Source organism: Schistocerca americana, chromosome 11 (genome assembly GCF_021461395.2).
Source record: "Schistocerca americana isolate TAMUIC-IGC-003095 chromosome 11, iqSchAmer2.1, whole genome shotgun sequence".
Lineage (NCBI taxonomy): Eukaryota > Metazoa > Arthropoda > Insecta > Orthoptera > Acrididae > Schistocerca > Schistocerca americana.
The window spans coordinates 128,402,426-128,546,604 of record NC_060129.1 but is presented as its reverse complement, the minus strand read 5'-3'; the positions used below and the strand labels follow the sequence as shown (position 1 = coordinate 128,546,604).

Genomic DNA, 144,179 nt, shown 5'->3' with positions numbered 1-144,179 from the left:
TACATACTACACACTAGTATGCAATGCATAGTGGAGAGAGTATCATACCAATATTACACAATGGAAAATCCAGGATGGAATGTAACAATACCAGAGAAGGAAAGTTGCTACTCACCACATAGTGGAGATGCTGAGTTGCGATAGGCACAATAAAAAGATTCATACGCTCATAGCTTTCGGCCATTAAGCGTTTGTCAGCAGTAGGCACACATACACACAAGTGCGCGAGCGCGCACGCGCCCACACACACACACACTCACTCACTCTCTGCCGGTTACGTGCTTTGATGCATCCTGGTTGACTAGCGCCCTCTATTTGGGACTGCCGCATCTCGTGAGGACGTGCTACAGGTTGGATCCCTGGAAGAATTTTCGTGTACGAGTGCATTTCCGTGTCGTATCGTTTTACTTGTCACCGTATATCAGAGTTGTTTACCTGCCTTTTCGGCATTGGTATTTCCTAGGTTTTGCCCCAGACTAGCTGGGAAGTTTTCGGTGTGCATAGTTCTCTCGTGCTGGGCCCCTGGCTATGTCAGGCAGACCCATGTCTACCATGGAGTCCGCAGAGCATCCTTCATGGCTCTCCGACTTTTCCAACGCCTCCCTTCGGGGTGAATTGCGTCGGAAACGCCGCTCATCCTGGCATCCAGTCGCGCCTGATGTTCTGGTCACTTCACAGTGGGCGAAAGATCGTTTGAATCGCGCCAATAGCCACAAATCTCTGGTAGATACCACTGGCACTGAAGCTGATCACTGTGATTACTGTGGTGACTGTCCACCATCCCTTGTCAGGGATATTTCTTCCGTGTCGTCGTCGTCGCCCGACAACTCGCCTGAGTGCTCAGCAGTGAGACGGTGAATGCCTCGCCTGTGTCTGCCTACCAGATGGCTGTGCCTATGAGTGCACCTCTTCCTACGTTGTCCCGCCACCGTGGCGAGTCTTCTGGGCACCCCGACCCAATTGGAAAGTCCTCTGTCAATCGCTCCAGACGCTCCTCCACCCATGTGGATCGTGGTGACAGCGGATTGTGCTCCAATACCTCCCTCTCGGGGGATACCGCACAGGATGTTCCTGTGGATGAAGAAATGGCTCCTGCTCCTGACCGTCCTTCTCAAGAGACCCCTTCAAGCACTCTGAAGAAAGAGAAGATATCCCCTATTATACACTCCTGGAAATGGAAAAAAGAACACATTGACACCGGTGTGTCAGACCCACCATACTTGCTCCGGACACTGCGGGAGGGCTGTACAAGCAATGATCACACGCACGGCACAGCAGACACACCAGGAACCGCGGTGTTGGCCGTCGAATGGCGCTAGCTGCGCAGCATTTGTGCACCGCCGCCGTCAGTGTCAGCCAGTTTGCCGTGGCATACGGAGCTCCATCGCAGTCTTTAACACTGGTAGCATGCCGCGACAGCGTGGACGTGAACCGTATGTGCAGTTGACAGACTTTGAGCGAGGGCGTATAGTGGGCATGCGGGAGGCCGGGTGGACGTACCACCGAATTGCTCAACACGTGGGGCGTGAGGTCTCCACAGTACATCGATGTTGTCGCCAGTGGTCGGCGGAAGGTGCACGTGCCCGTCGACCTGGGACCGGACCGCAGCGACGCACGGATGCACGTCAAGACCGTAGGATCCTACGCAGAGCCGTAGGGGACCGCACTGCCACTTCCCAGCAAATTAGGGACACTGTTGCTCCTGGGGTATCGGCGAGGACCATTCGCAACCGTCTCCATGAAGCTGGGCTACGGTCCCGCACACTGTTAGGCTGTCTTCCGCTCACGCCCCAACATCGTGCAGCCCGCCTCCAGTGGTGTCGCAACAGGCGTGAATGGAGGGACGAATGGAGACGTGTCGTCTTCAGCGATGAGAGTCGCTTCTGCCTTGGTGCCAATGATGGTCGTATGCGTGTTTGGCGCCGTGCAGGTGAGCGCCACAATCAGGACTGCATACGACCGAGGCACACAGGGCCAACACCCGGCATCATGGTGTGGGGAGCGATCTCCTACACTGGCCGTACACCACTGGTGATCGTCAAGGGGACACTGAATAGTGCACGGTACATCCAAACCGTCATCGAACCCATCGTTTTACCATTCCTAGACCGGCAAGGGAACTTGCTGTTCCAACAGGACAATGCACGTCCGCATGTATCCCGTGCCACCCAACGTGCTCTAGAAGGTGTAAGTCAACTACCCTGGCCAGCAAGATCTCCGGATCTGTCCCCCATTGAGCATGTTTGGGACTGGATGAAGCGTCGTCTCACGCGGTGTGCACGTCCAGCACGAACGCTGGTCCAACTGAGGCGCCAGGTGGAAATGGCATGGCAAGCCGTTCCACAGGACTACATCCAGCATCTCTACGATCGTCTCCATGGGAGAATAGCAGCCTGCATTGCTGCGAAAGGTGGATATACACTGTACTAGTGCCGACATTGTTCATGCTCTGTTGCCTGTGTCTATGTGCCTGTGGTTCTGTCAGTGTGATCATGTGATGTACCTGACCCCAGGAATGTGTCAATAAAGTTTCCCCTTCCTGGGACAATGAATTCACGGTGTTCTTATTTCAATTTCCAGGAGTGTATATAATGTCACTAATTATGCAAAATTGAACACTAAGCTCCAGCGGCTGATTTAAGGCCAATTGCGAGCTGTTTACCAACAAGTGAAATACCTGCTCGACTGTAGGGACGACTATCTTACCGTTCTCGACTTCGTCAAATCAAAGTTGATGCCTTCTTTACCCACCAGATGTCAGGTAATCGCTGAATCAAAATCGTCATCAAGTACTTTTCACTAGAGGTTACGGCAGAGGAGGTCAAGGAGTAACCGCTTTGGCTCTGTTTAGAGGACCCTTTGCTCCACCAGTATATAGCAAAAGGGATCCTGAGACAGAGCAGATTTACCAAATCCAGTACCCTCTGTACACAAATGTCCAGATTGAATTGTATGAGGGCTGCAACGGGCCAGTCATCTGTCACAAATGCCAATGGTTACAACATACTGAGAATTACTGCTCCCTGCCATTGTGGTGCGTTTAGAGTGCCGGCCCACATTTAGTGGAGAACTGCACGCTCCCCATCTCGGAGAAACCTACCTGCACTAGGTGTTTGGGCACAATGCATGATCCCCACCATATGGAGGGTGTGCCCTGTTTACCAGAAGGCACTGAAGTCTTCCCGCCCTGCCAAAAAGAAACCGAGAACAAATCGACCTCCGCACCATGACGGGACACGATCAACTTTCCTGTTTTGTGGGGCCAGCCTGGTGTGCTGCCCTCAGAAGCTGCTCTGGTGCCAGCCACTCAGGCACTGGACGGTTCTGTGGCACCTGTGCTCCCTCCTGCCCAGACTCCTCCGACATCCTATGCATTGTGCATCTTCCATGATGGCTTCCACTGCTCACTGGCTATAGGAGTCAGCTGCAGCTCCCTCCAGTCCACCTGTGGCTAGGTCCTGGCCCTCGTCCTGGGCACCCACTCTGCCTACTACTACGCCCGTCCCTGCCTGCCACAGGGGCAAGCAGCCCACCTGGGACCCTCCACTAATGGTGCAGACTAATACGTCGTTTTGGGAGGACATGTGCAAAATCCTCCATATCATCCCCTTCTTCATGAAACCCTACACGTGGGCTGTTATTCGTGACACTGCACACAAAATCCGTCGGTCAGAGCATGAACTCTCCGAGGTTTTTGCCCTAGTGGAAGGCCTTAGTCAAATATTGTTGCAATGGCGAATCGACCACCACGCCACCACCAGCCCCTTCGGGACCTTGTCACCTGCATTTTTAATGCCAATGCCATAAAATGGATGAAGATGGAGTTGAACACCTTCCTCCATGACCGTCATGTGTATGTTTTACTGGTCACAGAAGCACATTTTAAACTGGTGAACGATTTCCACCATCTCAGCATGGTGTGTTACTGTTCTGACCACGTCATCCGCCTTGGTGGATGCAAGGCAGAGTTCCTCACCAGAGCTCTTGTCCATACCCAATAGACTCTCCAACCAATGGAACATTCAGAGGCCACAGCAGTTACTGTCTCCACATGCTTGGTGCCATTACCTTTGCAGCAGCATATTTGATCCAAAACATGCCACTGATGGAAGCGGACTCTGCACATTGACATCCTTCGACAGGCTCATCGTTGGGGCGGATCTCAATGCCAAGCACCGGACTTGGCATTCTCGGGTCTCTAACCCCAAAGGTTGACTCCTCCTTGACCTGGAGGATATTTTAGCACTATCGGTCTATGGCCCTCCACTAACCTACCCATATCCCTGGCTGTTATAACTCCTAGCCAGATATTCTGGATGTGGCCATCTTCAAAAACATCGCCGCTCAGTTTTCACTGGATGTTCTCTACGAACTGGCCTCTGACCATGACCCAGTACACCTGCACTTCACTGAGTCCGACCTTTTATTTGAGGTTCATTCCAATGTGACCCTCAGCGACTGGGGCAAGTTTGCCAGGGTACTTAATAACACTGCTCGACACAACCTCTTGACAGCACTGGCCAATGTAATCTGTGCTGTGGATCACCTTAACGCCAAAATACAGAAAGCAGTGAAACTTTCCAGTTCCACTGTACCTCGGGCTTTAATCCCCGTGGACGATTTGCCTCCCCTGTTATGGCAGCTGAAGGTGCAAAAGAACTGCTACCACTGGTGGTGGAAGCAGTTTCATGATCCTTGCAACAAACGCCAAATGAAATGCCTACAGCACGAATTCTGCCACTGGCTCGCCAACTGGAGGTCCGATCAATTGGAGGACGTCTGCTTTCCTCCTCCACCATAAGTCTTACTGGCCTGTCATTCGCGCCCTGCAGCGTTCTATGCCAGCAACTGCCCATCCTATTCACACGACAGCAGGCTTGTTGTATGATAGTCTCCAAATTGTGAATACGCTGGCGGATTCTTTCGAGGTCCAAAACCGCCCCCTTGTCCAAGACCTTCCTCTGGACGAGCTACAGGAGGAACACGATGGCCTGACAGCTGTTGCCGCTTTCCACAACCGCTCACCCCAGTTTGCCCCTCTCCTGACGTCCATAGCAGAAATTCAGAATATCCTACAATGGAAACGTGGCCGGTCGACCCCTGGACTGGACGGAATTTTAAATGAATATCTTTGACACCTTCTCTGCATGACTGTCATCTTGTTCACCAAGATTTTAAACTGTTGTCTCACATCTGGCCTTTTCTCCCCTCAGTGAGAACAAGCCAAGCTGATTGCGATCCCTAAGTGGTTCAAGGACCCTATGGTCCTCACCAACCACAGGCCCATCAGTCTCCTTAATACTATAGCGAAGGTACTTGGATTTGTGGCCGTTCACCGAATTTCTCAACCTCTGGCAGTGGCTGGGATGATCCGAACTGAACAGTTTGGATTCACTTTGTACCTCTGTGCCAAACTTCAGGTCCTACGAATCATTGAACACGTCAACAAAGGCTTCAACACTGACAAGTCAACAGCTGCCGTTTTCCTGTACTAGCAGAATGCCTACGACAAGATATGGCAATACAACCTAGTACACAAGATACTGACACAGACCCCTATACCAGATATTTATGTCAAGAACGTGGATGACTTTTTCCGTGATAGGAATTTCCTAGTGTCTCAACAGTGAATGCGTTCTGGCATTTTCCAATCATCAGTGGGCACTCCACAAGGATTGTTGTTGTCTCCCATCCATTTTAATATCTATGTGAATGATATGCCAGTCATCTCTGAGTGCCACCTAGCACAATATGCTGATGACACAGCTTTATATACCACTGGCCATATTACTGACGCTGTCATCGTCTGCCTCCAGCGACAGGTGGTTGCCACCATCACCAGTAGTGAGACAAACAAAATAGCTCTCAATGCCACGAGAACTACAGCAGTCTATTTCACGAAAAAGCGCCCAGTCCACCACTGCAATATTTCGATTGCAGGTGTGCAAGTGCCCTGGTCTCTGATGAGCACCTGTCTAGGGATCCAGATGGACCACAAGTTGCTATTACACTGTCATGCGGAGTATGTCGCCAACAAGGGACAAAAGCTGACCAGGGCTTTGTACCTCCTCTTTCGCATCTACTGAGCAGTTATCCTGCCTGCCCTCATGTATGGTTCTGCTGCATGGGCCACGATTAGTGTGCAGCGCCTGCATGACAAGGTTCTCAGTTGGAGCCTGAACACCCAACTATGCACGAAAATTATCTCACCCTCAAGACGACCATACGCAACAATGTGCGGCAACTGTATGAGAAAGTGGATGCCCTGTGGGACACTGTCCATGGGTTACGCCGCATTGGGACCACACTTCCATGCCGCCGGCATCGACATCCGGTTCCTCTAACATCCTTGAGTAATCAAATACGGATCTTGGCTAATGATAGACCTGGCATGCCCACCATGGATGCATCCTTTGGTTGGACTCGCCCCCCATTCTATGTCCACTACTTTCCCACCCTACCTGCCCATGTCGGGCTATATTTTCCTGCCTGACTGATGTACTGTCACCACTGGAGGGTCCCACCACCACACCTCCAAAGTTATTGCAGTGATGCAGCATCACGCCTGGTGGATAAATTTACTGCCTCACCAACACAGTTAGACTGCAAGACTGGTGGAGCTGTAGTGTAACATATCACATTAAAAAATTATCTTGGTTATGGTAATGTTGATGGCAGTTTATAGATGGAGCTGAGTATGATCATAGTAGTTCATTGAATGTTTCAATATGAAAGTAGTAAGAACACATGATCTTAATATCACATACACTATCAACTGTCATACATCTTCAATAATAAATATGTGGTTTTTTCCCTTGATTGTAATTTCATGCCCCTACTCCATATTGGCAGTGGAGGGCTGGCAGTGGTGCAGTCCACTGCTCTTCAGACAAATGGCTTTAACAAAAATACAGGAGCTGGCCGGAGTGGCCGTGCAGTTCTAGGCGCTAGAGTCTGGAGTCGAGCGACTGCTACGGTCGCGGGTTCAAATCCTGCCTCAGGCATGCATGTGTGTGATGTCCTTAGGTTAGTTAGGTTTAATTAGTTGTAAGTTCTAGGCGACTGATGACCTCAGAAGTTAAGTAGCATAGTGCTCAGAGCCATTTGAACCAAAAATGCAGGAAAGTGGAACTCTTACATGAGAAAGGGGGGTAAAAGGAGGACGTGAAAATGCAGCAAATGGAGATGATGGGAGTTAAAATATACTCAAATATGGGGCATATGCTGGGGGACAGTTAAAATGTCGACATAAGCTGCGTACTTAAAATCACTGGAGTCCAACACTAGTTAAAAAGTGGCCACAGTATAAAAATCACACAGAGCCAGACACTTGAAAAACCACTGGAAACGACAGAACACTGACGAGGAATAAATCCACTGGGAGAGACCTGCCGTGGGACTGGAGGCCAGGGAAGAGGGACTAAGGGGACGGGAGGGAGAGAAAGAAGGGTGGCAGGAGGTGCACCAAGAGGCATGAGATGGGTGGGGTGGGAGATGAAGAGGGAAGACAAGGCTGGAGAGAGTGCAAAGACACAGAAGGGAGGGCACAGGGAGGAGGGTTATGAGGGGGGAAAACGGCTCAGGGGAAGGGAAAGTAAGGGAAGAGGGAGCCCTGAGTAGTAGGGGGAGGACGGTGGGGTTAGAGTTGGTAGGAGGGGTAGATGTCAGGGCGAAGCTCATCGTCTGGGTGGGATAGGTGCTGGAAGTTGCGTTGGGAAAGGAGGCGAAGAGTTAGAGAGAGGGCAGGACACAACGGTAAAGGCGCGGGAACAGGCTGGGGGTGGAGAGGAAAGGGGGATCGAGGCAGTGGACAATATATAGGGTGTGGATGTGTTCAAAGTGGGGGATGGGGACGAGGTTGTAGAGGATACATGTGGGGGGACGGAAGGTGAGGCAGAATTCATGGCGTTCTAGGATTTGGTGGGCTTTATAGGATCTTGGAGAGGTGGAAATGTAAGTGACGCTGGCATAACAAAAGATGGGGCAGATCAAGGATTTGTAGATGTGAAGGATGGTGGAAGGATGCAACCCCTATGTCCAGCCAGACAGGAGTTTCAGGAGGCAGAGTGTTGTGGCTCTGTTTTGGATCGTAAGGAGATGGGGAGTCCAGGTGATGTGGCAGCAAATGGAGATGATGGGAGTTAAAATATACTCAAATATGGGGCATATGCTGGGGGACAGTTAAAATGTCGACATAAGCTGCGTACTTAAAATCACTGGAGTCCAACACTAGTTAAAAAGTGGCCACAGTATAAAAATCACACAGAGCCAGACACTTGAAAAACCACTGGAAACGACAGAACACTGACGAGGAATAAATCCACTGGGAGAGACCTGCCGTGGGACTGGAGGCCAGGGAAGAGGGACTAAGGGGACGGGAGGGAGAGAAAGAAGGGTGGCAGGAGGTGCACCAAGAGGCATGAGATGGGTGGGGTGGGAGATGAAGAGGGAAGACAAGGCTGGAGAGAGTGCAAAGACACAGAAGGGAGGGCACAGGGAGGAGGGTTATGAGGGGGAAAACGGCTCAGGGGAAGGGAAAGTAAGGGAAGAGGGAGCCCTGAGTAGTAGGGGGAGGACGGTGGGGTTAGAGTTGGTAGGAGGGGTAGATGTCAGGGCGAAGCTCATCGTCTGGGTGGGATAGGTGCTGGAAGTTGCGTTGGGAAAGGAGGCGAAGAGTTAGAGAGAGGGCAGGACACAACGGTAAAGGCGCGGGAACAGGCTGGGGGTGGAGAGGAAAGGGGGATCGAGGCAGTGGACAATATATAGGGTGTGGATGTGTTCAAAGTGGGGGATGGGGACGAGGTTGTAGAGGATACATGTGGGGGGACGGAAGGTGAGGCAGAATTCATGGCGTTCTAGGATTTGGTGGGCTTTATAGGATCTTGGAGAGGTGGAAATGTAAGTGACGCTGGCATAACAAAAGATGGGGCAGATCAAGGATTTGTAGATGTGAAGGATGGTGGAAGGATGCAACCCCTATGTCCAGCCAGACAGGAGTTTCAGGAGGCAGAGTGTTGTGGCTCTGTTTTGGATCGTAAGGAGATGGGGAGTCCAGGTGATGTGGCAGTTAAGGGTGAGGCCAAGGTATTTGAGGGTGGGAGTGAGGTGGATAGGACGTCCATAAATGGTTAGATAGAAATCATGGATACAGAAGGAGCAGGTGGTGTGGCCTATGATGATTTCCAGGGCCTTGGAGGAATTGATACGAAAAACCACTGGTTACACCAAGTGATGAACTGGTCTAGATGGGTTTTGAGGGTATGTTGGGACCAATGAAAGGTGGGATAAAGGGCCAGGAAGGCAGTGTCATCAGCAAATTGGAGGAGATGAGCAACTGCAGAAGGTTTGGGCATATTAGCAGTATACAGGGGACAGAGGAGAGGGTAAAGGATGGAGCCTTGGGCCACGTCAGTCTAGGGATAGAAAGTGTGGGAGTTGGCTAGTAATGTAGGAGGGGCGACGGGAGAAGAAGGAAGCAACAAGACGGACGAAATTGATATAGAGAGAATGGGTCTGGAGTTCGAAGAGGAGCCTGGGATGCCAGACACGGTCGTAGGCATTCTGGAAGTTGAGGGAAACGTGGAACGATGGGAGTTAAGTTGAAGGAAAGAAAACTGGTAAGGTTAAGGAGCTGGTTGTCAGCTGAAAAGGAGGGCCAGGGGGCAGACTGGGTAAGAGGAAGGAGCTGGTGCTGGTTAAGGCGGCGATGAATACCACTAAAGAGGATGGACTCTTAGACCTTTCTGAACATGGAGGTGAGGCAGATGGGACGATAAGAAGAGGTGTCAGAGGAGCGTTTGTTAGGTTTAGGGTACAGCAGGACACAGGAAGTCTTTCAGTAGTCAGGGTAAAAGCCAGTGGAGAGGAGGACGTACAGAGTAGCAGGGTCAGCCAGGAAGGACAGGGGGCACTCCTTGAGGTGATGGTAGGTAACACCATTGTGACCAGGGGCAGTGTTGCATTTGGAGTGGAGGATGAGTGTGATGTCATGTTCGGTAATTGGAGTGTTGATGTCTGAGGGAGGTAACTGAAGTACTTGAAACTAGGGGTGAGTGGTGGGAGAGAGATATCAGTTGTGTCAAGGACGGTGGGGAAGACCTAAGATAGGTGGGAATCAAAATGGTTAGTCTTACTGAGGTTGTCAGGGAAGGAGTGATTGTCATGGGGAATAGGGTAATGTGGGGTGGGATGGCTACCAGTAAGGTGGTGGAAGGCTGACCAGTACTTGGAGGACATGACAGGGAAGATGGAGGTATGTGCATGTCTGGTGCCAGTCCTGGCATTGTTTGCTGTAAGGAGGTTCCAGATGTGTCGCTGTAATTGCCGGTGGCAGATAAGTGTATCCTGGTTATTGGTATGGAGGAAGGAGCGGTAGAGCCTGCAGGATTCACGAAGAAGGACAGCTTGTGGAGGAAGTGTAGGACGGTGAGGGTGGATGAGTTTGGTAGGAATGTGGGCCTCCACAGCCTCAGTGATAGTCTTCTGAAGGAAGGAAGAGGCATGGATGATGTCAGTGGGATGGTTAAAGGTGAAGGGGTTGCTGTCAACCCGTGAGGCAATGGCTTCCCAGTAGGCATCCCAGTCAGTGTGGCAGTACTTGTGGATGGACTTTGGAGGGGCAACAGAGCAGTGGGCTGGGCAGAGCAGACAGTGAGAAGTACAGGAAAGTGGTCACTACCAATGGGGTCGAAAACATCTGTGGCAATACGACCAAGGAGGTTGCGGGAAGCAGTATAACATCTGGTGCGGATTTACTTTCAGGACAGGTGTGTTGTATGGATGGAGCAAGGTCACCTTGGAGGGTGGCAAGGAACTGGTGCCACTGCCGAAGGGTGGCAGGGTCGTAAGGTAGGGGGGCTGCAGATATAGATGGTGCCACAGGTGATGGGGAGGGAGGGAAGAAAGATGGTGGGGGACAAGGTGTTCAGTTGGGTCGTTGAGTGGGGGTTGTGGCTGGCTGGACAGGGAGATGCTTAAGGTGGCCAATAGTGACTCCACCTCGGGTGAGGATTGTCATTGTGGTGAAGGAGATAGGGAGAGGTGCAAAGAACATGGTGAGGTTGGATGAAGGTTTCATTAATGATGAAGGAGTCGACCTGGTGCTGGGATAGAGTATGCATGAAGAGGTATTTGTTGACAGGGGGGAGCGAATTTTGACAGAGGAGACGATACTGTTGATGCACCAGGAGGGGGGAGGAGAGAGGGACTTAAACGAGGGTGTCTAGGCAATTGAAGGTAAAGCGGGCCTGGTTGTGGGAGCAGATGGCGTAGGTATTCAGATGGAAGACAGAACAGGCAGAAAGGGAAATCTGCTGGAGGGTGTGAGGGCATTGGAAGTGATGGATGTTCTGCAGGATGATGGTCAGGAACTGGATTATGTCTTCAGGCATAGGGGGAGGGAGTTCGGAATTGTTAGGGAGGATGGGCTGGTTAATGGGGCAAACGGGGATAGTGAGCTCAGGCTTGGTGGTAGTGGATTTGGCTTTCCATTTGGAGAAGTAGGTGGGGTGGGTGTTCATTGCAGGTTGAACCGTGAATTTACTTTCAAAACCTTTTCTTAAGAATTTACTTTATTTACTATCGATTCATCAAGAACATTAACACTTTTAATCTCACTATGTGAGCGTGGAAGTAGATGCCAATGTTAACCGAAGACACAAATTAAAAATTTTTTTTTAATCAATGGAAATTTTATTCCTAAAATCCTTTTTTTTTAAACAGATTTAAAATTATAATCAGAAAGCATCCTGTAAATATCAAGTTACAATTTTTTCAGAGGCAGAAATAACATTTTTTTATTTTTCATAGTATGAGCTTTCGGGCTGAGAATCTTGCCACTCCCTTTTAACACGGCTGTAGTCACGACCGCTCACAACAACCTCTGAAAGGCTACATTGGTGCAAATCTGCAACACACCAGATTACTTTAAACTAAAAATTATAACAACTCACACAAACTGTGCACCCGGTAAGAGGGATGGAAATGGTACAAAACACTCTTGATAAAAATTATTTGCCACTGGAAGTGCAACTTGTTTTTAAAAGAACTCTTACGGCGGAAGGGTGGCAATTTTATATACTAAAATGACCACTTAAATAAAATCCATGAAATGCAGTATTACATAAAATGTTACCAACATGATCTACGTTACACATATACCACCTCGCAAGATGATAGGCAAGATAAAAACATATTTCAGGAATTTGGTCTTTACACCTTAATTCTATAAATTCCTTAATACTGAATCCGACAAACATGACAGAGGGGGATTACTGAACAACCCGAACCGCAGCTTGCTTTAACCCGCCCCAACTCCACAAGGGAAGAACAGACCACCCAATTCATAAATAACCACCTTCCTGCAGGTGGGCAAACGGAGAAGAATGGTGGGACAACCCCAAAACAAAGTGGATGGTGACCTCACCAAGAAAACAAGTAGAATTTAACAAGAAAATGAAACAACATATCTCCAATCACTTAACTTCTAATAAACTGCGTTTTTTGGCGAAGATCTGGCGCAGCACCTCCAACACTCTCCCGAGTTGCCCGCTGCCAGTCGCTTCAACGGATGCAGGAAGGCGCGCCGACCTCCCATCTCACGGCATCGCAGCTCGCCCCGGCCAGGCCGATGTCAGATGGTAGAGCACTTGCCTGCGAAAGGCAAAGGTCCCGAGTTCGAGTCTCGGTCGGGCACACAGTTTTAATCTGCCAGGAAGTTTGATATCAGCGCACACTCCGCTGCAGAGTGAAAATCTCATTCTGGAAACATCCCCCAGGCTGTGGCTAAGGCATGTCCCCGCAGTATCCTTTCTTTCAGGAGTGCTAGTTCTGCAAGGAGAGCTTCTGTAAAGTTTGGAAGGTAGGAGACGAGATACTGGCAGAAGTAAAGCTGTGAGGACCGGACGTGAGACGTGCTTCGGTAGCTCAGATGGTAGAGCACTTGCCTGCGAAAGGCAAATCTGCAACACACCAGATTCTCGAGTCTCAGTCGGGCACACAGTTTTAATCTGCCAGGAAGTTTCATATCAGCGCACACTCCGCCTCAGAGTGAAAATCTCATTCTGGAAACATCCCCCAGACTGTGGCTAAGCCATGTCTCCGCAGTACTCTTTCTTTCAGTAGTGCTAGTTCTGCAAGGTTCGCAGGAGAGCTTCTGTAAAGTTTGGAAGGTAGGAGACGAGATGCTGGCAGAAGTAAAGCTGTGAGGACCGGGCGTGAGTCGTGCTTCGGTAGCTCAGAGCACTTGCCCGCGAAAGGCAAAGGTCCCGAGTTCGGGTCTCTGTCGTGCACACAGTTTTAATCTGCCAGGAAGTTTCAAGATCAGAGGTGTATGCGGAAGGCGCAATGATGTTCATTGAAAATTCCGTCCAATGCAGAGGCTCACCGGACACATTTCCGTCGTAGGATTCGCTGTATTTCTGCTGTGGGCGTCAGGGGGCAGGCAGAGGTGGACGGTTGCGGAAAATGGCAACAGCTATCACGACATCGTATTCGTCCTGTATTTCGTCGGGGGAAAGGTCGGGGCAAGTGGGTGGTTTTTGAGGGGATCCAACCCGCGAATGTGTGGTAAATGTTTTTTTTTTTTTCCTTTATTGAGTTTCGATTCCCCCAAAGGGGGCGGGCTGGCAGCAGCTTATTACGCCGCTCCTTAGCCTACAGAATTTGTTGTAAAAAGATGAAGATAATAAAAAATAATAACAGTTGGCGATGAAATTGGTGACTTAAAGGTAAGATGGAAGAAAATTCTGGAGCTTAAAACATAAAACACAGGGTTGATGATGCTAATAAAATACACAGGAAGCAGAAAAATAATAGAGAGACAATTAAAAAACACGGCGACAGTCTGGCTTCTGTTCGCAAAAGATATAAAACGCACACCCAGCGACAGCATGATTTCTGTTCGCAACACGAAAGACGCACAACACTGAACACTCACTTAAACACTGCACTAAAAAGTTGGCACAAATATGACATACCACACCCGTGTGGTATTTTTTTTTTTTATTATTGTGATTTCATTCCCCTGCCCCATATGGGCAGGGGAGGGCTGTCAGCAGCACAATCCGCCGCTCTTCAGCCGAGTGACACAACAAATAAAACAAGAATAAAATAATACTTACATAAGGAGATAAAAAAGGGGAACATAAAACAGAGTAAGGGTAGAAAATGGAGGTAAAAAGACATAGACATGTAGACGTTCATGGGGGGACAGTTAAAAAAAGTCACCATAAAGTTAAAAAACACAGTTGGCGATTCTTAAAACACAGAGAAGACACTGGATGCTCATGCACAGGTTAAAAGTTGGCCACAGTATTAACCCGTGTAGTAAATGTCTGCTGCGTAAAGTATTATAATTCTAGTAAATTGTATTTAGGTACTGCAACTGTCAATACTAAAAGTTGTAATAGGGGTCACAGCAAGTTTCTGTTTGTGGCCATTGTTTTCTAAATGTTATCGACTACATAATGAAACAGGGATCAATCATGAGTTATATTTCATCCAGTCTCTCTACGGTGAAAAAGGTGGAAGTATATGTCGAAAACAAAGTAGCCATTGGCTGCCACTAGCGTCTGCCACTTCCAGGTGGGAACGCAATTCCTCCAGAAGACGCGTCACCGCAAAAAACGCTTGCCGCTGTCGTTGCTGGGAACCGGCCTTAATACATACGACGCTAGTCTGTCATCTTTACCTATCGGACACGTTGAAGACTCTAATTCACACATTCAGCTCGCATTTTTTTTTTTTTTCCTTCTAAACTAACGTTAAAAACTGCACTCCCACGATCGGACACTGCAGTAACCGCAAGAGCAGCTACCGCGCTGCCATCTGTTGGTGGCGCCAACCAAAAGCGTCGTGGCCGTTTCACCGTTCGATTATAGCCTATTGTAGCAGTAGAGTTTTTTCCGCAGTTCAACGTATCAGGGGAGAATATTGAACTAAAGCTCAGACCAATAGGTATATATTTTTAATTGTTTGATTACCTTCCTCTGTATCATCTTGCTCTTGAGCGATTTACGACAAAAATATATCACACTCGTTGATGCATTCTCTGACGAATGCTATATACAATCAACAGGGGATGGCCAGTGTGCAACTTTATATACTAAAATGACAATTTTTGGAAAGCTTGATTTAGAAATACATAAATCAAGCTTAGTTATGTAAGTAATATGATATTCGATATCTTCTTTAGACTCGTTATTCAGTATAAATACGTGGTTGGTGTCACCCAATTTCTAACATAGTTGCGTAGGTTATGAATACAGTATACACAACCTGCAGAATTCTGCCAAGGATAACACGGCCTGTCATCACAGATCTTACGTTGTACTTAGTTACAAGTAGCATCTGACGGGCGCTAACAAGTGTGCTAAATAAAGATGCAAAAAACCGTCTGGTTAAGATGGATACCAGTATTTTAGTTCTGTATTACTAGAATTTTTCAGTATGTCTTTGATCTCGGTTATAACAGGTATTTTTTACTGATAACCGATTGTGAAACCGATGTATCTGTTTGCCTTTGCAGTGGTGGTTAAATAAACAAAATTTTTTTTTTCTAAAAAAAAGCGAGTTTGACTTCTGAATTTTGGGATCATCTTCGAATTATACTGATGAACTCGTACAGATCAACACATTGGAGAACAGGTATTTATGAACAGACAATAAATGTCCAGTGGATTAATTAATTATTGAAATGTTAACTACTATCATTTGCTGAATTTTGTCTACTATCTGAATTGTTCATTTGAATTTTTTTGTAAGAACTTGTTTGGTTTTGTCAATCAAAAATCAGTTGCATTCAAATTCCGATTAAAAATTAAAGCCATATATTTGAGAAAAAAATTCGTTTTTCACTCGAAATAATTAAGGGAAAATTTTACACGAAGGGTTATTATATGTCATTTCTATGAAATAATGAAAGACAAAGGAAGTTGCGGCAACAGCAATAATTGAGCTGCTCGGGGGAATACAATGGTAAGCGCCATCGCCCTGTATTTTGCGGTACATGGCTAATGACACCACCTGTGGGATGCACACTGCAGTAAACTTACTAGTAGTTCCAAAATTCACTCAACAGATGTCAGGGCGGAGCTTAATGGTAAGCGCCACTGTCCGTCTGTTGCGGAAACATAATGGTAAGTGACAGAGAGAATTGCGGCAAGTAAAAACATCTCCGAGATTATGGCAACAGTGAACATAGCAGAAGACGAGGAATATACTTCCAATTATACTAATATCTTCGAGAGGGATCCAGAATACATTCCTAACGTTTTAGATGACTCAGACGTATGTTATTTTGTAAATATACTGTCTTTAGTACGTTTCACGAACATAATGGTAAGTGCATGTACATACCATTATGTTCCTGAAGTACGTTAATTTTGAGGTTATTTTAGAATGGCTACATTTTTTGGCGAAGTGGTGTGGAAATGCGGATTTTTCAGTTATATTGTTACACGTAATAATAATAATGGTAATGCTAATAGTAGTTTTTGTTGTCATACAGGTTAATAGCGAATCAGATCATATTGCCCAAAACAACGAACCGTGTATCGCTCCTGCAGAAACCATTCAGGAAGGGGCCCTCGAACAGACAAAGAGGTTGTCTCGGAAATGGCTGAAAGTCGATTCTCAACGCAAAATTAAACAGAAGAGGCGTAATTTGGGCGAAGAGTATGTTTCTCGTACAGGAGCAACTGTAAGTAAAACAACTGTGGGACCTAATTGCCAGTGTCCTCGTAAATGTTTCGAAAAAGTAGGAGATTTGAATGTGATGAAACTATTCAAAACATTTTGGAAAGTAGGTGATTCTAACATTCAAAATGCATACTTATTTGGTGCAATGAAATCTAATACTGTTGCACGTCGCCGAAAAGCAGCTGGAGAAAATTCTCGGAGAAACTGTACTATTTCCTACAGCGTAAAATTTAGTGGCTGTGATATAAAAGTATGCAAAAAAGCTTTTCTTGCCATTCATGGTCTACATAACAATCGCGCTCGTGTCTACAATATACAGAAGAAAATCGCATCCGGATCGACCACGCCACCCCAGGATAAACGGGGCAAGCACACCGTACGTCCGCATGCTTACTCTGAAACTAGCGTTAACCATGTCAGGGAACACATCGACAAAATACCGAAATACGAGAGTCCTATGAGCCTGTATCTGCAGACAAGTACAGGCCAATTTTCACTGAAGAGTTCAAAAATGGCTCTGGGCACTATAGGACTTAATATCTGAGGTCATCAGTCCCCTAGAACTTCTTCTTCTTCATGTGCCGTCTCCTCTAAGAAGGTTGGCTGTCATCATGGCAATTTCTGATCTTGATTTGGCTGATCTAAGGAGTTCTGACGTTGAACAGTTGTACCAATTTTTTAAATTGTCAATCCAGGATGTCCGTCTTCTACCCCTCGTTCTCTTCCCACAAATTTTCCCTTCTAGTATTATTTGCAATATTTTGTAATTTACTCCCCTAATAACATGGCCTAAATATTGTAGCTTCCTTACTTTAATAATTTTAATTAATTTTTTTTCCTTTCCCATTCTTCTTAGGACATCTTGATTAGTAATCCTCGACACCCAACTAATTCTAAATATTCTTCTATATGCCCATATTTCAAAAGCTTCTAAACTGTTCATGTCCTTCTTTTTCAATGTCCACGCTTCCAATAATTTTGAGAATACATAGCATCTTAGCAACCTCATTTTTGTGTTTAAACAAATGTCTCTCGAACAGAATGCATTTTTCATCTTATTAAAGATACTTCTGGCCTGTCCTATTCTCGATTTAATTTCTTCTGAGCTTTCAATCTCCTCATTTACAATTGTTCCGAGATATTTAAATTTACGTACTTGATCGACTCTTTACCTATTGATTGTAAGATTTTCTTGTTGGTGTGTTTTAGATATCACCATGAACTTAGTCTTGCTTACGTTAAGAGTCAAGCCAAATTCTTCACTTTTTTCTGCGACTTTGTCAAGAAGTGATTGTAGATCTTTGAGGTTTCCAGCTAGTAGTGCAGTGTCATCAGCAAACCTAACATTGTTAATGCTTAGCCCATTCACTTTAATGCCAGCTATTTCATCTGATAGAGCTGCCTGGATTATGTCTTCTGAATACATATTAAACAATAAGGGTGAGAGAACGCAACCTTGTCTCACACCCCTCTTTATTTCTATATCATTCGATAACTCATTTTCTACCTTCACGGTTGCGGTTTGATTGTAGTAGAGGTTATATATAATGCGGATGTCTTTCTTATCAAGTGTTTTCTTTTTAACAATTCTATGAGATGATCATGACGAACTTTGTCAAATGCTTTATTATAATCCAGGAAGCACACATATAGTGGCTGGTTAACCTCCATACATCGTTGCGCTAATATGTTAAAAGCAAACAATGCTTCTCTTGTACCGAGGGAACTTCTAAAACCGAATTGTGTTTCACTTATACCTTCTTCTACTTTTTTGTATATTCGTTGGTGTATAGAACTTAGAACTACTTAAACCTAACTAACCTAAGGACGTCACACATCCATCCCGAGGCAGGATTCGAACCAGCGACCGTAGCTACGTCGCACGGTTCCGGACTGAAGCGCCTAGAACCGCATGGCCACCGCGGCCGGCCACTGATGGATATAACATAGGAGTAAAGTCACAAAAGAACGATACGTGTAAGACTTGAGACATGCTCAAAGTGCAAATTGAGAGCACTGATGCCCCCCAACTGAAAGCAAGTCTGGAGCATCAGTTGGAATTACACCAACGTCGGGCAGAAGCAGGGCAAGCTAACATTGCCATCCAGACAAAACGAGCAGAAGCAGACAGTAATCTACATGTTGTGACTTTTGACTTGCAGCAGACTCTTCCAATTTCTAAGTTAAGTTGTGGTCCAACTTTTTACAAAAGGAAGATTTGGTTGTATAATCTCAATGTCCACGATTGTGTCAAGAAGAAAGGGCACTGCTTTGTGTGGAATGAGACTTCTGCTGCCCGTGGATTAGAGGAAATTTTGAGCTGCCTTTTACGTTACTTTGAGGAAAACGACATAAAAGGAGAGACTTTCATTGCGATATCTGATAACTGCTGTGGCCAGAATAAGAACTGGAACATGGTACTGTTTTGGAAATATCTCATTTTAACTGGTAGATTTCGTGTGATTGAACACCACTTCCCCGTGAGCGGGCACACAATGTTGCCGTCCGATAGAGATTTCGCGACAATTGAAAATTACGTTCGCCGACAAGTACAAGATGTGTACAGTCCAGATAAGTGGTGCGAGATCATCAAGAAGTCGGCTAAGAAGAATCCATTACTTGTATACAGGGTGTTACAAAAAGGTACGCTCAAACTTTCAGGAAACATTCCTTACACACAAAGAAAGAAAATATGTTATGTGGACATGTGTCCGGAAACGCTTACTTTCCATGTTAGAGCTCATTTTATTACTTTTCAAATCACATTAATCATGGAATGGAAACACACAGCAACAGAACGTACCAGCGTGACTTCAAACACTTTGTTACAGGAAATGTTCAAAATGTCCTCCGTTAGCGAGGATACGTGCATCCACCATCCGTCGCACGGAATCCCTGATGCGCTGATGCAGCTCTGGAGAATGGCGTATTGTATCACAGCCGTCCACAATACGAGCACGAAGAGTCTCTGCATTTGGTACCGGGGTTGCGTAGACAAGAGCTTTCAAATGCCCCCACAAATGAAAGTTAAGAGGGTTGAGGTCAGGAGAGCGTGGAGGCCTTGGAATTGGTCCGCCTCTACAAATCCATCGGTCACCGAATCTGTTGTTGAGAAGCGTACGAGCACTTCGACTGAAATGTGCAGGAGCTCCATCGTGCATGAACCACATGTTGTGTCGTACTTGTAAAGGCACCTGTTCTAGCAGCACAGGTAGAGTATTCCGTATGAAATCGTGATAACGTGCTCCATTGAGCGTAGGTGGAAGAACGTGGGGCCCAATCGAGACATCACCATCAATGCCTGCCCAAACGTTCACAGAAAATCTGTGTTGATGACGTGATTGCACAATTGCGTGCGGATTGTCGTCAGCCCACACATGTTGATTGTGAAAATTTACAATTTGATCACGTTGGAATGAAGCCTCATCCGTAAAGAGAACATTTGCACTGAAATTAGGATGACACGTTGTCGGATGAGCCATTCGCAGAAGTGTACCCGTGGAGACCAATCAACTACTGATAGTGCCTGCACACGCTGTACATGGTACGGAAACAACTGGTTCTCCCGTAGCACTCTCCATACAGTGACGTGGTCAACGTTACCTTGTACAGCAGCAACTTCTCTGACGCTGACATTAGGGTTATCGTCAACTGCACGAAGAATTGTCTCGTCCGTTGCAGGTGTCCTCGTCATTCTAGGTCTTCCCCAGTCGCGAGTCATAGGCTGCAATGTTCCGTGCTCCCTAAGACGCCGATCAATTGCTTGGAACGTCTTCCTGTCGGGACACCTTCGTTCTGGAAATCTGTCTCGATACAAACGTACCACGCCACGGCTATTGCCCCGTGCTAATCCATACATCAAATGGGCATCTGCCAACTCCGCATTTGTAAACATTGCACTGACTGCAAAACCACGTTCGTGATGAACACTAACCTGTTGATGCTACGTACTGATGTGCTTGATGCTAGTACTGTAGAGCAATGAGTCGCATGTTACGCGACTGGAACAGGAAAGGGAGGTAATGACAGTGGCACGTAAAGTGCCCTCCGCCACACACCGTTGGGTGGCTTGCGGAGTATAAATGTAGATGTAGATGTCAACAGAAGCACCGAAGTGAACATTACCTTCCTTCAATTGGGCCAACTGGCGGTGAATCGAGAAAGTACAGTACATACTGACGAAACTAAAATGAGCTCTAAAATGGAAATTAAGCGTTTCCGGACACATGTCCACATAACATCTTTTCTTTATTTGTGTGTGAGGAATGTTTCCTGAAAGTTTGGCCGTACCTTTTTGTAACACCCTGTATAATATGAAAAGAGAGGATTTCTATCAAATACGTCACTCTAAAGAAGCGCTTGTCTTCAGAAAGAAGACAGTTGATGGTCGAGATGTCAACCTAAGAAAAATATGTTGGTGGAAGGTGACCTCCGAATATGCATCATCTTTATTTATCAGCGAGACATTTTGTCATGACATTTGGCATGAAATAAGCTTCAGGAAACGTGGAAGGCAAGGACCAGTTCCTACACTTCACCTTAAATACAATGGACCAAGGCTTATTGAAAAGAAGAAAGTTGCTGACGTCCTGTCGCTCCTAAATTACATACCTCCTGCCTACTATGGATTTTTCCTGTCACTAAAACCAACAGTTTTGGATGAAAAAGACATTAGTAATAAGAGTGATGAATGATTTTGCAGTTTCAGTAAATTGTTGAAGACTTACTGTAAAATTTTATATGTAATGTTCTATCACTATGTGTTGTTAATGGTGTATGGTAATGTAAGAATTTTTGTATATTTCATTTGTTTTAGTCAGCTCCGAGTTTCATTTATGTCTGTATAGTAGAAGACAGATGTTAGAATCAATACATAATAAAAGGACTGTTCAAAAAAAAAAAAATCAGATTTGCAGATCAATTGAAACTTTAGATGTGCTGTGTCTCGAAACTGTGATTTTGGCGCTTACCATTTTGTTCCCCCGAGCAGCTCAATTTTAAAACTTTGCAAATCATGAAAAGTTTACAGAAGAAATAGTCTTTATCCGCCCTCTGTGTCAATATAATATGCTTTCATCTGCTCGAAGCTCGTGGAGCCATAACTTAAAACGAAAAAGAGAGTTCTCCAGGTTCAGTTTTCAGTCTTTAGCACTGACTCCAAAATATTGAATGTGTGATGTTCAATTTCAACAAGATTTCTGGGCAGAGATTTGTAAAAATTATAATCAGTGGGAGAAAACATGAGTTTTTAGCAGTAGTCAACCCCTCCTTACTTTTGGAGAAAAGTAGCGAACGCTGGATGGACTAAGTATTCTTGTATTTACCTATTTTATTTGATAAATTGATTATATGTACCTTGGAAGGAATAATGCAAAAGAGGGTCTTAGAATTTTACCATCATTATTCAATCATTTATTTCAGATAGCGGTTATTTTGAGAGGTTTTATCTGTCAGGTTAAACTGGAAATGAAAGATACCGGTATACCCGACAAGCGATTGCTTCAGTCATAACCGCCATTCCTAGCGCTAACTGCTATTTCTGGCCAGGTGACCCGTCTCAGTGCAACGGAAGTCGCATTTTGTCGCCTGTAAAGTGTGCAAACTGATTATTTCTTCGCTGTGTCTCTCAACTCGTTATGCGTTTTTCAAACGGATGATAAGTGAATGTAAACTCTGCCAGCATTATGAAATTTCCACTCTGTCCTTGTTAATGTTCCGTAGCCCTAAATTTTCTGCCAAGTAATTCTTGATGAAGATTCGGTTATACATTGATCATATGCAAATGGAAAGACAGAGAAGTACAGATATTCCAGTTAAAAGCCGAACTACGATATTTCGAGACACACGCAAAAGTTTACACGTATATTGTTGTGTTGAAAGAAACGGATACTTCTTTCAACACTACAATAAGTAGTGAATACCCACCCCTTTGCATTTGCCTTGGTTTATGTAGTGTTGTTGTTGTTGTTGTTGTGGTCTTCAGTCCTGAGACTGGTTTGATGCAGCTCTCCATGCTACTCTATCCTGCGCAAGCTTCTTCATCTCCCAGTACCTACCGCAACCTACATCCTTCTGAATCTGCTTAGTGTATTGATCTCTTGGTCTCCCTCTACGATTTTTACCCTCCACGCTGCCCTCCAATGCTAAATTTGTGATCCCTTGATGCCTCAAAACATGTCCTACCAACCGATCCCTTCTTCTAGTCAAGTTGTGCCACAAACTTCTCTTCTCCCCAATCCTATTCAATACCTCCTCATTAGTTACGTGATCTACCCACCTTATCTTCAGCATTCTTCTGTAGCACCACATTTCGAAAGCTTCTATTCTCTTCTTGTCCAAACTGGTTATCGTCCATGTTTCACTTCCATACATGGCTACACTCCATACAAATACTTTCAGAAACGACTTCCTGACACTTAAATCTATACTCGACGTTAACAAATTTCTCTTCTTCAGAAACGATTTCCTTGCCATTGTCAGTCTACATTTTATATCCTCTCTACTTCGACCATCATCAGTTATTTTACTCCCTAAATAGCAAAACTCCTTTACTACTTTAAGTGTCTCATTTCCTAATCTAATCCCCTCAGCATCACCCGATTTAATTTGACTACACTCCATTATCCTCGTTTTGCTTTTGTTGATGTTCATCTTATATCCTCCTTTCAAGACACTGTCCATTCCGTTCAACTGCTCTTCCAAGTCATTTGCTGTCTCTGACAGAATTACAATGTCATCGGCGAACCTCAAAGTTTTTACTTCTTCTCCATGAATTTTAATACCTACTTTGCTTAGAACTGGGTTGCCATCTGAGCTCTTGATATTCATACAAGTGGTTCTCTTCTCTCCAAAGCTCTCTTTAATTTTCCTGTAGGCAGTATCTATCTTACCCCTAGTGAGACAAGCCTCTACATCCTTACATTTGTCCTCTAGCCATCCCTGCTTAGCCATTTTGCACTTCCTGTCGATCACATTTTTGAGACGTTTGTATTCCTTTTTGCCTGCTTCATTTACTGCATTTTTATATTTTCTCCTTTCATCAATTAAAATTCAATATTTCTTCTGTTACCCAAGGGTTTCTACTAGCCCTCGTCTTTTTACCTACTTGATCCTACAGTCTTCTACAAGGCGGCTTCCTCTTTCATTTCTTCCCCCCAATCCATATTCACCTACTATGTTTCCTTCTCTCCCTTTTCCTACTGACGAATTCCAGTCACCCATGACTATTAAATTATGTAGTGTATATGCCTATAATGTATATCAAAATACTCGTCGGAAACTTGTCCTTATCTAATGTACATTTTCCGAATGTATCCTGCAGTTCTACTTCTTATGATGAGGAGTGCGTTGTGCGTATTTAACTATTGTGGGCCATCTGCTACCACAACCTTTAGTTGGCATTCATCGACTCTCAACCGGATCATTACTTTTCACCCTAACCTGGACCTCGAGCTATGCTACGGGTCAGACTGTCGCCACAACGAAGATATCAGGGCGAATCAAGGGTGGGGCGGTGAGGGGATATTTAACACCATTCTTGTTTTTGCTCCAAGCAGGCGAGGGCCTTTTCGAAGTGTCCCCGATCTTTAAGGTGCGCTTGGACACATCTGGAGGGAGAGGTTGATCATTTTTTGGCTCCCACGGCCATCTTTCTGGTGTTTGCTCAGGTCGTCGCCAAAGGGCTTCTTCTACCTCTAAACTGCTGAAGCGCTTTTTTCCCCCTCCACAGACCAATGCCGAATTCTGAAAGCTTCTCATTTCATGTCGACGCACACGTTAACCGCGTTCGTTTTCTGGAACGATTTCCTCACGGTCAGTATATTGCTGAAAGACTGTCGCTTTTGCTTTCGTTTTCTTCTCCGATTGTGCCATTATAACAAAATAGAAATCCAACGCTATTTACAAAAATATGTATCAACTAGTAAATCAACCTTCTTGCATTGCAACTGAAATCAGGAAAAACTGTTGAATTAGAAATCAGAGTAATGTTAAAAGAATTTGAAATTATATCTTGTAAGACAAAACAAAAACGAAAAAAACAATAGAAAAGAAACACACGAGACTAAATACGACTTAAAGGTGTAAACGTATTATCACGTATTTGCGTATAATGACCTCAGTTATAGTCCTACTTGAATGATCTTCGCCCTATTTTTTTAGATCTGCAAAATGGCCTATAGTTGTTAGAAAAATCAATCTATTGTGCTTTTTTATTTTATATTGATGGTCCTGTCAAAGAAGATCTCGGAGACTCGTTGGAGAACGTAAGTACTCTATTGTATTTATATGTGTGTAAATAAAATAAGAAAATGCCCAGCCTCTGCAGTGGTCCCGGGTGCTGATGGACGGTGGCGGACGGATGGCGACGAACTGACAGCCAGCAGGCGGCACCGAACCCCAAACATTCTGTTTTATATTCGAGAACCTAAAGCACTTAAAAAACGGAAATACATACCGTGCACCACATTAGCAAACCACTTCATATTACACTACTGGCTTTTCAGAGCATACGCACAAGGTTGACACCGGTGGCGACACCTACAATGTGCTTACATGAGCAAAGTTTCCAATCGATTTCTCATGATTTGATCGGCGTTGCCTGGTGAAACGTTGTTTTGATGTCTCGTGTAAGGAGGAGAAATGCATACCATCACGTTTCCGACTTTGATAAAGGTCGGATTGTAGCCTATCACGATTGCGGTTTATCGTATTGCGACATTGCTACTCGCGTTGGTCGAGATCCAATGACTGTTAGCAGAATATGGAATCGGTGGGTTCAGGAGGGTAATACGGAACGCCGTGCTGGATCCCGACGGCCTCGTATCACTAGCAGTGGAGATGACAGGCATCTTATCCGCACGGCTGTAACAGATCGTGCAGCCACGTATCGATTTCTGAGCCAACAGATGGGGACGTTTGCAAGACAACAGCCATCTGTACGAACAGTTCGACGACGTTTGCAGCAGCACGGACTATCAGCTCGGAGACCACGGCTGCGGCTATCCTTGACGCTGCATCACAGACAGGAACGCCTGCGATGGTGTACTCGACGACGAACCTGGGTGCACGAATGGCAAAACGTCATTTTTTCGGATGAATCCAGGTTCTGTTTGCAGCATCGTGATATCCGCATCCGTGTTTGGCGACATCGCGGTGAACGCACATTGGAGGCATGTATTCGTCATCGCCATACTGGCATGTCACCCGGCGTGATGGTACGGGGTGGGATTGGTTATATGTCTCGGTCACCTCTTGTTTGCATTGATGGCCCTTTGAACAGTAGACGTTACATTTCAGATGTGTTAAGACCTGTGCCTCTACCCTTAATTTGATCCCTGCGAAACCCTACATTTCAGCAGGATAATGCACGACTTCATGTTGCAGGTCTTGTACAGGCCTTTCTGGATACAGAAAATGTTCGACTGCTGCCCTGGCCAGCACACTCTCCAGATCTTTCTGGCCAATGGTGGCCGCGCAACTGGCTCGTCACAATACGCCAGTTACTACTCTTGATGAACCGTGGTATCGTGTTGAAGCTGCATGGGCAGCTGTACCTGTACACTCCATCCCAGCTCTGTTTGACTCAATGCCCAGACGTATCAAGGCTGCTCTGAAATTAACCTGAACCGACAAAATTGTGTATTAATTCTCCGAAACTTCAAAGACATCTAAGACAATATCTGAAATTAATTAGAAAAAGTGAGAAAATTTCGTGAATCACACGCAATACTGTTGATAATCGCATGAACACTGGAGGGGGGGGGGGGGGAGTTCAACCATACATCTACCCACTTTTGAGTGTAACCAGTGTCTCTTAATACGACTCGTAGCAATACAACATCAGAAACTTTTAATACTGGGTAAACAGTCCCTACGTGATTTAACAGCTGACATTTATAATTCACGCTCACGTCAGGAAATGCACCAATACGGGAATAGCAGCTTTTACGTTATTGGTCAGAACGCAAGCAATTATGGCGGTCGCCGTAACTTTCGCGCGAAGCAATATTTCGCGACAAAATACTCTTAGTCACTGTCATATATCTAGTCTCATAACAATACATAAAACTACATAAAATAACTACAATAATTTTGACATGCAAGGAGAATTAGTTCTAATGAGAGGAAGAAGTTTATATTTACTGGTGTTTCAACAATGACTACCAGGCAACTTTTAATTCACTGATTGTAATTTTATTGTCGTTAGCAGAAAGCAGACATAAATTAAACTAAGAATTTATTTGGATAGTGTCTGTAATTCTTATACTTTTAATTGAGAAAGAAAGTTTATAGGTCAGGGGATGGCGTTCGGCGAAATCTCTTAACTTTTTGTTGCATACGAAGCGTTGCGTTGGGCAGCACGATGTCGGCGGCTTACGATAATGAGAGCAGGATACAGGCAGTGCCGCTGGTTAATCTTCTCCGGCGAAACGCAAATAAAGTTCCGGCACAGCTGTATCATTAACCCCGTGGTGATTAACAAACCACAAGACGCCAGTATGTGACCGTTGTTGACATGTCCTTACATTACGTAGACATCGCTCGTTTTTACACTTTATGCACTATCCGTGACGCTATCGTCCATAATTACACAGTTCGTCACATTCGTATAGTCTCAGCCACAATACACAGTTCATAGAATTGTTCTTGTGTGCGAAGCACACCGTAAACAATGTCCACTTTTTTCTCGCATTTCAAAACTTCGACAACGTCACTGAAAGTCATTTATATTGCACAGTTAACTAAAGTCTTCATTTTCACGGCTTGATAGAATGTGATAGACAACAGTTCCACCACCCAAAACCAATACCAGCAAAGTTCATTCGCATAAAAGCACTGTTCGTGTCGGCCACAACAAAGTATTGTTAGCGGCACTTTCACAGTCCGGTTTATTTGCTCTTAAAGTTCGCTGGCGATGGCATTACATACCGCAGTGGTAAAGAGAATTTACAATCTGATAGTTCGGTATCACTGTCCATACAATAACGTATGCTTTTCATGAAACACAGTACTATATTTCCGCGCACGCTTCACAGACACACTATCCACCATCCCCTCTACTACACAACAACCTTTCGACTATCGATATCACTATCGCTGTCCCCTGTCTATAGATGTTATATCGTTAACGTAAATTACATTAATCTTTATAAATGTTATTGACTGCATTTTTCACAATTAATAATATTCCCAAAGAGAACTATGCAAACTTCATCACAGGTACGAAGGTAGAAACATATTTATCCATTGGCAAACGAAATAATCAAAATCAAATGGCTCTGAGCACTATGGGACTCAACTTGTAACCTCCCCACCGCAATTTTTAAAAGAAAATAAATTGACAATACTTAATAGAAATGGGGAGCCAAGTGTAACCTCCCTACAAAAATTTTAAAAGAAAAAAAAGGACGATACTAATTAGAAATGCTGATGGACATGGCTCTATGCGTAACCTGCCCACAATGAAATGTACTGACAATGGCAACAAAAAATGTGAAATTCGCAATCTGACTCAAATATAAATCCTTCAAAAAATTAAAGTCCATTCAGTGACAAAAAAAATTCAATTAAACCGAAATATCGGTCTTTGGCCCTGTGTAAAACAATCAGAATTAAAGTCTTACCTCAGAATAAATGGATGTCACATATCTGCTCTTGTTGTTGCGCACCGCTTGGAGGAACTGCATTGCAAATAATAATATTCTCTTTTTTTGTGATTTTAGTGGAGTTTTTCTTCAAAAGAAGTGGAATGAAATGGGAAGTGCAACGAAATCTTGAGTTCAATAAAAAATTAAATTTTTGAGAAAATGCTTTTGAAATAAAAAAAATTATTATTGGGAGACTTGTTGGAGAATAATTACAATAAATAAAATTTTTCATTATCTAATGATTATATTAATTAACAGTATACCTTATTCCTCATCTTGACCATTGTTGCCGACCGCCTACATCACACAACCGCACTGGGCTGCTACTACTGACCGACCGCTCTGCATGACGACTACAGACTGAGTACTGCTCTCAACTAGACAGAGCTACAGACTCGCAACGACTGACTGACTGCTACTCTGCATAGCGACAACTAACTCGCAAAGACTTCTACTGACTGAGAACCGCTCGCAACACTCGCGCGGTCAAGCGCATACTCTCTGGTCACAGATGCTACAATGCCTCGCCATCGCTGCTGCGTTACATACGTGTTTCATAACCCTCCACTCGGGGGGCAAAAATTTGGCAGCGATGGTGAGTCATTTGGACTTGCCAAGCGCGGCAAAATTTTTCTTTAATTAACAAAATCCTACAACTTACAGAATATTTAAATGTTGTGCACACGCACTAAGTACAAAATATATCAGACAAGGACAAAATGTGAATACTAAATATAGTAGCAAATCAGAAAAAAGTATATACAAACTTTTTGACAGATAAAGTGCACAGGCACTGAAAAAATTCTTTAGCATATGCAGAACAAATAAACAGACTGGCAAGAATAATTAGATGTAGTACATAAAGTAAATGTTGTGCACACGCACTAAGTACAAAATATATCAGACAAAGACAAAATGTGAGTACAAAACATAGTAGCAAATCAGAAAAGTATATACAAATTATTTGACAGATAACAAAGTGCACAGGCACTGAAAAAATTCTTTAGCATATGCAGAACAAATAAACAGACTGGCAAGAATAATTAGATGTAGTACATAAAGTAAATGTTGTGCACACGCACTAAGTACAAAATATATCAGACAAAGACAAAATGTGAGTACAAAACATAGTAGCAAATCAGAAAAGTATATACAAATTATTTGACAGATAACAAAGTGCACAGGCACTGAAAAAAAATTCTTTAGCATATGCAGAACAAATAAACAGACTGGCAAAAAATATTATGTTGACAAGTGTACATGCACTGAAAAATGTCTTTAGCATTTTCACAACAAATAAACATAATGGCAAAAAAAAATTCATGTCCAAAGTGCACATGCACTGAAAAATGTCTTTAGTATTTTCACAACAAATAAACATAATGGCAAAAAAAATTCATGTCCAAAGTGCACATGCACTGAAAAATGTCTTTAGTATTTTCACAACAAATAAACATAATGGCAAACATCATGTCGACCAGTGACATAAGTGTACTCACACTGGAGTTTAGCGAATCGAAAAATGTATAACCTATGAACATAAATGATGTTACCAAAAAAAAAATTTTTTCTTTATGTGACAAGAATCAGGATAGGAAAGGGAAGGATTGCATCATGGTTGTAGCACTTTAGATTGCACACAGCTGCTCTGAAAGTCCATATCTTTCCACAGTAGTACAACACCAAGTGACACAACTTGAAGTTCTTTTCCCATCAGAATTTATCAGTGTAGCCAAGACACTGAACTGTCGTAGTAATGTTCCATGTTTTCATTTTGGCAGCACATTAGGTACACCAAACAGTGGGACCATAATAATGTCTTCATCGCTCATGGTGGTGGACAGCATGTCGTGTCAACACCACACTCTTACAAGGCACACCAACGTAGAATTAGTGCAAAACCAAATATAGTGCTCCATGATCACTGGGATAAACAGGACAAATGGACATTGCAGTAATTCAGGGTAGTCAGCTTATGAGGTGAAGGACATCAAGTCACATAATATTGACAATTACAGTCTTCATTGATAGTTCGTGGCATTCATAGCCCAGTTATTGAACATTTCTGTACCAAGTATGTAGTATTACAGAAAAATGTTCATTAATTGTTTTACATAGAATCAGTAGCCTTCTTTTCCTGGTTACAAAATATTATGAAATAATCGCATTCTTTTCAGTTACAGAGTATAATTAAGAATCATTAACCTTCTCCTAATTACAGTTAATTAATCATTTGTCTTTAATTAATCATTTGTCTAATTACAGTTAATTAATCATTTGTATAATTACAGTTAATCATTTGTCGTTAATTAATCATTTGTCTAATTACAGTTAATTAATCATTTGTCGTTAATTAATCATTTGTCTAATTACAGTTAATTAATTAATCATTTGTCATTTCAATATACTAAGAATTATTAGCCTTAATTAATTACAAAGCATTATTAAACAGTACCATAGTTAATTAATTATGTGTCATTCCAATCTATTAAGAATCATTAGTCTTTTCCTAATTACAAAGCATTATGAAACAGTCACATTCATTTCCAACAACAAAGTATCAACATTGGAAACAAGAGCTAATCAATGGCATAATTAATAACAATTCGTGGAGTGACATTAATTATTGGCACTCAGTGGCCATCAAGTATTGAATAGAATAAAACATAGTTCATCATTCAGTATTATTCAGATCATTACAAAGTCATTATTAAAAATCAGTTAATTACAGTCAAATCATTAGTAATCACAGGCATTACAATAAACAGTGGCAGTTATTAGCTAGTGACAAAGCATTATTTTGAATATAGTCTCATTAAGAGGTCATTACTCGAGTGACGTGCTATTCAGAGTTGATCAGTATTATTCAGAATTATCATAAACTAGTGACATTATGTGGGACTGGTAATACATTTTTTTGGTAGCAATGCATTGCGTTGGGATCGATAATTAATTGCTGAGGCATAATACTTTTTGCTTTTGACCTATTGCTGCAAATGAGGATATGTAACGTCATTCGTCATGAGTCAGCTGTAGCAAGATTATGTAACAAGGCAGTACATGTGATCACATTTATAAATGATAAACACAAATGGGTAAAAAATATAAAAATGCAAGTACTAGAACAGGTATAATAAGTAACAGGTTTAGTAAGTGTCATGAAAAACTTCTCCTGGAAAAAATACAAAACGGATTATTGACCTGAAAGAAGAAACGCACACTATGCTGAAAAGTAGTGAACTTCGAATTAACAAGTAGTGAAATGTGTATAAAATGTGTTCCATAGCTGTCCTTTCCAAAACTTTCCGTCATCTTCTATGCAATGTAACACCTGCTGTCAAAGCAAACCGCAACAAATACTTAAATAACTACGTGGCATAAAGAAAAAAAACTTCATTATCCATATCATCATAACTTCACCATTATCATCACCTGTAAAGAAAAACTTCATTATTCATAATACCATTTCCTTCATCATTATTCATCAGTATTCACTATCATCTGCAAAAAATCACTTCATTACTCATTACCTAACTATTCCTTATCTCTAGCATATTTCATCACTAAAAATAAGATGTGTAGTTCTCTCTGACAGCCTGCATCAATCACCTTGTATTCTGAAAGAAAAAATTAGTTAAGACTGCTATTCTGTGATGAGTATAGTATAGTCTTGTTAATGCTTGTTAATCCTGATCCCTTTACTCTTCCTCATAAAGTTATTGCATCTCCTTTCGTTTATTCCGTATGTGAAATTCCCATTTATGTTAAATTTATTTCTTAGAATCATCATTCCTTTCTGAAATTGATGAACAAAGATTAATGTCTTGCATTTAAATCCTATACCCACTAAATAATGACTGGTTTATGGTGACACAATTAACCATACAGCATAACATGACAGAAAACGTAATATGTCCAAGACATTGACAGTGTTCGGATGCGAAAAAATGTACACAGAATAATACAATGCAGTAGCAAAAAAAATGTGAAACAGTCACGATGTTGAGATGTCATAAGGCAAAAAAAAAATGTCAAAGTCGACTGGTGTGTGTTATATCTTAACTATTTCATAGTGCATACAAACAAAACTGGAGTACAGTCATATACACAAAAAAATGGAAAATGTGCACGGTCTGATGTGTAACGACAAGAAAAGCGACCTGCTAACCTTACCTTGCCGGGCACTTGCCAAGAAAAAATACGATAATCATCAATAAGTAGTCACATAAATATAATTGCAGAAATAGTCGTAAATGTGTAAATTCATCTGGAAAAATATGCACGGTCTGATGTGTAACGACAAGAAAAGCGACCTGCTAACCTTACCTTGCCGGGCACTTGCCAAGAAAAAAAATACGATAATCATCAATAATTAGTCAGGTGAATTAATTGCATTAGTAAATGGCATCATAGTGTGTTGAATCATACAGTGGTTTCACTCAATAAACGGTTTAATGTTTGAGATATGGTGATTGCCTTTCGATTTTCTGGTTCTCAAAGTTTCGACGTGTACAACATTGGGGTGAGGGATGCTGCGAATCCGATACGGACCTGCGTATAGAAGTTCAAATTTACTGCACTTACCTTTTAATTTGCTGGATAAATAGTGTGTACGTACTAATATCTTCTGTCCAACGTGAAAGTCGCGGCGTGTACAAACCTGTTTTTGCTGTCTTCTCCGGCGCTCTGCGGCACGTTTGATGTTGTTCAGCGCGCAATGTCAATTATTTCGTGGTGTCGTAGGCGACGATTTTTGGGGAATTCTATTAATTCTTTAATTTTGTTCGGTGGTTCAACGTTTTTCAGTATAACAGTCGGAGATAGCATAGTGGATTCATTTGGAATGGAATTAATTACATCTTGGAATGAGAGTATGTGTGTATCCCAATCAATATGTCTTTTGTGGCAGTATATTCTGCACAGCTTACCAATTTCCTTCATTAATCTTTCACAAGGGTTCGAAGAAGCGTGGTACTTGGATATATAGATCGGAGAAATGTTTCTAGCTCGTAACATGCGTGTCCATACACTACTGCGAAATTGAGATCCATTATCAGAAATTACTTTCATTACATGCCCTACATGAAATAGAAAATGTTTTACAAATGCTTTCGAAACAGTTTTAGCAGTAGCTTTGCGTAACGGAGTGAAAGTAACAAATTTTGAAGTGAGCTCAACAGCGACAAAAATGTAGCAAAAACCTCTGTTAGTTCTCGGAATCGGACCAAAAATATCTACTGCGGCCATGTGTCTTAATTTCACAGGTATAATGGGATATAAAGGAGGAATATGTGAAGTGGTGTCTGATTTAGCTTTCTGGCAAATTTTACAAGACGCTAAAACTCGTCGTATACGTTTCTCCATGTTGGCAAAATAACAGTTCTGTCTCAGTATAAGAAAACATTTTCTTGCTCCGTAATGTGCGTAACTTAAATGAGTGTACCAAATTAGTTTGTTAACCAGTTCGTCAGGAATGCATAATAACCAATTGTTGCTGTCAGGATGAGAGCGGCGAAACAGAATGTCATTGCGTACAGTGTAGTGGTTCCTAATCGTAACATTTTTCTTATCTTGCCAAAGCTGTTTAATTTCTTTCCACACATTGTCTTTGTTTTGTTCTTGTGCTATGTCCTGTAATGACGATGAAATAAAATTTTCAAATGCAACTTGCTGAATGTACATGACACTGAAATTTGCTTTGCAGAAGTGGGTTGCTACGTCTTGCTGATTGTTGCTGAGAGAACGCGATAGTGCGTCTGCTATAACATTTTGTGTACCGGGAATGTGAACAATCGTAAAATTAAATTCCTGTAAATACAGCTTCCATCTACTTAATCTATCGTGAGTGAATTTGGCTGAAAGCAAAAATTGTATGGCTCTATGGTCAGTGTAAACGGTGGTATGTCTGCCATAAAGAAAATGCCTAAATCTCGTGAAAGCCCATACAACACATAATGTTTCAAGTTCTGTAACAGAATAATTTCGCTCAGCAGGTGACAAAATGCGGCTTGCAAATGCGATGTTTTTAATAACTGTTGAACCATCTTCTTCTATTTCCTGGAAAATATGTACGCCTAAAGCGGTGTTGGAACTGTCGGTAGCAATGGAAAAATTTCTAGTAAGATCGGGGTGCGATAACAGTGGAGCATTCAACAGAGCATGTTTCAGGTTCATGAATTCAGAGTGTGCTTGCTTATCCCAAGACCAAATACTGTTTTTACCTGTTAATTGACATAATCGGGGTGTGTCTAAAGCAGAGTGATGAATAAATTTACGAAAAAAATTAATTAAGCCCAAAAAACTGCGTAATTGCTTCTTCGTCGTAGGAACACTAATGTCACGTAGAGCTTGAAGTTTTTCCGGATCGGGCGTAATGCCTTCTGCTGAAATTACGTGTCCAAGAAATTTTATAGAAGTTTTGCCAAAATGCGATTTACTGAGGTTAACTGTAAGTCCTTGTGCATGGAAAGTTTGTAACAGTTGTTCAAGAATCAGATTGTGTTCAGACCAGTTAGCTTCTGCGATAAGAATGTCGTCTACATACGTCGTAATTCTGTCTTTAAGTTCTGTCGGAAGTATTGTGTTCAAACCGCGAATAAAAGCTGCAGAAGAAATAGTTAAGCCGAACGGTAGTTTGCAAAATTGATAACAGTCGCCGAAACAGAGAAAAGCTGTATATTTTCTACAATTCGGATGAAGTTGAATTTGCCAAAATCCCGATTTCAAATCTAATGTAGAATAAATAGCTGTACCATGAAATTTCTGTAAAAGTTCCTCTAATGTCTGTGGTCGATCTGTTTCATTAATAATAATGTCATTAATGTGACGTGAATCAAGTACAAGGCGAAGTGAGCCATCTTTTTTCTTAACAATATGTAGCGGGTTTATGTACGGACTAACTGCTGGTTCTATAATTCCTTGGTCGAGCATATCCTGCAATTCTTTTTTAACCTGTTCTCTGTGAATGTATGGAATAGGATAATGCTTTGCTTTAAATGTGTCATGCGGTTTGACTTGAAATTCATACATAAAGCCGGACATAGTACCAGGAATGTTGTCAAAAACTGGAGCTTGCTGTAAAAGAATTTTGTGTAATTGCGTTCGTTCGTCGTCTGTAATTGCACTACTCTCTTTAACTTTATCGGAAATCATTTGTATTACGTCGTAGTCCATTTCGTCTGGAGTATTATAGTTGTGTACGTACGTATCCGTTAACAATGTGGGATTACAGTCTATGTCACGTGTTGCGGAAATGACCTCTGTGCGGTTAATTGTTTGTTCTTCCGCAGATAATGAGTGCTGAAATTCTAAAGCAAGTTGTACATTTTCATCCTTTAACATTAAATAAGAATTCTGAAAATCAATGACTGCTTCGTGTTGTACCAGAAAATTCGTGCCTAAAATAACGTCTGTTGTCAATAAAGGAACAATCCAAAAATTAGAGTGAAACGTGTGACCTGCGATACAAAATGATAAATGTGTCTGTAATTTAACGTCTACTCCTTTACTCGATACTGCTCCTTTCACTTTTGTTTTGCCTAAAGGTAATGTCGGATAAGTATTCTCTTTGTTGCACTCATTAAAAGTCTCCTCATTTATTACTGATATAGGTGATCCGGAATCAATTACTGCTGAGAATTTCGATGAACCAATTTTAATTTCGATAACAGGATGTGAAATGGTTTTCTGAATAACTGGTCTTTCCTGTAAAAGAGTGTCTCTGATGTCGTCAAAAGTAATTACATTTTCGTGAACAACATTTTGCGTGTCTAAGGTAGTGCTTGTATTATTGCAAGATGCGTCCTGTACATTATCTAGTCAGATTCTATCTGACGTGTTATTATTATTAGGAGGATTCTGTGGCATTTCGACTATTTGAACTGTCCTATTACTTCTTCCAGGCGTGTTACGCTCTGGATGGTACCTACTGTCGGGTTCATTCATGAGAATATGTTCTTGCGTATGATTTTGCTGTTGGTATGACCGACTGTTGTTAGACGTTCGCTGAAAATTGTCTTCATTATTTTTACGTCTGTCGTAATAGTCATTCCTATACGGTGCATTACGATAGGAATTGAAATACTGTCTTCTTTGTACGTAGTTGTTTCCTTGCTGACGTACGTTACTATTTGTTGGAGCTGGGACTATACGTGCACGCGGCGAAACATTAAAGTTTGGTTGACCTTGTAGACTGCATTGTTGGTTACGTATGCTAAGCGGCTGACTTTCATGCTATTGTGGTGGAAAACGTCTATTGTTACCAAAAAATGCGTTTGCTGTTAATTTTACACATACTGATGATTACGATTTTTATCTGTAATTAAAATTACGGCGGTAGTTGTCATTACGGGAGTGCCTGCTGAAAATTGTCACATTCGGTAAAAGATTTGTCATATCGGGTTTTCAGTACAATATTTCTTAATTCTATATAGAGCAATAGTTAAAGAGCAGTTTTGATAGATATAAAGGATAGTAGAAGAGAAGGCAGCAGTGCAGAAAACTAAAGATGAAATAGCACTACTACAGCTCGGGGCCCTATGCTCGCTACGGCACATATTCATTAAAGCGTAATGAATCCCCTGAGGTCATTTACGCACTGCAAATAAATTTTAGCTTTTGTGTTACAGGCAATAGCGGTAAAATTTCAAAGGCAAATTGTTGTATTCGTGCTAATTCAAATTTCTTCATTACAGGCAATGCTGTTGTAAATACAAAAATAAATTGTCGCATCTGGTTCAGAGCTAGTTTCTCCATTACCGATAATAGCGGTGAATGTACAAAGATAAATTGTCGTATACAGTGCAAATCGTGTATCTGTGTTCTGTCATTATTAAATTCTTTACATTTGCTTACAAATGCAAATTGCTCGAAATCTACGTTCTCGTCACTCAGTTTGATAACACGTTCAGGTTTGTGTGTGAATCTGTTCGTCTGTGTCATTTCGGATTTCAAGTTGCGTAGCTTTTCAGATTTTAAGTCGCGTGGCTTTTCGGATTTTAAGTCGCGTAGTTGCTGTAAATTGCTCACATTATACACGCTGCGTGACTCTGACACATGTTCATAAAGTGGCGTCTGTTGTGTATTATTAACAGAAGTGTTTTTCATTTCTGTTACTTCTTGTTGTAAATTTGATAACTTCCTACGTAACGTGTTGTTAGATGAATCGATCTCATTAACTGTCTGCTGTAAATTTTGAAATTCAGGCGTTTGGATAAATGAAACCGGTGCAGTATCGTCTGATTTATTGTCATTAGTATTTTCGATAACATCAATACGACTGGCCAATTCATCACATTTTTCAGTCAGTATTTTAACCTGATCATCGGTTTTAGAATCAGACGCATTAATCTGTTTTTGCAACTTGCGCGTAGTTTCGCTCAGTTTTTTAACATCAGCTTTGATGACATCGCAATCCTGTGTTAGATCTAGTTGTTCGAATCTATCTGTCACTGTTTGAATATTTACTGTGTGTGTATCTGTTTTTGCTTTAAGATCAGAAATTTCATCCTGTAATTCCGCGTTCAATTGTTCTATGGTATTAATTTTGTCGGACACTGTAGTAATATTATTGTCTACATACGTCTTCGCTTTCGCGAATATTTTACGTTTGTCCTCTTGTCTCTGTGCAGTGATTGTTTCCATGACTTGTCGTTTTACTTTGTTTTGATCTTGAATAAATCTGCGGAAACGCGTATTACTGTTCTGTATGTGCTGACTAAAGCGCTCGTTAATCTGAGTGTACTGCTGTTCGAATTTCGCGTCTATCTTTGCGTCCATAGTGCGCGAAAGTTCTACCGTCATTGCTTTAAACTCGTCCTGTAATTGTGCAGCTTTTTCAGAGCATTGTTTAGCGACTCCGCTAATTTCGTCTCTGAGTGTTTCTGTTGCGACTGTTTGCATTTCTCTTAATTCTTGCGCAACAGATTTAATTTCTTCGCTATTTTTTTGTGAACACGCCTCAATTTCCGTGCGCAACTGTTCCTTAGTGTCATGGCACTGCGCGGCAACGTCTCTAATTTGTTCACTAAGCTGTCTGTTCTGTTCCCTAAGTTGTTTGAAATTTTCACTCTGTTGTCGGACCTGTTCACTAAGTTTGTCTTGCTTTTTGTCATTATTGTCAAGCTTTTCGTTTAAGTGTTGTTTGAGTTTTTCATTATCTTGTTTGATATCTACACCAAGATCGTTCTTAAACTGCAGCATTATTGTCATAAATTGATCCAAACTTAAAGTAGCTGTTGCATTCTCAGTACTGTTTAATGGTGTACCTGCAGTTGTCGCGCTTTGTGTGACCATTTGGTCATTTTGCAACTTACAAAAAGGATTATCAGTCGGATGTACACTGTCAGACATTATTTCGGAATTAAATGGATCCGTCATACTCTCACTACACTGATCATTTTCATTCGAAAAATTCGTCTGTACATTACTTGGATTTTCTAAATCGGGTGTGTTAAACTCGGCAGCGCTCATTGCCATAGAGCATTCTGCGTCATCAATTGTCGTCAAGTTAACAGACGAGACAATTGAGTTCGTTTGTTCATCATTAAGGTGAAAGTCATCTTTAGTGGTTGGAATGCACTGATTGTTAGTGAACGCAGGATTGTCATCATTACGTTGCGTATCACAATTACTATCGGTCACGTTGTTTAAGTCGGTAATTTCATTCACAATACTTCGCGATACACTATTCACAGTCTTTCACGGCATTTTTACAATAGTCAAAATTTTTCACAAAACAAATGAGCACAATGCAAAAGCAACACACAAATACAACAAAGCAACAAATTGCCGTTGACCTGTAGAGAGAAAGTCACAAGATTAATAAAAGCGTAGCGCCAAATCCTAATTATACTTAAGCAAATAAGAGCAGATATCTGACTGTTGCTCAAAAGACTCTCAACGAAATACGATCCTGGCAGGGTCGCCAAGTGTAACCTCCCCACCGCAATTTTTAAAAGAAAATAAATTGACAATACTTAATAGAAATGGGGAGCCAAGTGTAACCTCCCTACAAAAATTTTAAAAGAAAAAAAAGGACGATACTAATTAGAAATGCTGATGGACATGGCTCTATGCGTAACCTGCCCACAATGAAATGTACTGACAATGGCAACAAAAAATGTGAAATTCGCAATCTGACTCAAATATAAATCCTTCAAAAAATTAAAGTCCATTCAGTGACAAAAAAAATTCAATTAAACCGAAATATCGGTCTTTGGCCCTGTGTAAAACAATCAGAATTAAAGTCTTACCTCAGAATAAATGGATGTCACATATCTGCTCTTGTTGTTGCGCACCGCTTGGAGGAACTGCATTGCAAATAATAATATTCTCTTTTTTTGTGATTTTAGTGGAGTTTTTCTTCAAAAGAAGTGGAATGAAATGGGAAGTGCAACGAAATCTTGAGTTCAATAAAAAATTAAATTTTTGAGAAAATGCTTTTGAAATAAAAAAAATTATTATTGGGAGACTTGTTGGAGAATAATTACAATAAATAAAATTTTTCATTATCTAATGATTATATTAATTAACAGTATACCTTATTCCTCATCTTGACCATTGTTGCCGACCGCCTACATCACACAACCGCACTGGGCTGCTACTACTGACCGACCGCTCTGCATGACGACTACAGACTGAGTACTGCTCTCAACTAGACAGAGCTACAGACTCGCAACGACTGACTGACTGCTACTCTGCATAGCGACAACTAACTCGCAAAGACTACTACTGACTGAGAACCGCTCGCAACACTCGCGCGGTCAAGCGCATACTCTCTGGTCACAGATGCTACAATGCCTCGCCATCGCTGCTGCGTTACATACGTGTTTCAAACTGCTGTGGTCATAAGTCCCCTAGAACTTAGAACTAATTAAACCTAACTAACCTAAGGACATCACACACATCCATGCCCGAGGCAGGATTCGAACCTGCGACCGTAGCGGTCGTGCGGCTCCAGACTGAAGCGCCTTTAACCGCGCGGCCACACCGGCCGGCACGAAATAATCACAGTTACATCTTTACATTTAAAAACCACAGTAGAATGTTACATAATCACAATTAGAAATGCCTATTTGAACAAAAGAAAAAGAATAGAAATCTAAAGAAAATCACGAAAAAAATTTATATGCGTTATTAGCAATGCCTTCACAACTAACACTCAGATGGGTGACCATCCGGTCTGCCCAGCGCTGTTGGCAAGCGGGGTGCACTCAGCCCTGGTGAGGCAAACTGAGGAGCTACTTGGCTGAGAAGTAGCGGCTCCGGTCTCTGAAACTGACATACGGCCGGGAGAGCGGTGTGCTGACCACATGCCCCGCCATATCCGCATCCAGCGATGCTTGTGGGCTGAGAATGACACGGCGGCCAGTCGGTATCTTTGGGCCTTCCAAGGCCTGTTCGGATGGTGTGTAGTTTAGTCTGCACAACTGATGGCAAACTACCGCAATAAGGCCCGGTATAGTAGCTATAAGCATATGAAATACGCCACCCTCTTCATTTGAACAAATCAATTTTTGATGTTATAAGCTGTGCCTAAAATTTCCAATAAAGATTTTGCTTATCTGAGGTTTCGAATAAACCTGCGATTTTAGTCCACAGATTCCCATATTTCCCGATTGTAATATTTTCATCCTCAGTTTGCCACAAACTCTTTCTTGGACTAAACTGATCAGTTTCTCACGGCGCATATTTCGTGTGCGGGGACGTCGGTCGATTCGACCGAAGGAAACAAACGAATTTGAATTCCACCGATTGTAGTCCGAAGCCTGTACGTTCGGGAGATAAGATCGTCTGCGGTGTGACCGCGCGCCTTGGGGCGTACTGATTTGAAAAGATCGGCCATCTCCGGATGTCGGTCGTCGGAAGAATACACCGATGTCGGAACCAGTCTGCCCACAGCCTTAGACACGCTGCAGTGGACTACCCCGCCAGCTGTCGCCGCTGGGATACTCTCGAAGGGCCACCCACGACAATGCTCTCGAAGAGAAAACGTCAACAACGCACACGAGTCCATATATCCTCACGCTTGCTACACAAGGAATCACCTGACTCCACGTTTACACGGGAGCAGCCGAATCGTCAGCCACCTGCGCTCTTGGAGCTTTGTCGGGGGCCCTGACTTCTGCCTCTGCATCCATAACCGGTGCGGCCGCCCCTGCTGTGGAGCTGGCCAGAGGCCAACCCACCGACTCGTGCGCCCGTATCACTGTGCACACCACACAGCTCTTCGAGACCCGTGTCCACATTCCGGTTGTCGTCATGCATACACTATGTGATTAAAAATATCCAGACGCCAGATGGAAAATATCTTACAAGTTTGTGGCGCCCTCCATCGGTAATGCTGGAATTCAATATGGTGTTGGCCCACCCTTAGCCTTGATGACAGACGCCACTCTCGCAGGCATACGTTCAGTCAGGTGCTGGAAGGTTTCTTGGGGAATGGTAGCCCATCCTTCACGCAGTGCTGCACTGAGGAGAGGTATCGGATGCCGGTCAGTGAGGCCTGGCACGAAGTCGGCGTTCCAAAGCACCCGAAAGGTGTTCTGTAGGATTCAGGTCAGAACTCTGTGCAGGCCAGTCCATTACAGGAATGTTATTGTCAGGTAACCTATCCGCCACAGGCCGTGCCTAACGAACAGGTGCCTGATCATGCTGAAAGATGCGATCGCCATCCCAGAATTGCTCTTCAGCAGTGGGAAGCAAGAAGGTGCTGTGCTGTGATAGTGCCACACAAAACAAGGGGTGCAAGCCCCCTCCGTGAAAAACACGACCACACCATAACACCACCGGCTCCGAATTTTACTGTTGGCACTACACACGCTGGCAGATGAAGTTCACCGGGCATTTACCATACCCACACCCTGCCATCGGATCGCCACATTGCGTACCGTGATTCGTCACTCCACCACAACGTTTTTCCACTGTTCGATCGTCCAGTGTTTAATCTCCTTGAATCAAGCGAGGCGTCGTTTGGCATTTACTGGCGTCATGTGTGGCATATGAGCAGCCGCTCGACCATGAAATCCAAGCTTTCTCTTTACCCGCCTAACTGCCATAGTACTTGCAGTGGATCCTGATGCAGTTTGGAATTCGTGAGTGATGGTCTCGATAGATGTCTGCCCATTACGCAACTGTCTGTGGTCTCTGTCATTCAGCAGACGATGTCGGCCTGTACTCTTTTGTGCTGTACGTGTCCCTTCACATTTCCACTTCACTATCGCGTCAGAAACAGCGGACCTAGGGATGTTTAGGAGTGTGGAAATCTCGCATACAGACATACAACATAAGTCACACCCAATCAGCTGGCCGCGTTCGAAGTCCGTGAGTTCTTTGGAACGCCCCATTCTGCTCTCACGGTGTCTAATGACTACCGAGGTCGCTGATATGGAGTACCTGGCAATAGGTGGCAGCGCAATGCACTTAATATGAACAACGTACATTTTTGGGGGTGTATGGATACTTTTGCTCACATATTGTACATACATACATTAATCCATAGATCATGAATACGACTGTTCGTAATGATGTGGAAAGTGTCACTTTTACATAAATTATCCTTACACAAAATAATTAATTAATTTTTTTACAGTCACTACTTCATATCTAAAACTTCATTTACTTAGTAGAAGGAGTTCTCATTCAGAAATTCTTTTAATTTGCTTTTAAAAGTTGTTTGGCTATCTGTAAGACTTTTAATGCTATTTGGCAAATGACCAAAGATTTTTATGGCAGCATAATTCACCCCTTTCCGTGCCAAACTGATATTTAATCCAGAAGATGATCCTTTTTTCTAGTGTTGTAGCTATGCACTTTACTGTTATTTTTTAACTGAGATGTCTTATTAATGACAAATTTCGTAAGTGAATATATGTAATGCGAAGGTACTGTGAATATCCTGAGCTCCTTAAGTAAATGTCTGCGAGGTGATCTTGGGTGGGCTCCAGCTATTATTCTGATTACATGCTTTTGTGCAATGAATACTTTCTCTCTTAATGACGAATTGCCCCAAAATATGATGCCATATGAAAGCAGTGAATGAAAATAGGCATAGTAGGCTAATTTACTGATATGTTTCTCACCAAAATTTGCAATAACTTTAATAGCATAAGTAGCTGAACCTAACTGTTTCAATAGATCATCAATGTATTTCCTCTACTTCAATTTCTCATCAATGCACACACCCAGAAATTTTGAATATTCTGTCTTAGCAACAGACTTCTGTTCATAGTCTATATTTATCAATGATGTTATGCCATTTACTATACAGAATTGTATAAACTGTGTTTCCCCAGAATTTAGTGAGAGTCCCTTTGCAGATAACCATTTAACAATTTTCTGAAATACATTATTTACAATTTTCTTAGCTGATTCTTGCTTGTTGGGTGTGATTACTATATTTGTATCATCAACAAAAGAACTAAATTTTCACCTTCATGAATATAGATGGCAACTCATTAATGTATATTAAGAACAATAAGGGACCCAAGACTAACCCTGTGGGACACCATTCTTGATATGTCCCCAGTTAGCGCACTCTGCTGATTTTTGAAGACTGTCTGTACTGTTAATTCTAACTTTCTGCATTCTTCCAGTTAAATATGAATTAAACAATTTGTGCACTGTCCCATTCATACCACAATACTTAAGCTTATCTAGAAGAATTTCATGACTCATATAGTCTGAAGCCTTTGAGACGTCTGAAGCTTCACTTCTGTTGCTTCCCCCAGTTTGTGAAGATTCTGCTCCCAGCAGAACTTGACTTGTGTTCATTTCGTAAAACATATGCAACACTACCTTCTGGCGCCGGCCAGGGTGGCCGAGCGCTTGTAGGCGCTAGAATCCGGAACTGCGCGACCACTACAATCGCAGTTTCGAATCCTGCCTCGGGCATGGATGTGTGTGATGTCCTTAGGTTAGTTAGGTTTAAGTAGTTCTAAGTTCTAGGGGACTGATAACCTCAGAAGTTAAGTCCCATAGTTCTCAGAGCCATTTGAACCATTTGAACTACCTTCTGGCGCGTTGAAACTATGGTAATGGATGAGAAATGAAATTCCGAAATGATCTGCCAGCAACCAGTTCTTAGTTGATTATTCATTGTTGCCCAGTTACATATTTTTAAGTGACCCTGTTCCTTCTCCACACCCAACCAGTAGGGCTGAAATGTTATCAGGACTGTCACCCATTAGCCAACGACCCCAGAATCCATGGTAGGTTGTACAAATATTTCCAATAATCTTCCAAGTCATCACTTTCACACCTCATGTAGAAATGCAAGGAGGATGGTTATCCCAGTGCATTTCCAGATTGGGTGTAATGTGTTGAATTTACTCCACATCCAAACAGCCCACACTACACATGTCATCCCCTTCCCTTCCTCAACTCTCACTACGACTCCTATTAGTCAAATGTCATCACGACTGTCAAGAATCGGCCTAATAACAGAATACTTTGGATTGAGACTACTATATTCGTTTTTTTATTATTTTTATGTGTTCTAGATTTGTGCCACCACAATTGCTAGGAGTATCTTACCACCACACCAGTTCTCTCCTTAGTCATATGTCTCTCACATACTGAAATTTCTCCAGGCATTCCAGAAGCATGCTAGAACACACACCCTACATAAATAATTACATTTCACAAGTATTCTTTGAGACTTAGTACCAATGTTTACCTCTCATCATTATAATACAATGAGCAAGTTACAATGAAAATTTGTTTCATGCTATTTTTCGCCAGATTTGGTAGTGTAACATGCTAATTGCCCAAAACTTTTCGTTCTTATCTACTAAAGCCTTAATGTTTCAGACAACTGTTAACAAGAAAAAGTGGACTATATGTTAATTTATTTCACTGATTGCAGATTGCAATGATAATGGATGGTAAAAAGAAAGAAAAATATCGTATAAATAATGAAGCATTGCAACAAATTTCAAATATAATTGTCTCACAGTATTATAAATAAGGCTCCCTGCCACACTTGAGTTTAACTTCCAGTCAAACCTGATCTATGAAATTAGCACTATGAAAACTGTAAGTTTTTTGCTTCTACTTCAGTTTTTCTATGGTCTCGTAGCATGTATTATTATAGTGCACTTTCAATATTTTGATCTACTAGTTTTTGTTTAAGAGAAAGTGTTTGACTGATACAATGACTTTTTCGGTGTATTATAATCAATGGCTGTTATATTCATGAACTGTGAAAGAAAAGACTTTTCTTGATGGAAGAGATTTTGTGGATCTAATTTCATTATAAAATTTTAAAAAAATAATTTAGTACAGAAAAAGTTATAATATTGGAAATATGAACTGCTAACGCCGAAGAAGCAAAGTCCAACAAAAGAGAACTTACTAGTTATTTCACAGGCTGCATTCCCTGTATTTAATCAAATCTGTATTAATCATAGCACTGAATTCTTTCTGTGTTGCAGTTGCAGGATGCATTGTGCAAAAACTGTGGTTATATCAGGGAACTATATATTTTAGGATTAGAACATACATTTGTTACCAGTGTGTCTTAAATTGCAAAGTTTAAGTAAAGAATTTCAGTTAATAAACAACATATCAACATTTCTTCATCGCAGCTCATAAACAAGATGAAAAAATGCCACCTCAAACTGATGAAAATGGTGTATCAGGAATGAGGTCATTTCTGTTTTTTTTTTTTTTTTATTAAATGTGTCCCTAAGTATACAATATGTCTGTCCACATCTAAATACAGTGAGAATTAACTGTCATTCCTTTTTACTAGTGTCTAATGCATTACACACTTGTAGACTACGATATGATCAATATTCGTTTATTTTTAGCATTGCATCACCATAAATATTGCTGTAATTGTTGCAGCAGCATGTATTAGTTCTGTGGAGAAATGCATAAAGTTTAACAGCCTATGGTTGTGTCAACATTTCTTTCAAGGCTGTAGTCAATACTTTTGTCTTGATAGCCTTAATGACTGTATTTTTTTATCTATACCTTTCCTTATTTAAAAAACAAATGCCATAGCATTTTTTGTTTTACATTATTAGAACTATAAAGAACAAATTAATGCACCAGAAGATATTTTTTGCACTGTAATATTGTATGAGAAAAGCGCTGTGTGTAAAATAAAAACGAAAGATTTTAAAAATTAGTTTCAAGACTACATTGCTTGGTGGTCATTGTTAAATCAGTTAAATTAAATGGAAATAAAAAATCTGATATTTCACTGATTAATAATATACTTAAAAGATTCTTGTTGGTCATGTTGTGAGGGTAATTCTTTTTTATACTAAACTTAATAGTGGCAGCTAGATAGGAAAGTCATACACAACCTAAGATCAACTTTATTTTAAACAAAAGACTTGGAGTAGATTCACCTTTGTAGAAGTAATTTATTTTCATTCATTTCAGAAAAAAGTAATCCAAACTTAAGTTATGTAGTATATACAATATTGGTACATAAAAATCATGACTTTAATATTTGTTACAGTTTGCTATATCCTCATTTCAAACAGTTCATAAGCATTTATCAAGAGAATATAAGGTTTTACCCAAAATTAAATCTGACATAAAAAAACTAAGCCAAATCTAAGAGAGAAGAACTGTCAGTCAAATTTGTTGTGATACAGATGTGTAAACATTGTTTTAAGTTTAAAATGAACTGAGTTGGCTAAACACCAAATTGGCTATCCACACATAAACATTTATTAGTAAAGCACAGCAGTGGTAAAGGCTAGTGATATCACCACAAATCTATCAACACTGTTACCAGCCTCTTTATTACTATAAATTCAGTAACACATTTTCTTGATATTGCTATTCAAAATAATTGTCATAAATTCTGTACCTGTTCAGAAGAGTTTTCCACATCAGAGTTACAGATGTTTTGAAGCACTATTTTTACCAATAATAATTATGTATGTAGTTTACATGAAAGTGTTTGTATAGAGATTCAAATATAAACAACAGATTTCAGTACATTTGAAATGAAATTTTTGAGATCGATTCACTAGAAAAAAATGGTTTATTTTTGATACTAAACAAGAAGTAATCTGAACTTTTCTTGTAAGTTGTAAATATAATGTATACACACTGTTACAAAAAGCTCTACATCTCAAAAATTTGTGATATCTTACTGGTCTATCCATTTTCAAAAAATGTATAAAGTAATCAAATTGTAGAGAGCTATTTTCCTTTCTTCAAGAATTAATGTTCCCCCAAAAATAGTTGTAGAAAAGGAAAGAAAGGACAGTTCCTGAGCATACGTACTACAAGAATGATACTGTCAGTTTGAAAGTAATATCAGTATCGTTCCTGTTGAGCACAAAAGTTAGCGCAGTTGCCTAGCAACTTAATAAGCAGCTCATTTTTTGTGTTTAAGTGTGTGAACAGCCATCAGTAGATTCGTAAAATGTACAGGCTTAATAACACTGGAAAAATAACAAACCATGGAGTTGTTGGTGTCGTGGCCATATACAGTTCTTTGATTAACTGTTAAATGTAGACTCGTAATAAATCAAACCTTAGCAAGGTCCTGCTGCCATGATCAGGTTTCAGTAGACCAGGAAAATGAATACGGTCATGAGTGACAGTATGTGTCTGACATCAACCGTAAGAAACTCCAGGACGTATTTCCCAAGTAATAATATTGCTTTTAACGTTAACATTTATTGTGGAGTGGATATTATTTAGAATTACAAAACGCTGTTTACCATTAATGGTGTTTGAAGCCATTTATCATTGAACACGCAGTTGGCTGATTTGCTTTGCTTCAGATTCTTCTCTCAGATACAGAACCCTTTTTTGCCATTACAAGTAATTACTAAGCAGACGAAAAGCATGGCACAAAGCGTACCTACATTGGATGTGCACTGTACCATCAGTACGATTACCAACCCAAATGACCCATTGTCCGCATCTTCGTGGTGCGCTGGCGTTTTCATCAGGACTTGCCTTCTAGTTTTTCCTTTTCCGCCAACTCTTTCAGTATTGCTTCCCTCTCTCGTAATTCCTTGCCTTCCCAGTGCCTCACCTTCAAATCAGCAAAGAACCTGAAACAGACATCACTCACTATGGCTCCACCCATTACTCGAACGTGACATGTGTGATAATATTGGTACACGTGTATACGTGCCGCATCTCAAAAGAAAGTCCCAACTGGCTGTAAGTACACTGCTGGTTATTAGTACTGCAGAATCCTGACGTCGACCTGCAACAAACACCAGGCTGGCATGAAGTGCACTACACGCTTGGAGCTGCAATTGATTAGCAGTTTCGTGCAGCAACACAGGGCAGGTAAGAGTCATGCAATCCATGTTCTCCGAATAGATTGATTCAGGTGCCCCTACCGATGTGCCCCTACTGTCATCTCAACTATGTAAATGTTATAATACAGATTACAAGTTATTCTGACAACTCTAAGTAGACGATAGTTTAAGTCGTACCCTGGTACGAAGTTACATAGGCTCAACAAACGAATGACCTACCCTTCAAAAACCAGGTGCGATTTTTCATATTCTACAGTCCGCTATGTGTGAACTATTACTGCTACAGAAAGAAATGAACAACACATTTTTGTAGGAAATTTAATATAGTTAAATTTTGTACTGGGTTATGTTTTCGCTAGAGGCAGTAGTTTCAGGACTATTGAGGAGAAACGCACTGTACAAAAATTTCCGACTACACGAACTATTCCCAATATTCGACCGTTTCTATTGCGGGGAGATACAGATAGACAGAGAGAGATAGACAGCCAGACAGCAAAGCCATTATGTCGGGGTTCCAATTCTAGAGACTGAGGCATGGAACCCTGAAAGCAATAATTTTACCTCCTGCTGCGTACATTCATGCAAAGATGTTTGATGTGAAGGATTTGTAAAAGTGTACAGCCAACGTAAATACGCTCTCGGATGAACAAACAGTACGGTAGTAGTTGTCTGAACCGTCCGAGTATTTACGCGTGGGTGGCAAAATTCAAACGAGGCCTCGAACGTGCGACCAACTCCACAGCTCAGGGCGTGTGACACCAGCGTCCGACTCAGCACTGCCAGCTCTTACTGTCTGATCCACTTATCCAAGACGACCGACAACTCACAGTTAAAAAATCAGCCGAAAAACGCGAGTTAGTGTCGGTACAGCTCACTGCACCACAGTCCACCCCCGGTAGCTGAGTGCTCAGCGCGACACAATGTCAATCCTAAGGGCCCGGTTCGATTCCAGGCTGGGTCGGAGATTTTCTCCACTCAGGGACTGGGTGTTGTGTTGTCTTAATCATCATCATTTCATCCCCATCGACACGCAAGTCGCCGAAGTGGCGTCAAATCGAAAGACTTGCACCCGGCGAATGGTCTACTCGACGGGAGGCCCTAGTCACACGACATTATTTATATACTACACCACACAGAAGAAGAAGACTTTTGCATGGTCGGTTCCCAGAGAGCTTACCGTTCATCACAAGAGACACACACTTTGCCTCTGAGGCAAGTTCAGAAATACTTTGCAGTAACGAAGGTGATGGCACTATTGAACAGAATTTTCACCTGCTACAAAAACTGGATACATCATTTTAAGCCAGCAGCTAAGCGTCAAAGCATGCAATCGAAACACCCTGAATTACAAACGCAGCCATCGGCTGATAACATCATGTTTCATGTCGATCATCTTCTGGAGTGAACCCATTCCAGTTATCTGGGATATTTTTTTTTATGAACACATCATCAACAGCCTTTCATATTGAGCTGCAACTGAGAAAAAAGCCAAGCCCGTGATGAAGAGAGGAAATGTCCAGGACTGCAAAAGAAAGGTGTCCTGCTTCTTCTACAAGTGGATGTGTGTCATGTCCTTAGGTAAGTTAGGTTTAAGTAGTTCTAAGTTCTAGGGGACTGATGACCTCACATGTTATAAGTCCCACAGTGCTCAGAGCCATTTGAACAGGTGACACGTACGTAAGCAGCCTGTCTGATTACATGCATCTACTCATGTCCACTGTGCAATCCGACGGACTTGGGCAGTTTCAAAACGACAATGCGACTCCCTATACGTGCAGAATTGCTACAGAATGCCTCCAGGAACACTCTTCTGAGTTTAAACACTTTCGCTGTCCACCAAACACCCCAGACATGAACATTACTGAGCATATTTGGGATGCCTTGCAACGTACTGTTCAGAAGAGACCTCCGCGCCCTCGTAATCTCACGGATTTATGGACAGCCCTGGTGTCAATTCGCTCCATAACTACACTACTGGCCATTGAAATTGCTACACCACGAAGATGACGTGCTACAGGCGCGAAAATTAACCGACAGGAAGAAGATGCTGTGATGTGCACATGATTAGCTTTTCAGAGCATTCACACAAGGTTGGCGCCGGTGGCGACACCTACAACGCGCTGACATGAGGAAAGTTTCCAACCGATTTCTCATACATAAACAGCAGTTGACCTGCGTTGCCTGGTGAAACGTTGTTGTGAAGCATCGTGTAAGGAGGAGAAATTCGTACCATCACGTTTCTGTCTTTGATAAAGGTCGGATTGTAGCCTATCGCGATTGCGGTTTATCGTATTTGCGACATTCCTGCTCGCGTTGGTCAAGATCCAATGACTGTTAGCAGAATATGGAATCGGTGGGTTCAGGAGCGTAATACGGAACGCCGAGCTGGATCCCAATGGCCTCGTATCACTGGCAGTCGAGATGACAGGCATCTTATCCGCATGGCTCTAACGGATCGTGCAGCCACGTCTCGATCCCTGAATCAACATATGGGGACGTTTGCAAGACACCAACCATCTGTACGAACAGTTCGACGACGTTTTTAACAGCACGGACCATCACCTCGGAGACCGTGGCTGCGGTTACCCTTGACACTGCATCACAGACAGGAGCGCTTGCGATGGTGTACTCGACTACAAACCTGGGTGCACGAATGGCAAAACGTCATTTTTTCGGCTGAATCCAGGTTCTGTTTACAGCATCACGATGGTCGCATCCGTGTTTGGAGATATCGCGATGAACGCACATTGGAAGCATGTATTCGTCATCGCCATACTGGCGTATCACCCAGCGTGATGGTATGGGGTGCCATCGGTTACACGTCTCGGTCACCTCTTGTTCGCATTGGCACTTTGAACAGTGGACGTTACATTTCAGATGTGTTACGACCCGTGGCTCCACCCTCCATTCGATGCCTGTGAAACCCTACATTTCAGCAGGATTATGCACGACTGCACGTTGCAGGATCTGTACGGGCGTTTCTGGATACAGAAAATGTTCGACTGCTGCCCTGGACAGCACATTCTGCAGATCTCTCACCAACAGAAAACGTCTGGTCAATGGTGGCCGAGCAACTGGCTAGTCACAATACGCCAGTCACTACTCTTGATGAACTGTGGCATCGTGTTGAAGCTGCATGGGCAGCTGTACCTGTACACTCCATCCGAGCTCTGTTTGACTCAATGCGCATACGTATCAAGGCCGTTATTACGGCCAGAGGAGGTTGTTCTGGGTACTGATTTCTCAGCATCTATGCACCCAAATTGCGTGAAAATGTAATCACATGTCAGTTCTAGTATAATATTTTTATCCAAAGAATACCCGTTTATCATCTGAATTTCTTCTTGGCGTAGCAATTTTAATGGCCAGTAGTGTACTACAGACATTACTGGAGTCCATGCCACGTTATACTGCGGCAGTTCCGCGTGCTCGCTGGGGCCCTACAGGATATTAGGCAGGCGTGCCAGTTCTTTGGCTCTTCAGTGTGTACGGTGTTGCAGTTTTACTAGCCAGCAGTGTAACGTACCAAGTACCAGAGGCTCAGTCGCGGGCCGAACCCTCGCCTCACCTGTCCTTGACGTGCTTCAGCACCTGCCGCTCGGCCTCGGTGAGTCCCTCTCGCAGCGTCCTCAGGTTCAAGCGCAGCACCTCCCTGCAGTTGGCCCCTACGAGGTGCATCGCCTGGCCCTCGCGCGTCAGCGCGTGGTATACAGCGAGCTTACCCAGCTCCACACCCTGGCTCTGGGAACAAAAAGCGCCAGAGGTGGACTGGACTGGGCTATGTTCAGAGGCGCCATTACATTACGTCAGTAACATTCCGTGGGATGTAGGGAAACAAGGAAAAGGAGAGAATCGAAGTGCTGAGACGTGGCGCTATAGAAGGATTGTGAAAGTTAGGTGGACTGACTAGACTAGGGGTTCCCAACAAATTTTGCTCGAGGACCCCCTCATAGAGCACCGGGAAAACGAGAGAATTGAAGTGCTGAGACGTGGTGCTATAGAAGGATTGTGAAGGTTAGGTGGACTGACTAGGGGTTCCCAACAAATTTTTCTCGAGGACCACCTCATAGAGCACCGGGAAAAGGAGAGAATTGAAGTGTTGAGACGTGGTGCTATAGAAGGATTGTGAAAGTTAGGTGGACTGACTAGACTAGGGGTTCCCAACAAAATTTTCTCGATTCCCCCTCATAGAGCATGACTAGTTCCTTATCATATCACAGTATCAAGTACCTAAAAAAGCCAAATTAAGAGTCTTTTTGTACGTTTTCTATTTTTGTTACTTAGAAAAAACGTTGACATGTTCATTGTTGAAAAAATATTGAGCTTAAAACTTTTTCAATTTAGCTATTGTTGTTGTTGTTGTCGTCTTCAGTCCTGAGACTGGTTTGATGCATCTCTCCATTCTACTCTATCCTGTGCAAGCTTCATCATCTCCCAGTATCTACTGCAACCTACATCCTTCTGAATCTCCTTAGTGTATTCATCTCTTGGTCTTCCTCTACGATTTTTACCCTCCACGCTGCCCTCCAGTACTAAATTGGTGATCCCTTGATGCCTCAGAACATGTCCTACCAACCGGTCCCTTCTTCTTGTCAAGTTGTGCCACAAACTCCTCTTCTCCCCAATTCTGTTCAATACCTCCTCATTAGTTAAGTGATCTACCCATCTAATCTTAAGCATTCTTCTGTAGCACCACATTTCGAAAGCTTCTATTCTCTTCTTGCCATCATTGTTATTGTTAAATTCTTGATTATTGCTCAAAATCTTTGTCTTCAAATCTGGGAGTTTAGTATAATAAACTCCTTTAAAAAAAATTTAGTACGAACTGAAAATGACGGGTCCGGCCTCTGTGGCCGAGCGGTTCTAGGCGCTTCAGTCTGGAACCGCGCGACCGCTACGGTCGCAGGTTCTAATCCTGACTCAGGCATGGATGTGTGTGATGTCCTTAGGTTAGTTAGGTTTAAGTAGTTCTAAGTTCTAGGGGACTGAAGACCTCAGATGTTAAGTACCATAGTGCTCAGAGCCATTTTTTTGAAAATGACAGGAAAAAATTAAAAGTGGGTGTATTGGTCTTTCAGGTGTACTACACTTCCGATTGCATTGAGTAGACATGTGTGAAAAATAAGAAAACACTAATTTCATACAAGCTATTATTTACTTGAAAAAATACAGTTACAACAGAGTACTCCATTAGTATACAGTTAGTTTTAATTTTCAGTTTTTAACGAGATGACATCAATCTGACCTTTCAGTCCATTATTTCTGAAATATTAGGTTCCAAACTTGAAACTTTCACGTTCTGTGAAAGCACTGTCAATAAATTAACAATGGCCGATTGTCGTGTGAAATGCGACTTTCTGCGTTAAGTGACTGTCAGTTGTCAGCTGCAAAGAGGCAGCGCGCGCAGTCTAACGGCATACAGCGGAACTATTTGCCTCTATCTAATTCTAGTTTTGCACTAGAGTGTGCTAGTGTCAGTTGGCTCTAGGAAGACGCTAGACGTGGAAGTTAGCGTTCTCTAACACTCTGCTCATGCAGGAAGCGGCCAAAACAAAAAATCTGTTATCATACGAAATATTTTTAATACATTTTTTATTCTAATAGCATCTTGCGGACCCCTCTAGCATAGCTCCCGGACTCCTGTTGGTCCGCGGATCACCTGTTGGGAACCATTGGACTAGACAAACAAAAGGACAGGAGCCACATTACTAACTGTCTGGTTGCGGTAACAGGTACAAGTATGGCAACGATGTCAGAAATAAATGGTATCAGTATCAAATGGTACGTGATGCGGTACAGAGAGAACTCGGTGACAAGAAAAGGAAGGATACAAAGCCAATATCTTACAAACTAATGGCTACGCCTATTATACAAGGCGTGTTTCTTAAGTAAGTGCCGTTTTGAAATTAAAAAAAGACGTGCTAAGGTATCTCAATAATTTTATTTTTACACGAAAGCCTGTACCTTAATCTACTTTTCTACATAATTTCCGCCAATATTGAGGACTTGTCATAACGTTGTGCCAGCTTTTGAATACCCTCCTCATAGAAGTCTGCCGCCTGACTTGTCAGCCACTGCATCACCACTGATTTGACTTCGTCATCGTCTTGAAGATGTTTTGAAGGTGTTTCTTCAAGTGCAGGAACAGATGGCAGTCACTGGGCGCAAGATCGGGGCAGTACGGAGGATGATCTAGAGTTTCCCACCGAAAAGATGTGGTGAGATCTTTGGTCTGATTCGCCACATGCGGACGGGCATTGTCTTGCAGCAAAACGATGCCCTTGCTCAATTTGCCACGTCTTTTGTTCTGAACTGAACGGCGCAGGTAGTGCAATGTCTTACAGTAAGCTGCAGCATAGATTGTCTCATTACGAGGCAGAAATTTCACAAGCAATACTCCTTTTCTGTCCCAAAAAACTGTGCACATGATTTTCCGGGTGCAAATTGTTTGCTTAAACTTCACTTTTCTGGGTGAATCTGAATGTCGCCATTCCATGGACTGTTGCTTTGATTCTGGTGTGACGTACGCCACCCTCATTTCATATCCCGTAACAATTTGGCTTAAGAAATCATCACCGTCGCTGTGGTACCGCTCAAGGAAAGTCAGTGCACTGTCTAAACGTTTGGTTTTGTGCACAGCCGTCAATATTTTCGGTACCCAACGTGCGCACAATTTTCGGTAATTCGAGTGCTCGGTCACAATGCCGTACAAAACAATACGAGAAACATTAGGAAGATCATCCCGCAAGGAGGAAATCGTAAAGCGTCTGTTTTCTCTCACCTTACTGTCCACTTCCTGCACCAAACTTTCATTAACGACCGTAGGACGTCCACTCCGTTGTTCATCGTGCACATTTGTGCGGCCATCTTTAAATGCTCTCACCCACTTTCTCACCATTCCATCACTCATAATGTTTTCTCCGCAAACTGCACAGAGCTCACGATGAATATCGATCGCTTTTATGCCTTTAGCACTAAGAAATCTTATAACAGCCCGTACTTCACAGTCGGGGGGACTCTTGATTATCGGAGGCATGGTTCAAATGGCTCTGAGCACTATGGGACTTAACAGCTGAGGTCATCAGTCCCCTAGACTTAGAACTACTTAAACCTAACTAATCTAAGGACAATACACACATACATGCCAGACGCAGGATTCGAACCTGCAACCATAGGTCCCAGACTAAAGCGCTTACAACCGCTCGGCCACCACGGCCGGCTATCGGAGGCATCTTAAACACTCAGTACACAACGTAAACAAGGAAGAATCAGACCGTAATGGCGTCAGTGCGTAGATTAAGGTACAGGCTTTCATGTAAAAATAAAATTATTGAGATATCTCGTATATGAAAGCAGATCTTGGACATAGACTGAGAAAGACAAGAGATGAACACTCTCACCTGGAATGCAATTTTTATGGAAAGTTAAGAGATCAAATACACAACACTATTATAATAGAAAGACCGAATGTATATTGCCGGCCGCTGTGGCCGAGCGGTTCTAGGCGCTTCAGTCCGGAGCCGCGCTGCTGCTACGGTCGCAGGTTCGAATCCTGCCTTGGGCATGGATGAGTGTGATGTCCTTAGGTCAGTTAGTTCTAAGTCTAGGGGACTGATGACCTCAGTAGTTAAGTCTCATAGTGCTTCGAGCCATTTGAACCATTTGAATGTGTACTGCATAAATAAAAATCAGGACATAGATACGTGAAACGGAAACAATGCATCAACAGGATGGCGAAGACAGATTAGTTAAACAAGTAACCAATTATAAACCAACAGGAATGGGAAAGTAGGAACACCAAGGAACAGTTGGCTTCAGTGGAGACACGCCAGGTTGCGAGTCTACTCCATGAAGTGAAGAAGAAGAAGAAGAAAAGATAAGAAGTGAGGATGTTCTGAGAAAGGGAACATGTGGAAAACATTGACACGGACAAGAGGAGGAATGAGCGGACGTGTGTTAAGACTTCAAGGAACAACGTCCATGGTAATTGACAGAGCTGTAACGAGTAAAGTTTGTATGAGAAGACAGAGATTGGTATATGCCAAATAAATGTTTGAGATTGTTGGGTGTAAGTGCCACTGTGAGATGAACAGGTTGGCAGAGAAGAGAAATTCATGGCAGGACACATCAAAACCAATCACATGACTGAAAAAATCGAAAAAAATCTAGGCAGTCCAAAGAGATGGGTCTCTGGAATGTGGAGATAAGTCAAGGATGTACGTTTGATTTAATATAAGTGCAAGTCAGCGAAATGATTTCGTGCTACTGTAGTATGGAGGCAATTCTAACCATAGAATAACTTAAGGCACTGAATTTAAGAGTTTTCCTAAAGACGCTATACAGTGGAGTATAAGCAGTTGATCAGTGGAAAGTTCTTCAATTTAATGTTAAGCTTCAACACGATATCTACATGACATATAACGCACTCTGAAAGATTGTCTCTGACTCCATTCTGCACTAAAGCACAAAAGTTTTGTAGAGGTTGCATTCGGTCCTGGTCTCGTATTCATGTTTTCACAGTTTTATAAGCAAAGAGAAATTTTGAGAACGGCAAGGGTATTAATGAATATACACTATGCGATCAAAAGTATCCGGACACCTAGCCGAAAAAGACTTACAAGATCGTGGCGCTCTCCGCTGATAATGCTGGAATTCAATATGGCGTTGGCCCACCCTTCGCCTTGATGGCAGACGCTACTCTCGCAGGCATACGTTCAATCAGGTGCTCGAAGGTTTCTTGGGGAATGGCAACCCATTCTTCACGGAGTGCTACACTGAGGAGAGGTATCGATGTTGGTCGGTGAGGCCTGGCACGAAGTCGGCGTTCCAAAACATCCCAAAAGTGTTCTATATGATTCATCTAAGGACTCTGTGCAGGCCAGTCCATTACAGGTATGTTATTGTCGTGTAACCACTCCGTCACAGGCCATGCATTATGAACAGGTGCTCGGTCATGCGGAAAGATGCCGTCGCATGCAAGCCCCCTCCATGAAAAACACTACCACACCATAACACCACCGTGCCTGAATTTTAGTGTTGACACTACACACGCTGGCAGATAATGTTCACTGGGCATTCTACATACCCACACCATGGCATCGGATTGCCACACAACGTTTTCCCACTGTTCAATCGTCCAATGTTTACGATCCTTACACCACGCGAGGCATCGTTTTGAATTTACCGGCGTGATGTGTGGCTTATGAGCAGCCGCTCGACGGCGAATTCCAAGTTTTCTCACCTCTCGCCTAACTGTCATAGTACATGCTGTGGATCCTAATGCAGTTTGGAATTCCTGTGTGATGGTCTGGATAGATGTCTGTGTACTACACATTACGACCCTCTTCGACTGTCGGCAGTCTCTGTCAGTCAAGAATCGAGGTCGGCCTGTACGCTTTAGTGTTGCACGTGTCCCTTCACGTTTACACTTCACTATCAGATCGGAAACAGTGGACCTAGGGGTGTTTAGGAGTGTGGAAATCTTGCGTACAGACGTATGCCACAAGTGACACTCAGTCACCTGACCTCATTCGAAGTCCACGAGTTTCGAGGAGCGGCCCATTCTGCTTCCTCACGATGTCTAATGAGTACTGAGGTCGCTGATATGGAGTACCTGCCAGTAGGTGGCAGCACAATGCACCTAATATGGGAAACGTATGTTTCTGGGGGCATCCAGAGACTTTTGATCGCACTGTGTACACTTCCTGACAAAAGATGTGAAGCACCCTGGAGGGGAGGAGGAAACTAACTGAGACTTCACGGAAGGAGAGGCTATGAGAAGTTATTACAATATCGGGGCGCACTAAGAAAGAACTTGACCGGTGCCTCTCCACAGGAACCCCACCACAGTGGCTGACGGTGGTCATCGAGTGGGGTACAAGACCGTGATTCGTCACTGAGCACAGTGTGACAGCAGTCCACGCTGTCCAACCGTGGTGCTACTCCAAACAGAACCGTTTGTGTCACAGTGTTATTGGCAGCCTAAACACGAGATAGTAATACCACAGTCCAGCTGCTGCTGGTGTCCAACCAATGGCGTGCTACGACACACAGTATTACAGTTCATTGCTTGTCCTTCAATGGCAGCAGCAAATGACAAGGGGTCTGAATGTATTTGGTGCACAATACAGCGATCCCCTCTTACGGTGGACAATTGTGGTCCACCAGCACCTTGACAATGTGTATGCATACCCTCATGTTCCCCTATGTCCGAGATGGTGCCTCTGTCAGCTCCTAACAGCTCCCAAATCTGGATACTGTACAACTCGACCAGCTGGCCAAATGGAGACCCGCAGTAAAAAGCTCTGTCTGTTGCTGATAATGCTGTCTCGCACGAGCACCCAGCATCTCCGTCCGTCATAGTGACAGCTGGCCAGGTGACCGTGGTCCACAAAGCACTCCGTCATCAAGCCACAAGTGGACCATCGGGGCCATCCAACCGCCGTGTCATCCTCAGATGAGGATGCGGATAGGAGGGGCGTGTGCTCAGTACACTGCTCTCCCGGTCGTTATGATGGTTTTCTTTGACCGCAGCCAGTACTATCCAGTCGAGTAGCTCCCAAGTTGGCATCACGAGGCTGAGCGCACCCCGAAAAATGGCAACAGCGCACGGCGGCCCCGATCGTCACCCATCCAAGTGCCGGCCACGCCCGACAGCGCTTAACTTCGGTGATCTGACTGGAACCGGTGTACCCACTGGGGCAAGGCCGTTGCCGTGATTCACGAAGGTATGCAAATATATTAATATGTTATTCTAGAACTAAAACTAAAGAAAAAAGTTCATATAAACATGTCAGCAAATGTTTATTTACGGCTAGTAAAAGATTTTGCCTGAAATTTAGCAACTTCGCTAATATGAAGCGATTGCAGAACAGCATGAGGTTAAAACAAAGCACGATTTCCATTTATTTTGTTGTTATTGATCTGGTGAATCTAATAAAACATGTCCCAGACGTGTATTTGCAGTAGCTTTCCAGAACATACAGAGAAGCAAAGAAGTAATTTCGTAAATTTTTTAACTTATTAACCACTTGGCCCAATTTGTTTTTTAAATTCCAGACAACTGCACAAAGTTTTCGACAGACGTTGTAGAGAATATAATTTTGGAAAAGTGAAGGGAATAACGTTAACTGAAACTGTATGAATGTGTCAGATAATCTGCTTTTATTAATACCATAGCACACGTGAATTCACGTTAAGGAAGTTGTATAGTGTACATACAATTTCACAATCCATTCACAATAAACGTTCAAAAATGTGTCCACTGAGTTCAGTGCATTTAACTGCACGTGTAGGAACAGATTTTGTTGCTCGTTTCAGTTTCACAGGGTTGTTCTTAATTTCGTCTATTGCATTCATAATGTAAGCAAGTAATGCGTCACGTCTATTGACTTTGTCCTCATAAACTTTGTCTTTCGTCTATCCGCATACACAAAAATCCGTGGGTGTTAAATCTGGCGCTGTGGGTGGCCACAGACGTGTAGCAACACGACCAATCCATGTTCATTTAAATGTGTAGTAACGGCGTTGGAGAAATGTGGATCCACGCCGTCATGTTGAAAATACATTTTCAGTCGAGTAGCAAGTGGAACATCTTCGAGTAAGCGGGGCATTTCTTCTTGAAGGAATTGTAAGTACATCTCGCCAGTTAGACGTCCTGGGAAAACGAATGGTCTAATAAAGTGTGAGTTGATTATACCACACCACACATTCATGCTTAATCGCTGGTGGAAATTGCGTTGCACTGTTGCATGTGGGTTTGCTTCAGACCATACGTGCTCGTTATGTAAATTGCTTATACAATCTCGAGTAAACTGTGACTCATCAGTAAATAAAATGTATTTGTGTAACCGCTCATTACTGTTTAACCAGTTGCACAACTCCCAAGTGAAGGGCAGGATCTCCCGGATGTAAATGATGCGGTTTTTTATGGTAAGGCTACATATTATTGTGCTTCAATCTACACCATATCTTAGACTGTGAAATGCCTAATCGCTGAGAGACAAGTCGTGTACTGGTACCCGGGTTATGTTGAACAGCATCCATAATATCCTCATCATCGTCTTCACGTATCGAGCGCTCGTACTGATCGTGAACGCTAGGTAGAGAACCTGTCTCGTGTAACATTCGAAATATTCCACTAATAGTTCGTGCATTCGGTATCCTCCGAGATGGATAACGTACGCGATATTCGTAAACTGCAGCCGTAGCATTACTATCAAATTTGCCATAAACATACACCGTATCGGCGTATTCCTCTGTCGTAAATTTGAAAGGCATCCCTATTTCATAAATAATCTACAAACTACAACAGCTACTATGTAGTTTCACTTAAATACACTGTTGTCGTTACGTTCTTTGACTGAACAATACAGAAAACTAGCTCTTTTCAAGGTTAGGAAACGACTGAAACAACTCATTCACGGTTGCCAACAATGACATAAACGTTTCTACATTCTTGTCCGGTCGCATTGGAGCTTTTCCCCGCTCGTGGACCGTGTTTTGAGTTGTCATCATCAGCATTTCATCGTCCACCGACGCGCGATACCCCCAATGTGGCGTCAACTTAAATAACACTTGCACTCTACATTCTTAATGGAAAGTAAACAAATTTACTTGTCTAATAATCTTTGCTTCTCTGGATGTTCTGAAAAGCTACTGCAGATACACGTCTGGGACATCTTTTATTAGGTTCACCAGACCAATAACAACAAAATAAATGGAAATCGTGATTTACTTTAACCTCATACAGCTTTGTGATGGCTTCATATTAGCGAAGTCGCTAAATTTCAGACATAATCTTTTATTAACCGTAACTCTGCAACCAAGCATTTGCTGACCTATGTTTGTATCAACTTTTATCTTTGGATTTGCTTGTAGAATAACATACTAAAATATTTCCGTATATTCTTGAATGACCCGGCATAGCGTTGAAGACGTGGTAACCACACTAAACACTAACAACACGAATGCACACTGCTGACCACTCTGCGTGTCATAGAGAACTGCGACGCCAAAGTCATTTACACGACTGCCGAGGGTGTGTGTGCGTGTATGGAATTACTTTGATACCCGACCACGTCTTTTGGGTGCGTCAGATTTTTTGTTACATAGTATACATTTAAAACATAGTTGCTGAAAGTAAGGAATGATCTCTTCACACTTTGCCCCATTGACTCACATTCTATAGCAGTTATACAGGGTGGTCCATTGATCGTGACCAGGCCAAATATCTCAAACGACAAAACTGCAAAGAACGTAACTCGTCTAGCTTGAAGGGGGAAACCAGATGGCGCTATGGTTGGCCCGCTAGATGGCGCTGCCATAGGCCAAACGGATATCAACTAGGTTTTTGTAGTACGTAAAGAAATATGAAGGTTTTAGTTGGACCAATTTCTTCGCTTTGTGATAGATAGCGCTGTAATCGTTATAAACGTACAAGTACGTGGTATCCCGTAACATTTCGCCAGTGCAGACGGTATTTGCTTCGTGATACATTACCCGTGTTAAAATGGACCGTTTACCAATTGCGGAAAAGGTCGATATCGTGTTGATGTGTGGCTATTGTGATCAAAATCCCCGACGGGCGTGTGCTATGTATGCTGCTCGGTATCCTGGACATCATCCAAGTGTCCCGACCGTTCGTCGGATAGTTACGTTAATTACGGAAACAGGCAGTGTTCAGCCACATGTGAAACGCCAACCACGACCTGCAACAAATGATGATGCCCAAGTAGGTGTTTTAGCTGCTGTCGCGGCTAATCCGCACATCAGTAGCAAACTGCGCGAGAATCGGGAACCTCAAAAACGTCGGTGTTGAGAGTGCTACATCAACATCGATTGCACCCGTACCATACTTCTATACACCAGGAATTGCATGGCGACGACTTTGAACGTCGTGTACTGCTCTGCCACTGGGCACAAGAGAAATTACGGGACGATGACAGATTTTTTGCACGCGTAGTATTTAGCGACGAAGCGTCGTTCACCAACAGCGGTAACGTAAACCGGCATAATATGCACTATTGGGCAACGGAAAATCCACGATGGCTGCGACAAGTGGAACATCAGCGACCTTGGTGGGTTAATGTGTTGTGTGGCATTATGGGAGGAAGGATAATTGACCCCCATTTTATCGATGGCAATCTAAATGGTGCAATGTATGCTGATTTCCTACGTAATGTTCTACCGATGTAACTACAAGATGTTTCACTGCAGGACAGAATGGCGATGTACTTCCAACATGATGGATGTCCGGCACATAGCTCGCGTGCGGTTGAAGCGGTATTGAATAGCATATTTCATGACAGGTGGATTGGTCATCGAAGCACCATACCATGGCCCGCACGTTCACCGGATCTGACGTCCCCGCATTTCTTTCTGTGAGGAAAGTTGAAGGATATTTGCCATCGTGATCCACCGACAACGCCTGACAACATGCGTCAGCGCATTGTCAATGCATGTGGGAACATTACGGAAGGCGAACTACTCACTGTTGAGAGGAATGTCGTTACACGTATTGCCAAATGCATTGAGGTTGACGGACAGCATTTTGAGCATTTATTGGATTAATGTGGTATTTACTGGTAATCACGCTGTAACAGCATGCGTTCTCAGAAATGATAAGCTCACAAAGGTACATGTATCACATTGGAACAACCGAAATAAAATGTTCAGACGTACCTACGTTCTGTATTTCAATTTAAAAAACCTACCTGTTACCAACTGTTCGTCTAAAATTGTGAGCCATAAGTTTCTGACTATTACAGCACCATCTATCAAAAAGCGAAAAAAGTGGTCCAACTAAAAGATTCATATTTCTTTACGTACTACACGAATATGTAATAAAAATGGGGGTTCCTATTTTTAAAAAAACGCAGTTGATATCTGTTTGACCTATGGCAGCGCCATCTATCGTGCCAGCCATAACGTTATCTGGTTTCGCCCTTCAAGCTAGACGAGTTTCGTTCTTTGTAGTTTATTCGTTTGATGCTTATTTCGTGATATATTTGGCCCGGTCACGATCAATGGACCACACTGGTAAACCTTTCAGGATGTGAGGTCGTGGTCCAAGACATTCTTCTGTTCTTGAAGTTTCGTCCAGTACTGCGCTGGACAACCTCAGAGTCGCTCCTCCGCTGAGTCTTGCCTGGAAGAAACGTCAGGAACAGAAGAGTTTCTTGGACCACGACTTCACATCCCGGAATGTTTACCAGTAGCTGTCATCCAGTCTTTTTTTTTTAGCCAAATGTTTATTTTGGTTCTAGCAAACGTTTCCCCTATTCATATTAACCATCAAGAATGGTATATAGTATAAAGAATATTTTTTATTATATCTCGTAAACATATGTATAATAAGTAATTTTCCTTATACACACATCAAAAAAAGTTATGCATCACCTCAGTTCCGAGAGTTCCGGAACCTGTACAGAAAATTGGAATAGAGATCAACATAAACATCATTTCTGTCCTTCTTATTGCTCATAAAAACCACAGATTGCTTGTTGTAGCACCATACAGCGAGACCTTCAGAGGCGGTGGTCCAGATTGCTGTACACACCGGTACCTCTAATACCCAGTAGCACGTCCTCTTGCAATGATGCATGCCTGTATTCGTCGTGGTATACTGTCCACAAGTTCATCTGTTGGTCCAGATCTCCCATTCCTCAATGGCGATATGGCGGAGATCCTTCAGAGTGGTTGGTGCGTCACGTCGTCCCATAAACAGTACTTTTCAATCTATCCCAGGCATGTTCGATAGGGATCATGTCTGGAGAACATGCTGGCCACTCTAGTCGAGCTATGTCGTTATCGTGAAGGAAGTCATTCACAAGCTGTGGATGTTGGGTGCGCGAATTGTGGTCCATGAAGACGAATGTCTCGCCAATATGTTGCCGATACGGTCGCACTGTCGATCGGAGGATAGCATTCACGTATCATACAGCCTTTACGGTACCTTCCATGATCACCAGCAGCGTACGTCGGCCCTATATAATGCCATCCGAAAACAGCAGGGAACCTCCACCTTGCTGCTCTCGCTGGACAGTGTGTCTGAGGCGTTCAGCCTGACAGGGTTGCCTCCAAATATGTCTCTCCGATGATTATCTGATTGAAAGAAAATGCGACACTCATCGGTGAAGAGAATGTGGTGCCAATCCTGAGCAGTCCATTCGGCATGTCGTTGGGCCCATCTGTATCGCGCTGCATGGTGTCGTGGTTGCAAAGATGCACCTCGCCATGGACGTCGGGAGTGAAGTTCCGCATCATGCAGCTTATTGCACACACTTTTTGTCGTAACACGACGTCCTGTGGCTGCACGAAAAGCATTATTCAACATGGTGGCGTTGCTGTCAGGGTTCCTCCGAGCCATAATCCGTACATAGCGGTTATCCACTGCAGTAGTATCCATTGGGTGGCCTGAGCTACGCATGTTATCAACAGTTCCTGTCTCTCTGTATCTCCTCCATGTCTGAACAACATCGCTTTGGTTCACTCCGAGATGCCTGAACACTTCCCTTGTTGAGAGCCCTTCCTGGCACAAAGTAACAAAAAAATGGCTCTGAGCACTATGGGACTTAACATCTGTGGTCATCAGTCCCCTAGAACTTAGAACTACTTAAACCTAACTAACCTAAGAACATCACACACATCCATGCCCGAGGCATGATTCGAACCTGCGACCGTAGCAGTCGCGTGGTTCCTGACTGAGCACAAAGTAACAATCCGGACGCGATCAAACAGCGGTATTGACCACCTAGGCGTGGTTGAAATACAGACAACATGAGCAGTGTACCTCCTTCCTGGTGGAACGATTGGAACTGATTGGCTGTCGGACCTCCACTGTGTAACAGGCGCTGCTCGTGCATGGTTGTTTACATCTTTGGATGGGTTTAGTGAGGGACTATGTCTGTGAAGCAATATCCACAGTCAATGTCTGTCCTCAGGTGTTCAGGGACCTGGGGTGTTGCAAATCTTTTTTTGATGTGTGTATTATATCTCGTAAAAGTACGTATAATAATTAATTTTCGTTTTATTACAAAACACTGAAATGCCTGGTATGAACAGGTGAAACACGTTTGGTAAAAAAGGTCACATGCAGAAAGATAGATTTGTTCCTATTTACGTGATAAACATAACTAAAGTAGAAACTTAGTAAAAACAGCTTCAACAGTATTATCTCTAAGCGAATTGCTGATGAGATCGTATACTGGATCATACTACAGTGCTGATGGAGCTCCTTCAGACTGGGGTCTGTGTAACACGGGGGATATTAGACAGGATGGGGTGACTCGGTTCGCCTCACCTCGCAGTAGCCGGCCGCCCGCCGACACACCTCCTTCAGCTCCTCCGGCGCCGGGTGCCACGGCTGGGGTCCCGCGTTCGTCAGCAGACCCATCGAGGGGCCAGAAGCGCTGATCACTCCGACGCCGCGCTCCTGAGGAAGGCAAGGAGAAAAGCAGGCGAAGTGGTCGGCCGGGATCTCACTTCACAACCAAAGTTATACACTACTGGCCATTAAAACTGCTACACCAAGAAGAAATGCAGATGACAAATGGGTATTCATTGGACATGTGATTACATTTTCACGCAATTTGGGTGCATAGATCCTGAGAAATCAGTACCCATAACAACCACCTCTGGCCGTAATAACGGCTTTGAAACACCTGGGCATTGAGTCAGACAGAGCTTCGATGGCGTGTACAGGTACAGCTGCCCATGCAGCTTCAACACGATACCACAGTTCATCAAGAGTAGTGGCTGAAGTATTGTGACGAGCCAGTTGCTCGGCCACCATTGACCAGACATTTTCAGTTGGTGAGAGATCTGGAGAATGTGCTGGCCAGGGTAGCAGTCGAACATTTTCTGTTGTGACTTGGCAAGACAGCCAAGTCACTATGAGAGGAAGCCGAAAGGCACGCGCTTAAGCTCACGCAGGCTGGCGCGAGGTCTGGAACAGTTAAGGGAATTAATAGTAGCAAATAAAGTACGTAGTTGATGTAATACTTAACTTTAATCCATAAGTGGTGTACATCGGTCTGACGGTATAGGCATCACAAGTTAAATATCTATTGATAATGGCACCTTGCCAGGTCGTAGCAAATGACGTAGCTGAAGGCTATGCTAACTATCGTCTCGGCAAATGAGAGCGTATTTGTCAGTGAACCTTTCCTAGCAACGTCGGCTGTACAACTGGGGCGAGTGCTAGGAAGTCCCACTAGACCTGCCGTGTGGTGGCGCTCGGTTTGCAATCACTGACAGTGGCGACACGTGGGTCCGACGTATACTAATGGACCGCGGTCGATTTAAAGGCTACCACCTAGCAAGTGTGGTGTCTGGCGGTGACATCACATTTTCTGTATACAGAAAGGCCCGTACAGGACCTGCAACGTGCGGTCGTGCATTATCCTGCTGAAATGTAGAGCCACACGTAGCAAAACATCTGAAATGTAACGTCCACTGTTCAAAGGGCTGTCAATGCGAACAAGAGCTGACTGAGACGTGTAACCAATGGCACCTCATACCATCACGCCGGGTGATACGCCAGTAAGGCGATGACGAATACATGCTTCCGATGTGCGTTCACTGCGATGTCGCCAAAAACGGATGCGACCATCTTGATGCTCTAAAGAGAAGCTGGGTTCATCCAAAAAAATAACGTTTTGCCATTTGTGCACCCAGGTTCGTCTTCGAGTACATCATCACAGCCGTTCCTTTCTGTGATGCAGCGTCAAGGGTAGCTGCAGCCACGGTCTCCGAGCTGATAGTCCATGCTGGTGCAAACGTCGTCGAACTGTTCCTGCAGATGGTGGTCGTCTTACAAACGTCCCCATCTGTTGAGTCATGAATGGAAATGTGGCTGCACGATCCGTTACAGCCATGCGGATAAGATGCCTGTCATCTCGACTGCTAGTGATACGAGGCCGTTGGGATCCAGCACGGCGTTCCATATTACCCTCCTGAACCCACCGATTCCATGTTCTGCTAACAGTCATTGGATCTCGACCAACGCGAGCAGCAATGTCGCGATACGATAAACCGCAATCGCGATAGGCTACAATCCGACCTTTATCAAAGCCGGAAACGTGATGGTACGTAATTCTCCCCCTTACACGAGGCATCACAACAACGTTTCACCAGGCAATGCTGGTCAACTGCTGTTTGTGTATGAGAAATTGGTTGAAACTTTCCTCATGTCAGCACGTTTTATTTGTCGCCACCGGCGTCAACCTTCTGTGAATGCTCTGTAAAGCTAATCATTTGCATATCACAGCATCTTCTCCCTGTTGGTTAAATTTCGCGTCTGTAGCACGTCATCTTCGTGGTGCAGCAATTGTAATGGCCAATAGTGTATGTACATATACACCTCCGTAGGCTTGAAAACAGCATACGATGCTGTTGACTGGCAATTCTTGTTCATCATCTTAAAACAACAGAGACTTGACGCAAATCCACTACGACTAATCAAACAAACATCGGTTGACATAACACTGGAAGTTAAATTCACAGCTGAAATCTCTGATGCCTTCGTGACCAAAACTGTGAGTACGCAAAGGCGACAGATTATCCCCATTGTGAAGTTTGGAAGGTACGAGACGAGGTAGTGGCGGAATTAAAACTGTGAGGACGGACCGTGCGTCGTGCTTGGGTAGCTCGGCGAAAGGCAAAGGTCCCGAGTTCGAGTCTCCTACCAGCACACAGTTTTAATCTGCCAGGAAGTTTCATATTAGCCCACACTGCAGTGCAGGGTGAAAATTTCGTTCTGGAAGTACCATTGTTCAGTCCAAGACAAAATAATGAGGGAGTGGAAAAAAGAACTGAAAATGTACAGATAATGGGAAGCAACACAACTAGGAAGAGCCCGAGTGAACACAGAAATCTCAAACCTCCATTTTGCAGACAGCTGGGCCATACTCTCAAACCAAACAATTCGAAATGTGAATGTGGTGTCTGTCCTTGTGGACATGTTCAAAAGAACAGACACTGTACATACAGTGTGGTCCATCTGCAGTTTTGGATGAGATTATCTCGAAAACTATACATCAGGCAAAAATAGTGGGCACGACACGTTCGTAAGCTCAAAGGGGGACATCAAATGATACTACAAGTAAACCCGCAGGCCCCGCTCCCATGGGTGGGGCGAGGGGCAACATTTAAATCTTACATGGAAACCCCCAGATTCGGATTCTCCATAAAAAAGCAATCAAGTTTTGGCTGAAATATTTTTTAAACCACTGACAGGTGGCGCAGAAATCGAGAAAAATTAAAATTGAGGAAGATCTCCGATTTATTTACAATGATCCGAGAAGGGCGCATCAAATCGATACAAAATATGCACCAATTCTTTCATTATGCCAAATTAAGCTATTTTTGTACAAAATGTATCCTACCCGCCACAGTTTTTGATGGAAGGAGGCGGAATGGTATTAAAATCGCCTTAGGGAACTCTTCACAATTGCGTTACTCACCCGACTGTGGCGGTACCGTGGCAAAATTGCGAACTATGACTCAGTATAAAGCTCGGTGTAATGTGATCAGACGTCACTTCACTTTCAGATTGTGGACCGTAAACATCAACTGAGGAAAGTAAATTATTCTTTAGCGAAACATGGCTCACTATCCTCCTACAGGGATTGTTGATATGACGTTAATTTTAGGTGAATGGAACAACAATTACGCTGCAGCTGCGCAATTGTATGCGGGTCGTTTCCGAAACAGACATCCAAGCGGAAACATTATTCGAAATTGCACTCAACGAGTTCGAAATGGATACATGCGCCGTCCACCTCGTCATCGCGAATACAATGAAAATGACGCTCTTATCGTTACCGTTCTTGCCCGTGTTCTACTGGATCCCGAAATTACTAGTCGTGCGATTCAGAGACAAACTGGAGTACCGAAATCAACTGTTTTGAGGATTCTGAAGGCACATAAATATCATGCGTATCATATCACACTGATTCAGGCATTAACGCCAAAAGATATGCAAATACGCGTGCATTTCTGCCAATGGGCCTTGGAAATGATAAGAAGTGAAAATGATGTTTTTAGATACTTTATGCTCACCAATGAAGCCACATCCAAAAACAATGGCGAATTAAATTGTCATGATTGGTCCCCTGACAATCCACACTCGCACAGACCCATTGGCAATCATCGCAAATGGTCGTTAATGGTCTGGTGTGGAATTTAAACGCTTACTTGATAGGACTGTATTTTTTTTACCAAAACGTAACTGGGGAATCTTATTTACAACTTCTCCGCGATGATTTGTTGGAAGATGTGATTTAGAAATCAGGCAACGAATGTGGTTCCAACAGGACGGAGCAGCTCCCCATTGTACTAAAAATGTGCGGAATGATTTAAATTTACGGTTCCCTGGTCGGTGGATAGGACGCGGCGGACCAATTCAGTGACCTCCACGTTCACCAGACCTAACATCTCCTGATTTTTTCTTGCGGGGTTATTTAAAAAACATTGTATGTGAAAGACAGCCCACAACCCGAAACGATATGGAGCAACGCATTCGAGAGCGTGTGCAGCAATCACGGGATGTGCTGCTCAAAACTGTGGACAACTGCCACAGACGATTGACTTTCTGCACTGAAGCAAATGGGGATAATTATGAACAACCTCTTAGTGGCTAATTTCATTCATTAAGCATCCCAGATTGCGAGAGGCAAGGGGATTCACACTAATGAAGCACCACATGGGAACATCATTCTACTATGTCCATGCCGTTGTTCCTGGCTGACGGTAAAAGTAAAATACAGTACATTTTGTACAAAAATGGCTTAATTTGGTGTAACGAAAGAACTGGTGCACATTTTCTATCCATTTGATGCGTCTTTCTCGGATAATTCTTAATAAATCAGAGTTCTTCCCCCATCTTACTTTTTTCGCGATTTCAGCACCATCTGTCAATGGTTTAAAAAAAATGTTTCAGACAATACTGGATTAATTTTTTTTATGGAGAATCGGAAACTGCAATAAAAATGGGTGTTTCCATTTAAGATGTAAAAGTTGCCCCCCACTCCACCCAAGGGGGCGGGGGCTGGAGGTCCCGTGTAGTATCTCCCTTTGAGTTTACGAACTTGTCTTATCCACTATTTTTACCCGCTGTATAGTTTTCGAGATAATCTCATCCGAAACTTTAGATGGACCACCCTGTATAATTAAGATTAGACTAAGAAACTTCCTGGCAGATTAAAACTGTGTGCCCGACCGAGACTCGAACTCGGGACCTTTGCCTTTCGCGGGCAAGTGCTCTACCATCTGAGCTACCGAAGCACGACTCACGCGCAGTACTCACAGCTTTACTTCTGCCAGTATCTCGTCTCCTACCTTCCAAACTTTACAGAAGTTCTCCTGCGAACCTTTCAGAACTAGCACTCCCGAAAGAAAGGATATAGCGGAGATATGGCTTAGCCACAGCCTGGGGGATGTTTCCAGAATGAGATTTTCACTCTGCAGCGTGAGTACCGGGCGTGAATCGTGCTTCGGTAGCTCAGATGGTAGAGCACTTGCCCGCGAAAGGCAAAGGTCCCGAGTTCGAGTCTCGGTCGGGCACACAGTTTTAATCTGCCAGGAAGTTTCATATCAGCGCACACTCCGCTGCAGAGTGAAAATCTCATTCTGGAGTCAAGATTAGACTAGTCAATGATCCCTTCAGTGCAGATGCACACCACTCTCGAACACTTACGGGAAACGGCGAAACGCAGTGAGTAATGAGGATAATGGGCAATCAGTAGTGTGTCGGTAAGTTGACAATCCAGGTCTGACAGGAGGCGTGCTAGGGTAATACATGCTGTTACCATGGCCACTGTGTCTGGATCGCTTAGTGTTCAGCGTGTACAGTCAGAGAGTTAGCTGCCCTCTGTAATACAAAAAACTTAGTTACTGGCTCAACGATGAATTTGAACTAGCGTCATGTGATGTCCACTCCGAACAAACACAGCGAACAAAATGAGATAAAAAAGAAGAAAAGTGGTCAGAGCCTCTATCTAGTGAGCAGGATACCTGGGTTCGAATCACGACCCAGCACAAGTTTTTAACTTCCCCCTTGATGTAAGTCAATGCCCACTAGCACCTAAATATCATTAATTACTTTGCGTCTTGAAACAGAAGTACTAAAAGAATGCACAGAAGTTGGCCTGCAAACCTCTTCCCAGAAGTCTCGGTTCTTTTACTCACAATTAAAGATACAAAAATTAGACTCAAAATACAAGATGAACCGAGTTACACATTTCAAATATCTACGTCAAATCCTCGAAACCACTGCAGGTGTGAAGATACAGAAGACTCGACAACACAAAATGAAGAAATCGTACAGCGAGGTACAGGACATATGACAGCACTCCGTCTTCAGGCCACAAGTGGCCCATTGGGACCATCTGACCCCCGCGTCAGCCTCAGTTGAGGTTGCAGACAGGATGGGCAGTTGGTCAGCACACCGCTCTCCCGGTTGTTATGATGGTTTTCTTTCACCGCTACTATTCGGTCGAGTAGCTCCTCAGTTGGCATCACGAGGCTGAGTGCACCCCGAAAAAATGGCAACAGCGCATAGCGGCTGGATGGTCACCCATCCAAGTGCCGGCCACGCCCAACAGCGCTTAACTTCAGTGATCTAACGGGATCCGTTGTATCCACTGCTGCAAGGCCATTGCCTAGATACAGGAAACATATAATAAGAAATTCATGCCCATTAACTCAAACGTTAGACACTACAACACAATAACTAGGCCTTAAATACTGTATGCAAACGAGACATTAACAGTTCATATGGAAAAGTGATACAGAAATACTGAAGGAATAAAGCAAAATAGAAAAATCCTCAACCTATAGCTGACAGAGGAGATGAGCAGATAAGTCTCTACGAAAATCGCAAAGGAGATGTCAAACCTATCGGCAGATGTCAGACGAAAAAGATCAAAATTCTATGGACACATCAGCAGTAATCACCAACAGAATTCTGACATACATACAAGGAGATAAGCCAACAACACCACGGGTCACACAGATCAAACTTGACCTAGAGGAATCACATAACGATCCAACAGAGGTAAATATCTGCGGATCAAAGATACACAAGTGTATTGGGAAGTCAGAGTAGGACACCTGAAGAAACCAGAGACACAGCGGACACAAGATACAGACAGGAAACATGAAAGTTCAGGAAGAACGCCTTGCATAATTGTACAGCATCTCGAACCAACTAATAATAATAATAATAATAATAATAATACGAGGGTCACTCCAAAAGTATTGCACACAATTTTTTTTTAAATCCATCTTTTATTCTACATGTTTGAAAGTTTTACAGTGTGTAGATACATCCTTCAGGAAGAATATTTTCATTTCTTCACATAATTTCCATCCCTCTCAACTGCCTTACGCCAGCTTGGAACCAGCGCCTGTATACCCGCACGGTAAAATTCTGGACCGACCTGTTGGAGCCACTGTTTGGCAGCGTGCACAAGGGAGTCATCATCTTCAAACCTTGTTCCACGAAGAGAATCTTTCAGTTTCTTAAAGAGGTTGTAGTCACATAGAGCCAGGACAGGACCATAAGGCGGGTGTTTCAGTGTTGTCCATCCGAGTTTTGTGATCGCTTCCACGGTGTTTTGACCGACGTGTGGCCGTGCATTGTACTGCAACAGCAAGACATCCTGTTTCTGCTGATGTGGTCGAACACGACTCAGTCGAGCTTGAAGTTTCTTCAGTGAAGTCGTATGTGCATCAGAATTTATGGTGGTTCCACTTGGCACGATGTCCACAAGCAAGAGTCCTTCGGAATCGAAAAACACCATAGCCATAACTTTTCCAGCGGAAGGTGTGGTTTTGAATTTTTTTTTTTTTTCCTTGGGTGAATTTGCACGATGCCACTCCATTGATTGCTTCTTCGTCTCTGGTGAAAAATGATGGAACCACGTTTCATCACCTGTCACAGTTCTTCCAAGAAATTCATCTCCACCATTCTCATACTATTCCAAAAGTTCGCTGCATACCGTTTTTCTCGTTTCTTTGTGAGCCACTGTCAACAACCTGGGAACCCACCTGGCACAAACCTTTTTTAACGCCAGCACTTTCGGTATTCTGCAAACACTTCCTTCCCCTATCCCAACGTAGCGTGACAATTCGTTCACTGTGATGCATCTGTCAGCAGTCACCAATTCGTTAACTCCCTGCACATTGTCTGCAGTGTGTGCAGCACGAGGCCTGCCGCTGCGAGGACAATCCTCAATATTGCCGTGCCCGCTTTCGTCACGTAACCTGCTCGCCCACCGACTAACTGTACTGCGATCGACAGCAGCATCTCCGTACATCTTTTTCAACCTCTTGTGGATGTTTCCCACTGTCTCGTTTCCACAGCACAGGAATTCTATGACAGCACGTTGCTTCTGACGAACGTCAAGTGTAGCAGCCATCTTGAAGACATGCTGTGACGGCGCCACACACGGGAACAGGTTGAACTAAGTTTGAATAAAAGCGGGAAGGATGTGTCTACACACTGCAAAACTTTCACACATGCAGAATGAAAACTGTATTTTTACAAAAATAGTGTGCATTTCTTTTGGAGTGACTCTCGTAATAATAATAATAACTCACATATTTCACCACAGACATATGGAGGTCAGAAAAATTGCGAGACTACTGGAAATGTGCACTGATCCACCCTGTGCAGAAAAAGGGTAGCCCCACAGATGTGAACCATTACAGGGGCATCTCACTAAATACAAGTGACAGACGAGGTATTCTCAGCATGCCTACTCCAAAGGACACGGAACCAACCGGAACACAAGCTCGGCGAGTACCAAGTGGGCTTCCACCCTGGTTGCTCCCGTGCAGAACAAATCTTCAATCCGAAGACTACCTCATAAATCAAAGCCCTCGGGAACAGCCCAATCATATGCGCCTTTGTTAACTTCATGAAGGCATCTGACTCCATCGATTGCCAGTCATTGTCCAACATTCTACATGAAAAAGGTTTGGACGGCAAGACACTGCGACTGATCAAACAGATACTGACAGACACGGCATATAAGGTGAAGTTCAAGGGGGAAATCTCCAAACCCTTAGATATCAAGACAGGCGCTCGCCATAGTGACGGACTGTCACCGCTCCTCTTCCAGCTACTGCTGAACAAGGTCATCAGGTAATGGCAGAAAGAGCTGCAAATACAGGGCTATTACAAATGATTGAAGCGATTTCATAAATTCATTGCAGCTCCATTCATTGACATATGGCCACGACACACTACAGATACGTAGAAAAACTCATAAAGTTTTGTTCGGCTGAAGCCGCACTTCAGGTTTCTGCCGCCAGAGCGCTCGAGAGCGCAGTGAGACAAAATGGCGACACGAGCCGAGAAAGCGTATGTCGTGCTTGAAATGCACTCACATCAGTCAGTCATAACAGTGCAACGACACTTCAGGACGAAGTTCAACAAAGATCCACCAACTGCTAACTCCATTCGGCGATGGTATGCGCAGTTTAAAGCTTCTAGATGCTTCTGTAAGGGGAAATCAACGGATCGGCCTGCAGTGAGCGGGCAAGTTTCACGCGTAGCCCGCGGAAGTCGACGAATAAAGCAAGCAGGAAGCTAAACGTACCACAGCCGACGGTTTGAAAAACCTTACGGAAAAGGCTAAAGCAGAAGCCTTACCGTTTACAACTGCTACAAGCCCTGACACCCGATGATAAAGTCAAACGCTTTGAATTTTCGGCGCGGTTGCAACAGCTCGTGCAAGAGGATGCGTTCAGTGCGAAGCTTGTTTTTAGTGATGAAGCAACATTTTTTCTTAATGGTGAAGTGATCAGACACAATGTGCGAATCTGGGCGGTAGAGAATCCTCACGGATTCTTGCAGCAAATTTGCAATTCACCAAAAGTTAACGTGTTTTGTGCAATCTCACGGTTTAAAGTTTACGGCCCCTTTTTCTTCTGCCAAAAAAACGTTACAGGACACGTGTATCTGGACATGCTGGAAAATTGGCTCATGCCACAACTGGAGACCGACAGCGCCGACTTCATCTTTCAACAGGATGGTGCTCCACCGCACTTCCATCATGATGTTCGGCATTTCTTAAACAGGAGATTGGAAAACCGATGGATCGGTCGTGGTGGAGATCATGATCAGCAATTCGTGTCATGGCCTCCACGCTCTCCCGACTTAACCCCGTGCGATTTCTTTCTGTGGGGTTATGTGAAAGATTCAGTGTTTAAACCTCCTCTACCAAGAAACGTGCCAGAACTGCGAGCTCGCATCAACGATGCTTTTGAACTGATTGATGGGGACATGCTGCGCCGAGTGTGGGAGGAACTTGATTATCGGCTTGATGTCTGCCGAATCACTAAAGGGGCACATATCGAACATTTGTGAATGCCTAAAAAAACTTTTTGAGTTTTTGTATGTGTGTGCAAAGCATTGTGAAAATATCTCAAATAATAAAGTTATTGTAGAGCTGTGAAATCGCTTCAATCAGTTGTAATAACCCTGTACAAGGCCTTTGGAAGCCAGTGCGACTTGGATGACCGAAGGACAAGCTGGAGGTCGGCTGACTAGCCTTCAAAAATGTTTCAAATGGCTCTGAGCACTATGGGACTTAACTTCTGAGATCATCAGTCCCCTAGAACTCAGAACTACTTAAACCTAACGAACCGAAGGACATCACACACATCCATGTCCGAGGCAGGATTCGAACCTGCGACCGTAGCAGTCGCGCGGTTCCGGACTGAAGCGCCTTATACAACACACAAGGTGTATAGAACAAGAAATGTCTGTCCACCTGCACCAAATTTCGTCCCGACAACACTGTAATCAAACCTGAGGTGCAATACTCCAGTGAAACACTGATGTTACATACAAAGGCCGACTCTGAGAACATTCTCACACAGGAAAGAAAATTCATTAGGAGAATTATTGGACCAAAACTCATGGACGAAGGATATAGGCTTCACTCCAGAGACACCACACAACATTTCTTCAACATCGCAGCGGACATTAGAAAGAGGCGACTAAAATTTCATGAACACATCAGCAGACTTCCACAGACTAGACTCACCAACAGGTACATCCAGGGACTCAAGACCACTACACAAAACTGATCTGGAAAGAGCTCAGATAGATTCAGCGGACGTCATGGATAAAGGCGTCTATACAGAGTGGTCCATTGATTGCGACCAGGCCAAATATCTCACGAAATAAGAGTCAAACGAAAAAACTACAAAGAACGAAACTCGTCTAGCTTAAAGGGGGAAACCAGATGGCGGTATGGTTGGCCAGCTACATGGCGCTGCCATAGGTCAAACGGATATCAACTGCTTTTATAAAAATAGGAACCCCCATTTTTATTACATATTTGTGTAGTACGTAAAGAAATACGAATGTTTTAGTTGGACCACTTTTTTCGCTTTGTGATAGATGGCGCTGTAATAGTCACAAACATATGGCTCACAATTTTAGACGAACAGTTCGTGACAGGTAGCTTTTTTAAAATTAAGATACAGAACATAGGTACATTTGAACATTTTATGTCGGTCGTTCCAATGTGATACATGTACCTTTCTGAACTTATCATTTCTGAGAACACATGCTGTTACAGCGTGATTACCTGTAAATACCACATTAATGCAATAAATGCTCAAAATGGATTTAGCAATACGTGTAACGACATTCTTCTCAACAGCGAGTAGTTCGCCTTCCATAATGTTCGCACATGCATTGCTTCGTCGGTGGATCACGATAGCAAATATCCTTCAACTTTCCCCACAGAAAGAAATCGGGGACGTCAGATCCGGTGAACGTGCGGGCCACGGTATGGTGCTTCGACGACCAATCCACCTGTCATGTCATATGCTATTCAATACCGCTTCAACCGCACGCGAGCTATGTGCCAGACATCCATCATCTTGGAAGAACATCGCCATTCTGTCATGCCGTGAAACATCTTGTAGTAACATCGGTAGAACATTACGTAGGAAATCAGCATATATTGCACCATTTAGATTGCCATCGATAAAATGGGGGCCAATTATCCTTCCTCCCATAATGCCACACCATACATTAACCCGCCAAGGTCGCTGATGTTCCACTTGTCGCAGCCATCGTGGATTTTCCGTTGCCCTATAGTGAATATTGTGCCGATTTACGTTACCGCTGTTGGTCAATGACGCTTCGTCGCTAAATAGAACGCGTGCAAAAAATCTTTCATCGTCCCGTGATTTCTCTTGTGCCCAGTGGCAGAGCAGTACACGACGTTCAAAGTCGTCGCCATGCAATTCCTGGTGCACAGAAATATGGTACGCGTGCAATCGATGTTGATGTAGCATTCTCAACACTGACGTATTTTAGATTCCCGATTCTCACGCAATTTGTCTGCTACTGTTGAGCGGATTAGCTGCGACAGCAGCTAAAACACCTACTTGGGCATCATCATTTGTTGCAGGTGGTGGTTGACGTTTCACATGTGGCTCAACATATCCTGTTTCCTTAAATAGCGGAACTATCCGGCGCACGGTCTGGACACTTGGATGATGTCGTCCAGGACACCGAGCAGCATACATAGCACACACCCGCTGGGCATTTTGATCACAATAGCCATACATCAACACGACATCGACCTTTTCCGCAATTGGTAAACGGTCCATTTTAACACGGGTAATGTATCACGCAGCAAATACCGTCGCACTGGCGGAATGTTACGTGATACCACGTACTTATACGTATGTGACTATTACAGCGCCATGTATCACAAAGCGAAAAAAGTGGTCCGATTAAAACATTCATATTTCTTTACGTACTACACGAATATGTAATAAAAAATGGGGGTTCCTATTTAGTTGATATCCGTTTGACCTGTGGCAGCGCCATCTAGCAGGCCAACCGTAGCGCCATATGGTTTGCCCTTTCAAACTAGACGAGTTTCGTTCTTTGTAGTTTTTTCGTTTTCGTGAGGTATTTAGCCCGGTTACTATCTATGGACCACACTGTAGACAGAGGGTGAACAAGTGGGAGGTGATGTCAGAGTAAACAGTATCTAAAGCTCAAAGGCCAAAGTGCACTGAAGAACGGAAGAGAGCCTTTAGTGAACGAATGAAGGAGTACTGATGAAAGGCCTGTAACGTGTGTAATGATAATAATAATAATAACAATAATAGCAATAATATATACATGATTTCATATATGTCTTGAACATACCAGATGACATTTTGGCCAGAAGAAAAATAAAAATATACTAAGAAAATGTAATTTAGCTACCAGGGGAACATTAACGAGCATCTCTGCCTTTCTTCCAACTGTCTTTGTTACAAAGATACAAACAGCAGAACTTCTTAAATAGCACCCTATACTATTCATTCTGTAATCCACTTCCTCTCCTCAAGACCTGTTTAAAAACGCATCATAGTGTACCACTCACTTAAAAATGACGTTATTAAGAAGACGTGATTCTCCTGCACTATCACAGAGTTCACACACCTGGGCTAACGTTAACTTTTCTTCTTCCTGGAGCTGGCAGTGAAGAAATGGACACACAAGAATAATGGACGCTGGTCGTTTGGTCAACCGTTTTCAGTTGAGTGTCTGCGTGAGTACAACAGAGAGAAGCCAGCAACTATGACTACGGATGTTATATGTTACCAGTGGAGTAATTGCAACAACGTTTTCTTATTTACAATACGGGTACACATTCCTGATCAAAAGAAGCTTAGTGGTATCAAACATCAGCCTTATCTTGGGGAAAAAATTTCGGGGAATGTGCATCTGGACACAGCATTGTGTGGAAGCGGATCATGGACTGTGGTAATAACGGAATAGAATTGAATCGAAGCGTTCGGCATGAGGTACTACAGAAGGATGTTGAAAATTAAGTAGACTGATATGGTAAGAAGTGAGAGGTTCTTTGTAGAATCGCTGAGGAGCGAAACATGCAGAACAGACTGACAAGAAGGCAGGAGGGGATGAGAGGATATTTACCCGTACTAACACGTCGGGCAATAACTACCACGACACCTGAAGGAGCTGTAGAGGGGAACTCTATAGGGAAACACAGAGATTGGAACATATCCAACAAATAACTGAGAATGTAGGTTGCTAGTGTTCCTCTGAGATGAAGAGGTTTGCACAGGAGGGGATTCATGGCAGGCCACATCGAGCAGAATTTCAAAATAAGTGAGGAAGATCAGCCTGAAGTTTGATATATATCGCACTGGTGCCTCCTGGTATGAAGCTTTCCGTTCCTATCAGCTTGACGTACCCAGCACAGCACGCTGCTACAGACTCACCTTGAAGAAGGGCATGTACTCCTGGAGAGTGCTGTCGACGAGGGTGTCTCGGCAGTAGGAGAGGACTGTGCTGATCCTGATGTCCTTACTCCTGGTGATGATGTCCTTCAGTGCAGACACAGGGTAGCCTGTGATCCCAATGAACCGTGCCTTGCCCGCCTCCACCGCCTCCTTAACCACAGGCAGGGTCTCATTTACTACCATTTCCGGATCTGGAGCAAACTCCACATCGTGCACCTGCAAACAGGAAAGCACAGATGGTGGTAAACGTTTATATGAACAGTGCTAACCATTAAAAGTGCAACACCACAAAGAGGCATGCAACAGCCACCAAACTGACGTTGTGTGCTATGCAGTCCAGTCACACTGACGTGATCAGCACCTATGTTCAATGTGAACATGCAATAACCACTCAAAGACAACAGGTGACAGACTACAGTGGAGGGTATATAAAGAGGGGTGGGAAGGGGAAGGACACAGACAAACACTGTAGCAATTGTTATAAAGTGGAAACAAAATTATATACCCAACATCCAAAAGGGTATGGCCATTAAATTTTGGGCCTAGAATGGAACCATCTCTGAATGGCTACATTTGTAAGCTGTTGGCATGCTGCTATGGGTAAAATGTACTGGCGCCGAGGCAACTGTGGCGCACCACAAGCCATAGATGACAAGAGTGAACGATCAATATAGATCATGATGTTTAGCTTGTGGGGCATTCAACTGTGTGGTCATCAGTGCCCATACAATGTTCCAGTTTCTACACAGTCCAATTTTGCCACTGTCACAAATGATGACAATGATGATAAAATGATGAGGTCAACACAAACACAAGTCCCCGGGCAGAGATAATCCCCAACCCAGCCAGGAATCGAACCCGGGACCCTGTGATCCAGAGGCAGCAACGCTAGCCACCTGACCACGAGATGCACATGGACCAATGTGGAGATGTGTTCAGGTGAATGGGTGTGCAGCTGTTAAGCAACTGACAAGCCAGATGAACCAAGACGCAAACAAAAGTGTCCCCTCCTCAACAACCATTCGGCATATGTTGCTGCGTAAAGACCTATGCAGCAGGTGCCTAGTCCATGCACCCACGCTGACTGCAATACACTGGCGATGAAAGCTGAAATTTGCTCACGAATACCTCAACTGGACGTCCACTGAATGACGACAGGTGGACTTTTCAGATGAATCAAGTTTTAGGTTCCATTGGATGGATAGCTGTTGGTATATAATGCATGAGACATATGAAAGCAAACATTCCGCCACAGGCAGGGGGATGTTTCTATGTAATTCCCTGGACGGTCGTGTTATTCTGGAAGTCACAATCGATCAAGACAAGCATATATCTATTGTTAGAGCACATGTACGCAGTTTGTTTTTCCTCAACACCACCTACCAACCAGACCATGCGTTGTGTCACACAGCTCACAGTGTATCTGCAGGTCTGAAGAGCACCAGGATGAGTTTAAATTGGCATGGATCCACATGCTTGTTGGTACCTTCCAGAACCACGCAGACTCGCTTCCTGCTAATCTCGCACTGCAGAGGGTGGTTATTCAAGTTTTGGACAAGCGGTCACATTGATGTGACTGGACGGTGTGTATTTTCAGGTATATGAATGATTAGCATTTCAGTACAACTGTATAACACAGAATTAAGGTTGTTTATATCGTCTTCTGACTATATGCACATACACTATGTAGCTGAAAATGACATACAAGTTTGTGGCACCTTCCATCGGTAATACTGGAATTAAGTATGGTATTTGCCCACCCAAAGGCACGATGACAGCTTCCACTCTCGCAGGCATACGTTCAATCAGGTACTCGAAGGTTTCTTGGGGAATGGCAGCCCATTCTTGACGGAGTGCTGCACTGAAAAAACGTATCAATGTCGGCCAATGAGGCCTGGAAAGAAGTCGGCGTTCCAAAACATCCCAAAGGTGTTCTATACGAATCAGTCAGGACTCTGTTCAGGCCAGCCCATCACAGGGATATTGTAGTGTAACCACACCGCCACAGGCTGTGCATTATGGACGGGTGCTAGATTGTATAGAAAGATACAATCGCCATCCACGAATTGCCCTTCAACGGTGGAAAGCAAGAAGGTGCTTAAAACATCAGTGTAGGCCTGTGCTGTGATAGTGCCACGCAAAACAACAAGGGGTGCCAGCCTCCTCCATGAAAAACACGACCACACCATAACACCACTGCCTTCGACTTTTACTGTTAACAGTACCCACGATGGCAGATGACGTTCACCGGGCATTCGTCATACCCACACCCTGCCATCGGATCGCCACATTGTGTACCCTGAAACGTCACTCCACACAACATTTTTCCACTGTTCAATCGTCTAGTGTTTACGCTCTTTACTCCAAGCGAGGCGTCGTTTGACATTTGACATTTACAGGTGTGATATGTGGCTTGTGAGCAGCTGCTCGACCATGAAATTCAGGTTTTCTCACCTCACGCCTAACCGTCATAGTACTTGCAGTGGATCCTGATGCAGTTTGGAATTCCTGTGTGATGGTCTGGATAGATGTCTGCCTATTACACATTACGACCCTCTTCATCTGTCGGCAGTTCCTGCCAGTCAACAGACGAGGTCGGTCTGTACGCTTTTGTGCTGTAGGTGTTCCTTCACGTTTCCACTACACCATCACATAGGAAACAGTGGACCTAGGGATGTTTAGGGGTGTGGAAATCTCGCGTACAGACGTATGACACAAGTGACACTCAATCACCTGACCACATTTGATGTCCGTGTGTTCTGTGGAGCGCCCTATTCTACTCTCTCACGATGTCTAATGACGACTGAGGTCGCTGATATGGAGTACCTGGCAGTAGGTGGCAGCACAATGCACCTAATATGAAAAACGTATGTATCCGGGGGTTTCTGGATGATTTTGATCACATAGTGTATAAATTAAAGTTTGACACCTTAGTTTCTGGCTGTACATACAAAGTTAATCTCAGGAACTGCTGTAGGGTTTTTGATGTGGTTTTCTCTACCAAACAGACTGATTCATGAGGAAGGTTTGTGTGTATGATTTATAAACATTTCGTGCTGGCTGCAGTATGGTCCATTCAAGTACCCAGCTGCCATGAAAATGACACCGTTGCCATCTAGTGGTGATAGGTGTATGGCTGCCTGACAGTAGCACCAAACCGGCGCGAGCTACCTCTGTAGCAAGGCTGGTGCGCGCTACCGCCAACTTCCTAAATGACCTTGGATTCGGGACGTATTGGATATTAAACTGACAAGAACAAATTGCGTAGTGTAGAGCTAATGTTTACGTGGTGCGAAGGGAAATGTGGGGAAAGTTTACATAGAAAGTGTAGTAGCGCGCACCAGACTGCCACTGCAGTCAGCCAGAACGGGTGGTGCAGTAGGTTTCAGATACCAACAGAGGCATGAGATATCACGCAAAACACCGATTAAACATTGAACAGAGAACATTTTTGCCTTCTGAGAATGTTCGTGCCATGTAGTGCTTACTTATGTTAAAGTGAAGATATTCAGTTACACAACAACGTTCTCTGAATTTTATTTGTAGCTGAATACATCACCGCTACCACAGACAAGTTATCTAGTTGTAGATAGTTACTATAGCTCTCCCCATATGAAGCCATGGTGGGTCACTAGTTTTGTATATAACGACAGATTAACAACGGGATTTCTCATTGGTAAATCTTTGTTTGTTTGCGAGAAGATACTGTTATGTCTCATCTAAAAAGGAGAAACATCTTCAAGCACATACTGACCTGTTGAGATTGTTTTTGGCCAATTTGTAACATTTTTGATGGCCATAATGCGATTTTCACTCTGCAGCGGAGTGTGCACTGACATGAAGCTTCCTGGCAGACTAAAACTGTGTGCCAGAAAGAGAATCGATCTCAGGATCTTTGCCTTTCGCGGCCAAGTGCTCTACCAACTTACCTATCCAAGGACGACTCACGACCCGTCCTCACAGCTTCAGTGCTGTCAGTATCTCGTCTCCTACGTTCCAAACTTCACAGAAGCTCTTTGCGAATCTTGCAGAAATAGCGCTCCTGGAAGAAAGGCTATTGCGGAGACGTGGCTTAGCCACAGCCTGGGGGATGTTTCCAGAATGAAGTTTTCTCTCTGCAGCGGAGTGTGCGCTGGTATGAAACTTCGCGGTAGATTAAAACACAGTGAGCGTTCGACGGTTGCCCCGGCCAATACGCCGGATTGCTCACCCAGAGGTTGCTGAGAGACTGGCCCGCCACCACTCGGCAGCCACTCTGACTGGTGGACTCTGACACTGAGACGAAGGAGTGGGGAATGACGTACCCATATGGGTTATCAGACTCATTTCTCTCTACTGTCCACAGTTTTTATGATCATGATGCACCCATTTTTCTTTCATTATCAATGACACCTAACTTTTTAAGTCTACCCAACTTTCTTACATTTTTTTGTCATTGGGCGTTGCTTCTCAGTATCTCAATCTAAGTTATATATTCTCGCTGTATTTATACTGTACATATGCAAGCTTCGTTTTTTTTTCATTTCCTGTATCTTAACATGCCAAAACAGGTCTTGGAATTAACAAAGTTCATATCAGCAACTAGGGTGGCCTTTCATTTATTGGTATAATGTGATAAAGGACTTAGTTGAGATTAAATTACCCAATGACTTTATAAATGGAGACAGAGGTTTTCTTTTTTCTTTTTAATTAATTCTGTGTGGAATCTTGCTCTATACCTGGTCAGACAAAAGAGGATCAGGTTACTGCTATTTACTGCCCTGTTGATGTTTTACTATCTATAACGGTTGCCATTGGCTGTCTTTGGTCATGTTATTGTGTGTATTTTCTCCGTGTGTGGTCTCTTGTTTCCTGGCTGTTGGCCCTCCCATTAAGTTTTTAAATTGCTTTGCACGTCTCTCTCTCTCTCTCGCTTTTTCTTCCTTGAAAATGAGTGGCTTTTCACCTGTCGGAATATCGGCTGCCTTGGTAACCGCTTCCAGGCCACATTCCCATAAGTTGTTTGAACAAGTAGTCATTTCATATTCAATGCTACTCGTTTGATGGAAGAACAGTAAGGGCGTAAATGAGACAGATATCATGCACCCAGCCATCTGGCCATACATCCCACCTATCCACCAATTCACACATCCATCCATCCATCCACTACCCATATATGCATCCATACACCCACCAATCGCAGTATGGGGTAGCCTCACTGTCTGAGGCGCCTTGCCACAGTTCGCGTGGATCCCCATGTCGGTCGTTCGAATCCTCCCTCAGGCATGGGTGTGTGTGTTGTCCTTAGTGTAAGTTAGTTTAAGTTAGATTAAGTAGTGTGCAAGCCTAGGGACTGATGAGCTCAGCAGTTTGGTCCCATGGGAACTTACCACAAATTTCCAAAAATATCCACTAATCCACATACCCACCCAACCACACACTGGTCCATCCATCGATCAGTCCATCCATCCATCCCATGCATACATAGATCCATCTACCAACCCATCCCCTGCCCGTCCACCCACCCTATCTATTCATCCATCCATTCATCTGATAACATGTATGAATTGTACAGAAAGGTCGCTCACCTGCAAAATGTCGACATAGTCCAGCTGCAACAGCTTGAGGCTCTTCTCGATGCTCTGCCGGGTCTTACTCGCTGAAAAGTCGAACATATGGCGAGGATCCAGCTCGTAGCGGCCCACCTTGGTCCCTATGTAGTATGCCTGGCGGGGGACTTCCTTCAGGGCCTGAAAAGGCACCACTCAGTCAGGGAGTCAGCAACGAAGGATACAAAAACATACCACATGGAATGTACCACATGGAAATGATGCAAAACTTAGTGGCATAACATGAGGCTTCTGGATCTATATCTATACCCATATCTGTGTCTACATCCACATCTACATCTGCACCTAGCCCTTTACCAACATCTACATCTCTGTTTACATTTACATCTACATTTATATACATGTAACGGCATCTATATCTATGTCTGAATGCAAAACATATCAGACAAGAAAAATACCTTCCGACTTAAACATGAATTTAAGAAACCAAAGCAGGCACCTTCTGATAGGTGTATATATTACTGAGCCATCAGTTTGGAAACTTACTTCTGCAAACTACTGATACGAATAATTCACAGGTAAAATGCAGAAATTGACCTCAGGGATGATTGGTTTGGGTTACAGAGAAATGTAGGAACATGCAACGCAGTACTGACCCTACGGCTCATCTTAGAAGATGGGTTAAAAAAAAGGCAAACCTATCTTTATAAAATTTGTACACTTAGAGAACGTTTTTAAAAATTTAAGATGAGCACAGTGTTCGAGATTCTGAAGGTAAGAGATATAAACGAAAGATTGTCTACAACTTCTACAATAATCAATGGCAGTTATAGGTGTAAAAGCACATGTTAGGGGAATAGTAGTTAAGAAGGTAGCGAGACAAGATTGTTGCCTATCCCTGGTGTTATTTAGTCTGTATGTTGAGCAGGCTGTGAAGGAGCCCAAAGGAAAATTTGGAGAAGGAATTAAAAATTCAGAGGGAAGAAAAAAGCCTTGAGGTTACCGACGACATTTAAGTTCTGAAAAAGACAGTAAATGATTTGGAAGGGGAGTTAGTCGGAATGATTCGTGTGTGAAAAGGGGTTACAAGATGAACATCAACAAAATAAAAATAAAGATAATGGAGTAAAGTAAAATAAAGTGATGCTGAGAGCGCTACATTAGAAAATGAGTCACTAAAACAAGTAGACGTATTTCGCTTTTTGGGGAGCAGAATAGTTCACGATAGGCGAAGTAAAGAGGGCAGATTGGCAATACCAAAAAACAAACGTTTCGCGATAAGAGAAATTTGTTGTTGTTGTTTTGGTTTTCAGTCCGAAGATTGCTTTGCTGCTGCTCTACGCGCTACTTTATCTTGTGCAAGTGCCTTCATCTCTAAATAACTACTGCAAAATCATCCTTTTGAATCTGCTTACGGTATTTATCTCTTGGTACCCCTCTACAACTTTTATTTCCCACACTTCCCTCCAAGACTACTATAAATTTATAATCCCTTGACATCTAAGAATGTGTCCTATCGATTGATCCATTGTTTTAGTCAAATTATGCTACAAATTTCCTTTCCCTCAATTTTGTACAGTGCCTCCTCATTAGTTACTCTATCTACCTATCTCATCTTCAGCATTCTTCTGTAGCACCACATCCAAAAGCTTCTACTCCCTTCTTGTGTAAACCTTTATTGTTCATGTATCTCTTCCATTCTAGGCTACGCTACAGAGGAACATGTTCAGAAAGGACATCATAACGCTTAAATTCATATTCCATGTTAACAAATTTGTCTTCTTCGGAAACGCTTTTATTGCTGTTGTCAGTCTATATTTTACATCCTTCCTACTTCGTCCACCATCAGTTACTTTACTGCCCAGGGAGCAGAACTAATATACCACTTTTAATGTATCATTTCCTAGTCTATTTCCCTCAGTATCGGCTGACTACTTTCCATTACCCTCGTTTTACGTTTGTCGATATTCATCTCGTTTTCTCTTTTCAAGACACTACCTAGTCCATTCAAAACTGTTTTTCAAGTTCTTTGCAGACTCTGACGGAATTTTAACGGCACTGGCAAACTTTCTCCCTGAACTCTAATTCCTTCACCAAATATTTCTTTTGTTCCCTCTACTGCTTGCTCAAGATACAGATTGAATAACATGAGGGATAGCGTTCAACCCTGCCTCACTCCCTTCCCAACCACTGCTCCCTTTTCATTGTCCTTGACTCTTATAACTGTAGTCTGGATCCTGCACAATCGCACAAAATCTTCCTCTCGATGTATTTTGCTCCTGCTGTCTTCAGAATTCCAGACTTTTCAGTCAACATTGCCAAAATTTCTCCAAATCTACAATATCTGTAGGTGCAGGTTTCGCTTTCCTTAACCTAGTTTCTGATTTAAGTTGTAGCGTCAGTACGGCCTCAGGTGTTCCTACACATTTTCCCAGAATCTAAACTGATCTTCCCTGAGATCGACTTCTACGACTTTTTCCATTCTTCTGCAAAAATCGGTGTTAGTACGAGGGTGAGTCAAATGAAAAACTTAAATATTTTTTAAATATTATTTATCGTGCAGAAGTGATACAAAGCTGTATCACTTTTCAACATAATCTCCCCCACGCTCAATTCAAGTCCTCCAGCGCTTACGAAGTGCATAAATTCCTTTAGAAAAAAGTTCTTTTGGTAGTCCGCGCAACCACTCATGCACCGCGTGGCGTACCTCTTCATCAGAGCGGAACTTCTTTCCTCCCATTGCGTTTTTGAGTGGTCCAGACATACGGAAATCACTTGGAGCAAGGTCTGGTGAGTATGGTGGATGAGGAAGACACTCAAAATGCAGGTCTGTGATTGTTGCAACTGTTGCACGGGCAGTGTGGGGCCTCGCATTGTCATCTTGCAAAAGGACACCTGCTGACAGCAATCCACGTCGCTTTGATTTGATTGCAGGCCGCAGACGATTTTTTAGGAGATCTGTGTATGATGCACTGGTGACAGTGGTCCCTCTAGGCACGTAATGATCCAAAATGACGCCTTTTTCGTCTCAAAAGAGTGTCAGCATAACTTTCCCTGCTGATGGTTCTGTTCGAAACATCTTTGGTTTTGATGATGAAGAATGGCGCCATTCCTTGCTTGCTCTCTTCGTTTCCGGTTGGTGGAAGTGAAGCCAGGTTTCGTCCCCAGTAACAATTCTTGGAAGGAAGCCCTCACCTTCTCTTTCAAAGCGCCGAAGAAGTTCTTCACGAGCATCAACACGTCGTTCTCTCATTTCAGGCGTCATCTGCCGTGGCACCCATCTTGCAGACACTTTGCGAAACTGGAGCACATCATGGAGAATGTAGTGTGCCGACCCATGACTGATCTGTAAACATGCTGCAATGTCATTCAGTGTCACTCGACGGTGTTCCTTCACTACGGCTTCAACTGCTGCAATGTTCTGTGGAGTCACAACTCGTTGTGCCTGACCTGGACGAGGAGCATCTTCCACTGAAGTCACACCATTTGCGAACTTCCTACTCCATTCGTAGACTTGCTGCTGTGACAAACATGCATCACCGTACTGAACCTTCATTCGTCGATGAATTTCAATAGGTTTCACACCTTCACTAAAACCGAATAACAGAACGCTGTTCTTCCCTGGTGCAAGTCGCAAGTGGGGCGGCCATCTTTATACTGATACTGCGACGGTATGTGTGCATGTGCACTATGCTGCCACCTGCAGGCCGTTCTGCATGCTGCTTGTAGCACGCTTACCAACTCACAGCACAACAGAGCGAAATTTCGATTTGTTATTACAAATATAAGGTTTTCATTTGACTCATCCTCTTATTTTGCAAGCATTAGTTATTAAACAGATAGCACGGTAATATTCACTCCTGCGAGCACCTGCTTAGTTTGTAACTGGAGTTATTATATTCTTCGTGACGTCTGAAGGTATTGTGCCTGTCTCATACGTCTTGAACACTAGCTGCAATAGTTTTGTCAAGGCTGCCTCCCCCATGGATATCAGTAGTGCTCCATGGGTCTTGTTTGGAGTTAGGTCCTTTAGTGCTCTGTGAAACTCTTCTCGCGGTATACACGGTGACCCACTTAAACATTTCGGCGCAAATACATCTGGAACAACTATAGATACAGACAAACACTTCCACAGGTGTGAATGTAAGGCAGGGATTCATGGAAGTAAATACTATATGATACTCTAAAACGCAAGCAAATATTATTTTCAACACAAACTTGTGTTTTCTTCTGAAAAGGGGTACCTGTATTATTTGTCGTGCCATCAATAACATGAAATATCACAAAAATAATGACATTCGTTCCATCGCATACAATAATTACATTTCTGGAAATTGAAAAGCGAAGCTGACGCTTGAAATAAACGAAACACGGCGCTGCTGCACATCCCGAGATGCAAGCGTGAAGCCGACGTTGCTCCAATAGCGTTGTGACGGCGTACCACGATGCGGCAATCGCTGCACTTATTGTTATTTACGATGTTATTAAGTAGACTGGAAACAATAGAGATGTCCAGCCACATACACCGAAGAATAAGAAAAGAGTTTACTCTTTCGTGTTTTATTGCTCTTTACTAAAGTACTAGCATGGACATGACAGTAAGAAGCAAACGAATATCATGGGCCGGGATAAACATAATTAACTGCTGATCAAGGACAGATGGTGATAGTACGTACACTACTGGCCATTAAAACTGCTACACCGAGAAGAAATGCAGATGATAAACGGGTATTTATTGGACAAATTTATTATACTAAAACTGACATGTGGTTACATTTTCACGCAATCAGTACCCACAACAACCTCCTCTGGCTGTAATAACGGCTTTGATACGCCTGAGCATTGAGTCAAGCAGAGCTCGGGTGGCGTGTACAGGTACAGCTGCCCACGCAGCTTCAACACGATACCACATATCATCAAGAGTAGTGACTGGCGTATTGTGACGAGCCAGTTGCTCGGCCACCATCGACCAGACGTTTTCAATTGGTGAGAGATCTGGAAAATCTGCTGGCCAGGGCAGCAGTCGAACATTTTCTGTATCCAGAAAGGCCCGTATAGGACCTGCAACATGCGGTCGTGCATTGTCCTGCTGAAATGTAGTGTTTGGCAGGAATCGAATGAAGGGTAGAGCCACGGGTAGCAACACATCTTAAATGTAACGTCCACTGTTCAAAGTGCCGTCAATGTGAACAAGGGGTGACCGAGACGTGTAACGAATGGCACCCCATACCATCACGCCAGCTGATACGCCAGTATGGCGATGACAAATACACGTTTCCAATGTGCGTTCACCGTGATGTCACCAAACACGGATGCAACCATCGTGATGCTGTAAACAGAACCTGGATTCATCCGAAAAAAATGACGTTTTGCCATTCGTGCACCCAGGTTCGTCGTCGAGTACACCATCGCAGACGCTCCTGTCAGTGATGCAGCGTCTAGGGTAACCGCAGCCACGGTCTCCGACCTGATAGTCCGTGCTGTTGCAAACGTCGTCGAACTGTTCGTGCAGATGATTGTTGTCTTGCCAACGTCTCCCTCTGTTGACTCAGGGATCGAGACGTGGCTGCACGATCCGTTACAGCCATGCGGTAAGATGCCTGTCATCTAGACTGCTACTGATACGAGGCCTTTGGTATCCAGCACAGTGTTCCATATTACCCTCCTGAACCCACCGATTCCATATTTTGCTAACAGTCATTGGATCTCGACCAACGCGAGCAGCAATGTCGCGATACGATAAACAGTAATCGCGATAGGCTACAATCCGACCTTTATCAAGGTCGGGAACGTGATGGTACGCATTTCTCCTCCTTACACGAGGCATCACAACAACGTTTCACCAGGCAACGCCGGTCAACTGCTGTTTGTGTTAGAGAAATCAGCTGGAAACTTTCCTCATTTCAGCTCGTTGTAGGTGTCGCCACCGGCACCAATCTTGTGTGAATGCTCAGAAAAGCTAATCAGTTGCATATCACAGGATCTTCTTCGGTTAAATTTCGCGTCTGTAGCACGTCATCTTGGTGGTGTACCTGTTTTAATGGCCAGTAGTGCAGTTGTGTGACTTGACATATTACCTCTCACCACAGACAACGGAGAGACTAACGGTCTTCACTTAACGACTGAGAGTAATGGCGTTTACGTAGAGTTGTCAGTACTAGCAGACAAGCAACACAGCATGAAATAACAGCAGAAATGTATGTGAGGCGAACAACGAACGTAGCCGTTAGCAGAGAGCGGCGGAATTTTGCTGTGGCAGCAGGCGACATCACCCTCTGTACCTCTCCTGGGCTCGTGACCACAGCGTTGCACCCTAGATTACAGGAGAATGGTAGCCTCGTCAGGTGAGCCCCGATTTCAGTTGGTATGTACAGGAAGATAGAGATTGGGATACATCCAGCAAATAATTGAGAACCAAGGTTGCCGGTGCTACTCTGAGATGAAGAGGTTGGCAGAGGAGAGGAAGTCGTGGTGGGCCAGATCAAGCCAGTCAGAAGACTGATGACCTCAAAAAAACAAAAAAGACAGAGGCTTAAGGACAGGCGTCTGTTCCCCGCATCATTTGCGAGTGGAACAGGAAAAGACTTTTTTTTTGGTCATCAGTCTACTGACTGGTTTGATGCGGCCCGCCACGAATTCCTCTCCTGTGCTAACCTCTTGATCTCAGAGTAGCACTTGCAACCTACGTCCTCAATTACCTGCTTGAAGTATTCCAATCTCTGTCTCCCTCTACAGTTTTTGCCCTCTACAGCTCCCTCTAGTACCATGGAAGTCATTCCCTCATGTCTTAGCAGATGTCCTATCATCCTGTCCCTTCTCCTTATCAGTGTTTTCCACATATTCCTTTCCTCTCCGATTCTGCGTAGAACCTCCTCATTCCTTTACCTTATCAGTCCACCTAATTTCCAACATTCGTCTATAGCACCACATCTCAAATGCTTCGATTCTCTTCTGTTCCGGTTTTCCCACAGTCCATGTTTCACTACCATACAATGGTGTACTCCAGACGTACATCCTCAGAAATTTCTTCCTCAAATTAAGGCCGATATTTGATATTAGTAGACTTCTCTTGGCCAGAAATGCCTTTTTTTGCCATAGCGAGTCTGCTTTTCATGTCCTCCTTGCTCCGTCCGTCATTGGTTATTTTACTGCCTAGGTAGCAGTCTTCCTTAACTTCATTGACTTGGTGACCATCAATCCTGATGTTAAGTTTCTCGCTGTTCTCATTTCTACTACTTCTCATTACCTTCGTCTTTCTCCGATTTACTCTCAAACCATACTGTGTACTCATTAGACTGTTCCTTCCGTTCAGCAGATCATTAATTCTTCTTCACTTTCACTCAGGATAGCAATGTCATCAGCGAATCGTATCATTGATATCCTTTCACCTTATATTTTAACTCCACTCCTGAACCTTTCTTTTATTTCCATCATTGCTTCCTCGATGTACAGCTTGAAGAGTAGGGGCGAAAGGCTACAGCCTTGTCTTACACCCTTCTTAATACGAGCACTTCGTTCTTGATGGTACACTCTTATTATTCCCTCTTGGTTGTTGTACATATTGTATATGACCCATCTCTCCCTATAGCTGACCCCTACTTTTTTCAGAATCTCGAACAGCTTGCACCATTTTATATTGTCGAACGCTTTTTCCAGGTCGACAAATCCTATGAAAGTGTCTCGATTTTTCTTTAGTCTTGCTTCCATTATTAGCCGTAACGTCAGAATTGCCTCTCTCGTCCCTTTACTTTTCCTAAAGCCAAACTGATCGTCACCTAGCGCATTCTCAATTTTCTTTTCCATTCTTCTGTATATTATTCTTGTAAGCAGCTCCGATGCGTGAGCTGTTAAGCTGATTGTGCGATAATTCTCGCACTTGTCAGCTCTGCAGGAAAAGACTAATTGGTAACCTCCACCTTGCACTCTAAGGTGCTTTGTGGACTATGCGTTAGATTTAGATATAGAATTTACCGTGGTAGTCTATTTAATGTTGCCTTCCACAGAAAAACTTCTGCAAACAACAACTTGTTCGGTTAGTATGTTTTGTTCTTTTTTAGCTACGCTGGGCCGGCCTGGACTGTTGGCGGGTGGCTTACCTTACCCAGGATGTCTTCGGAGCGGCCCTGCCCGTACCAGGGGGCCGTGTCGATGTAGTTGACCCCCTGGCGGATGGCCTCTCTGATGGTGGCGATACACTCCTCCTCTGTGAAGCTCCTGCAAACAGCGGAGTACTTCGTTACAACATTTCTTCCGAATGTACTGGAGGAGAAGCAACTGCAGTGACACACCCGCTAAATCCACAGCACAGAACAGATGATTAGGATTGTGGAAAAGGTCAAATAAGGTGACGGCCAGGTGCACTCAAAATTGTAATTTATTATAATTTAATAACATTATAATTTAATAACAGGAAGAAGAATAGGCCAAATGTGGATATAACTTGTGGAGGGGAAAAACTACAAGTGGTAGAGAACTTCAAGTACCTGGGAAACGTGATTGAAAGTAAGGGGGGAAACGCAATGGAAATAAATGAAAGGTGCAGAAAAGCAGGGCAGTTCTACAAATGCATTAGGGGGCTTATTTGGAGCAAGGAGGTGCCACAGAAATCCAAGGGAATTATATACCGAACCTACTTTGTCCCCATATTGGCATACGGAAGTGAGACATGGGTAATGCACAAAAGCGACAAAAGTAGAATACAAGCTAGTGAAATGAAGTTCCAGAGGAGCAGGTTGAGTGTAACAAGACGAGACAGATTGCGAATTGTGTATGTGAGGGAAAGACTAAAGGAGGAACCAGTACAGGACAGGATAGAAAAATCAAGACTGCAGTGGTATGGACACATGAAGAGAATGGATGAGGGAAGAATTCCAAAGAGGATGTTTGATCTGCAACTGGAGGGGAAGAGGCCCAGAGGAAGACCAAGAGATAGATGGGTGAAGGGAGTGAAGGAATGTGTGACGAGAAGAGGAGAGAACTGGACGAAGGTGGAAGAGGGGGAACGGTGGAAAGACAGAACACGATGGAGAGGCTTGTGCTCCCGACAGACCCAGCCAGTGGCTGGAAACTGTCCAAGATGATGATGATTATAATTTAATAACACCTTTAAACCAAACCGGCCAACGGACCCACCCGACTGCACCACGCGGAGATAAATCCCTGGTCCGCACCAACCGACTACATCTACATCTACATTGATACTCCGCAAGCCACCCAACGGTGTGTGGCGGAGGGCACTTTACGTGCCACTGTCATTACCTCCCTTTCCTGTTCCAGTCGCGTATGGTTCGCGGAAAGAACGACTGTCTGAAAGCCTCCGTGCGCGCTCTAATCTCTCTAATTTTACATTCGTGATCTCCTCGGGAGGTATAAGTAGGGGGAAGCAATATATTCGATACCTCATCCAGAAACGCACCCTCTCGAAACCTGGACAGCAAGCTACACCGCGATGCAGAGCGCCTCTCTTGCAGAGTCTGCCACTTGAGTTTATTAAACATCTCCGTAACGCTATCACGGTTACCAAATAACGCGGTGACGAAAGGCGCCGCTCTTCTTTGGATCTTTTCTATCTCCTCCGTCAACCCGACCTGGTATGGATCCCACACTGATGAGCAATACTCAAGTGTAGGTCGAACGAGTGTTTTGTAAGCCACCTCCTTTGTTGATGGACTACATTTTCTAAGCACTCTCCCAATGAATCTCAACCTGGTACCCGCCTTACCAACAATTAATTTTATATGATCATTCCACTTCAAATCGTTCCGTACGCATACTCCCAGATATTTTACAGAAGTAACTGCTACCAGTGTTTGTTCCGCTATCATATAATCATACAATAAAGGATCCTTCTTTCTATGTATTCGCAATACATTACATTTGTCTATGTTAAGGGTCAGTTGCCACTCCCTGCACCAAGTGCCTATCCGCTGCAGATCTTCCTGTATTTCGCTACAATTTTCTAATGCAGCAACTTCTCTGTATACTACAGCATCATCCGCGAAAAGCCGCATGGAACTTCCGACACTATCTACTAAGTCATTTATATATATAGTGAAAAGCAATGGTCCCATAACACTCCCCTGTGGCACGCCAGAGGTTACTTTAACGTCTGTAGACGTCTCTCCATTGATAACAACATGCTGTGTTCTGTTTGCTAAAAACTCTTCAATCCAGCCACACAGCTATTCTGATATTCCGTAGGCTCTTACTTTGTTTATCAGGCGACAGTGCGGAACTGTATCGAACGCCTTCCGGAAGTCAAGAAAAATAGCATCTACCTGGGAGCCTGTATCTAATATTTTCTGGGTCTCATGAACAAATAAAGCGAGTTGGGTCTCACACGATCGCTGTTTCCGGAATCCATGTTGCTTCCTACATAGTAGATTATGGGTTTCCAGAAATGACATGATACGCGAGCAAAAAACATGTTCTAAAATTCTACAAGAGATCGACGTAAGAGATATAGGTCTATAGTTTTGCGCATCTGCTCGACGACCCTTCTTGAAGACTGGGACTATCTGTGCTCTTTTCCAATCATTTGGAACCCTCCGTTCCTCTAGAGACTTGCGGTACACGGCTGTTAGAAGGGGGGGGGGAGGGGGGGGCCTCGTCTCAGAATGCCGACAACATAGTAACTAAGCACGCACGAAGACAATTCGGGAGTCAATGCACACACACACACAGCCGACTCATGAACGATCGGCGAGCCAAAACGCCTCGTCCGGTAGGAAGACCGACCGAGGATCCACCAAGACGGTGGCCCGGCTCAAGTGATGCGTGGCTGCAATGGTCGGGCGAGCCATGTCGACGCTGACCTCACCGCTCCAACCCGACTGCACCAGTACCGCATTGCAACTGCCGACTGACAGGTCCAGACACGTTCCAGCTGACTGGCAGGCCGAACTCGTGACACAAACTCGCCACCTGAACTCGCTTACGACAGACGACGGCTGGGAAGTACTCTACTGGCCATTAAAATTGCTACACCACGATGATGACGTGCTACAGAGGCGAAATGTAACCGACACGATGCTGTGATATGCAAATGATTAGCTTTTCAGAGCATCCACACAAGGTTGGAGCCAGTGGTGCCACCTACAACGTGCTGACATGTGCGAAATTTTCAAACCGATTTCTCAGCAGTTGAGCAGCGTTGCCTGGTGAAACTTTGTTGTGACGCCTCGTCTAAGGAGGAGAAATGGGTACCGTGAACTTTCCGACTTTGATAAAGGTCGGATTTTAGCCTATCGCGATTGCAGTTTATCGTACCGCGACATTGCTGCTCGTGTTGGTCGCGATCCAATGACTGTTGGCAGAATACTGAATCGGTGGTTTCAGGAAGGTAATACGGATCGCCGTGCTGGATCCCAACGGCCTCGTATCACTAGCAGTCGAGATGACAGGCATCTTATCCGCACGGCTGTAACGGATCGTGCAGCCACGTCTCGATCGCTGTGTCAACAGATGGGGACGTTTGCTATACAACAACCATCCGCACGAACAGTTCGACGACGTCTGCAGCAGCACGGACTATCAGTTTCGGATACCGTGGCTGCGGTTACCCTTGACTCTGCATCACAGACAGGAGCGCCTGCGATGCTGTCCTCAGCGACGAACCTGGGTGCACGAATGGCAAAACGTCATTTTTTTCGGATGAATCCAGGTTCTGTTTACAGCATCATGATGGTCACATCCATGTTTAGTGACATCGCAGTCAACGCACATTGGAAGCATGTATTCGTCATCGCCATACTGGTGTATCACCCGGCGTAATGGTATGGGGTGCCATTGGTTACACGTCTCGGTCACCTGTTGTTCGCATTGACGGCACTTTGAACAGTGGACGTTACATTTCAGATGTGTTAACGACCCGTGCCCCTACCTTTCATTCGATCCCTGCGAAACCCTAAATTTCAGCAGGATAATGCACGACCGCACGTTGTGGGTCCTCTACGGGCCTTCCTGGATACAGAAAATGTTCGACTGCTGCCCTGGCCAGAACATTCTCCAGATCTCTCACCAACTGAAAACGTGTGGTCAATGGTGGCCGAGCAACTGGCTTATCACAATACGTCAGTCACCACTCTTGATGAACTGTGGTATCGTGTTGAAGCTCCATGGGCAGCTGTACCTGTATACGCCATCCGAGCTCTGTTTGACTCAATGCCCAGGCGTATCAAGGCCGTTATTACGGCCAGAGGTGGTTGCTCTGGGTACTGGTTTCTCAGGATCTGTGCACTCATATTGCGTGAAAATGTAATCAAATATCAGTTCTAGTATAATATATTTGTCCGATGAATACCCGTTTCTCATCTGCATTTCTTCTTGGTGTAGCAATTTTAATGGCCAGTAGTGTAATAGCAGTCGAGCAAAGATACTACGAGAGGGGATGTATCGATACGCGCTGCTAGCGCCGCTCACGGTCAGGCAAAGCAGCAACTCAGTGACAGTAGTTATCTAAATTAGCGTAGCGAGGTGGATGTACGTTAAAAATAGGCTGTAAAACACATGATGGCGGGAACACGAGCCATGCACACCTCACGCAGGAGTGGAAAATAAAGATAGAGGCACTCTGACTACGAAGGGCAAAAGATGTAGGATAACCACGAGTGCCAAATAGTTCAGTGACAGGCGTAAGTATGCAAGTTAATAAAGGCCGTCGATGTAGTGATGGCTAGTCTGGGAGAGTGAGATGAGCAGAACCTTCACATCAGGCTTTACAGGATTAGTCGACGACGGCACCGTGCGAGGTGGTGCAGTGATTAACACACTGGACTCGCATTTGGGAAGATGACGCTTCAAACGCGCGCCCATCCATTCAGTTTTACGTTGAGAACGAAGTCTTTCGTGACGACACTGGTATGTAAAACATTCTGGGTGTTCTTGCCGCGGCAATTCGGGATAAAAGGAGATGATGCGCCCTGTTAAGGACAGTCTCAGCCCCAGGGTCCCTGGAATTTATAGTACCCCGTGGGAGTGTGGAAGCAATTACATCATTTGCGACCGCTGTGCAGAACTCCAGTGGCACATTAAAAATAGAGAACTAGAGAAATCGGCAATTGTGGAGCACAGCCTCGCTGACAAACATAAAATACTGTTTGATGAAACAAAAATTTTGTCCCTTGCCTCCATATACTGGCATTCTGTTGTTAAGGAGGCTGTTGAAATACGAATGAGCGAGATTAGATTAGATTAGATTAATACTAGTTCCATGGATCATGAATTCGATATTTCGTAATGATGTGGAACGAGTCAAATTTTCCAATACATGACATAATTAAGTTAATTTAACAACATACTTACGTTAATATAACAACTTTTTTATTTTTTGTGTTTTTTATTTTTATTTTTTATAATTTTTTTGTTTGGTTCTTTTTCTTTTTTTCTTAATTTATATCTAAAAATTCCTCTATGGAGTAGAAGGAGCTGTCATTCAGAAATTCTTTTAATTTCTTCTTAAAAACTTGTTGGTTATCTGTCAGACTTTTGACACTATTTGGTAAGTGACCCAAGACATTAGTGGCGGTATAATTCACCCCTTTCTGTGCCAAAGTTAGATTTAATCTTGAATAGTGAAGATCATCCTTTCTCCTAGTATTGTAGTTATGCACGCTGCTATTACTTTTGATTGGGTTTGGTTGTTAATAACAAATTTCATAAGAGAGTATGTTTACTGAGAAGCTACTGTGAATATCCCTAGATCCTTAAATAAATCTCTGCAGGATGATCTTGGGTAGACTCCAGCTATTATTCTGATTACACGCTTTTGTGCAATAAATACTTTATTCCTCACTGATGAATTACCCAAAATATGATGCCATATGAATGCAATAAGTGAAAATAGGCGTAGTAAGCTAATTTACTAAGATGTTTATCACCAAAATTTGCAATGACCCTTATTGCATAAGTATCTGAACCCAAACGTTTCAGCAAATCATCAATGTGTTTCTTCCAGTTTAATCTCTCATCAATGGACACACCTAAAAATTTGGAATATTCTACCTTAGCTATATACTCCTGATTAAGGTCTATATTTATTAATGGCGTCATACCATTCACAAGAAGAACTTTAACCGTGATAGCGGATACTCTCTTTCACGGACATGGTTATTCTTTTAATTTGTGCTCTAACACTAGCCACGTGGCATATTTATGAATGACAGGGCCAGATTTAAAGATCGTGTTGATTTAAAGCTTCCGTTGGGTACATTAACACTCGCAGGTTTTGTACCCAATCATCTCGGAACTCCACAGTTGGGAGGTAGAAAAGGACTTGTGAAAATCCCGATTATACCAAACACACACAATAAACAATAGGAGCCGTGTTAGATGATTAATAACATGTTGATGGCTGTCATACATTGCAATATCTTGTTGTTGTTGTGGTCTTCAGTCCAAAGACTGGTTTGATGCAGCTCTCCATGCTACTCTATGCTGTGCAAGCCTCTTCATCTCCGAGTAACTACCACAACCTACATCCTTCTGAATCTGTTTAGTGTATTCATGCCATGGTCTCCCTCTACAATTTTTACCCACCACGCTGCCCTCCAGTATTAAATTGGTGATCTTTTGATGCCTCAGAACATGTCCTACCAACCGATCCCTTCTTCTAGTCAAGTTGAGCCATAAATTTCTCTTTTCCCCCATTCTATTCCTTACCTCCTCATTAGTTATGTGATCTACCCATCTAATCTTTAGCATTTTTCTGTAACACCACATCTCAGAAACCCCTATTGTCTTCTTGTCTACATTGTTTCACTTCCATATATAGCGACACTCCACACAAATGCTTTCAGAAAGGACTTCCTGACACTTAAATCTATACTCGATCTTAACAAATTTCTCTTCTTCAGAAACGGTATTGTTGCCATTGCCACTCTACATATTATATCCTTCCTGCTTCGACCATCATCAGTTATCTTGTTGCCCAAGTAGCAAAACTCACCTACTACTTCAAGTGTTTCATTTCCCAATGTAATTCCCTCAGCATCAACCGACTTAATTCGACTACATTCCATTATCCTCGTTTTGCTTTTGTTGATGTTCATCTCATATCCTCCTTTCAAGGCACTGTCCATTCCGTTCACCTGCTCCTCCAGGTCCTTTGTTTTCTCTGACAGAATTACAATGTCATCGGAGAACCTCAGAGTTTTTATCTCTTCTGCATGGATTTCAATTCCTACCTCGAATTTTTCTTTTGTTTCCTTTACTGCTTGCGCAATATACAGATAGAATAACATCTGGGATAGGGTACAGCCCTGCCTCATTCCCTTCTCGACCATCGCTTCCCTTTAGTGCCCCTCGACTCTTATAATTTCCATCTGGTTTCTGTACAAATTGTAAATAGCCTTTCGCTCCCTGTGTTTTCTCCCTGCCACCTTTAGAGTTTGGAAGAGTGTATTCCAGTCAACATTGTCAATAGCTTTCTTTAAGTCTACAAATGCTATAAATGTAGGATTATCTTTCCATAACTTATCTTCTATGAGAAGTCGTAGGGTCTGTCTTGCCTCGCGTGTTCCTACATTTCTCCAGATTCCAAACTGATATTCCCTGAGGTCAACTTCTACCAGTTTTTCCATTCATCCGTAAAAGATCCGTGTTAGTCTTATGCAACCATGACTTATTAAACTGATAGTTTGGTAATTTTCACATCTGTCAACACCTGCTTCCTTTGGAATTAGAATTACTATATTCTTCTTAAAGTCTGTGGGTATTTCAGTTGTCTCATACATCTTGCTAACCAGATGGAATCTCTCCCAAGGTTATCAGTAGTTCTAATGGAATGTTGTCTCCTCCTCGGGCCTTGTTTTGACTTAAGTCTTTAAGTGGTTTGTCAAATTCTTCACGCAGTATTATATGTCCCTTCTCATCTTCCTCTGCGTTCTCTTCCATTTCCATAATATTGTCCTCAAGTTCATCGCGCTTGTATAAACCGTCTATAGATTCCTTCCACTTTCGTGCGCTCCTCTCTTTGCTTAGAACTGGTTTTCCATCAGAGCTCTTCATATTCATCCAGGTAGCTCTCGTTTGTTCAAAGGTCTTTTTAATTTACTTGTATGCAGCATCTATCTTACCACCAGTGATATATGCTGGTACATCCTTACATTTGTCCTGTAGCCATTCCTGCTTACCCATTTTGCACTTCCTGTCGATCTCATGTTTTAGTCTTGTTTATTCCCTTTCTTCCACCTGTTTATTGCATTTTTATACTTTCTGCTTTGATCGATTAAATTCAGTATCTCTTGTGTTATCAAAGGATTTCTACCAGCCCTCGTCTTTTTACCTACTTGGTCCTCTGCTGCCTTCATTATTTCGTCTCTCAAAGGTACCCATTCTTTTTCTACTGTTTCCCTTTCCCCTGTTCTTGTCATTCGTTCCCTAACGCTCCCTCTGAAACTCTTTACAACCTATGGTTCTTTCAATTTATCCAGGTCCCATCTCCTTAAATTCCCATCTTTTTGCAGTTTCTTCAATTTTAATCTACAATTCATAAACAATAAATTGTCAACAGATTTCATATCTGCCCCTGGATATGTTGTACAATTTAAAACCTGGTTCCAAAGTCTCTGTTTTAGCATTATATAATCAATCTGAAACCTTCCGGCGACTCTAGGTCTCTTCCGTGTATACAACCTTCTCTCATTGTCTTAAAGTAAGTGTTAGCTGTGATTAAGTTACGCCCTGTGCAAAATTCTATTGGGTGGCTTCCTCTTTCATTCCTTTTCCCCAGTCCATATTCACCTACTACTTTTCCTCCACTTCCTTTTCCTACAATCGTAATCAAGTCGCCCATGACTACTAAATTTTCGTCTCCCTTAACTATCCGAATAATTTCTTTTATCTCATAATACATTTCCTCAATCTCCTCCTCATCTGCGGAGCTAGTTGGCATATAAACTTGTACTACATTGGTAGGTGTGGACTTCGTGTCTGTCATGGCTGCAATAATACGTTCACTATGCTGTTCACAGTACCTTATGACTGTTAAATATGGAGTGACACAAGGATCAGTAATGGGTCCTGTTCTTTTCTTACTCTATGCAAATGACCTAAACATAAGCAACAACAGCAGCACAGTATTTGAATTTGCTGATGATATGAGTGTTCTAATCACATGAAACTCAGAGGAAACTCTTGTAAAAAACATAAAAGAAGCCACTGACAAGCTAACATGTTACTTTGATGACAATGACTTAATAATCAACACTGAAAAAACTGTAGCTATGGATATATACACAGCACAAACAAAAAATCTGATATCACCCAATCTAGAGCTATATGGACAAACAATTGCCAAAACACCCTGTACCAAATTTCTTGGACTTCATCTGCTAGACAACTTCAAATGGAAAGAACATATTGAGCAAATGAACAAAACATTAACTACTTCTTGTTTTGTGTCTCATACATTAAAAAATTGTACCAGCTACAACACCCTTCAGTGTGTATATTATGCAGTTGTACAATCTCACCTCCGGCATGGGATAATGTTCTGGGGAAATTCTAGAGAGGCCATCAAAACATTCAAAATTTAAAAAAAAATTATAAGAATAATGGAAGGGGAAGATAATCTCAAATCATGTAGACCACTTCCTTGCATATACATACTTGAAAATATAATGTATTTAAGGCAAAACTTACATACAAAAAGACCACTCATCACTCAAAATCACACAATACACAGCTATGATACAAGACAAAAACTAGATGTACATGTTCAAAGCGCCAACACAAAGTTATTTCAAAACAGCCTTATCCATCCTAGAATCAAACTATACAATGCCTTACCAGATACCATTAAACACATACAAAACATTGGTCACGTCAAATCTAAACTGGCGTCGTACTTGGTCGATCACTGCTTTTATACAGTAAATGAATACCCACAAAACTAAATTTTTCTGTGTTAACCCATTGTAGTCTCATTCACAAGAACATTTGTATTTTATTTCTCTGTATATAGCGTAACAACATTTATTTAAGTATTCATCATTAACTGATATATTAATGTGTGTTATTATGTACAAAGGTATATTACATGTAAAACTGCTAAGATTAACATAAAAATCCAAATATATCTTGTACATTGTGCAGCTGTACATGAAAATGGATCAATAAATCAATAAGTCATATTCCTATTTTGTTACTCATTACTAAGCATACTCCTGCATTACCCCTATTTGATATTTTATTTACAGCCCTGTATTCACCTGATGACAAGCCCCATTCCTCCTATCGCCGAACACCACTAATTCCCACTATATCTAACTTTAACCTATCCATTTCCCGTTTTAAATTTTCTAAACTACCTGCCCGATTAAGGGAACTGACATTACTCGCTGTGCTCTGGAGAATGCTAATTTTGTTTCTCCTGGTAACGACATCCTCCTGAGTAGTTCCCACCCGGAGATCCAAATGGGGGATTATTTTACCTCCACAGTATCTTAAGGTTTCATTTAGCACAACATAGTAATAAGGTGTAGAGTACGTAAGTAAGACGTACTTCCAAGAGTGTAATAACACCAGTATACATGTGCTACTGCTGCTGCCCAGTCGTTGTGTTTGTGTTTGTTTACATCTGATTTATTCTTATAATGAACAATGGCGGTCAGAGTGTCAGGTAGGACATACCCATATAGGCTGCTGAGGACGCCGCCGCCACAGCCGAGGTGAGACACGTAGAGCCCGGTCTCGCCCAGTGGGTTGTAGCGCATGGCGCGCACCGCCGCCTCGTCGTGGAAGCCGGGCACGAAGGTGGGGGGTAGGCCGGTGGGGGGCGAAGTAGGGGGCGACATGCCTGCCTGCAGCTGATGCTCTGCCTGGGGTCAGCTGCTGAGCGAGAGGGCAGCGAGGCTTGCAAGGGGGCGAGGGGTGCTGTGCGTCGTGGTCAGTCTGCAGCAGACAGCTACGCGCCGTCCTGGAAACATTGGCACGAATGCAGTTGCTACAACTCTGCTTGTTACAGTTCTGCTCCTAAAGTACATACAGTATAGCTAGACTACTACACTATATGATCAAAAGTATCCAGACAGTTGTTACAGTTTTGCTCCTAAAATACGTATATTTCTTCTCACTCCACACAAGGTATAGCTATACTAGTACACTATATGATCAAAAGTATCCAGACACACCTAAAATCATATGTTTTTCATATTAGGTGAATTGTGCTGCCATCTATTGCCAAGCACTCCACATCTGTGACCTCAGTAATCATTAGACATCATGAGAGAGCAACTCCGTAGAACTCACAGACTTTGAACTTTGTCAGGTGATTGGGTGTCACTTGTGTCATACGTATGTACGCGTGATTTCCACACTCCTAAACATCCCTAGGTCCACTGTTTCCGATGTGATAGTGAAGTGCAAACGTGAAGGGACACGCCGACCTTGTCCGTTAACTGACAGACACCGCCGACAGTTGAAGGGGGTCATAATGTGTAATAGACAGACGTCTATCCAGGCCATCACACAGGAATTGCAAACTGCATCAGGATCCACTGCAAGTACTATGGCAGCTAGGCTGGAGGTGGGAATACTTGGATTTCACAGTCGAGCGGCTGCTCATAAGACACACATCACGCCAATAAATGACAAACATCGCCTCGCTTGGTGTAAGCAGTGTAAACATTGGACAACTGAACAGTGGAGAAACGTTGTGTCGAGTTACGGTACACAATGTGGCGATCCGATGGCAGGGTGTGGGTATGGCGATTGCCTCGTGAACGTCATCTGCCAGCGTGTGTAGTGCCAACAGTAAAATTCGGAGGTGGTGGTGTTATGGTGTGGTCGTGTTTTTCATGGAGGGGGCTTGCATCCCATGTTGTCTTGAGTGGCACTATCACAACAGAGGCCTACATTGATGCTTTAAGCACGTTCTTGCTTCTCACTGTTGAAGAGCAATTCGAGAATCTCGATTGCATCTTTCAACAAGATCGATTATCTGTTCATAATGCACGGCCTGTGGCTGAATGTTTACACGACAGTAACATTCCTGTAATGGACTGGCCTGCACAGAGTCCTGACCTGAATCCTACAGAAGACGTTTGGCATATTTTGTAATGCCGACTTCGTGCCAGGCCTCACTGACTGACATCGATACCTCTCCTCAGTGCAGCACTCCATTAAGAATGGGCTACCAGTGCCCAAGAAATCTTCTAGCACCTGATTGAGAGTAGAAGCTGTGGTCAAGGCTAAGAGTGGGCCAACACCATATTGAATTCCAGCATTACCAGTGGAGGGCGCCACGAAGTCATTTTCAGCCACGTGTCTGGATACTTTTGATCACATAGTGTACATAACAAGTTATTGTTTAATGTTGTAACAAAAATCTCGAAAAGTATTTTGACCTATTTACTTCCAATTTTTACACAATACTCTAGTGGACAGCCGATTGGAGATAGGCTATAGATTTTCTAATATGAATATATATGTGATATATTGTTACCAAAAATCTCGAAAACTTGTTCACAGATATACCTCCAAGTCTTACACGTCAGTCTAATAAAACCGCTTAGACAGACATAGGCCTTATATTTCGTATTCACCGGACATATACATTAGTATAGTCTGCAGAAATGGTTACCGTTTGAACATAGCCCCCCCCCCCCCCCCGTGGGTGCAAAGTAAAGACCAATATCACTGCACAACACTACCTACCAGTAAAATGTGCGTACAGCTCTCGTTGACGCTATAAACTGCAGGTAATCGATCAGTGTGACTATAGCGGAAGTGGAGGATGCCTGACAGATGTATGCACGAACTGTATTATCAAATCATTGAGTTTGGAAGGGGACATATTATTGGCATTAGACAATTTGATGCATCCATCTGGGGAATTGCTGATCATGTGATACGAAGAGTTTTCGTTGCGCAACGGGAGTGCGCATAATAGTTCATGAAAGGCTGAAGAACAGGACAGGATGGGTCAAGGTGCACCAAACGGACCACCGCCAATAATATTGACACCTCATCCGGATGGCATTGCAGGATGGACCAGCGTCCTCCTCGGCTCTGGCGCAACAGCGGAACAGTGGAAGGCATTGTACACTACCAGGAGTGACAGTCCATCGCAGGTAATTACAGCAAGGGTTACGTATGCATCGCCCACTTCTCCACCAACCTTTGACGAAATTGCAATAACATGGTAGACGGCAATGGTGTTTGGAACGACATCACTACGGACAGAAATGCCATCAGACAGTGTTTTCGGATGAATCCCTATTCTGTTTGTTTGAAAATGGTGACCGCATTTTGGTTCACCGCAGACATGGGGAGCGGCATCACAGTGACTGCATTCACACAAAACACACAGCTCCAAGTCGAGCCCTTATGGTGTCAGGTGCTACAGGGTACAACCACAAATCACAGTTGGGGAGTATCAGCATTGTGACCTACGCAAATGACATCCTACGACCTGCAGCCACACCCTTTCAGTACACCAGCCCAGACGCCATTTTTCAGCAAGACAATGCATGACCACATGTTGCTGCACAATCACTTGCCTTCCTGGTATCACAGGATGTCGGCCTTTTGGCCTGGCCCGCCAATCGAAAATGTGTGGCATATGGTGAAACGACGGGTGCAGTGCTGTGATTTAGTGCCAACCACCGCAGACGAGCTTTGCAACCTGGTGCATGCAGCATCAATGCCATTTGCGCCTTATACGTGTCGATGCCATCATGCATGGAACAAGTTATCAGGCCCGATGGCACACACTGTGCCTATAGGCAGCAGGACATGTGCTGAACTGAGGTCACTGAAATACACTCCTGGAAATGGAAAAAAGAACACATTGACACCGGTGTGTCAGACCCACCATACTTGCTCCGGACACTGCGAGAGGGCTGTACAAGCAATGATCACACGCACGGCACAGCGGACACACCAGGAACCGCGGTGTTGGCCGTCGAATGGCGCTAGCTGCGCAGCATTTGTGCACCGCCGCCGTCAGTGTCAGCCAGTTTGCCGTGGCATACGGAGCTCCATCGCAGTCTTTAACACTGGTAGCATGCCGCGACAGCGTGGACGTGAACCGTATGTGCAGTTGACGGACTTTGAGCGAGGGCGTATAGTGGGCATGCGGGAGGCCGGGTGGACGTACCGCCGAATTGCTCAACACGTGGGGCGTGAGGTCTCCACAGTACATCGATGTTGTCGCCAGTGGTCGGCGGAAGGTGCACGTGCCCGTCGACCTGGGAGCGGACCGCAGCGACGCACGGATGCACGCCAAGACCGTAGGATCCTACACAGTGCCGTAGGGGACCGCACCGCCACTTCCCAGCAAATTAGGGACACTGTTGCTCCTGAGGTATCGGCGAGGACCATTCGCAACCGTCTCCATGAAGCTGGGCTACGGTCCCGCACACCGTTAGGCCGTCTTCCGCTCACGCCCCAACATCGCGCAGCCCGCCTCCAGTGGTGTCGCGACAGGCGTGAATGGAGGGACGAATGGAGACGTGTCGTCTTCAGCGATGAGAGTCGCTTCTGCCTTGGTGCCAATGATGGTCGTATGCGTGTTTGGCGCCGTGCAGGTGAGCGCCACAATCAGGACTGCATACGACCGAGGCACACAGGGCCAACACCCGGCATCATGGTGTGGGGAGCGATCTCCTACACTGGCCGTACACCACTGGTGATCGTCGAGGGGACACTGAATAGTGCACGGTACATCCAAACCGTCATCGAACCCATCGTTCTACCATTCCTAGACCAGCAAGGGAACTTGCTGTTCCAACAGGACAATGCACGTCCGCATGTATCCCGTGCCACCCAACGTGCTCTAGAAGGTGTAAGTCAACTACCCTGGCCAGCAAGATCTCCGGATCTGTCCCCCATTGAGCATGTTTGGGACTGGATGAAGCGTCGTCTCACGTGGTCTGCACGTCCAGCACGAACGCTGGTCCAACTGAGGCGCCAGGTGGAAATGGCATGGCAAGCCGTTCCACAGGACTACATCCAGCATCTCTACGATCGTCTCCATGGGAGAATAGCAGCCTGCATTGCTGCGAAAGGTGGATATACACTGTACTAGTGCCGACACTGTGCATGCTCTGTTGCCTGTGTCTATGTGCCTGTGGTTCTGTCAGTGTGATCATGTGATGTATCTGACCCCAGGAATGTGTCAATAAAGTTTCCCCTTCCTGGGACAATGAATTCACGGTGTTCTTATTTCAATTTCCAGGAGTGTAGTTATCATTTCTGCAGAACATACCAATGTATCTGTTCTGTGAGTATGAACGCCCTATATCTAGTCATTCAAGGTGTTCTGTTTTTTCTAAACATTAGTATATTTTAATATACACAGTCCGACAGGTGTAAGTGCAGACATTTCTGTTGCTGAATGAGGACAGTGTACTGAACAAAGTTTCATCAATATTTACATCATGTGAAGGCTAATAATTGTACCTATTACAAGTCATACATTTTTGGGTCCGTTAGTACATCCACGGGCATGTGGCAGAGCAAGCCATTAATACTTATTTTACCATGGAGAGTCGCTCAGTTGTTGAGTTGTGGATGCACTGACACAAAAGATAAAACGGTCAGTCTGTACTGACGGATGTAGTCCACTTTAGTGGTGCAGTTACGGTTGTGCTGAAAACATGAGGTCATGAAGTTTTTGAGGTGTTTGTGGGAAGACTGTTTGACACAGAAGAAATAGCGAACACATTGATGTGCATACATATTAAGGTACGACATATAAAAATATCTGCACTGATACCCCTTATGTGTAATATACCTGTATAACAGAAAACAAGTTCTTCACAGCTTTACTTGAAATTTTTACAAATCATCTAATAAACATACAGAAATCCATGGAGAATATATATTTTTAAACAACAAGTTGCAGGTTTTCTGTCAGAACCAACTGCACGAAAGAAAATGCTGTGTTGTGCTCTGCTGTGACTCTCTGCAGTTTTGTTTCTTTCCTTGCAGTTCGGTTTCACAGAAAAATGGAAAGTAGTATTTATGGCTTATCGGTTTATAATTGTAAGTGTATTACGAAGTCTGAATTTTCAATGACAATAAATAAGGCTCAAGGTCAGACCAAAGGGGAAAAAGGGGTGGACGGAGAGAGTTGTGAAGATTAGATGGAGAGAGCTGGGGGACAGAAGGAGATGGAAAACAAAGAGGGAGGAGAAGATGAGAGAGGCGGTGGGGTAGAGAGTGGGACGTATAGACGATTAAAAATATACAATCTCTCATTTAAGCATGAGAGATTGCTATACAGAAAACTACTCAAATGGTTCAAATGGCTCTGAGCACTATAGGACTTAACATCTGAGGTCATCAGCCGCCTAGAATTTAGAACTACTTAAACCTAACTAAACTAATGACATCACACACATCCATGCCCGAGGCAGGATTCAAACCTGCGACCGTAGCAATTGCGTGGTTCCGGACTGAAACAGAAAGTTATTAAAGATTTTATTACAACCTGGCGCACCTTGAGTGAGACTCTAGAAAGTTGATGATCTGAGCAGACGTTGTGGAGCCTGGTAGGCCACTAAAAGCATGTGGTATTTTTACGACTGTTAGCTCGTAGAAGTGGCTTGTTGTGACTTGAAAGCAATTGGCGATGAGTGCATCCCTCAGCAAATCATGCCGGACAGGCCCACAGCCATACAGGGCAGACAGGGCAGTCCCTTGTTGGGACAGGTCTCCAGCAGAACACTGCCACGATACCTGTTGCGGTGCCAGCAGAAGCCTGGGCTGGGGTGACAGTCTGAAGTAACGTATCTACACAGTGGAGTTGTAAACTGGGCATTCCGTGCAGGGCCATGTGTAATAAAAACTCACATTTTCGTGTTTGCTGATAGTGCAAATAGACCAGTGAACCACTTCCCTTGGCTGCCTCGGTTGTGTAAGAAAACTCCTGCGTCTGAGAAACGCTTAGGGACAGAATCTTTATTGCACCTCATAGCTAAGACTAACAAGCTACAAGGCAGAGGCGATTTAGATCAAGGTCTTTGAGATTGTATGTGTTTGCTTGTAGCTGTGGGAAGTGACGCGACTTCAGAGAATCATCTCTTCCCCCTCTGCAAAAACTTCAAAAAGCCTGTAATTGGCAGTTTATTTTATTTTTTCAGAGTCACACATTTCTTAACTCTTTCCCTGGTTCGACATGAGTTTGTGCTGTCGTGTGGGAGGGAAGATTGCGCGCCTCTAGAGCCCTGTGTTTGGCTCAAGATAGTGTGAAGGTGGCATCATTTGTGCACTTTGTGGGAAAGCGGAGTTTTTTTTCTGGAGAGGAGCAAGGCACTCAGGTGCAGGACTGTGGTCCGGTAAGGACTTCTGGCCGAAGCTCTGGCATGTGTGGTTGGTAGCTGGGACCTGTCCTGAGACTGACCTCACTTGCGAGTAGTTTAGACTGGGGAGCCTGTGGTGAAGTTCTCACTGTACCGACAGTGTGATTTCAAACGTCTCGGACTACTCGTTTGCCGAGGGAGCACTTATTGGTTTTTGGTTTACCAGTCTTGACATTTGATATCCTTGTGTGCTCTATCGTGTGAGTGAGTCAAATTGGTCCTTGGATACCAGCGAATGGGTGTGTCACACACTGAAATCTACCATGATTTCAGGGCTCTAGTAGAGTAAATTGCGATCCATCTGCCTGATCGCTAGACCGTGAGATTTTTACATTTCCTTTGCTGTGGCCTTCTTCACCAGACATCACAGCGGATAGAGTATCAGGAACCAAACTGACAGCCTGCAGTTGCGGGTTGCCCACCTCGCAGGCACACCGAAGCACTACACAACCGACAGGCAATATTGATGAACAGCAACAACCACAACAACAACAACACCACAAAGACACCAGCGGCCACCAGGGGCCACTACCGGCCCACATAAACATAAGGAAGAGGTCGCTGCAGATCCTGGAACTAATTTCACACCTCAAACCACGTGATGGAAAATAATTCCGAGGTACTCATCCGCCGAAGAGCTATAAAGGCCGGCGCCCGACCGCACATCGGCACCGCCGTCACCCCCCCCTCCACCTTCTCCAGTTTGCCGATGACACCGCCTTCCTTGCCCTTGCCCCCATCCTGCAGCGCTCCCAACACCTTCTCCAATCCCATCTTGACCGGTTTACCGCTTGGTGCAACCAGTGGTTGCTCAAGGTCAATCCCTCCAAAACCCAGACGATCATTGTAGGCAAAACCACCCCTTCCTTCCGCCTCCTTGATTTCTATCTCATGTGGCCGTCCTATCGCCCTCACCCCCACCCTTAAGTACCTTGTCGTCACCCTCGACCGTCGCCTCTCCTGGACCCCCCATCTCCGGACAATCCAAGCCAAGGCACGCTCCCGACTCCATCTCCTCCAGCTCCTTTCCGGCCGTACGTGGGGCCTGGACCCCTCCACCATCCTCTACACCTATAAATCTCTCATCTGCCCTATCCTTCGTTACGCCCATCCGGCCTGGATCTCCGCCCCCACCCTACCTTTTATAAATCCCTCTAAATCCTTGAATGCCATGCTCTCCGCCTCACCTATTGCATCTGTCTCCCCTCCCCCACACGGATCCTGTACGATCTCATCCCCTTCCCCCACCTGCTCCCTTTTCCTTGAAAGGATACAGATCCTGTACACCTCCCGCAAACTCGATCCTCCTCACCCCCTTGTCTCACCTATCCTCTCCTACCCACACCCGCTGCCGCACCTGTATTCCCACGTCCCACCCGGTCTCCATCTCTCCACCCTCCTTACCCTCTCCCAAGGTGGCTTCCGCCAGCTCCCCCTCCCTGATGATGTCCTCCTCCATCTACCCCTCCTTTGATCCTCCCCCTCCTTTCCTGTGTCCTTTCCTTTCGGCACCCTCCCTCCCTTGTCTTTCCTTTTCCCCCGTTCCCTTCCTCCACCCCTCTTCCCCCAGGCTTCCCCTCCCCCTTCCTCCCTTCCCCATCTCCCCTGCCCATGGCATCTGCTCTCCCCTCTCCCTCTCCCACCCCCCTCCTCCTCTCTTGGCAGGTCCCCGGACTCGTACACAGTTAGTGAACTTTCGCGCGCCGGAGATCAACGCCTCGTGTTTCTGTGTGTGCCGTCGTTTTGTGCTTAAGTGGTTCAGTGTTATTCGTTTTGTGCACCTACGTTCACGTGGGACAATTTTCGTCTATGTATGTGTCCAAGTGTCTGAACAAATTTTATCTTGGACTCTACGCCCGTGAACGGCTCCATGTCTTTTAAAAATTGTTTGTCTCCGTTGATATGTCCACCATATTTTTCTCACATTGTCTTCATTTGTCTCTTTTATGTTTCTCTGAGGCCCAAAGAGCGGCGTAGTATGCTGCTGCTGGCCTGCCTGTAAATAAGTTTAAAGTTAATAATAAAGGAAAAAAAACGCACATCGGCAGTTCATCGACCGCCAGCAGACTTGGATAGCTGCCGCCCCAGCAGCCCGGCTTGGATCTCCTCGCTGATCTCTGGATTGGAATTGGTATATCAGAGAAGTCTCTGGCGGAGACTAGTAGGAAATTATTTCAGTTGTTTTCTATCTTATTCTTATATGTAGTTGTGATTCGAAGACGGCCGGCGGGTGTGGCCGTGCGGTTCTAGGCGCTTCAGTCTGGAACCGCGTGACCGCTACAGTCGCAGGTTCGAATCCTGCCTCAGGCATGGATGTGTGTGATGTCCTTAGGTTAGTTAGGTTTAAGTAGTTCTAAGTCCTAGGGGACTGATGACCACAGATGTTAAGTCCCATAGTACTCAGAGCCATTTAAACCATTTGATTCGAAGATGGATCACTGTTTTGTGTTGGTGTTATAATTGGAGGATTTGTTTTGGTTAATTGAACAGTCCAATAAATTGTTTTCCGGACTTCGATCGTTAGTTTCTTCTGCTTACGCAAACATATCATCCTTCATGGCAGCGATCAATTCACAGGTGCCGCCTCCGCATCTCACCTCTCGCCATCTGCTAGTCATGTCGCCGCACGAAGTAAACAGGGTAACGTACTGACGCTGCGGCATTGTCAGGTCGTACAGATGTACATCTACATCTACATCCACACTCCGCTGGCCACCTGACGGTGTGTGGCGGAGGGTACTTTGAGTACCTCTATCGGGTCTGCCTTCTATTCCAGTCTCTTATTGTTCGTGGAAAGAAAGATTGTCGGTATGCCTCTGTGTGGGCTCTATTCTCTCTGATTTTATCCTCATGATCTCTTCGCGAGATATACGTAGGAGGGAGCAATATACTGCTTGACTCCTCGGTGAAGGTATGTTTTCGAACCTTCAACAAAAGCCCGTACCAAGGTACTCAGCGTCTCTCCTGCAGAGTCATCCACTGGAGTTTATCTGTCATCTCCATAATGCTTTCGCGATTAGTAAATGATCCTGTAACGAAGCGCGCTGCTTTCCGTTGGATCTTCTCTCTCTCTTCTATCAACCCTATCTGGCACAGATCCCACACTGGTGAGCAGTATTTGAGCAGTGGGCGAACAAGTGTACTGTAACCTACTTCCTTTGTTTTCGGATTGCATTTCCTTAGGATTCTTCCAGTGAATCTCAGTCTGGCATCTGCTTTACCGACAATCAACTTTATATGATCATTCCATTTTAAATCACTCCTAATGCCTACTCCCAAGTTAATTTATGGAATTAACTGCTTCCAGTTGCTGACCTGCTATATTGTAGCTAAATGATCTTTCTTTCTTTGTATTCGCAGCACATTACACTTGTCTACATTGAGATTCAATTACCATTCCCTGCACCATGCGTCAATTCGTTGCAGATCTCCCTGTATTTCTGTGGTGTGCGTACTGTAAGACCTTCGGTACACACACCATCACATTATTTGACTTGTCGCTCTAACGAAGTAGGCGAGTGTCAGCAATATGTCTCGTGGTCTTATCGTGGCGTTTTTATCTTCTGTCGTTAGGTCAGACGATAGAAATGCCACTTGCACACTTAGAGTAGCAGATTGACGGTGACCAACTTTAAACAGAACTTGATTAATTTTCACACACATTCATTAAAATAATAAAAAGCATAGACATTACGTAACTTGATTCTGGATGCTGTTTACAACTGACAATCTGAAGTTCCTTTGGTATTGGAACGTTAATCTTATTCTCACATATCTCTGATACTTGACAAAGTGTCTATACATTTATCTTCATGGCTGTGTACGGGAATATGATAATCTTCTTGGGTGCAGACTGAAACTTGACGGCAGACTAATGCAGACTGACTAATCGGAGGTCTGTACACACGTTATAATACCTCGAGCGTTCATGTATCACTGCGCGAGTGTGATCCGCGAGGAGAAAAGGTTCTACGTTAGCAGCAATCTCATTGGCTGCGTTACATATTAATACGCGGATCGGCGGAAGCAGAATTTGGTCTGTCTGCTTCCTGTGTATTTTATGAGAATCGCCAACTCGTTGTTTAATGTTTTAACTTTCCACAATTTTCCGCCGTTTTACAATTTAAGTCGCCGTTTTATCGCCTGCGTTTATTGTTTCTTATCTTCTTGTTGTTGTTGTTGTGGTCTTCAGTCCTGAGACTGGTTTGATGCAGCTCTCCATGCTACTCTATCCTGTACAAGCTTCTTCATCTCCCAGTACCTACTGCAGCCTACATCCTTCTGAATCTGCTTAGTGTATTCATCTCTTGGTCTCCCTCTACGATTTTCACCCTCCACGCTGCCCTCCAATACTAAATTGGTGATCTCTTGATGCCTCAAAACATGTCCTACCAACCAGTCCCTTCTTCTTGTCAAGTTGTGCCACAAACTCCTCTTCTCCCCAATTCTATTCAGTACCTCCTCATTAGTTATGTGATCTACCCATCTAATCTTCAGCATTCATCTGTAACACCATATTTCGAAAGCTTCTATTCTCTTCTTGTCCAAACTACACTCCTGGAAATGGAAAAAAGAACACATTGACACCGGTGTGTCAGACCCACCATACTTGCTCCGGACACTGCGAGAGGGCTGTACAAGCAATGATCACACGCACGGCACAGCGGACACACCAGGAACCGCGGTGTTGGCCGTCGAATGGCGCTAGCTGCGCAGCATTTGTGCACCGCCGCCGTCAGTGTCAGCCAGTTTGCCGTAGCCTACGGAGCTCCATCGCAGTCTTTAACACTGGTAGCATGCCGCGACAGCGTGGACGTGAACCGTATGTGCAGTTGACGGACTTTGTGCGAGGGCGTATAGTGGGCATGCGGGAGGCCGGGTGGACGTACCGCCGAATTGCTCAAGACGTGGGGCGTGAGGTCTCCACAGTACATCGATGTTGTCGCCAGTGGTCGGCGGAAGGTGCACGTGCCCGTCGACCTGGGACCGGACCGCAGCGACGCACGGATGCACGCCAAGACCGTAGGATCCTACGCAGTGCCGTAGGGGACCGCACCGCCACTTCCCAGCAAATTAGGGACACTGTTGCTCCTGGGGTATCGGCGAGGACCATTCGCAACCGTCTCCATGAAGCTGGGCTACGGTCCCGCACACCGTTAGGCCGTCTTCCGCTCACGCCCCAACATCGTGCAGCCCGCCTCCAGTGGTGTCGCGACAGGCGTGATTGGAGGGACGAATGGAGACGTGTCGTCTTCAGCGATGAGAGTCGCTTCTGCCTTGGTGCCAATGATGGTCGTATGCGTGTTTATCGCCGTGCAGGTGAGCGCCGCAATTGGGACTGCATACGACCGAGGCACACAGGGCCAACACCCGGCATCATGGTGTGGGGAGCGATCTCCTACACTGGCCGTACACCACTGGTGATCGTCGAGGGGACACTGAATAGTGCACGGTACATCCAAACCGTCATCGAACCCATCGTTCTACCATTCCTAGACCGGCAAGGGAACTTGCTGTTCCAACAGGACAATGCACGTCCGCATGTATCCCGTGCCACCCAACGTGCTCTAGAAGGTGGAAGTCAACTACCCTGGCCAGCAAGATCTCCGGATCTGTCCCTCATTGAGCATGTTTGGGACTGGATGAAGCGTCGTCTCACGCGGTCTGCACGTCCAGCACGAACGCTGGTCCAACTGAGGCGCCAGGTGGAAATGGCATGGCAAGCCGTTCCACAGGACTACATCCAGCATCTCTACGATCGTCTCCATGGGAGAATAGCAGCCTGCATTGCTGCGAAAGGTGGATATACACTGTACTAGTGCCGACATTGTGCATGCTCTGTTGCCTGTGTCTATGTGCCTGTGGTTCTGTCAGTGTGATCATGTGATGTATCTGACCCCAGGAATGTGTCAATAAAGTTTCCCCTTCCTGGGACAATGAATTCACGGTGTTCTTATTTCAATTTCCAGGAGTGTATTTATCGTCAATGTTTCACTTCTTCTTATGTTTTAAAAATTCTGTAAGTATGGTTTGTACGCTGTGTCACATTCGTCGAAGAATCTCGCTTACTTATGAAGAAAAGTGTACCTATAGCAACAAATGCAGCCAATAGTAAGAGAAGAAAATGATGAAATTTCACAATTTTAAAACAATGCGCATGTTTCTATCTCTTTCCAGTCCGGAGAAAAAAAATCGGAGGCCTTAGAACTTGAATGCACCTCGTACTGCCCGAAAATTTGAATATTCTACTCGAGTCTACTTGAGTCTACTGAACTAAAAGAAGAACATAATGTTAAGTATATAATTCCAATCCCAAAGAAAGCAGGTGTTGACAGATGTGAAAATTACCAAACTATCAGTTTAATAAGCCACGGCTGCAAAATACTAACACTAATTCTTTACAGACGAATGGAAAAACTGGCAGGAGCCGACCTCGGAGAAGATCAGTTTGGATTCTATGTAAACATTGGAACCCGTGACGCAATACTGACCCTATGACTTACCTTAGAAAATAGATTAAGGAGAGGCAAACCTACGTTTCTAGCATTTGTAGACAAGCTGTTGACAATTTTGACTGGAATACTCTCAAACTCTGAAGGTGGCAGGGGTAAAATACAGGGAACGAAAGGCTATTTACAATTTGTACAGAAACCAGATGACAGTTATAAGAGTCGAGGGGCATGAAAGGTAAGCAGTGGCTCGGAAAGAAATGAGACAAGGTTGTAGCATATCCCTGATGTTATTCAATCTGTATACTGAGCAAGCAGAAAGAAAAATTCGAGGTAGGAATTAAAATCCATGGAGAAGAAATAAAAACTTTGAGGTTCGCCGATGACACTGTAATTGTGTCAGAGACAGCAAAGGACTTGGAAGAGCAGTTGAACGGAATGGACAGTGTCATGAAAGGAGGATATAAGATGAACATCAACAACAGCAAAACGAGGATAATGGAATGTAGTCGAATTAAATCGGGTGATGCTGTGGGAATTAGATTAGGAAATGAGACACTTAAAGTAGTAAATGAGCTTTGCTATTTGGGGAGTAAAATAACTGATGAAGTAGAGAGGACAAAAAATATAGACTGGCGATGGCAAGGAAAGCGTTTCAGAAGAAGATAAACTTGTTATCATCGAGTATAGATTTAAGCGCCAGGAAGTCATTTCTGAAAGTATTTGTATGGAGTGTAGCCATGTATGGAAGTGAAACATGGACGATAAATAGTTTAGACAAGAAGAGAATAGAAGCATTAGAAATGTGGTGCTACAGAAGAATGCTGAAGATTAGATGGGTAGATCACATAACGAATGAGGAGGTATTGATAGAATTGGAGAGAAGAGAAATTTGTGGCACAACTTGACTAGAAGAAGGGATCGGTTTGTAGGGCATATCCTGAGGCACCAAGGGATCAAGGAGGGCAGCGTGGAGGGTGAAAATAGTAGAGGGAGACCAAGAGATGAACACACTAAGCAGATTCAGAAGGATGTCGGCTGCAGTAGGTACTGGGAGATGAAGAAGCTTGCACAGCATAGAGTTGCATGGAGAGCTGCGTCAAACCAGTCTCTGGACTGAAGACCAAAACAACAACAATTACAATTATTTAGGATAACGTACAAAAAAACTACACAAAATTTTAACCTTGTAATTAAAAAATTGTATTTCCGGAAACAGTGGCTGAAATTCAATGATTGTAGTTTAGTAGACTAAGAATATACAGTTTGATGCCCTACAAAAATTTCATATAAATGGCTACAGTGGTTCCTGAAATACAGGGAAGACAAGTCACTAAATTTACACTTTTGGCCATTACAATTGCTACACCACGAAGATGACATGCTACAGATGTGAAATTTAACCGACAGGAAGAAGATGCTGTGATATGCAAATGATTAGCTTTTCAGAGCATTCACACAACGTTGGCGCCGGTGGCGACACCTACAACGTGCTGACATGAGGAAAGTTTCCAACCGATTTCTCATACACGAACACCAGTTGACCGGCGTTGCCTGGTGAAACGTTGTTGTGATGCCTCGTGTAAGGAGGAGAAATGCGTACCATCACGTTTCCGACTTTGATAAAGGTCGGATTGTAGCCCATCGCGATTACGGTTTATCGTATCGCGAATATGCTGCTCACGTTGGTCGAGATCAAATGACTCTTAGCAGAATATGGAATCGGTGGGTTCAGGAGGGTAATACGGAACGCCGTGCTGGATCCAAACGGCCTCGTATCACTAGCAGTCGAGGTGACAGGCATCTTATCCGCACGGCTGTAACGGATCGTGCAGCCACGTTTCGATCCCTGAGTCAACAGATGGGGACGTTGGCAAGGAAAGAACTATCTGCACGAACAGTTCGACAACGTTTGCAGCAGCACGGACTATCAGCTCGGAGACTGTGGCTCCGGTTACCCTTGACGCTGCATCACAGACAGGAGCGCCTGCGATGGTGTACTCGACGATGGACCCGGGTGCACGAATGGCAAAACGTCATTTTTTCGGATGAACCCAGGTTCTGTTTACAGCATCATCATGGTCGCATCCGTGTTTGGCGACATCGCGGTGAACGCACATTGGAAGCGTGTATTCATCATCGCCATACTGGCGTATCAGCCGGGGTGATGGTATGGGGGTCCATTGGTTATGCGTCTCGGTCACCTCTTGTTCACATTGACGGCACTTTGAACAGTGGACGTTACATTTCAGGCGTGTTACGACCCGTGGCTCTACCCTTCATTCGATCCCTGCGAAACCCTACATTTCAGCAGGATAATGCAGGGCCGCATGTTGCAGGTCCTGCACGGGCCTTTCTGGATACAGAAAAAGTTTGACTGCTGCCCTGGCCAGCACACTCTCCAGATCTCTCACCAATTGAATGCGTGTGGTCAGTGGTGGCCGAGCAACTGGCTCGTCACAATACGCCAGTCACTATTCTCGATGAACTGTGGTATCGTGTTGAAGCTGCATGGGCAGCTGTACCTGTACACGCCATCGGAGCTGTGTTTGACTCAATGCCCAGGCGTTTCAAGGCCGTTACTACGGCCAGAGGTGGTTGTTCTGGGTACTGATTTCTCAGGATCTATGCACCCAAACTGCGTGAAAATGTAATCACATGTCAGTTCTAATATAATATATTTGTTCAATGAACACCCGTTTATCATCTGCATTTCTTCTTGGTATAGCAATTTTGAAGGCCAGTAGTGTAACATTATCGGGATAGGGCGCTGCAACCCCCCTTAATACGACAAAGACGTCCTTATCAACATCACACTGAGTTTGAACGAGACCGTGTAGTAGGGGAAAGGGAAGCTGGATGTTGCATGTGTGATACTGCAGAAAGACTTGGCAGGAATGTAGCCACTGTGCGCCATTGCTGGCAGGGGTGGTCACGGGAATGTACGGTCGCAGGAAGGCCGGGTTTCGAGTGGCCACGTGGCACTGGCCTTACTTGATATAGTGGGAAAGCCGCCGACGTGTTGCACAAAGAATCCAGCAGATAATGTCTGTTGACCGTGGTAATATGAGTGTGCGTCCAGTAGCGGAGACAATCATCTCTGGGGTAAATGTGCCAAAACAAATCAACAGAAGACGAAGTCTGTAGCGTTTGTAGTACGTTAGTAGCTGGGTGATGGATCATCTGCTTAATGTAGTTTTGTAGTAGTAGAAGTACACTACTGACCGTTAAAATTGCTACACCAAGAAGAAATGCAGATGATAAACGGGTATTCATCGGACAAATATATTATACTAGAACTGACACGTCATTACAGTTTCACGAAATTTGGGTTCATAGATCCTGAGAAATCAGTGCCCAGAATAACCACCTCTGGCCGTAATAACGGCCTTGAAACGCCTGCGCATTGAGTCAAACAGAGCTTCGATGGCGTGTACAGGTACAGCTGCCCATGCAGCTTCAACACGACACCACAGTTCATCAAGAGTAGGGACTGGCGTATTGTGACGAGCCAGTTGCTCGGCCACCATTGACCAGACGTTTTCAATTGGTAAGTGATCTGCAGAATGTGCTGGCCAGGGCAGCAGTAGAACTTTTTCTGTATCCAGAAAGGCCCGTGCAGGACCTGCTACATGCGGTCGTGCATTATCCTACTGAAATGTTCGCAGGGATCGAATGAAGGATAGAGCCACGGGTCGTAACACATCTGAAATGTAACGTCGTCCACTGTTCAAAGTGCCGTCAATGTGAACAAGAGGTGACCGAGACGCATAACCCATGGACCCCTATACCATCACCCCAGCTGATACGCCAGTATGGCGATGATGAATACACGCTTCCAATGTGCGTTCACCGCGATATCGCCAAACACGGATGCCACCATCGTGATGCTGTAAACAGAACGTGGATTCATCCGAAAAAATGACGTTTTGCCATTCGTGCACCCAGGTTCATCGTCGAGTACACCATTGCAGGCGCTCCTGTCTGTGATGCAGCGTCAAGGGTAACCGGAGCCACGGTCTCCGAGCTGATAGTCCGTGCTGCTGCAAACGTCGTTCAACTGTTCGTGCAGATGGTTGTTGTCTTGCAAACGTCCCCATCTGTTAGGGATCGAGACGTGGCTGCACTATCCGTTATAGCCATGCGGATAAGATGCCTGTCATCTCGACTGCTAGTGATACGAGGCCGTTGGGATTCAGCACGGCGTTCCGTATTACGCTCCTGAACCCTCCGATTCCATATTCTGCTAACAGTCATTGGATCTCGACCAACGCGAGCAGCAATGTCGCGATACGGTAAACCGCAATCGCGATAGGCTACAATCCGACCTTTATCAAAGTCGGAAACGTGATGGTACGCATTTCTCCTCTTTACACGAGGCATCACAACATCGTTTCACCAGGCAACGCTGGTCAACTGCTGTTTGTGTATGAGAAATCGGTTGGAAACTTTCCTCATGTCAGCACGTTGCAGGTGTCCCCAACGGCGCCAACCTTGTGTGAATGCTCTGAAAAGCAAATCGTTTGCATATCACAGCATCTTCTTCCTGTCTGTTAAATTTCACGTCTGTAGCACGTCATCTTCGTGGTGTAGCAATTTTAATGGCCAGTAGCGTAATTTTGATTTTTAGCATCACTCCCCTGACAGGTAATCTCCTTACCCGTATGGATACGGCATAAACGGCATACGGCATAAACCCGACCGGGTTGGGGATTATCTGTGCCCGGGGCGTGGGTGTTTGTGTTGTCCTCGTCATTTCATCCTCCTCATCATCATTCGCGACAGAGGCTAGATTAGACTGTGTAAAACCTGGACTGCGTAAAAACGTGGACTTCACGGGCAATGATGTCCGCGCAGTTGAGCTTCCCACGAACCGAACATCATCATCATCGTGGCATAAACTTGTACCTGGAGAAGCTAGCGCGGATTTTCGGCTGCCCAATAGAGCATGCTGCGATAATTTACATCACTGTGGCTCGTAAACGTAGCTTCGCCTGTATAGAGCACACGTTGGGAAACAGCACTGTCGTTTCCCAGGCGATGCAGGACGAACCGACAAAAATTCTGTACCGCGTTCGAAGTCACGCCCTCCGACTGCGTGATGTAGTGACGGATGATAAGGCTGCAGATTATGTCGATGCGAGCTAGCGAATGACACTCTTGTGGCTGATCCCATATTCCTTGGTTTGGTGCGTCATGCGGATTTATAAGCGTCGTAGCCAGAACATCTTCATCGTGCGTTCTGCAAGTTGCTGTCTTCATCCTCGACCTCCATATGACGCAAGGGGACCACACCGTGGTTCAGGTCGAAAACAATCTGTTTTCGGTTTTCATCATATTTCGAAAGATTAAGGTTTCATGTAACTACTTTGGGAAGGATTTTGCTGATTTTTTTTTTTCGTGCATTTGAAGAGCATTTTCCTATCACGTGTGTTCATGTGCCACGCCCATTTTTCTGTCACCTACTTCTCTGCATATATTTTAGATCTTTATATCCCCTAAATTGCACGTTAGGGATTTTTTTTTTTACTCCGGAGTGTGTTGGCTATCCTTGTAATGCAGCGGTCGGTATTCTTTTGTTTCTGCTGTTTGTAAACAACACACGTTCAAACACGCGGTCACTTTTGTTCAAGTGTGATTGCGAGTAGTTGTTATACTTACGTTTGCAGTGCTTGTTTACGTGTGTTTTCTTGTGTTTATTGAAGATGACGAAACGTAAACAAGTTTAGAAAGCTTTCTGTACAAGAGGTTAAGTCGCCTGGCAACGATGCTTCTAATTGTAATTCTTCAACAAGTGCATCATCAAAGAAGCTCTGACCGTTTCGAGAGAGTTACAACGAATTTACTGTAAGTGACAAAGGGTACAGTAACATTATTATAAATTTGAGAATATTATCAGATGTAATTTCTAAATTTGTACAATGTAGACAGTGTGGTGAGTCACAGAGTGTGAAAATTTGTGAGAGTGCCAGTGGGAGAAAAGGCCTAGCACTTGCTTTGGATTTAATTTGCACTAAATGCTCAGCTGTGATTTCATTTGTGAGTTCTTCAAAACCAGATGCTAGTGGCGCATATGAAATCAATACTAGATTAGTTTATGCCTTACGATCCATTGGCAAGGGCATGGCTGCAGGGAGAACGTTTTGTTCAGTGATGAACTTACATCAACCACCAAATAAATTTGAAAAACTGACTGCAATATTAGAGAAAGCTGTATGTGAGGTCAGTGAGGAAAGTATGAAACTGGCTGCTAGGGAAGCAGTGGAAGAAAATGATGGATGTTCGGATATTGCAGTTGCAATTGATGGAAGTTTACAGAAAAGAGAACACACTTCTCTGAACGGAGTAGTGACTGCCATGAGCGTGGACACCAGTAAAGTATTAGATGTGGAGATAATGTCTAAATATTGCAAATGTTGTAAAGTTAATGAACATAAATAACCCAACTGCGTGGCTAATTTTAGAGGGACAAGTGGTGGTATGGAAGTTCATGGAGTACAACAAATATTTCATCTCTCTGTACAAACAAGTGGCGTACGGTACACCAAATATTTGGGCGATGGTGACAGTAAGGCATACAACAATGTGGTGAACTCTAATCCATATGGAGATGCCATTATTAGCAAAATAGAATGTGTAGGCCATGTTCAAAAACGTTTGGGAACAAGACTAAGAAAACTAACTGTTGATATGATAGGAAAGACATTAGAAGATGGAAAATTGATGGCCGGACAGGGTCAGTTAACTAAAACTGAAATAGGAAACTTGCAGGTATACTATGGGCAGGCAATTAGGAGAAATAAAAAAAATCTGGAGGCAATAAAGAGAGATGTTTGGGCCACATTCTTCCGTAAGTCCTCTACTGATGATAACCTATGTCATGGATTGTGTCCATCAGGAGAAAATTCGTGGTGCAAATACAATAGGGCTCAGCCCAACTGGAGAATCTTATTCTCACTAACATTCTCTTCCTGCTGCTGTTATTACAGCAATTAAACCTATTTTCAGAGACTCGGCTCATCCTGACATTCTAAGGAAATGTCTGCATGGGGAGACACAGAACCCAAATGAATGTTTCAACAGCATAATTTGGAACTGCCTTCCTAAAACTGTATATGTAAGCATGCATACAATGAAACTAGAGTTCATGATGCTGTTATTACATTCAATTGTGTTAATATTGGAAAGTGTTGGGTACTGAAAAAGTTAAGAATTAATCCTGGTGAAAATATGATCACTGGGCTACAATATTGCGATAAAATGAGGATAGCCGATGCAGACAGGTCCGCATCTAATATGACCAAGAAAGCAAGACAAACATCCAGGAAGGTGAAAGAGAAGCTGGAAGACCTGCTAGAGGCCAAAGAAGGGCCATCATATGCAGCACGACAGTTTTAATTAACTGTAAGTAACAAATTTCAAAAGTTTTTTCTTTAAAGTCAATTTCCTGCAACTCAAAATTTTAGTATATATGCCTCATTATATCAGAAACTATCATAGATAAATGGATGAAATTTTCAGAGACTCTGTATAACATAAAAAGCAACCTCTGGTACTACATTCATTAATATTCCACCATTAGGAAGTTCACAAAAAATATTATCTGCAGGACAAACTTAATATTATTTGATAATAAATTTAAAAAAGTATTTCTTAAAAACTATAAAATGGGTAAAGTAGAGTTAGACTCGATTAGCATCATGAAACATAGAGTAAAAGTATTAAGGTCCTGCATGAAATAGCTTTTTCAGAAATGGGTCAAATACTTGCCTAAATTAACATGGGCTAGATGGGCAAGCTGTGGTCCCCTTCAGCTGCCTTTAAGCAACAGTGACCTAATAAGAAGGCCGGAGTGACCGAGCGGTTCTAAGCGCTACAGTGTGGAACCGCGCGACCGCTATGGTCGCAGGTTGGAATCCTGCCTCGGGCATGGATGTGTGTGATGTCCTTAGGTTAGTCAGGTTTAAGTAGTTCTAAGTTCTAGGGGACTGATGACCTCAGAATTAAATCCCATAGTGCTCAGAGCCATTTGAACCATTTTTGACATAATAATTTGAGCAAACTGCCTAGCGACGATCAAGTTGGACATCCCTGCATGCCGTACCGTTTTGACAGCATTTCTCTCACGTTCACTGAACAAAAGAAGCATGTCTACCTTCTCCTCATTGGTGTACATGTTGGGAATTTTGAAGCAGAAATGACCGGCCGCTAAACGACACAGCTCCTGCTAGTTCTGCAGTGCGAACAAGTAGACAGTCGAAAGGCTTGGTACAGCATGTTTACAACACGGTGGTCGATTCCGGTCGACTTGCCTTTCAGTTTTAGAATGTTTCTCACATTCCGTGGCGGAGAGTTTCGCCGTCAAAATTAACAAGTTTCATATCGCTGTACTTATCTTTTCAAGCGCTTTCGGATATCGTTAAGAAAGCATATCATGTTATGTAAAAAAATCACTCTTGCTTCACTATCTCGATCGATACAGGAGTTAAAACTCTTTATCACATAACAAAAGTACGTGCCTCCTTAGCGTATCATCATTTGCAGGAAACCGTTTCGATACCTGGAATACTTAACGAAATAAAAGGGCTGTTATGTCTGACCTGACTAACAATGTACGTATTGTGATAAAAAACTGAGAAAAAGCTTCCTTTTGATTCTATAGAAAATACGAACGACATTTCTCATTTACCGAAGCAACTGTCCACCAAGTTTCCGCTTCGGAATATTGTGGGAACAATCAGGACAATATTTTCGTCTTTGCTTTTATCTTTCCCACTGGTTTCGAAAAACTTGCTTCCCCTTCTAACAGCCGTGTACCGCAAGAACGGAAGGTTCCAAATGATTGGAAAAGAGCACAGCTAGTTCCAGTTTTCAAGAAGGGTCGTCGAGCAGATGCGCAAAACTATAGACCTATGACATCGATCTGTTGTAGAATTTTAGAAAATGTTTTTTGCTCACGTATTATGTCATTTCTGGAAACCCAGAATCTACTCTGTAGGAATCAACATGGATTCCGGAAAGAGCGATCGTGTGAGACCCAACTTGCTTTATTTGTTCGTGAGACCCAGAAAATATTAGTTACAGGCTCCCAGACAGATGCCATTTTCCTCGACTTCCGGAAGGCGTTCGATACAGTTCCGCACTGTCGCCTGATACACAAAGTAAGAGCCTACGGGATATCAGACCAGCTGTGTGGCTGGATTAAAGCGTTTTTAGAAAACAGAACACAGCATGTTGTTCTCGATGGAGAGACGTCTACAGACGTTAAAGTAAACTCTGGCGTGCCACAGGGGAGTGTTATGGGACCATTGCTTTTCACAATATATATAAATGACCTAGTAGATAGCGTCGGCTTTTCGCGGATGATGCTTTAGTATACAGAGAAGTTGCAGCATTAGAAAATTGCAGCGAAATGCAGGAAGATCTGCAGCGGATAGGCACTTGGTGCAGGGAGTGGCAACTGACCCTTAACATAGACAAATGTAATGTATTGCGAGTACATAGAAAGCAGGACCCTTTATCGTATGATTATATGATAGCGGAACAAACACTGGTAGCAGTTACTTCTGTAAAATATCTGGGAGTATGCGTGCGGAACGATTTGAAGTGGAATGATCATATAAAATTAATTGTTGGTAAGGCGGGTACCGGGTTGAGATTCATTGGGAGAGTCCTTAGAAAATGTAGTCCATCAACAAAGGAGGTGGCTTACAAAACACTCGTTCGACTTATACTCGAGTATTGCTCATCAGTGTGGGATCCGTACCAGATCGGTCTGACGGAGGAGATAGAGAAGATCCAAAGGAGAGCGGCGCGTTTCGTCACAGGGTTATTTGGTAAGCGTGATACCGTTACCGGGGATGTTTAGCAAACTGAAGTGGCAGACTCTGCAAGAGAGGCGCTGTGCATCGCGGTGTAGCTCGCTGTCCAGGTTTCGAGAGGGTGCGTTTCTGGACGAGGTATCGAATATATTGCTTCCCCCTACGTATACCTCCCGAGGAGATCACGAATGTAAAATTAGAGAGATTCGAGCGCGCACGGAGGCTTTCCGGCGGTCGTTCTTCCCGCGAACCGTACGCGACTGGAACAGGAAAGGGAGGTAATGACAGTGGCACGTAAAGTGCCCTCCGCCACACACCGTTCGGTGGCTTGCGGAGTATAAATGTAGATGTAGATGCAGATTCTGAGCTGGGAAGAGAACGAGGTGGATAGCTGTTCCAGTGTTTATTGTTACTTTTTTTTTTTTAATTTCAGATATCGTGACAAAGAGATAGGCCCCAGAACTCTGTGGGTCACATACAGCTCCTAAGACAGCGATACAAACTGATGCCTTTCTCGCGCGTCACATCTTAAAGAATACAATTTGTTCCTCTGCACTTTTATGAAATAACATTCACATCTACACCTACCGAGCGAGGTGGCGCAGTGGTTAGCACACTGGACTCGCATTCGGAAGGACGAGGGTCCTATCCCGCGTCCGGCGATCTTGATTTAGGTTTTCCATGATTTCGCTAAAACGCTTCAGACAAATGCCGGGATGGTTCCTTTGAAGGGGCACGGCGGACATCTTTCCCCATCCTTCCCTAACCTGATGGGACCGATGATCACGCTGTTTGGTCCGATCCCCCTGATCAACCAACCAATTTACATCTGTCGTCACCAGACCTCTGTGAAGTACAGGGCAGGGAGAGTGGTGCTTACTATTGTACCACTTATTCCCGCTACATTCATGAATGGAAAGCCAGAAGAGTGCTTAAGGGGAGGTTTACTATCTTTTGTTGATGTAGAGGCACTTATCACGAGGGGTAAGATAGATACTGCTTACAGGAAAATTAAAGAGCCCTCTGGAGAAAAGAGAACCACTTGTATGAATATCAAGGGCTCAGATGGAAACCCAGTTCTAAGCACAGAAGAGAAATCGGAAAAGTGGAAGGAGTATATAGAGGGTCCATACAAGGGCGATGTAATTGAGGACAATATTAGACAGGAAGAGGATGTAGATGAAGATGAAATGGGGCTATGACACTGCGTGAACAGTTTGACAGAGCACTGAAAGACCTGAGTCGAAACAAGGCCCCAGGAATAGACAATATTCCATCAGAACTAATGACAGCCTTGGGAGAGCCAGGCCTAACAAAACTCTACCATTTAGCGAGCAAGATGTATGAGACAGGCGAAATATCCTCAGACTTCAAGAAGATTATAATAATTCCAATCCGAAAGAAAGCAGGTGTTGACAGATGTGAAAATTACCGAACTATCAGTTTAATAAGCCACAGCTGCAAAACACTAACACGAATTCTTTACAGACGAATGGAAAAACTAGTAGAAGCCGAGCTCGGGGAAGATCAGTTTGGATTCCGTAGAAATACTGGAACACGTGAGGCAATATTGACCTTACGACTTATCTTAGAAGAAAGATTAAGGAAAGGCAAACCTACGTTTCTAGCATTTGTAGACTTAGAGAAAGCTTTTGACAATGTTGACTGGAATACTCTCTTTCAAATTCTGTAGGTGGCAGGGGTAAAATACAGGGAGCGATAGGCTATTTACAATTTGTACAGAAACCAGATGGCAGTTATAAGAGTCGAGGGACATGAAAGGGAAGCAGTGGTTGGGAAGGGAGTAAGACAGGGTTGTAGGCTCTCCACGATGTTGTTCAATCTGTATATTGAGCAAGCAGTAAAGGAAACAAAAGAAAAATTCGGAGTAGGTATTAAAATCCATGGAGAAGAAATAAAAACTTTGAGATTCGCCGATGACATTGTAATTCTGTCAGAGACAGCAAAGGACTTGGAAGAGCAGTTGAATGGAATGGACAGTGTCTTGAAAGGAGGATATAAGATGAACACCAACAAAAGCAAAACGAGGATAATGGAATGTAGTCGAATTATGTCGGGTGATGCTGAGGGAATTAGATTAGGAAATGAGACACTTAAAGTAGTAAAGGAGTTTTGCTATTTGGGGAGCAAAATAACTGATGATGGTCGGAGTAGAGAGGACAAAAAATATAGACTGGCAATGGCAAGGAAAGCGTTTCTGAAGAAGATAAACTTGTTAACATCGAGTATAGATTTAAGCGCCAGGAAGTAGTTTCTGAAAGTATTTGTATGGAGTGTAGCCATGTAGGGAAGAGAAACATGGACGGTAAATAGCTTAGACAAGAAGAGAATAGAAGCATTCGAAATGTGGTACTCCAGAAGAATGCTGAAGATTAGATGGGTAGATCACATAACCAATGAGGAGGTATTGATGGAATTGGTGAGAAGAGAAATTTGTGGCACAACTTGATTAGAAGAAGGGATCAGTTGGTAGGGCATATCGTGAAGCATCAAGGGATCACCAATTTAGTACTGGAGGGCAGCGTGGAGGGTAAAAATCGTAGAGGGAGACCAAGAGATGAATACACTAAACAGATTCAGAAGGATGTAGGTTGCAGTAGGTACTGGCAGATGAAGAACCTTGCACAGGGTAGAGTAGCATGGAGAGCTGCATCAAACTGAAGACCACAACAACATCTTTTGGTTCAAAAATTCGATTTTTTTAATTGCATTTTTGGATCCATAAAAGTGTTTAGAATCCACCCCTGAAACGGTTTTCCCGAATACGGAACGAAAATGTTTGTTATTCGCGGTTGAACAAATTAATGCACCTGTCTGAAATCGGCCTTTTTCATGCACCAGTTTTTTTTTTTTTTTTTTTTTCGGAGGACGAATTATTGTACCGGTGCTTGGGAGGAAACACGCAAAATTCGAATATAACTTTGAACGCCTGTGTTTGGAACTTAGCCTCCAAACATTTGCATTCTGGTGCGAAGACTGTGGAGATTGCGACTTTTCTGGCAGTGAGCAGCTTCAACGAAGGGTATTCAGCAATTCTGAAGACCGTGACAACGATGGACGCCACCCTGGGACTCTATTCGACGCAGTTCGCCAAGCATTCGGACGACCACCGGATTCGAGCGGCCGAGAACCGCTTGTCACCGGCCGTACGTACGGCTCTGGAGAGCGCAGGATGGCCCAGATGGAGGAAGGACTAGTTTGTAGACCCGGAATAGCAGATTGAACGTATGTTGCGTAATATTGCATTTATATGTAGTCAAAACTTCAAACGCGTTTTTCTCGAAATGACTTTCTTTTTATCGCGCAGTATGGTAACTTCAAATCTACTGAACCGATTGGCATGATTCTTTGTTTCCGACGAAGCTAACTAAATTGTCTAGGAGTTGTACCACTTTTACTCCGGTCCATCAACTATAAATATTTTTACTTTCCGACGAAGTCGAAATATCGATGAAAAAAAAACTTTTTTTTTTTTTTCAAATCGCCGCCATTTCGTTTCCTATGGCCCAAATAACTTAAGCGAGGTACAACTCCTAAAGAATCTTATACACTTAGGTAACGTCGACTCAATTTTGATTTCAGACGAGCCGGCTGACCTGTGACATACCGCGCGTGGAGGTCTACATCGAAATTTTGTTTCGTTCCGACGGCACTTCCACCTTTGCTCTTCGACATATCCGGTCGAAAAAATTCTAGTTTGTAGAGGAAATATCAACAAACATATTGACCAAACTTGACATTTATATCTGTAACACATCCCGAGAAAGAAATTCTCAAAGAACATGCTTTTTACGGGCCAAAGATAGTAAACCTCCCCTTAAGCGCGTCTGTGCAAAGCGTAGTTACTGCATTATTGTACTCGGGATCGCTACGGGAGAGTTACGTAAGGGGTTGTAGTATACCTTGACATTCATAATCTTAGTCTGTTCTCAGAAACTTCCTGAGAAGATTTCCGCAGGATTCTTTGCGTGTATTTTCAAGAGTTCTTTCAGCATCTCCGTGACTCTCTCCTATGAGTCAAACAAACCTGCGATCATTAGTGCTGCCCTTGTCTTCTGCCCAGAAGTGCTCTCATTAATAAACGGTCACAACGCCCACATAGAACTAGGGACAGAAAGGTGGCTGAAACCAGACGTAAAGAGTATTGAAATTCTAAACTCAGATTGGAATGTATACCCCAGAGACAGGCTGGACAGTGAAGGGGGAGGCGTGTGTCTAGCGATAAGAGGTGCAATAGTATCGAAGGAAATTGACGGAGATCCGAAATGTGAAATAATTTGGGTGAAGGTCACGGTTAAAGCAGGCTCAGACATGGTAATTGTATGTCTCTATAGGCCCCCTGGCTCAGAAGTTGTTGTGGCTGAGCACCTGAAGGATAATTTGGAAAATATTTCGAGTAGATTTCCCCACCATGTTATAGTTCTGGGTGGAGATTTTAATTTGCCGGATATATACTGGGAGACTCAAACGTTCATAACGGGTGGCAGGGACAAAGAATCCAGTGATTTTTTTTTAAGTGCTTTATCTGAAAACTACCTTGAGCAGTTAAACAGAGGACCGACTCGTGGCGGTAATATATTAGACCTTCTGGTGACAAACAGACCCGAACTATTTGAAACAGTTAACGCAGAACAGGGAATCAGCGATCGTAAAGCGGTTACTGCATCGATGATTTCAGCCGTAAATAGAAATATTGAAAAAGGTAGGAAGATTTTTCTGTTTAGGAAAAGTGACAGAAAGCAGATTTCAGAGTACCTGATGGCTCAACACAAAAGTTTTGTCTCAAGTACAAATGGTGTTGATGATCAGTGGACAAAGTTCAAAACAATCGTACAATTTGTGTTAGATGAGTATGTGCCAAGCAAGATCGTAAGAGATGGAAAAGAGCCACCGTGGTACAACAACTGCTGCGGAAGCAAATCGAACTTCACAGCAAACATAAACATAGCCAAAGCCTTGCAGACAAACGAAAATTACGCGAAGCGAAATGTAGTGTGAGGAGGGCTATGCGAGAGGCGTTCAATGAATTCGAAAGTAAAGTTCTATGTACTGACTTGGCAGAAAATCCTAAAAAAGTTTGGTCTTATGTCAAAGCGGTATGTGGCTCAAAACAAAATGTCCAGACACTCTGTGACCACAATGGTACTGAAACAGAGGATGACAGACTGAAGGCCGAAATACTAAATGTCTTTTTCCAAAGCTGTTTCACAGAGGAAGACTGCACTGTAGTTCCTTCTCTAGATTTTCGCACAGATGACAAAATGGTAGATATCGAAATAGACGACAGAGGGATAGAGAAACAATTAAAATCGCTCAAAATGGGAAAGGCAGCTGGACCTGATGGGATACCAGTTCGATTTTACACAGAGTACGCGAAGGAACTTGCCCCCCTTCTTGCAGCGGTGTACCGTAGGTCTCTAGAAGAGCGTAGCGTTCCAAAGGATTGGAAAAGGGCACAGGTCATCCCCGTTCTCAAGAAGGGACGTCGAGCAGATGTGCAGAACTATAGACCTATATCTCTAACGTCTATCAGTTGTAGAATTTTGGAACACGTATTATGTTCGAGTAGAATGACTTTTCTGGAGACTAGAAATCTACTCTGTAGGAATCAGCATGGGTTTCGAAAAAGACGATCGATCGTGTGAAACCGAGCTCGCGCTATTCGTCCACGAGATTCAGAGGGCCATAGACACGGGTTCCCAGGTAGATGCCGTGTTTCTAGACTTCCGCAAAGCGTTCGATACAGTTCCCCACAGTCGTTTAATGAACAAAGTAAGAGCATATGGACTATCAGACCAATTGTGTGATTGGATTGAGGAGTTCCTAGATAATAGAACGCACCACGTCCTTCTCAATGGAGAGAAGTCTTCCGAAGTAAGAGTGATTTCAGGTGTGCTGCAAGGGAGTGTCGTAGGACCGTTGCTATTCACAATATACATAAATGACCTTGAGGATGACATCGGAAGTTCACCGAGGCTTTATGCGGATGATGGCGTGGTATATCGAGAGGTTGTAACTATGGAAAATTGTACTGAAATGCAGGAGGATCTGCAGCGAATTGACGCATGGTGCAGGGAATGGCAATTGGATCTCAATGTAGACAAGTGTAATGTGCTGAGAATACATACAAAGAAAGATCCCTTATCATTTAGCTACAATATAGCAGGTCAGCAACTGGAAGCAGTTAATTCCATAAATTATCTGGGAGTACGCATTAGGAGTGATTTAAAATGGAATGATCATATAAAGTTGATCGTCAGTAAAGCAGATGCCAGACTGAGATTCATTGGAAGAATCCTAAGGAAATCCAATCCGAAAACAAAGGAAGTAGGTTACAGTACGCTTGTTCGCCCACTGCTCGAATACTGCTCAGCAGTGTGGGATCTGTACCACATAGGGTTGATAGAAGAGATAGAGAAGATCCAACGGAGAGCAGCGCGCTTCGTTACAGGATCATTTATTAATTGCGAAAGTGTTACGGAGATGATAGATAAACTCCAGTGGAAGACTCTGCAGGAGAGACGCTCAGTAGCTCGGTACGGGCTTTTGTTGAAGTTTCGAGAACATACCTTCACCGAGGAGTCAGTATATTGCTCCCTCCTACGTATATCTCACGAAGAGACCGTGAGGATAAAATCAGAGAGATTAGAGCCCACACAGAGGCATACCGACAATCCTTGTTTCCACGAACAATACGAGACTGGAATAGAAGGGAGAACCGATAGAGGTACTCAAGGTACCCTCCGCCACACACCGTCAGGTGGCTTGCGGAGTATGGATGCAGATGTAGATGTATACGTTCCACGTCCTCCTTGTGCTGTCTGGTATGGATACCACACAGTTGAGCAATGTCCTAATATGGGTCATTCGAGTGATTTGTAACAGTCTCGTTTTATAGACTGATTCCGTTTCCCTAGTATAATACTAATAAACCGAAGTCTGATTCCAACTGCTTCACTCGTACTGTGGTCGTAGGATACTTTGTTTTATGAAGCGGACAGTTTAACATTTCTACACATATAAACCAATTTAGTTGTCTCCGCACCTCTTTGATGTCTGCCTCTACGTCACACTTCTGCGGCTACACACGCATCAGTTCAGCTGTCGACCGACCGACCGACCGACCAACCGAGCAACGGACAGACAGACAGACAGACAGACCGACCGACCGACCGATCGACCGACCGACCGACAAATTTCGTGTCAGCCTAGATTTGATTACATTCGGCGATTACAGAGCTGCGCTGTTGTATCGTAAGTTCAAATATTCAAACGTGTGTGAAATCTTATGGGACTTAACTGCTAAGGTCATCCATCAGTCCCTAAGCTTACACACTACTTAACCTAAATTATCCTAAGGACAAACACTCACACCCATGCCCGAGGGAGGACTCGAACCTCCGACGGTATCAGCCGCATAGTCCATGACTGCAGCGGCCGAGACCGCTCGGCTAATCCCGCGGGGCGGTAATTCTAAAGGAAATTTGGGGTAAGGTCTTATGGGACCAAAATGCTGAGGTCATCGGTCCACTACTTAAACTAACTTACGCTATGGACAACACACACACCCATGCCCGAGGGAGGACTCGAACCTGCGACGTGGGGAGCCGCACGAACCGTGACAAGGCGCCTCAGACATCGCGGCTACCCCGCGCGGCGTAATTATAAAGCAAGCAGGAATAAGATTATGGAGAAGGACAGTTTGTTAGTGATTTAGTTACATGTTCCACACATCATCTCAACAATTCCTTTCTCGATATGGAGGTTCGAGTCCTCCCTTGGGCATGGATGTGTATGTTGTCCTTAGTGTAAGTTAGTTTAAGTTGGATTAAGCAGTGTGTAGGCTTAGGGACCGATGACCTCAGCAGGTTGGTCCCATAGGAATTTTATCGACATGGAACGAGCCAGTTTACAGAATCTGTACACTTATTTTTTTTTCTCAATGAACTTTATGCCTATATCACTAACGTCGATTTGTAGTATTGTTTTGGAACATATACTGTATTCGAACATTATGAAGTACCTCGAAGAAAAAGATTTGTTGCTACATAGTCAGCACGGATTTAGAAAATATCGTTCTTGTGAAACACAACTAGCTCTTTATACTCACGAAGTAATAAGTGCTGTCGACGGGGGATGTCAAATTGATTCCATATTTTTAGAGTTCTAGAAGGCTTTCGACACCGTTCCTCACAAGCGTCTTCTAACCAAACTGCGTGCCTATGGAGTACGTCTTCAGTTGTGCGACTGGATTCGTGATTTCCTGGCGGAAAGGTCACAGTTCGCAGTAATAGACGAAAAGTCATCGAATAAAACAGAAGTAATATCCGGCGTTCCCCAAGGAAGTTCCTGATCTATATTAACGACATAGGAGACAATCTGAGTAGCCCTCTTAGATTGTTTGTAGATGATTCTGTCATGTACCGTCTTGTAAAGTCATCAGATGACCAAAACGAATTGCAAAATGATTTAGATTCGATATCTATATGGTGCGAAAAGTGGCAATTGACCCTGAATAAAGTGTGAAGTTATTCACACGAGTACTAAAAGAAAATGTTCAAATGTGTGTGAAATCTTATGGGACTTAACTGCTAAGGTCGTCAGGCCCTAAGCCTACACACTACTTAACCTAAATTATCCTAAGGACAAACACACACACGCATGCCCGAAGGAGGACTCGAACCTCCGCCGGGACCAGCCGCACAGTCCATGACTGCAGCGGCCAAGACCGCTCGGCTAATCCCGCGCGGCGTATCGTAAGTACGATGAGATTGTGTCCTAGGAGAACCCACTTGATTTTATGCTGAAGGAAGAACAAGGGCTTGCCTTGTTTGCTTTAGAGGAAGTAAAGATAAAAAAAGCCAAGGGAGAGCTGTGGCCAAAGAAGTGCCTAATCCTCTGTTACATAGGGATCCAGGAGCCGATGATTTTCGTAATTGTCTAATACTGGATGAATCGTGCGTTTCGAAGCTGTTGCACATCATCAGACCATTCTAAACTAAAAACAATACAGTCCTGAGAGACGCTGAGACGCTGTAAGCTGCGAAAAGAGACTGTTAGCTACATTACAGTTTATAGCCACTGACAGAAATTAAGAGGGCCGCCAATTCAGTACTGTTCTATCCACACAATTACTATCTAAAATGATCCCTGAAACCTGCAACGTGATTTGTAGTTGCCTGAGGAAACACATCATGATAAAGCAAAATAAATAGAACAAAGGAAATTCAAGTAAACTTCATTAATTTATTTGTGCATGAAGCATCAAAGTTGGCTCTGTAATTTTAAGAAACTCATTTCAGATTAGAAGAAGAAAGACAGAATCTGATGGTGGTGAACATCATCTAATAAATACGGCAACAGCAACATAGGAAATAAAGCATTTGGCAACTATCAGAACTGTGAAAAAAAATCCAACACTTTGCTCTTTATAGGAGAAGATGTGATATTTTTCTTTTAAAAAAAGCAACAAGTAAGTGTATTTTATACGTAAGTGTCCACTGACATTCTGTATTTCGGTTTTTAGGTTTTACTTCCAATATGTACCGCAAACGTAATTTAACATCTAATTAGTCTGTATTTCGGTTTTTAGATTCCATTTCTGACAAACAGCGGAAATAAAACCTAAACTCCGAGATGTAGATGCTCGACGGAGATTTATTCACAAGACATGTATCTTTTGCTGTCTCAGTGTGCGCCATGAAACCATTATGAATTCGTTAAAAAATGAAGCTTGTGCTTCATTTCTTGCATCTCTGTTGCTATACTCCTTGCACGACAAGTCCCACAAAGATATTCAATCTTTAAATATCTTTAAATTTCCCCGAAAACCTGTCATTAAAGTTTCGTCCGCCTGGCACTCTGTCATGCATATTACACTGAAGCGCCAAAGAAACAGGTTTAGACATGCATATTCAAATACAGAGATATGTATAACAGGCAGAATACGGCGCTGCGGTAGGTAACGCCTATAAAAGACAAGTGTCTGCCGCAGTAGCTGCATCGGTTACTGCTGCTACAATGGCAGGTTATCAAGATTTAAGTAAGTCTGAACGTGGTGTTATAGGCGGCGCACGAGCGATACGAGACAGCATCTCCGAGGTACCCATGAAGTGGGGATTTTCCCGTACGACCATTTCACGAGTGTACCGTCAATATCAGGAATCTGGTAAAACATCGAATCTCCGACATCGCTGCGTCCGGAGGAAGATCGTGCAAGAATGGGACCAACGACGACTGAAAGAGAATCGTTCAACGTGACAGAAGTGCAAACCTTACGCAAAATGCTGCACATTTCAATGCTGGGCCACCAATGAGTGTCACGTATGCGAATCATTCAACGAACCATCATCAATATGGGCTTTCGGAGCCGATGATGAATGCACGATACAGAGCTTTGCGCCTAGCCTGGGCCCGTAAACACCAACACTGGAGTGTTGATGACTGGAAACAAAATGGTTCAAATGGCTCTCAGTACTGCCAGGAAAGTCGCAATCTCCACAGCCTTCGCACCAGAATGCAAATGATGGGGGGGCTAACTTCCAAACACAGGCGTTCAAACTTTCATTTGAATTTTGCGTGTTTCCTCCCAAGCACCGGTACAATAATTCGTCCTCCAAAAGGAAAAAAAACTGGTGCATGAAAAAGGCCGATTTCAGACAGGTGCATCTTTTTGTTCAACCGCGAATAACAAACATTTCAGTTCCGTATTCGGAAAAACCGTTTCAGGGGTGGATTCTAAACACTTTTATGGATCAAAAAATGCAATTAAAAAAAATCGATTTTTTTGAACCAAAAGATATTTGTTGTTGTTGTTGTGGTCTTCAGTCCAGAGACTGGTTTGATGCAGCTCTCCATGCTACTCTATCCTGTGCAAGGTTCTTCATCTGCCAGTACTTACTGCAGCCTACATCCTTCTGAATCTGCTTAGTGTATTCATTCTTGGTCTCCCTCTACGATTTTTACCCTACATACTGCCCTCCAATACTAAATTGGTGATCCCTTGATGCCACAGAATATGCCCTACCAACCGATCCCTTCTTCTAGTCAAGTTGTGCCACAAACTCCTCCCCAATTCTATTCAATACCTCCTCATTAGTTATGTGATCTACCCATCCAATCTTCAGCATTCTTCTGTAGTACCACATTTCGAAAGCCTCTATTCTCTTCCTGTGTAAACTATTTATCGTCCATGTTTCACTTCCATACGTGGCTACACTCCATACAAATACTTTCAGAAACGACTTCCTGACTCTTAAATCTATACTCGATGTTAACAAATTTCTCTTCTTCAGAAACGCTTTCCTTGCCTATGCCAGTCTACGTTTTACATTCAGAAGTCATCAGTCCCCTAGAACTTAGAATTACTTAAACCTAACTAACCTAAGGACATCACACACATCCATGCCCGAGGCAGGAATCGAACCTGTGACCGTAGCGGTCGCGCGGTTCCAGACAGTACCGCCCAGAACCGCTCGGCCATTCTGGCCGGCGACTGGAAATATGTTGCCGGGTCGGACGAGTCTCATTTCAAATTCTATCTAATGGATGGACGTGTACTGGTATGGGGAGAACCTCATGAGTCCATGAAACCTGTATCTCAATAGGGGACTGTTCGAGCTGGTGGAGGGTCTGTAATGGTGTGGGGCGGGTGCAGCTGGAGTGATGTGGGACCCCTGATGCGCCTAGATACGGCTCTGACAGGTGACACGTACAGAAGCATCCTGTCTGATTATCTGCCTTCATTCATGTCTATTGTGCATTCCTGCGCACTTGGGAAATTCCACCAGGACAATGCGGCAGCCGACACGTCCAGAATTTGCTAGAGAGTGTCACCAGGAACACTCTCCTGAGTTTCAACACTTCCGCTGGCAACCAATCTTCCCAGAATGAGATTTTCACTCTACAGCGAAGTGTGCGCCGATATGAAACTTCCTGGCAGATTAAAACTGTGTGCCGGACCGAGACTCGAACTCGGGACCTTTGCCTTTCGCGGGCAAGTGCTCTACCAACTGAGCTACCCAAGCACGACTCACGCCCCGTTCTCACAGCCTCACTTCTGCCAGTATCTCGTCTCCTACCTTCCAAACTTTACAGAAGCTCTCCTGCGAACCTTGCAGAACTAGCACTCCTGAAAGAAAGGTAGAGCACTTGCCCTAGAAAGGCAAAGGTCCCGAGTTTCGGTCCGGCACACAGTTTTAATCTGCCAGGAAGTTTCATATCAGCGCACACTCCGCTGCAGAGTGAAAATATCATTCTGGAAACATCCCCTAGGCTGTGGCTAAGCTATGTCTCCGCAGTATACTTTCTTCCAGGAGTGCTAGTTCTAGAGGGTTCGCAGAAGAGCTTCTGTAGTTTGGAAGGTAGGAGACGAGGTAATGGCAGAAGTGAAGCTGTGAAGACGGGGCGTGAGTCGTGCTTGGATAGCTCAGTTGTTAGAGCACTTGCCCACGAAAGGCAAAGGTCCCGAGTTCGATTTTCGGTCCGGCACACAGTTTTAATCTGCCACGAAGTTTCAACCTTCCGAGACATGAACATTATTAAGGATATCTGGGATGCCTTGCAACATGCTGTCAGACGAGATCTCCACCCCCTCCTAATTTCACAGATTTATGGACAGACATACAGGACTTACGATTTCAGTTCCCTCCAACACTACTTTAGACATTAGTCGAGTCCATGTTACGTCGTGCTTTGCGGCAGTTCTGCATACTCGGGGAGGGGGGCTCTACATGATATTAGGCACGTGTGCCGGTTTCTTAGGCTCTTCAGTGTAGAACAGCATTTAATTCCGTACACAGTGACAAAAGAACAACTCCTATCAAGCGTTTGGCACCACAGCACTTCATACGATTTACCGGATTGCGTTTTGGCGGTGGTGGTGGTGGGGGGGGGGGGGGGGGGAGGAAGAGGGAGTAGGCTGTCGCGTGGTTCTCCCCGACCGACATAAAGACAAGAAAAGTTGTTCGGTCGGTTGGCAAAGCCGCGCGGGATTAGCCGAGCGGTCTGAGGCGCTGCAGTCATGGACTGTGCGGCTGGTCCCGGCGGAGGTTCGAGACCTCCCTCGGGCATGGGTGCGTGTTTCCAGAATGAGATTTTCACTCTGCAGCGGAGTGTGCGCTGATATGAAACTCCCTGGCAGATTAAAACTGTGTGCCGGACCGAGACTCGAACTCGGGATCTTTGCCTTTCGTGGGCAAGTGTTCTACCAACTGAGATATCCAAGCACGACTTACGACCCGTCCTCACAGCTTCACTTCTGCCAGTACCTCGTCTCCTACCTTCTCATTCTGGAAACATTGCCCAGGCTGTGGCTAAGCCATGTCTCCGCAGTATCCTTTCTTTCAGGAGTGCTAGTTCTGCAAGGTTCGCGGGAGAGCTCAGCTGTGAGGACGAAGCGTGAGTCGTCCTTGGGTAGCTCAGTTGGCAGAGCACTTGCCCGCGAAAGGCAAAGGTCCCGAGTTCGAGCCTCGATCCGCCACACAGTTTTAATCTGCCAGGAAGTTTCATGGGTGTGTGTGTTTGTCCTTAGGATAATTTAGGTTAAGTAGTGCGTAAGCTTAGGGACTGATGACCTTAGCAATTGTCCCATGAGATTTCACACACATTTGAACATTTTTTTCGGTTGGCAAAAGCCCCTACAAAAATGGTTCATACGGCTCTGAGCACTATGGGACTAAACCTCTGACGTCATCAGTCCCCTAGACTTAGAACTACTTAAACCTAACTAACCTAAGGATATCACACACATCTATGCCCGAGGCAGGATTCAAACCTGCGACCGTAGCAGTCACACGGTTCCGGATGGAAGCGCCTAGAACCGCTCGGCCACACCGGCCGGCACAAGTCCCTACACACATCGAATTTGTCTGGCTCAACTGCACAGACTGTACTCACCGCAGTCGAATGCGTGCCGGCCTTGAGAGACGCAAGCTGGCGGCGGTCCCCTCTCTCACGCGCAGCGTCCGACCTCTGCTGGCGCCCTCTGGCTACTAATAGGCCACGTAGCCACGCCGCCGCCGCCGCCGTCCCACGTGATCGAGCCGCTGTGACGTAGGCCGCGTGACGTCAGCTGGCTCCTTATCGCTATACACTCGTATTAAGATGTCCCCGGCCGAGTTGGCTGTCGGTATTTCAACGCTCGTCTCACGAACTACCGAAGTGATTTTGATGCGATTTTCTACATCTACATCTACATCTATACTCCGCGAGCCACCTTACGGTGTGTGGCGGAGGGTACCTATTGTACCACTATCTGATCCCCCCTTCCCTGTTCCATTCACGAATTGTGCGTGGGAAGAACGACTGCTTGTAAGTCTCCGTATTTGCTCTAATTTCTCGGATCTTTTCGTTGTGATCATTACGCGAGATATATGTGGGCGGTAGTAATATGTTGCCCATCTCTTCCCGGAATGTGCTCTCTCGTAATTTCGATAATAAACCTCTCCGTATTGCGTAGCGCCTTTCTTGAAGTGTCCGCCACTGGAGCTTGTTCAGCATCTCCGTAACGCTCTCGCGCTGACTAAATGTCCCCATGACGAATCGCGCTGCTTTTCGCTGGATCATGTCTACCTCTTCTATTAATCCAACCTGGTAAGGGTCCCATACTGATGAGCAATACTCAAGAATCGGATGAACAAGCGTTTTGTAAGCTACTTCTTTCGTCGATGAGTCACATTTTCTTAGAATTCTTCCTATGAATCTCAACCTGGCGCCTGCTTTTCCCACTATTTGTTTTATGTGATCATTCCACTTCAGATCGCTCCGGATAGTAACTCCTAAGTATTTTACGGTCGTTACCGCTTCCAATGATTTACCACCTATGGCATAATCGTACTGGAATGGATTTCTGCCCCTATGTATGCGCATTATATTTCACTGGTACACGCCGGCTGGAGTAGCCGTGCGGTTCTAGGCGCTGCAGTCTGGAGCCGAGCGCCCGCTACTGTCGCAGGTTCGAATCCTGCCTCGGGCATGGATGTGTGTGAAGTCCTTAGCTTACTTAGGTTTAAGTAGTTCTAAGTTCTAGGCGACTGATGACCTCAGAAATTAAGTCCCATAGTGTTCAGAGCCATTTGAACCATTTTTTTCACTAGTACACACACCAACAAAACCTTTGCATCACCCCGATATGTCGTCCTCGTGTGTTCAGGCCCGTATAAATGCCTACGGGGGGTAGGACAAGTCGGGGCATTTGCCCCGGGTGGCAATTTCAGGGGTTGCCAAATTCATATTTTTGAAGAAAGCAAACTTTCTTTCACAAAGCGCCTAGTGTCCACTGCAAATTGGTCGATCCATTATTCTTTGTTGTAGTTGTTGTTGTGGTATTCAGTCCTGAGACTGGTTTGATGCAGTTCTCCACGCTACTCTATCCTCCGCAATCTCCCAGTTCCTACTGCAACCTACATACTTCTGAATCTGCTTGGTATATTCCTCTCTTGGTCCTCCTCTACGACTTTTACCCTCCACGCTGCCCTCCAATACTAAATTGGTGATCCCTTGACGCTTTAGAAAATGTCCTACCAACCGATCCCTTCTTCTAGTCATGTTGTCCCACAAATGCCTCCCCAATTCTATTCAGTACCTCCTCATTAGTTATGTGATCTACCCATCTAATCTTCAGCATTCTTCTGAAGCACCATATTTCGAAAGCTTCTATTCTCTTTTTGTTCAAACTATTTATCGTCCATGTTTCACTTCCATACATGGCTACACTCCCTACAAATACTTTCAGAAACGACTTCCTGGCGCTTAAATCTATACTCGACGTTAACAAATTTCTCTTCTTCAGAAACGCTTTCCTTCCCATTGCCAGTCTACATTTTATATCCTCTCTACTTCGACCATCATCAGTTATTTTGCTCCCCAAATAGCAAAACTCCTTTACTACTTTAAGCGTCTCATTTCCTAATCTAATTCCCTCAACATCGCCCGGCTTAATTCGACTACATTCCATTATTTTCGCGTTGCTTTTCTTGATGATCATCTTATATCCTCGTTTCAAGACACTGTCCATCCCGTTCAGCTGTTCTTCCAGGTTCTTTGCTGTCTCTGACAGAATTACAATGTCATCGGCGAACCTCAAAGTTTTTATTTCTTCTCCATGGATTTTAATACCTACTCCGAATTTTTCTTTTGTTTCCTGTGCTGACTTCCACTCAGTTTTTATTCAATGGTCAGTACTACGAACCGAGTGATGGAGTTACAGTGGGAAGCCCGTTGTCGCCTATGGTGGCCAATTTGTTTATGGAGGACTTTGAGGAACGTGCATTGGAGTCAGCGACCTTCAAACCTGCTTGTTTTTTCAGATATGTAGACGATATTTCTGTTGTTTGGCCTCATGGTAGTGAGAATTTAAACCGGTTTTTGGAACACCTGAATTCAATACACCCGAATATTCATTTCACTATGGAGGTGGTAAAGAATGGATGCCTTCCCTTCCTTGATGTGTTGGTCAGAAGGAAATCTGATGGTACGTTGGGACAATCTGTTTATAGGAAGCCCACCCACACTGACTTGTATCTGCGAGCTGATAGTTGTCACCATCCAGCTCAGCGTGAAGGAGTACTTTGTACCTTGGTTCATAGGGCCCACGTTATCTCAGGCCCTGAAAATTTGGCAGCTGAGCTATCACATCTCGAAGTCACCTTTCGTCAGAATGGTTATAGTGAGAGGCAGATCAAACGTGCGTTGCGCTATCAGCCCTCTGTGCAATGGGTGAGTGACGATAGCAACGAAGTGGCACCTAAGTCTACGGCCTTTTTGCCTTACGCAGGAAGCATTTCCAGCAGGATTGGCCGTATGATGTGAAATGTGTTTTCCGACCACCTTCTAAGATTAAGGCCCTGTTGGCGTCCGTAAAAGATGATCTTGGTTTACGTAAGGCTGATGTCTATCGTACTCCTTGCAGCTGTGGCATGTCATATGTTGGTAGACGATCAGGACCGTGGAAGACCGGTGTATTGAACATAAGCGTCACACACGCTTACAACAGCTGAGGAAATCCGCTGTTGTAGAACATTGCCTTGACACCGGTCATCTTACGGAATACAACAACACGGAGATTCTGGCTTGCACGTCCAGCTATTGGGACAGTGTTATTAAGGAAGATGTTGAAATCAAACTGTCAAGCAACC

General features: G+C 44.0%; 1 protein-coding gene across 1 annotated transcript; it reads right to left on the bottom strand.

Annotated features, from left to right (window-relative positions):
* Positions 1-46,700: 46,700 nt before the first annotated feature.
* Positions 46,701-141,032, bottom strand: LOC124553951 (L-galactose dehydrogenase-like). The gene is made up of 8 exons (XM_047127966.1): positions 140,941-141,032; positions 104,077-104,362; positions 93,543-93,660; positions 85,465-85,626; positions 79,877-80,113; positions 65,898-66,029; positions 52,164-52,336; positions 46,701-48,379 (listed from the first exon to the last, which is right to left on the bottom strand). The coding sequence occupies exons 2-8, from the start codon at positions 104,238-104,240 to the stop codon at positions 48,271-48,273; spliced, it is 1,095 nt and encodes a 364-aa protein (XP_046983922.1). The 5' UTR covers positions 104,241-104,362; positions 140,941-141,032; the 3' UTR covers positions 46,701-48,270.
* Positions 141,033-144,179: the final 3,147 nt, after the last annotated feature.

Coding starts and splice junctions, on each gene's coding strand:
- LOC124553951 (XM_047127966.1), bottom strand. CDS start 104,240: ATGTCGCCCCCTACTTCGCCCCCCACCGGCCTACCCCCCACCTTCGTG. Junction 93,661..104,076: donor GTCCTCAGCAGCCTATATGG/GTATGTCCTACC, acceptor CGCTGTTTGCAG/GAGCTTCACAGAGGAGGAGT. Junction 80,114..85,464: donor ACTATGTCGACATTTTGCAG/GTGAGCGACCTT, acceptor TCCTGTTTGCAG/GTGCACGATGTGGAGTTTGC.